Source organism: Trachurus trachurus (genome assembly GCF_905171665.1).
Source record: "Trachurus trachurus genome assembly, chromosome: 12".
Classification (NCBI taxonomy): Eukaryota; Metazoa; Chordata; class Actinopteri; order Carangiformes; family Carangidae; genus Trachurus; species Trachurus trachurus.
This window is the reverse complement of record NC_139908.1, coordinates 2,349,036-2,477,500: the sequence shown is the minus strand read 5'-3', so window position 1 is coordinate 2,477,500 and position 128,465 is coordinate 2,349,036. Positions and strand designations below refer to the sequence as shown.

At 41.3% G+C, this 128,465-nt stretch overlaps 5 protein-coding genes across 6 annotated transcripts in view; 3 read left to right on the top strand and 2 right to left on the bottom strand.

The window, feature by feature from the left end:
• Nucleotides 1-11,316: 11,316 nt before the first annotated feature.
• Nucleotides 11,317-13,552, top strand: LOC310994828 (uncharacterized protein). The gene is made up of 2 exons (XM_083983685.1): nt 11,317-11,420; nt 12,763-13,552. The coding sequence occupies exons 1-2, from the start codon at nt 11,404-11,406 to the stop codon at nt 13,283-13,285; spliced, it is 540 nt and encodes a 179-aa protein (XP_083839811.1). The 5' UTR covers nt 11,317-11,403; the 3' UTR covers nt 13,286-13,552.
• Nucleotides 13,553-14,947: 1,395 nt separating this feature from the next.
• cetn3 (centrin 3) lies at nt 14,948-21,106 on the top strand. Its single transcript, XM_083983686.1, has 5 exons — nt 14,948-15,095; nt 16,268-16,403; nt 17,169-17,283; nt 17,407-17,598; nt 20,754-21,106. Exons 1-5 carry the CDS (start codon nt 15,079-15,081, stop codon nt 20,795-20,797), a joined length of 504 nt encoding a protein of 167 aa, XP_083839812.1. The 5' UTR covers nt 14,948-15,078; the 3' UTR covers nt 20,798-21,106.
• Nucleotides 21,107-37,764: 16,658 nt separating this feature from the next.
• On the top strand, nt 37,765-73,406 carry LOC310994802 (myocyte-specific enhancer factor 2C-like). 2 transcript variants are annotated; one of them, XM_083983640.1, is made up of 11 exons: nt 37,765-37,995; nt 41,674-41,815; nt 55,175-55,389; nt 56,976-57,179; nt 66,630-66,773; nt 67,752-67,974; nt 68,093-68,137; nt 69,006-69,166; nt 70,046-70,175; nt 71,126-71,258; nt 72,524-73,406. In XM_083983640.1, exons 3-11 carry the CDS (start codon nt 55,336-55,338, stop codon nt 72,867-72,869), a joined length of 1,440 nt encoding a protein of 479 aa, XP_083839766.1. In that variant the 5' UTR covers nt 37,765-37,995; nt 41,674-41,815; nt 55,175-55,335; the 3' UTR covers nt 72,870-73,406. The 2 variants fall into 2 exon arrangements, with proteins under 2 accessions (XP_083839766.1, XP_083839765.1); XM_083983639.1 differs by having other exon boundaries at nt 67,749-67,974.
• Nucleotides 73,407-85,475: 12,069 nt separating this feature from the next.
• Nucleotides 85,476-101,368, bottom strand: LOC310994805 (arrestin domain-containing protein 3-like). The gene is made up of 8 exons (XM_083983643.1): nt 100,790-101,368; nt 96,138-96,219; nt 94,684-94,831; nt 93,218-93,320; nt 90,986-91,242; nt 89,719-89,872; nt 88,497-88,636; nt 85,476-87,017 (listed from the first exon to the last, which is right to left on the bottom strand). The coding sequence occupies exons 1-8, from the start codon at nt 101,070-101,072 to the stop codon at nt 86,940-86,942; spliced, it is 1,245 nt and encodes a 414-aa protein (XP_083839769.1). The 5' UTR covers nt 101,073-101,368; the 3' UTR covers nt 85,476-86,939.
• A 15,979-nt stretch (nt 101,369-117,347) lies between these two features.
• Nucleotides 117,348-128,465, bottom strand: part of LOC310995015 (uncharacterized protein) — a gene marked incomplete at its 3' end in the record, with an annotated part of 11,368 nt that continues 250 nt past the window's right edge. Inside the window, exons 2-4 of the mRNA XM_083983945.1 lie at nt 121,266-122,870; nt 121,061-121,157; nt 117,348-118,956 (exon numbers count right to left, since the gene is read on the bottom strand). Coding sequence (XP_083840071.1) covers nt 117,348-118,956; nt 121,061-121,157; nt 121,266-122,870 — 3,311 coding nt within the window. The remainder of the gene's footprint in view (nt 118,957-121,060; nt 121,158-121,265; nt 122,871-128,465) is intronic.

Below are 128,465 nucleotides of genomic sequence, written 5' to 3'. Positions count from 1 at the left end.
ACAGCCGAGGCCAACATCTCACACTGCACTGACATCATGAGTCTGTTTTCACCAACATGGTGGAAACGTCTTTGTAGAAGAAACCGAATAAAGAACTTGTCGTTACCTGAACCATCTCTCTGTCTGTCAATTAATAAGTTTAACCAGTTAAAAAGTCTAATGCATGTTTATAAAAACTTCACATCTACACTAAAAACTAAATCTAGTAACAGAGTTCTGCCCAGATGTGGACGACGGACATGTGCCAGATGTTCAGAAACTGTAGCTGCATCGTTATAAAGTTCAGGATTCAACCTTTTTATGTTCTGCAAACATTAAAGCAGAAGTAAGGTGAATATTTGTGTTAATATAAGTCTTAAATAGTTGTATCTTCCGACAGCAATCACTTCTATAGAGTGTTTGGTCTGAAACACGGGTCTGTCAGTCACTCTGCTCTGCTCTGAGCCCAGGAGAAAACTTTCCTTGTATCCTACAACCTTTATCCAATGAGGAGAGAGAACGGCATAAAGGGGCAGTCCACTCTGTGTGTGCAGCCAAGGGATGCGCGTGAATGTGGTGACGTAGGGACGAGGGCGGGGGCTGCTAACTCCATCTGCTGACAGGAAGTTAGACAAAACCACCGGATCGCTTACTTCTGCTTTAACTGGTTAAAAAGTCAAATGTTTGTTTATAAAAACTGTGTTTTATCTTCAGGTCCCAGGTAATGACACAATGTGACACTCTCCCTTCACATCTTGGAAAAAAAAAAAATCTAGTGACTAGGCTTGGGCGGTATCCAAATTTTGATACCGTCAAACTTCCTCCACATTTTACCACGGTATACGGTATTACCGTGACTAATTAAAAATGATGACGTAAGTGTCATAACCAAACATTGGCTTGTGTCTTCACCAATCAGAAACTGAATACTATGGCTAAACATTAGCAGACCAAAATCTCATTGGTCGATTGGTCGCAGGAAAAAAAAAAAAAATTGGAGCCCTGTCTTGTCAAAATTAAGTCAAAATCTATATGACCGAACTGTATATGAAAGGCTATAGGGCTTTTATTTTGAAGGGCCAGATACAGGAAGTCATGACACGCACTCGCCGTCAGTTTTTTTTTTTTTTTTTTTTTTTTACACGGCACGGCAGGTCCGGTCCCTATTTTATTTATTTTTTTACACGGCACGGCAGGTCTGGTCCCTTTTTTTTTTTTTTTCTTGTCAAGAGCGACTTTTTCCGATGTTGTTCCAGACGTTTCTGGTTTGGAGACGTATCACTGGTGTTTTCAACGATTAGCGGGACCCGTCCCACAGGCTCACCGGCGGTCAGTCACAGTGTCACGGAGCAGAGACATGATAGTCCCGCACCGCTCCACGCCGCGGACCCCCACACCACCCGCCGCAGCTCAGTCACTCACCCTCATCTACTGTGTTTGTTGGTGATAAACGGGCATAACGGTAAAACCCGACCGACTTTTTGAAACTAATCAAGTTCATAAACTGTGTGCAGAGCGATCTGGCTGTGTGATGTGTGTGTGAGTGAGAGTGACTATGGTGGAACGTGTCCGACGGGGGAGCGGAGAGTCGGGGGGGGGCTAAAACATAGGTAGGCTAAAACATATTAATACTAACTGAAAATTCAACCACACATAAGTGCTACTGGACATATAATCAATTTTAGACATTAAATTACTTTTTATTTAATATTTAATCCTTATCTCCTGTATAAGTGCATTGCATTTTTTCATGACGGTATTGAAACTGATACCGTTGCTATTTTTAAACACCTGCAGTATACGGTATTACCGTAATACCGCCCAAGCCTACTAGTGACAAGTTCTGCCCAGATGTGGACGATGGACATGGGCCAGATGTTGAGAAACTGTAGCTGCTGCATCATTATAAAGTTCAGGATTCAACCTTTTTATGTTCTGCAAACATTAAAGGGATATTCCGGCGTAAGTTTAACCCTTGGTCCAACGACAGTGACACAGAGTTAGACCCCCCCTCGAGAGATGAAGTCTGCTAACCGCTAGCTTCTCCAGTTGTAGCAACTTTAGCAAAGACCACACCATAGTCTATTTATCCACTAGCCACCGATCAAAAAGCCACTTACAGCCACAAATAATGCTCAGAACAGCACCAAACGTCATCAACAGTACAAACAGGGTCCCAGCCCATAATACGAGGCATCAAACATCTGTTAGCTTAGCCTGGTTTCTATTGAAAAGAGACCAAAACAACTCACCCACTCTCCTCCAGTTATACGCTATGCAGCAACTTTCCGTGTCCAGCACAGAGTCCAGGCACTGACAACACACACCGAGGCCGACTGGCAGCACAAACATCTGGTTTCAGCACAAACATCTGGTTTCAGCACAGACATCTGGTTTCAGCACAAACATCTGGTTTCAGCACAAACATCTGGTTTCAGCACAAACATCTGGTTTCAACACAAACATCTGGTTTCAGCACAAACATCTGGTTTCAACACAAATATTTGGTTTCAGCACAAACATCTGGTTTCAGCGGCCACCGACAGGCAGTGACCACACTGACCACTCGAATCCCCCAGGTCCAGCACATAGACTTCACCGCATCTCTCCCTCTTTCACTTTTCTCCTCCATTTCCTTCAGCTCGTCTTCAGTAAACTCGGTCTCAAAACTGATAGTGGCGCCCATCGAAATGAAACCAGTCATCATTGTTCTCAAACTACATAAATTCAGCCGTGTTGTCCCTTCTGTGATGTCTGCTTCACTAAATTACAGACAGTCTCTTCCGGGTGTGACGTTGCGTCTAATCTCGCGCTTGTTTACGTGATTCTCTCCCGCACATATAGACTGAATCTCCTTCTTGTTTACAACTACTTCCGGGTAGAAAACCAGCATGAGAACAATAGTGACGGACGAGAGTTTCGTTATATATATCTACTTTTTCATGTCACTATATCACCGTTTAGACTAATCTGATGTTTGTAAAGTCTATAAAACCAATGATTGGACAAACATTACTATTTATGTGTGCACATTTTTGTAATTAGTCATGGTTATCATAGATTAGCCGGGCTAACGGTTAGCTACCTGTTTAACTTTAATAACTCAGTGACTCAATAAACGCTCCATGAAAAAATATTTTCTCCAGCGGATATCTGAGTTCCAACATGACTGAGCTAACTGGAGTAGTTTCATGTCGTGTCCCACAACGGGAGGGTTCTAACAGCTGACGTCCTGGTGTTAGCTTAGCTACCGCCGTTAGCTTAGCTACCGTTAGCTGTCCCTGTCAGCTGAGCCACTGATGCTTTCTAAACACCGTGATTCCCCCAAACTGAATAAATACAACACATAGCAACACAAAACACACACACAGAAATAGTAATGTTTCTTCAATCATTTCAGATTTGTCTAAACGGTGATAGGGCGTGAAAAATATGATATATAGCTAAACTCTCGTTCGTTACTATTGATCTCATTCAAATTACGTGCTGGTTTTCTACCCGGAAGTAGAATGTAAACAACAAGGAGATTCGGTCTATATAAAGTTATGGTGCGTTCCAGGCTTCTGAACCCGTAAGTCACGACTTGAAGTCACCAGTTGCGAGTTTTTAGCGTTCCAGGCAAGTTACGAGTTACTAACTGGGAACTGGGAGTAGATCGATCTAGTAGCTACGAGTTCACAGGTGGGAAGTTACGAGTTTGACTGTACGTTCTAACGGGTAACCATAGGAACAGGTCGGAAAAACACGAGTTACGGGTTGCCTGGAACGCACCATAATTAGAAACGCCCAATTCCGTTCATTTCCCTGTGAACACTCGATAATAAGATACATATGAACTTTGGCTGCATTATATGGAGTAATACATTACACACACATTCATCCTTGAACATTCATCCATCTCCTCACACTGATTCACAACGTCTTCAACACACAATTAATTACATTCATCATCACCCTCCTCCTCCTCCTCCTCCTCCTCCTCCTCCCTTCATCCATCCTTCTTATCTCTCTCCTCCTTCTTCACCTCCTCTGATCCATGACATCAGCTTCTCTCTCCACACCTTCGCTCTGTCTCTTCATCCAGAACAGCTGTTGTTTCCTCACAGAGAACGAGGCCTAACGTCAAACAGCTGACACTCAGATTAAACACCACATCACTGAAACAACTACAAAAACTGAGTTTAACTGTTTTTCATATCAACACTGGATCAAATGTCATGGAAATATCTGACTGAATTTCACAGTAAAACATAAAAACTAAAGAGCAGTTTCCTCCTCTGAGATGTTGCCTGATGTTTCATGTGTGTTGATGTTTTGTGTCGTTGTGTTGTTTGACTCTGTTAAATCTCATGAACGTCTGTGAGGTCACTGAGCTTCAGCAGCTGAAGGTTAAAGTCATAAAGAGCTGAAAGGTCGACTGTCGTCAAGCTAAACGAGTTCCAGCCTCAGTTAACTGTCGTCATGCGACATGAAGCCCAACACGCAAATGTCACATATGTAGCCTACATACACACACACTGAATTTACATAAAGTATATGAAACGTAAAGTAAAAGTAAAAATATGGAGCAATTATAGATGAAAACTGTTCGAAATTGGATCGTTTTCATACATTAATATATCTATATCATATAAATATGTATGTTTATGTATGTATAATACACACTTTAATGTGTATAATTATTGATACATATAATAAACCCATACATTGAGTCTATTATTCACATAATGTACAGATTTTACCATTAGAAACCTAGTTTTTCTTTGTATTGTACGCAAATATGATACATACATCCCTATAGCCTAATATATGTTAAAGGGATAGTTCAACATTTTTGCAAATTGGCCCATTGCCATAATCCCTATGGTCATAGCAGTAGGTTCGTTACCTTTAATTGTCAGTGCAAGCTGTTTTTAGAACGGCGGAGCAGAGCTGTGAGCTGCTCAGAGCTACGCTACGGAGGCTCATTATGGGATTTCTTCTAACTTCTTCCCTCGTTAACAAACTCATCAAATACACAATCCAACAACTCCACAACGCTCTGGTGGACAAGTTGTGACCTGCACATTCACTACGCTATGAGATAATAACACAACGTTACCACACAGAGTTGTTTTAGAGGGAAATTCATGCAAAACCGCTGATGTGCGTTGCCTTCAGGGACAGTTTTTCATCAAGCAGTTTCTGCATTTCCCTCTAAAACAACTCTGTGTGGTAACGTTGTGTTATTATCTCATAGCGTGGTGAATGTGCAGCTCACAACTTGTCCACCAGAGCGTTATGGAGTTGTTGGATTGTGTATTTGATGAGTTTGATGAGTTTGAAACCAAGAAATCCCATAATGAGCCTCCGTAGCGTAGCTCTGAGCAGCTCACGGCTCTGCTCCGCCGTTCTAAAAACAGCTTGCACCGACAATTAAAGGTAACGAACCTACTGCTATGACTATAGGGATTTATTATGGCAATGGGTCAATTTGCCAAAAACGTTGAACTATCCCTTTAAAGAATGATATTTATGTGATAATAGAGACATAGAAACACCTTTTTTTTCTCCATATTGGACCTTATATTACATCTTATAGGAGGTGGAGCTGCTGTGAAGACTACTTCAAGGTCTCAGGTGAAAAACCGTCCACAGAGCTGCAGCTGGAAGTCCCCCTCCTCCCCTCCTCCCCCCTCCCTCAGTCAGTCACTGCCTCATGTGTGTGGACAGGGGGTCATTGTGCTCAGTCAGGGTGGGGCTCAGGGCCAATTTGATTTAATGACATGAACACACACACACACACACACACGCACACACAGACTCGAACATGCAGCCCCACCCTGCAGTAAGAAGCAGTCACAGTTCTCAGTGAACAATGAAGCACTTGAGTCTGTTTTCCTGCTCTAACATTGTATTTGAAGTGTTTTTTTATGTGTTAAAGTGTTTTATTTGTATATTTTTCTTATTTACAGATGAATGATAACAATTATAAACAACATTAATCATTAATCAGTGACGTTGTGAATGAATCTCTGTCGCCGGTGAAACAGAAGCTGCTTTTCTGAGGCTGTAGCTCTGCTCCACCCTGCAACACACACACACACACACACACACACACACACACACACACACACACACACACACACACACACACACACACACACACACACACACACACACACACACACACACACGTATATATAGGTATGTAATGTATGTAGTGGCTCACGTGTGGTTTCCTGAAAAAGCCTCTGTGCACTCGGCTGATTCTGGATAAGGTAAATAATTATGAGGAGGAGGAGGAGGAGGAGGAGGAGGAGGAGGAGGAGGAGGAGGAGGAGGAACTCTGATCTGGAGTTCAACCACAGGACAGAGAGCGTCTACTTCACTGACCGCACGACTTTCCAGCGTCCTGGATGTTGAACCAGCAGCTCTGGACACTGGACAAGACACGACAACATGATTTAAATAAAATAAATGTCAGTGAAGTGTTTTGTATCTCTGACGACCATGATGCTTTGCTCTGATGTTCGGACGACACAACTTTAAAGGTACAATATGTAAGAAATCTAAAGCAACTGGCCGTAAAATCCTCCTAATATGTCACAGAGACTCAGGAATAATGTTCATATAACATGATGAACTCACCAACAACAATAGTACAGCCAGAGTATTCGCATTAAAAATCTTTTTTTGCAGACTGTAAATCATGTTTATGTTTTGAATTTACGTGTTGACAATGTTGCGCCACCCAGCCCTCTCTCCCAGTCACGGCAGCGTCATGGCATTCTTACATATGGCACCTTTAAAAAACATGGGAGACCAAAAGCATGAGAAAGTTGTTTTGTAAACTTTTTAGCACAATTCTGTCTACTTGTGTTTGTTTTCTAAGTTGATCCTTCAGGGCCACCGTAGTTTTCTGTACAAGTAGGAGACGTGTCCTGTCCCCAACGTAGCTACTGTTAAAATTTAACATTTTACAATCAAATATTTTACATTTAAAGGATTAACGAGGAGTTTTGGAAAGCAAAGTTTTCACACTAAAACTACATTTTCCTCTGTGCGCACATGGTGAAATTCTTGGACCGGTTCGAATCCTGCGCCGGGCAGACCTTTCCTTCCCCCTCTCTCTGACTCCCCCTTTCCTGTCTATCACACTATGTACTGTCAAATAAAGGCGAAAACTTAAAGGGACAACGAGGAGTTTCTATTTGGTTATAAAAAAGTCTCATATTAATGTGGATGAATCTCCGTTACCACTTGTTAATGGTCCATTTTAGATAAATCTATGGTTTTGTCTCTATGGTTATTTTGTTATTATTAGTGGTGGTGGAAACGCTGGTCGAGCCGACCAGCGTTTCTTTACTTTCGGTTTCGTGGCGAGTCATGAGAATAACGCTGCCGAATCTCCGTTTATGGCGGGAACTACGACGGTATGTGATCGTCTTCCAACCTCTGACTTTAATTCTTGATGAATGAAAACATGAGTCTGTCTTGCACCGGTCAAAGAATTTCACGGTGCGGAGGCTCATAAATGTAGTGTGGAAACACTTCGCTTTTCCAAAACTCCTCATTGTCCCTTTAAAATTTAACATTTTACAATCAAATATTTTACATTTAAAGGGACAACGAGGAGTTTCAAAAAGCAGAAGTGTTTTCACACTACATTTATGAGCCTCCGCACCGTGAAATTCTTTGACCGGTGCAAGACAGACTCATGTTTTCATTCATCAAGAATTAAAGTCAGAGGTTGGAAGACGATCACATACCGTCGTAGTTCCCACCATAAACGATGCCAACTAGCGATCCGACGGCGTTATTCCCATGACCTGCCAGGCATCGTCCGGGAAAGCTAAACTAGGAAATGCTGGGCGAGTCGACCACTAAATAATAATATCAAAATAACTATAAAGACAAAACGATATATTTATCAAAAATGGACCATTAACAAGTGGTAACGTAGATTCATCCACATTAATATGAGACTCTTTTAGAAGCAAAAGCAAACTCCTCGGGGGAACTTTAATGAGAAAATGTGATTTTGAAAAAACAAATTCCAGTCTCTCCAGCTCTAATATTTGACTTTATGATGATTAATGGATCATTTTTTCTTTTCTTTCTTTGTTCATGCTGTTTTACTGATACTTGTTAATGTTTTTCATTCCTATAAAATGTTTTAAAGACGTTTGTTGTTTGATTTTGTTGTAATTTTTCTTTATTTCAACTAGATATTATGAATTTACATCATTGTTTTGAGTTATGACGTCATGTTTTAATTGCGTGGACCCAATGGAGCAGCAGTTTCTGCTTCAGTACGGTGGCTGACGAGGGTCCAGATAAAACCCGACAGCGCGTCGACTCTTCTCCTGAGATGAGCTGCGACTCTTCGTCCCGTCGGCTTCTATCAGAGTCGACACATGTGGAGACGCCGTGGAGACGCCGAGATAAGACGAGAGACTCCGCGGCTCCTTCATCTCCACAGGACGGAGGAACTCTCCGTGGGAAACGAGGTGATAGCGGTGAACAGGAAGTAGAGGGGCACACAGGAAGTGGAGGGCGAGCGTGGGAAAATGATTCTGTCCAACTTCCAAGACGTGTGTCAATCAATAAGAATATCGCAAGTTAATCGCACGTTTTTTCCATTCAAGGGTGGGAGTGTGTGTGTGGGGGGGTTTCTGAACGCTGGATGTCACGGTTTACCCCCATTTCGCACACTGGACCTTTAACATTAGAGCTGTAACTAAGAATAAAGTCGTACATTTATGAGAATAAAGTCGTAAATTTACAAGAATAAAGTCATACATTTCATACGAGAAAAAAGTCATAACATTAGTATATAAAAAAAAAAAATTTGAGAATTTTATTTTACCACTTTTTCTAGATTTTTTTAAAAACTTTTTTTTGAGAAAGTTTACCATTTTTTTCTAGAAAATTTGTATTGATTTTCTTTTGTTGAAATCTTATCACTTTTTTCTAGATTTTTTTTTTTTTTTTTTTTTACTTTTTTTTGATAATTTTTACCACTTTTTTCTAGTAACGTTTAAATGTTTTTGGAGAAATCGTACCTCTTTCTCTATACAATATTCCCAAAAAATTCACATCATCGGCCCTAATTTGAATGTACATTGACTAGAAAAGTAATTTTCTTCAGTCTCAGAACAAATATTTGTGTATTTCTGGTGTTTGCTTCAATTTTCATTTTTGTCTAATTTTGATGTGAAAAAGTTTGAGAACCACTGCCCTATTCATTAGTGTCTAACAAAAGGTTGTTAGCATGTAGCTAACTCTTTCTAAAACATGTATGTGGAAAACAGCTGAGTGTTGCAAATGTGATTATTATTATTATTGTAACAATAAAAATAAGAAAATCTATATTAAGTTGCTAAGGTTTCCCCGCTACTTAGAAGCTAATGCTGATCAAGATGCCTTGGAGCGGCAACAGGTGACAAATAGCCTATTATTTATTATCATTTAATCTCATGCTTATTTTCTATGTTAATCAATTAATCTTTTGTATTGACAGAATAAAGTCACAGGTGACGTCGTTAAAACGGTGACACAAACTTTCTACAGTGTTGAGGAGAGAGAGAGTTTCCAACTGTCACTGTTTCTGTTTCTGTCCTGGTTTATTTCATGTTTGTGTTTTAAAGGATTCATCATCGGCCTCCTCCTCCCCCCCTCCTCCTCCTCCTCCTCCTCCTCCTCCTCCTCCTCCTCCTCCTCTTCCTCCTCCTCCTCCTCCTCTCCCCCCCCCCCCCCCCCCCCCTCCTCTATCTGAGGCCGGTCGACAACAACAGGCCTCTGTGTGTGTGTGTCGTCCCTCAGGAGCCTGAAGGTGAAGTCAGTCGAACCAGAAACACTCAAACACTCTGAGACTCTGTGTGTGTGTGTGTGTGTGTGTGTGTGTGTGTGTGTGTGTGTGTGTGTGTGTGTGTGTGTGTGTGTGTCGCCTTTTCTTGGAGCCTTGAACCACACGGTTGTCACAAAAATAAAAAATAAAAAATAAATAGAAACCCAAACAGCGACGCAAATAAATATTTTCTTTAAATAACACGACGGTTTTGGGAAAGAAAACATAGTTGAGGACGAACGTGTAGGAAAGAGAAGAGGAACACGATGGAGGAGGAGGAGGAGGAGGAGGAGAGGCCGACCTGGATGATCCAGACAGGGGTCAAAGGTCAACAACACTCAGCAGCTGCAGCTCTCCACTCTGACCAGCAGGGGGCAGTGATGCTGCTGTGATGCCGTTGTAGAGGAAAGGTGAAATTAATTTGTGATCTTTCTTCTTTTTTCTCTCAGTTTGTTATGTTTTTTCCTTGTCTCTTTCCGTTTCTGCTTCTTTTCCTCTTTTCTTTTCCTATTGGTTGATCTGTTTTAGTGATTTTGTATTGCAGCGGAGGATTTTATATAATTATGCCCTTTGGGTTTCTTTTCCTCTCCTGCACAATTATTTGCCATTGAATATATTTTTTGTTTTTATTATTGTGCATAGAATAAAAATAAATCAAGGAGAACAGAGGTTTAGGTGCAGAAGTAGAGCCCAAAGAAGTAATAAACAGATCATTTTAAATCTAACATTAATAAGACCAAACAAGAATATTTCCTCTGGGAAATTTTGATAGGACCACGGGGGGCTACTGCTGGTTTTGCCATCTCTGTCAACATGGGAATCAAACCCACGACCTTAAGGTCAAGACAGACCAAATTACAGCAAAACTAACGATCAAGAAATAACGACAAGGGAAAAAACTGAAAACAAAACTGATGAACGATGAAAAAGATTAAAAAACTCCACACACTGAATTACACAGCGTTTAACTTGGCAATTAAAGACTATTTTATGAAAACTTAATAATTGATTAATGTATGTATTTTTTATTATGAATTGGAACTTTTTTAAAGATTACACAGAAAATGCTCCCAAAACACAGTGAGTGATAAGTGAGAAAAGCAAGATATAAAGCTTTAAAAAAAAAAAAAATCTTAAATACAACTTAATACAATAGCCTATAAAAAGAATAAAGATGGGATGAAGGTGAAGTTGAGGTTATTGTTGTTGTTTCAGCCCATTATAAATTAATATTTTGATTAAACAGTTGTTGCTTCAATTTTAATATATCAAATATTTAAATTTTGTATTGTATATAAATTAACATTTTAATATATTAACATATTATTTATTTTACTTGTTGGTTATGACCTTTTATTCCCTGGAGGGAGTAACTGTAGTGTAGATTTTGTCCGGCAGGTGGCGGTGACGTCATGCGCGCTGGTTGCAACCACCGGAAGTAGAAACAGTAGAAAAAGAAGAGAAAGAAGGCGGCACTGATTTGTTTTGACGGGACTCCTCTGCTCCTCTGTTTCTCTGTTCCTCTGTTTCTCTGTGTTTTTCTGCAACAGTGTTTTATTTTAAGACATTTAAAGTTTCCAGACCCTCCGACCATGAGTCCGTCTCTGAGGTAAAACCACCTGAAGCCGCTGGTTTATCATCTTTATCTACAACAGCTCGTTTTATATGGAGCTGCACAAAGGCTAGTTGACGTTAGCACGGATGGCTAACACGGGTTAAAGTCAATTATTATTATTATTAAATATAACTAATACATTTCTGTGACAGTTAAACGACACTACGGACGTTTTTATTATCGCAGACGTAAAGTTTCAGAAAGAAACATTTCCTATCAAACCCAGAGAATATACTGTATATGTAGTTAAATCTATTCCCAGTGGTTTGATAGAACTAATTAAATCATATGTAACTTAATGAATGGAATTCAGTTTATGAGTTACAAATGTACCAATAAACATATTAGGAAATGCTTTTACAACAGAAGGAGAATAACACCTCCTGGAAAGGTTTATTAAAGACATAAACTGGCAATTACATTTTTATTATCTAACATAATTTGAGAACTACATGTTAATAAATTGTTGCACAACTTCTATCCAACACATATATAAACATTTCTAGATTTTCTGTGACTGATGATAAATGCACTTTTTGTAAAACTGAATCTGAAAATATCATACATTGATTTAATAAATGTTCATTTTGTAGCTATTACTTTTTGGATGGACTTAGAGAAATTTTAGACAAAGGCAATATTTTTGTTTTTTCTCTCAAAATATTAAACATAAAATTGTTAACCTTTTTATTTTATTGCAAACATCTTACATCCACAAAGCTAAGATGTTCAAAACGACCCCATTATTGCCACTTCATATAGCTTCTCTTATTTCTATTTATTGAATTAATTCTATTATCTTTTATTATTTTTCATTACTGTTCTTTCTCGTTTCTTATTTCATGTTTGTCTCATTTTTTTGCAAGTTGGCAATGTCTTATTGTATGTATGTATTCTAAACCTACTGTTGTACTTTAATGTCCATTGCTGAACATAAATAGAGATTGTAAAAAAGAAAAAGAAAAATACTTTACATAAAGTTCACGTACTCCTCGGAGTATCCTACTTCTTTTTTTATTTTTTTATTTTTTTATTTTTATTAGACATTCAAATGTATAATGCAATCCTTCCATGTAATCAGATAATATGTCATTTTATTTTAAAATATACTCTTTTTTTTATGATGATGAGTGAGAGCATCTTTAATTATTTGGACACTAGTGATCCTTTTATTTCCTACTTCTAAGTTGGGAAGTCACTCTTCTGACTTCGGTGTGTTCATCATGAGCTATAAACCAAAACACCTGTCAATCAAATCCAGGTTTGACAGGAGGAAATGTTGCTATTTAAATGAGATGTGGTTTCTTTTCTAACACTTGTGCCTGTATATTTCCAGGTCGGAGCTGACAACGGTGAAAAAAACCAAACGTAAGACGAGGACGGAGCTGACGGAGGATCAGAAACATGAAATCAAAGAAGCTCTGGAGTTGTTGGACAAAGACAAAGACGTTGATGTAAAAGCGAGAAGCGGAGACAAAAACCAAAGCATCCGGTCGGAGGAACTCTCCATCGACCTGCGTGACGACATCGTGGCGCGGCACAAGTCGGGACAGGGTTACAAAACCATCTCCAAAGCTCTGAGCGTTCCCAGGAGCACGGTGGCCTCCATCGTGGTCAAGTGGAAGAAGTTCGGAACGACGAGGACGCTGCCGAGGGTCGGGCGTCCGGCCAAGCTGAGCGGCCGGGCCAGGAGAGCGTTGGCCCGCGAGGTGACCAAGAACCCCACGGTGACGCTGACGGAGCTGCAGAAGTTCACCACGGAGATGGGAGACCCGGCCGGGAAGACCACCATCCTGGCCGCGCTGCACAAATCAGGTTTCTATTGTAAAGTGGGGAAGAAAGAAGCCGCTCTGAGGTGAAAGACGGGACAGGACAGGACAGAAGGAAACTATGATGAGATGGAAATCGTTGATCCCAGAGACACGAGGCGCTCCGCTGCTCCTCACCTGGATCACACCTGACCTCTCAGTCACAGGACAGACTGACAGACAGAAGGAAGGAAGGATTAATTCAGCCAAATACAGAGAGAGACAGAGTCCATGTGACCTGAGCCCAGAGCTGTTCATTCAATCAGAGGCTTTAGTCTCTGATCCACAGAGCAGCTCTGAAGGAAGCTGAAGACGGAGGTTCACACGCCTCAGATCCAGTCTGACACCCCTTCCTGACATACAGCAATGTGACAGCGAAATTATCGCTTGCGTTGTCTCTATCTGGACGACATTTCGCGGCGGTGTCCCGCCCCTAAACACTTCTTATTGGTTGATAAGTCCACGCTGCTTCCTGTTGACAAGCTAGTTATCAGAGAGAGGAGAATATGAGGAAAAAACACTCAAAGATGTGAGAAACGGCAACCAGGAAATGCCAGGAATCTCAGAATAGCGCCGCAAGTTTGTGTAGCTACGTCCCTCGATAATTTGATTGGTTTGGATTCTGAACCAATAGAATATACTCGCGACAAAATCATCACGCTGCATATCAGGACACCTTCGCGCGAGTTTTCGTCGCCGCTTCGCTTGCTCGCTGTTATGTCAGGACGAGGTGTGACAGGACGGAGACTAAACCAACAAGACTTGAAAACTCTTAACTTTATGCCAAAGCTTCCACAGTAAACTGGAATAACTTTTGTAACTGAGAGATTTCAATTTTTTATTTTTTATTTTTGAATAAATTTGCAAAAATGTCTAAACGTGTGTTGACTCTTTTTAATAGATAGAAGAATACAAATACTGTACTAATATACCACATCAGAAGAAAATTAAATTGTCAATTTTACCACAAACATACTAGATAGCAGCCAGAAAGTAACTTGAATGTACAGAGCGACAGTGAACTCATCATCGTCTTTACCTGAATGTATCACAAAACAAAACCATCTCATTATACATGAACATATACTGTAAAACGACAAATAAAAAAAACTTTTCCAAAAACATTTATAAAGTAAGAATCTAGATAATTAATATAAAACTATAATAAAACAACACAAATATTCACTCATTATTGAACACACTGTTGAGTAACATCAGGAAAGATCTTTGTTTGTACAAAAACAAGTTTTGGATGGACACTGACTAGGACTTTCAAAATAAAATCTTAACACCATAACATCATTATTATTTTCATTACAGATAGATAGATAGATAGATAGATAGATAGATAGATAGATAGATAGATAGATAGATAGATAGATAGATAGATAGATAGATAGATAGATAGGCAATAAATACATAGATCAACATGCAATAATAACAATTAAAAATTAATAATATGCAGTGATAATAAACTGTAAATATTCATCAAATAGAGAACTTGTCATGTAGTCGATTTATTCATTGATAAAAACAACATAAAAGGTGCAAAAGTGTTCGAGTATCCTCTAAAAACCGCATATTTCAGTTCAGTTGATTGTCAATAAAGTTTCTGAAAAAAAGATTTCGATTCGCTATGACGTTGACCAATCAGAGCGCAGCTTGCTGCTGCCGGGTAACCGCCGACCAATAGGAAGCGTCTGTGTGGGAGCGCCGCGGATAAACGGTTCTGTGTTGTTGTTGTGTTGTCGGTCGGAGCGGAGCGGAGCAGCGGTGTGTGTCTCTGTGTGTAGCCGCTAGTCACGTCTGTTTCTCGGGGTTTTTATCTGGATTTCCCGCTGAGGATGAGTCTGTCTCTCAGGTAAATAACCCATAAGTCCTCCTTAACAGCTCAGTTTACTGGTTTTAACGCTGCAGCGGCGGTTACACGGAGGCTAGGCTAGTGCTAGCTTCACTGTACAGTATGTGTTATTGATTTATTATTGTAAAACAGAAGCTATTAGAGTGTATGTAACAGTATTTAAATATGATAACGCTTCGTGTGTGTCTGTGCATGTGTTTTACTAGATAGCTGTAAGTCCAACGGTTCAAATGGCTGCCAGCTGCTGGTGTTATTGACCTGCTGATCGAAAAGCAGCGAAATCCTCCTGTTCGGTGGAATAAAATGTTTCACCAATCGAAAACTGTGATTTAAATAATATTTAGCATTTCAACAGGCAGTGCAGTGACTCCAGACTAACCAGGAGCACAGTCCCCACACCCCGTAACTTCACATTTTAGGAGCAAACAGAAACTTTTAGGGGCACAAATCAACTTCCAGAGCAAATATCCATCCTGTGATGACAGAATCCACATTCTTTGATTGTTAAAAACAACAAACAAACAAAAAATTTACTGGTTGCACGTACAATTAATGCACTGATCTTGATCTCGAACGGTGGATGTGTGAGAAACATAATTTCGTTTTTATGTGAGGCATAAGAATGACAAATAAAATCTATCTATCTATCTATCTATCTATCTATCTATCTATCTATCTATCTATCTATCTATCTATCAGTAAAATTAACTTACACTGTCTCAATTTTTGCGGCAAAATGCCTCCAGTTAGGGGCAGTATAGTGGTTTGTGATCTACTGTAGACCTGATCCAATGTGGTAAAATCACAAATCTGAACCTGAGTTTCACAGTTCATCATGCCCATGTTTGAAGGAGTAAGTTGTTTGTGACTTAGAGCTGCTTTATTGTTTAAGGTTTCAAAATGTCAAAGTGGATTAAAAGTTATTCCTTTAGAATTAAAATGTCTTGACTCCCTGTCAAATGAATAACTGGGTTACTTTTGTCATTTAACTTTCTGCCTTCAGCTTATTTGACTGAAATGAAGCCATCCCTGTGTTTAGATCAGAGTATGTGTCCTGTCTGACACAAGATGAACCTGTCGACTATCTAAAACTCTAAATTTTTCAGTTCTGCTAATACACATTTTGTTGTAGTGATGAATCTGGTGTCTGTTTTTTGTTTTGTTTTTTCCAGAACGGAGCTCGTGGGCGACAAAACCAAGCGTAAGAAGAGGAGGGAGCTGACCGAGGACCAGAAACATGAGATCAAAGAAGCGTTTGAGTTGTTCGACACCGACAAAGACAAAGAAATCGATTACCACGAGCTGAAGGTGAGTAAACACCACGACATAAAGAAGACAGAGGGACACAGGTGTCACCATGTTTACTGATACTGTCTGATGTTCTGATCAATATTAGATTAATGTATCAAATGTCACAATATTTCCCTCCATACACTGTATTTTATAATATCATAACATCATCTCACTGCTTTGCTTTCTGAACATTGTTCCCTGGAACATAAGAGTAGTATTAATGTATATTGATATGGATATTTATGTAGTATATAGATAGTAGTATATCTAGTATATAGATATTTATATAAGCCATGATGAGTAGAAAGGGATGGGAATTTGAACAAAGTGCATCCTTCTTCCTACTCCTTTTTCAACTTGTGCATATTATGATTTGATGATACATATTTTTTTATTTAGACACATTCGTTCAAAATGAAATTAATTCATTCATTCATTCAACATGACAAACTAAACTTCATCCTGCTGTTCAGAAGCAACTGTTCACACCTGAATCACAAAATACATATGAATATTATCTGTTCCAAGTCGACAAAGACAAACAGAGACTCACTCTCCTGTGTGGAGTTAAACAGCTCAGTGATTTATTGTTCCTCCTCCTGGTGCATTAAAGGAAGTTGAGTTCATTTATTTAACAAACCAATGTGATTAAAAACAGGTTTTATTCAACTGTGTAAAGACTTAAAATGCTGCTGATAGAATCAATACATCGACCAGGAAGAAGCTCTGATCTTTAAGTTTATTATTGAACTGTATGTGACAGTGAATAACGTCCAACAGGTGGCGATGCGCGCGCTCGGCTTCGAGGTGAAGAAAGTCGACGTCCTGAAGATCCTGAAAGACTACGACCGCGAGGGAAACGGAAAGATAACATTTGAGGATTTCAACGAAGTCGGTGAGTTTCACTTCACCTCAGCTGAGTCTCTGCTGCTGCTGCTGCTGCTGCTGCTGATGATGATGATGAGGATGATGATGATGATGATGATGATGATGATGATGATGATGAACTCCTCCGTAGTGACGGAGCGTATCCTGGAGCGAGACCCGAAGGAGGAGATCATGAAGGCCTTCAAGCTGTTCGACGACGACGAGTCGGGGAAGATCAGCCTGAGGAACCTGAGGAGAGTCGCCCGGGAGCTCGGGGAGAACGTCAGCGACGAGGAGCTGCGCAGCATGATCGACGAGTTCGACGCCGACGGAGACGGAGAGAGTAAGTCATGAAGACCCAGGTCAGAGGTCAAAGGTCAGAGGTCAACATGGAGGGAGATGAAGGAGGGAAAACATGAGGACAATGTGCACTTAGATTAATCAGTTTTTAAAAGGAAAAAACAAAAACATGGGTGCACCAGATTGTAGTCCTTAAAACATAAAATACACACAATGTTCTGTACATTCCCACACTCATCACATAATACACACCGTCCTATATACAGTATATGTATTTTAAAAAGAGCTATTAATTACATGTGCAAATAGCATCAAGATTTCACTGAAGAATCGAGTAGTAATACCCTGACCATCCAGACTACATCATGAACATGTCTTGTGTGTCAACGAGCGGTAGACCTCGGCTCAATCCAGGGGGCGGGATGAAGGCTGTCTTTCAAACTGCCTCTGCACCAATAGGGTAGCACTACGACCAATCAGAGCAAAGAGCAGGATGACGTCGGTAGATTAAACTTATCTTAAACATATCCCGTCGGCAAAACACCAAATACATCCTTCTTCTAAATGAACGACTTCAGTGCAGTTTCTTGCTCAACTTTTAAAGAAAATGACAAGTTTGATTCTTTCAAAGTCGATGCCATGAACGCCGATTCTAACGATTCCTTTGCCAAAGCCATCTATCTTCTTGTCATGTTTTTCACCGTTGCAACTCGCAAGTATGTCGTCATCAGGGCCGGCCCCTGGCATAAACACTCTATGCGGTTGTTTAGGGCCTCAGCCGACAGGTGGGGCCACATGATCAGAAGGTACTGGGGTTCAATTCAAGTCATTTTAACACTGCGGTCGGCGCGCGCGTTTACGCGACAGTCTTGATATGTTTTTGTTTATATTTCGGTCATTTTATGCCGTAGAAACGCGGTTTAACTGCTCCCGTGACCGAGGGTCGGCTCTCCTCTTTCAAATACACCCGCCCTCGATGACCTACGTTATTCACAGCCAGGGTTTGAGAGCCAATAACAGAGCATAGTGCACGCAGCGCCCCCTCTCACTGTGCGTAATTGGTTGAATCCGTTGTCCGTCAACTTGAGCATACGTGATTGGTTGAATCGCCTGTCAGTCAACTTCGGCCAACCAATTGGCACTCTGGGATCACTAAGGTCCTTCCTATCACAGTTTTAGCTCCATGGTTTACCTACAGCGGCTGGCATGGAGAGAGACGGCAGAGGAGACCGAACCTGTCAATTAAAACAACGGTGAAGCTTCAAACCCGCAGAGAGAGAGAGAATCAGTGATGACGGTGCGTCAGACGCTGAAAGTTTTGACTCATCTGATGAGCATGATTATTTAAAAAAAATATATATATATGAGAAAGTTCAGACTTAAACTCAGCTCCAGCTCTGTATACAGACCTGTTGAGCTCTACACTTTTTTTTTTTTTTTTTTTTTTTTACCTTTCACACAGCACAGACACAGTGACAACACACATTATATGAACAATGTAAATTGTGTGTTTTCCATTTATTTCATTGCACAACAATTCCATTTATTTAGTAAATATTTTTGTTTTAATTTCTCATTTAAAAAATCTGATGAAGCTTTGAAGTCAATATTCAGCTTCTTTTATCTCACATTTAAGACATTTGGTGAAAATAGAATGCCAGAATGACAACATTTATGCTCAAAAGGCGATTTTACAAAATTTCATTTTAGACTTGTTTTCTACACTTATCTATTACTGTATTCATGTCCTATTTCAAGCACCAAAATTTGGCCTAAATTATTTCTTTATACAGTGTTCTAGGACAAATTGGCCTCAGTGTACTTAGAGCGGAAGATTAGACATAAAACACTTGAGTATTGTTACATCTGTCTATTAAACATGTCTGTATTCAGTTTTAAGCAGTGTATGTGATTTGGTGTTTGCGCTTAGAGTGGGCCACAAACAAAAATCTTGTTTAGGGCCACCAAAATGCTAGGGCCGGCCCTGGTCGTCATGGCGTTAAGCCGCCCAACGACTCTCTAAACAGATAGAGCGCTGTGATTGGTGAACAAACGGTGTTGGAGACTCAAAAAGTTCCTATGGCTCATTTCTAGACCTACGGAGCAAAGAGATCTGCTGCCACTAGGGTGCAGCTACATTTCTAGGCTAGTGTAGTAATTCAAATGTGTATGAAAGTTAAGATGTGACATTAATTTTACAAAGTGCCGGTGGAATAACACAAAGCTCCAGTTCAGATCAGTTTGATCTCAGAGTCTGGTCATGAATCAGCAGATTATTTACTAAAACAGTCGTTAGTCATTTTTCACCTCCTCCTCCACTCAGACTCAGTTTCACTCACTTCCTGTTTATCACAGACAATATGAAGTCATCATGGCTGAAAATGTTCTTTGTTTTAATTTATATATATTATATTATTTAAGTTTTTATTAGTTAACTATTGTTTTTATTGCAGCTAGTGAGCAGCTTCTTGTCCCCTCCTCTATCTTCCTCTTGTTCTTCTCCTCCTCCTCCCTTTTCTCCCCCTTCTCTTCTTTTCCTTCTCCTCATCCTCCTCCTCTCCTCTTCTTCTCTTCCTCCTCTTGTCCTTCTCCTTCTCTTCTTCCTCCTTCTCCCCACCTCTTCTTATCTTATTCCTCCCTTCTATTCCTCTTCTCCCTCGTCTTAGATTAGATTAGATTTCTTTAGTTGTACCCGCAGGTAAATTTGGCTCGCACTCACAGTGAGAGACATTCATACAAAACAATACAATAAATAAAAAACAGTAAAATAGCTACACACGGAGCCTCTTCTCCTCTTCCTCCTCCTTCCTCTCCTCCTCCTCCTATTAAATTATATAAAGTTTTTATTAGTTAACTATTGTGTTTATTGCTGCTAGTGAGCAGAAGCATGAATGGATTTCCTCTGGGAGATTAATAAAGTGATTGTCTCTCTGTGTTTTGTCTGGTAACTTTAACCAACCAACCAAAATCTCATCAGTTCATCTTCGTGTGAAAGTTTGTGACAAACATGAAGAAACTCATTCACAGTTTCACTGAGAATAAAACAGACAAACGACACAACGTCTCTGATGGTTACATTAATGAACTCATGGTTGTTTCCTGACTGAGCTGTTTCTCTCTGTCTCAAATTCGCTTTATTCTAATTTATTATTAATTAATTTATTCACTTTATTCTATTTACTCTCTCTCTCTCCTCAGTAAACTCGGACGAGTTTCTGTCCATCATGACCGGAGACTCGTGAGGCGGCGTCGGAGCATTGGAGCGTCGGAGGAAGCTGATTGGACGTTTGTGTCGGACTCTTTGTTCACACAGAGAAACAGACTGAACCAGTGTGATGATGATGAAGGTGAAGGAGTGAGGATGAAGGTTTGTCCTGAGGGCCGAAGGCGGTCGACAGGTTGACGGTTCAGATGACAACGAGCTGTGAACTCCTCACACACACACACACACACACACACACACACACACACACTCTCCTCTGTGTTTCTGTTTGTGGTTAGAGAAGTTTCCTGTGACTTCAGATCAAAGAACCAAACGAGTTCTGATCTTCAGATGTCGACGTCGTCGTTTTGATCCCTGATTCTTCTGTGTCTGTGACGTTTTTGTACTGTGCAGTTTTACATGTCGTCAGTGTTTGGATCAATGTCGTATTTATTTTGTACAAAATAAATCAGTTTACCAGCAAAAAGCTTCGTTTAGGTTTTTACAAACAAAACTCTTCAACCTGCAGCGTCTAAAAAACACAGGGCGCGTGATATTTATGAGCTCAGAATTGAATTTTATTTTGTTTTTTGTTTTATTTTTAAATATATAATTTAAATTTTATTGAGATTTTTTTTTAATTATTATTATAACCTTTATTTAACCAGGTTTGTCCCATTGAGATCCAAGATCACTGTTGCAAGAGAGACCTAAGAATGGCAGCACATAAAGTTAAAAACAAACAGTTTCAACACATTAAACATAGACATAAAAAATACAAATAACAATTGAATTTACAAAATTAGTTAAAAATAAAACTCAAATAAAACATTTGCACTCATGAAACCTGTATATAATGGGGTGAAAAATTGACTTAAATACATTGAGATACCTGACTCTGACTGCAAAATTTTCCATTTGTTGGAGCAGAAAACCTAAAATCTTTCTTCCCCATTTCTGTTCTGACCTTAGAAACAGTAAAATGTAAAAAGTCCTGAGAACGGAGACTGTAAATCCTGTTATTCAAGATTAAAAGAGATGATAAATAAGATGGAATCATCTCAAGAACAGCCCTATGAATCAAGACAACATATAAAGATGGCCAGTTTTACACCAATAACAATGAAACTGAAGTTGTTCCGTTCTTCATTAGTGTTAATTTTTCCCACATGCTGCAGTTTACAACATCTGAACCTTCAACATATTTTATGTTAATATTCTCAGTTTCCTTACAACACTGTAGAACCGTCAGTTTTCATCTCTTAATGCAGATTTATCTAATTATTGAACATGAAAACAATCTTGATGATCTAATTTATCAACAACCCATAAAACTCACAAAGTTCCTCCACAATGAAATGACTTTAATACAGTCTGTCCTACGCTTCTAACAGAAAGGATCTTTATTTAAGACATAACAGGCTCTACTGAGTCTTATTATGGTCTATTAAAAGCTGTTAAGTATTTTATATTGAATAATTTTGCCTCTGACTTCTCTGACGTGAATGTTTTTCCTCCGTCCTGTCGTTCCTCCTCCGACCAGCAGAGGGACTCAGTCACTCATCATGACTCTTCAGTATCTTCAACCAGAGAATCAAGAAGCAGATTCAACTTTCTCTCTGTGTGTGAGTGTGTGAGTGTGTGTGTGTGTGTGTGTGTGTGTGTGTGTGTGTGTGTGTGTGTGTGTGTGTGTGTGTGTGTGTGTGTGTGTGTGAGTAATAGTTGAGCTGCAGCGTTTCTCCTGATTCAGCAGCTCGGCCTCTAATTAATAAGTGGAGTCACAGAAACGACAACAGATGACGTCACAGCAGCCGATGATGAAAGAAGACGACGACAAACACAGACGACTGCAGCTCTGATGAGGTGACGACCACAAACAAACCACAACGCCCTGTTTTCAAACACCATGATGGATGTTTAGTTCAGTCAAGCTGATTAGATGGTTAATAAATGAAAACATCCTCCAACATTTTTACTTTACATTTTGTCTCAAGATAAAGTACAATAACTGAAATGATTATGTTACAGCAGCAGTTTCATAAAAAGGCACATTGTACAACATGAAATAGAATACTACATATACAAAAGAACAAACTATACAAGTTATAAAGATTAAAAATATAACAATATAAGTGAATGTGTGTGTTTTGTACAGTAAAGTTAAATGAACAACACATAGTCGTACTGAAAAATGATTAAACAATGAATTATGAGAAGAATAATCAGTTTTTATGCACATTATAGTTGAAACAATCACAATCTGTCCTCTAGTCTAAATAATTCACTGTTGTACAGATAATTCTTTTCTTTTTTTTTACATTTAAATCTGATTTTGGTAACCCTTTAATTTACAGGCCACTAATTACATGATAATGTCAAGAAATAGCCAAGAAATAACAATTAATTACATCATAATGTCAAGAAATAGTGATTACTTTAAAGCAGAAGTAAGCGATCCGGTCGTTTTGGCTAATGCTGCGTTCCAGGTAGGCTTTTGTCATAGTCATAGTCATAGAAAATTTATTGCCATGTCAACCAGTGACAAGGAATTTGTCTTGGTTTGCTCTCCAGTACATACAACACGACACGACCCCACATGAAAAACACATGCGGGGGACAGAATAAATTACAAAATACAATACAATTTACAAATGACAGGGAACAGTACCCAGCGACATCGTGTACACAGTATGGTGCAAAGTGCAATAGTGAAGTCAATGTGAGTTCATGAGTCTGATGGCTTGGAGATAGGTGCTGTCTCTGAAGCGTGATTTTGAAACCGTAAATTACAGCTTCAAGTCACGACTTACGACTTTGTAGCGTTCCAGGCAACCCACTCGTGTTTTTCCGACCTGTTTTACCGGTGAAAGTCACTATAACGGCCACTCGTAACTTCTGACCCGTGAACTCGTACCAGATTCAACTGGTACCACTTCACGGTCGGAAAAACACGAGTTACGGGCTGCCTTGAACGCATCATAACAGTCCTCGTCCCTACGTCACCACATTCACGGCGTCCCTTGGCTGCACACACAGCCCTGCATGCCGTTCTCTCTCCTCATTGGATAAAACTTGTAGGATACGAGAAAAGTTTTCTCCTCGGCTCAGAGCAGAGCAGAGGGACTTATATTAACACAAATATATCACTTACTTCTGCAATAATGACAATGTCAAGAAATTGCTTAGAAATAACGGTCAATTTCATAGTAATGACATGCTTTGATGCTTTGAACTTTGGGGGAAAAACCACGATTTTTCTCCACCAAGTCCTCGTAATCAATTGTTATTTTGTCATTACTAAGAAATTGACCATTATTTCTAGACTATTTCTAGACATTATGACGCAATTAATTGTCATTTCTTGACATTAGCCTATCACATAATTACAGCCTGTAAATTAAAGGGTTGCTGTGATGTTTAGGCCAAAAGTAAAAAGTTTCACTAGTTCAGCTTCTTAAACGTTGATGTTGAATTTTCAGGTTAAAGATCTTTGACCTTTTAATTTAAATCTCATGGTGCGTTCACTGCCCATCAGTCATCCTGTTACTTAATGAAGTGGAAATAGAAATAGTGGGTAACACACAAGGACGTCCCTACTGATGAGGTCATCATGTCCACGCCACAGACACCAGACGGCGGCGACCACGACCCCCCCACCCCCGTGTGGGCGGGGCCTGCTGCTCCCTGTCATTTGTCTCCCCACACGGAGCTTCATCTCCTCCGCCGCGGTCGCTCTCTGACCCAGTTTGCTTTGGTAACGACTTGAGCCAATCACACAATGACAGAGCAGAGGCAGAGCAGAGGCCTCGGTGGCGGTCTGGGACAAATGAAAGTGATGCAGTAATAAAAGGCTGAGAGACACTGACACACACACACACACAGAGTCTGCAGGGATTGTGTTACCATGTGTGCACTGCAAAAACTCAAAATCTTTCCAAGAATATTTACTTATTTCTTGTCACAATGTCTCATTTCTAGTCAAAACAAATCTCTTTCCACTCAAAATAAGACTCATCACCTAAAAATTAACTTGTTTTTAGATCATTTTCTTGTAATAAGAAAGAAAAACTTGCTCCACTATCAGATTCTTATACTTATTTCAAGTGAAAATCTGCTTGAAATAAGTAAAAAGTGTCTAAAAACAAGCTACTTTTTATGTGGTGAGTCTTATTTTAAGTATAATGGGATTTGTTTTGGCAAGAAATGACATTTTGACTAAAAAATAAGACAAATATTCTTGGTAAGATTTTGAGTTTTTGCAGTGCAGGTCTGAGAAACCGTAGCCTATTCAATCGGTCTGAGTTACACTGTAAAAACTCAAAATCTTTCCAAGAATATTTGTCTTATTTCTTGTCAAAATGTCTCATTTCTAGTCAAAACTAATCTCTTTCCACTTAAAATAAGACTCATCACCTAAAAATTAACTTGTTTTAGGTCATTTTTACTTGTTTCAAACAAATTTTCAATTGAAATAAGTAGAAAAATCTGATAGTGGGGCAAGTTTTTCTTTCCTACTACAAGCACAAAAAACTTGCTTTCATTTTTTCTACTTATTTTAAGTAAAAAAATGTGTTTGAAACAAGCGAAAATTATCTAAGAACAAGTAAATTTTTAGGTGATGAGTCTCATTTTAAATGGAAAGAGATATGTTTTGACTAGAAATTAGAAATTTTGACAAGAAATAAGACAAATATTCTTGGAAAGATTTTGAGTTTTTGCAGTGTAAAAAAAAAAAAAGAAATAGACAAAACCTCTGAAATCTGAATATTTATTTCTCATCACAACTCCTCACACTGTAAAAACTCTAAATCTTTCCAAGAATATTGGTCTTATTTCTTGTCACAATGTCTCATTTCTAGTCAGAACTAATCTCTTTCCACTTAAAATAAGACTCATCACCTAAAAATTAACTTGTTTTTAGATCATTTTCTTGTAATAAGAAAGAAAAACTTGCTCCACTATCAGATTCTTCTACTTATTTCAAGTGAAAATATGCTTGTAAGAAGTTAAAAAGTGTCTAAAAACAAGCTACTTTTTATGTGATGAGTCTTATTTTAAGTATAATGAAATGTGTTTTGACTAGAAATGACATTTTGACTTAAAAAATAAGACAAATATTCTTGGTAAGATTTTGAGTTTTTGCAGTGCAGGTCTGAGAAACCGTAGGCCTATTCAATCGGTCTGAGTTACACTGTAAAAACTCTAAATCTTTCCAAGAATATTTGTCTTATTTCTTGTCCCAATGTCTCATTTCTAGTCAGAACTAATCTCTTTCCACTTAAAATAAGATATTTTTTTTACTTTTTTCACTCAAAATAACTAAAAAAAACCTGCCAGTGGAAGGAAGTTTTTTGTGCTTGTAATAAGAAAGAAGAACTTGCTCCACTATCAGATTTTTCTACTTATTTCAAGTGAAAATTGCTCGAAATAAGGGAAAAGTATCTAAAAACAAGCTCATTGTGAGTCTTATTTGAAGTATAATGAGGTTTGATTTGACTAGAAGTGACATTTGGGGGGTATGGACACCCTGACTTGCCCTTGTCCTGGCTCATGCTCAGCTGTCGGAGCGGAGCGACACACAACGCTCCAGAAATAAACCAAGTAGAGTTCCTCCCCAGTTACAACCTCAGAGTCGCCCCCCTGTGGTTTCCACGGTAACACACACTAACACACACACACACACACACACAGTTGAGTTGAGTATGGCTGGTGATCATGTGTGTTGATGAGACGTCTATAAATAACTCCCTCAGGCCTCCAGACTCTGATCGCTCTGTTAGCCGTTAGCTGTTAGCCGTTAGCTGTTAGCTGTTAGCCGTTAGCTTAGCCTCCACAGTGACTGGTGTTTTCTGTTGTTACCGTGGCGACTGAGAAACAACAACAGCAATGCAACATGTTAATGAACAGACAGACAACTGGTCCATCCCATAATAGTTATGGGATGGACCAGGAACTGAACAAGGAACTGAAGACAAAGTATGAAAAAGTTAGAAGGAATGTTCAAATGCTTTGTTGTAAAAACAAAAACTCGTCCTCCTCTTTCTCTTCTCCTCCTTCATCCCTTCTTCATCTTCTCCTCCAGCTCTTCTCTTCCTCCTTCCTTCTCATCCTCTTCCTCCTCTCCCTCCTTCCTCTCCTCCTCCCTCCTTCTCCTCTTCTTCTCCTCCTTATTCTTTCTTTCTATCTCCTCTCCTTCACCTCCTCCTTCTCCTCTTCCTCCTCTTCTCCTCCTCCTTGTTCTTTCTTTCTATCTCCTCTCCTTCCTTCTTCTTCACCTCCTCCTCTTCTCCTTCTCCTCCTCCTTCCTTCTCCTTCTCATCCTCCTTCCTTCTCCTTCTCCTCCTCCTTCCTTCTCCTTCTCATCCTCCTTCCTTCTCCTCCTCCTTCCTTCTCCTTCTCATCCTCCTTCCTTCTCCTTCTCATCCTCCTTGCTTCTCCTCTTCCTTCTCCTCCCTCTTCCTCCTCCCCTTCCTCCTCTCCTCTCCCCTTCCTCCTCCTCTCCTCTTCTTACTCCTCTTCTCCTTCTCCCCCCTCCTCTCCTCTTCCTCTCCTCCTCCTCCCCCTCCTCTCCTCTTCCTCTCCTCCTCCTCCCCTTCCTCCTCTCCCCTCCTCTCCTCTTCTTTCTCCTCTTCTCCTTCTCCCCCCTCCTCTCCTTCTCCCCCCCTCCCTCCTCCTCCTTTCCTCCTTTTCCCTCCTCTCCCCCTCCCCCTCCTTCCTCCTCCTCCTTCTTTCTCCTCTTCCTCCTCTCCCCCTCCTCCTCCTCCCTCTTCTCATCCTCCTTCCTTCTCCTCATCCTCCTCCTCTTCTCCTCTCCTCCTCCCCCTCCCCCTACTCCTCCTTCTCTTCCTCCTCCTCCTCCTGTTTTCTCAGCAGGCGCCTCTGAAGTGTCCGATCAGAGTTCAGCGTCGTCTCCACCTGTCAGTCATTAGGACACAGACACGTGACAACACTTAACCTCTGACCCATCATGGGGGGGGGGGGGGGGAGGAGGAGGAGGAAGAGGAAAGAGGAGGAGGAGGGGAAGGAGAGGAGGGGGAGGAAGGAGATGTGTTCAGGTTTGGTTCAGTTGGATGAAACACTCCAGTCTCTCAGATACAGAGGTGTGTGTGTGTGTGTGTGTGTGTGTGTGTGTGTGTGTGTGTGTGTGTGTGTGTGTGTGTGTGTGTGTGTGCGTGTGTGTGTGTGTGTGTGTGTGTGTGTGTGTGTATAAAAAGAACAAAAATTAAAAACAAAGAAAATTTTAAAAAAAAAGTGAGCAACATGCCTCACCTAACAAAACTAAATCAGAGTGAGCGTTTCCACGTTGTTACTGAGCTTTATCCATTTTTTTGTTAGTAAGTCATCACATACTAAACCATATTGCATCTACATATTATATATGTTTACATTATTTCACAATCAACTTACACTTTATATCATATTGCATATACATTCATTCTACAGCATATAGATTCATTCTGCAGTTTACACATTATAATTATAATAACCCATATATATCTATAGATCTATAAAAATATAGAACATATTATACATATAAATATACCATGTTTTCCTATTTTGTGAAAAACTTTTTTATTAATATTTTGAATTGCTTTATGTTAGTGGCTAAATTGCTTCATGTTAGTGGTTATGTGTGTGTGTGTGTGTGTCCGTCCTCCATGTTTATGGCGTGTGTCAGCTGGCCGTGTGACAGCGGCGTCCAGGTGGGGGCCGTGACCTTTGACCTGCCCCCCCTCTCACAAGTGACCTGAAACCTCGCTGTGAAATGTTCGGCATCTTAAACAGCTCCTCAGTGTTTTCAGAAACTAACATGTATTGTTGTTTCTGTTTTTATTTCATTTATTTTACTTATTTATTATTTTTTTTTATTATTATTTCTTCACGTTTAACAGATCTGAAGTGATTAGTTTGTGTTTGTTCTTTAATGAATTCAGTCCTTTATCTCCTCCTCAGATTATTGATAGATGGAGTTGGGTTATTTTTCCTATATAATTCCAATATTTTCCTCTGCATCATATATAGTTCGATTTATAATCTTGATTTGTGCCACTTTATATTTAATTTTAAACAATTAAACCAATGCATAAAATGAAATCACAAATGTTAATAGTCGTAGTTTATTCAATCTTGTGCACAAATTGTTACAGTCAGGCATCATCAATCAATTAATTCATTCATTAATTCAAACTTAATTCATAAATGTTACATAGACATAATAGAAAAGGTGTAGATATTAGGCTTATAAGGGCCGACCCTTTAATTCTTCATTACAGTTATGACAATAATGTACAATATGTGCAAATTACAACTTTATACTTAATTTACTTACTTAATTTTAATTATTGTAAGTCCTGTAGTGGATCAGATAAGATAAAATAAACTTTGATTAATCCAAAATATCAACTTACAACAAATAAAATACAATACAATACAAAAAAAGAACTAAATATAAAAGCCATAAAAAATAAAAGATAAATGTAAACATGACTAAATAGTTTGAAAGCTCATTGAAACAAATCACAACCTGTCCATTAATAATTTGATTTATTCAAAATTGAAAACTCATTTTCTTAAATGTGAATATTTCCCTTTTTATTAATCATTGATATATTGATAATTAGATTAATATCTCATGGTGCGTTCACTGTCATGTTAATTAAACTGTGGATACTTCAGGGACAGAGAGAGAGTGGGGGTTTTAAACTTCAGTGTAAAATAACAGAATATAGAGGCTATTGGAGTGGTCGGGCCCACCACATTCCCACATGGGTGTAAATACCCCGAGTCCCCGGTTTGATTCCCAGCTGGTGCGACCATTTGCTGCATATCATACCCCCCCCTCCCCTCCTCCCCCCTCCACATTTCTCCCTGTCTGTCTTCACTCTAACGTCAAATAATAAACTCATAGAAACAAACCTAAAACATGAAACGACAGCACATCAGTGTTTGATAATGTCTTTAAAAACGGATTATGACATAAACAGCGTTATTATTATTATTATTATGGGATGGCGGCATCAGACGGCGGTGGTGGAGGTCTGTGAGGGGAGTGGGCTCAGACACGAGGGGGGAATGCCTCGAGACATGCTGTGGATTTCAGACTATGCCGGGCAGTTGGGTGAGGATGGATTAGTTTACACTCGCTCATGGCTTTCACAGTAACTTCATCTCTCGGATATCCCAGCTTCAGCCGCCCCAAACCCCAAATCCCCCTCCTCTCCTCCCCTCGCCTACACACTCACTCACTCACTCCGCAAAACAACGCCCTAAAGCAGTGGTTCTCAAAGGTTTTTACATCAAGGAGGATCCTAAATTGACATAAATTAGACCACGGACCCCCATTGGACAAAATTTTGAAGCAGAAATACACAAATATTTGTTATGAGACTGAAGAATGTTACATTTTTAGTCAATGTAGACGTTCAAATTAGGGCTAATGGCGTGGATTTTTGGAAATATTATAGAGACATTTCTGGAAAAAAGTGGTACAATTTCTCTAAAAACATTTAAACAAGTGGTCAAAATGCAATTCAATTCAACTAAATTCAATATACTTTAATTGTTCCCGTAGGGAAATTCGAAATTCAGAAAAAATATATATTTTAAAACAAATTCTAGAAAAAAAAAAGATAGAAAAAAAAAGTTAAACATTTTCAAGAGAAAAGTGGTAACATTTCTCAAAAAAAATTCAAGAAAAAATGGTAACAATTTCTTAATTTTTTTTTTTATGGCAAAAATAAATAATAAAAAAAAAGAATGTTAATTTCTCAAAAAAAACTTTATAAATTCTAGAAAAAAGTGGTAACAATTTCTTTTTCTTTCTTTTTTTTTTTAAAATATAGCACATTGAGTTGCCTTGGTATGAAATGCACTATATAAATAAAGATGCCTTGCCTTGCCTTTAAAGGGAAAAATAAATAATAAAAAAAATAGAGTGGTAAAAATTTCTCAAAAAACTTGATAAATTCTAGAAAAAAGTGGTAAAAATTTCAAGAAAAAGTTGGGGGCCCCCTTAAACCCTCTCAAGGACCCCTGAGGGTCCCTGGACCCCACATTGAGAACCACCGGCCTAAATGACCAGAAGACACCGGCAGTTTGTCTCTTCTCCTGAGACGCCGTCCACAGAAGTTACAGGACGTTTCTCCGAGGGGGAAGAGGAGGAGGAGGAGGAGAGACACCGGGGAAAATATAGTTTCTCTGCTCACATCTGGTTGTGTTCAGACGGAGCTTATTGATGCTGTGACGGTTTATTTATGTTCCTCCGACACCTCGTCCTCACAGTTACACATCACATACATGACACACACACACCTGTACTGTACTGTACATACTGCACACGTCAGCAGCGTGAACAGATCTGTCATGTGACATTCCTATTTGTTTAAGAATAAAATGAAAATGAAGACATCGTTTTGTTTGGCCTCCATGTTTTCTTCTTCTATACGGTGTTTTATTTTGAAGGGTTGTTCTATGAGAAGATCTAAAAACTCAATGTAGTTTTCCATCTCTCTTCTCTCTGGAGGTATCAGCCAATCAGAACAGAGGAGGCTCAGAGCCTCTCTTCTGATTGACTGTTTTCTAAAGTGATCCAATAAAAAACAGAGCAGATTTCAGAATAAAACACACAGAGAAACCAAATCCTACAAGTTGTTGGATGGGGGGCGCGGCTTCGTTGTGACATCACAAAGTGACAGGAAGTCCTGACGGCTGGTTTTAAGGCTCAGTTTCTGAATACAGGCTGTGTGCATTTCTCTGTGGACTGAGGCTTTGATACTTTCACAGTGTTAATATAGAACCTAGAGCTGCTTTATAATCACACTACACATGGACATCTACCTTTATACTGTATGGAGCTTTAACACAAACATCTACCTTTATACTGTATGGAGCTTTAACACAAACATCTACCTTTATACTGTATGGAGCTTTAACACAAACATCTACCTTTATACTGTATGGAGCTTTAACACAAACATCTACCTTTATGGAGCTTTAATACAAACATCTACCTTTATACTGTATGGAGCTTTAACACAAACATCTACCTTTATACTGTATGGAGCTTTAATACAAACATCTACCTTTATACCGTATGGAGCTTTAATACAAACATCTACCTTTATACCGTATGGAGCTTTAACACAAACATCTACCTTTACTGTATGGAGCTTTAACGCAGAAGTGAGTGATATATTTGTGTTAATAAAACTAGTCTTAAATAGTTATATCTTCCGACAGCAATCACTTACATAGAGTGTTTGGTCTGAAACACGGGTCTGTCAGTCCCTCTGCTCTGCTCTGAGCCCAGGAGAAAACATTTATCGTATCCTACAGTTTTTATCCAATGAGGAGAGAGAACGGCATGAAGGGCTGTGTGTGCAGCCAAGGGACGCCGTGAATGTGGCGACGTAGGGACGAGGACTGTTATGGTGCGTTCAAGGAAACTCGTATTTTTCCGACCGTGAAGTCGTACCAGTTCGATCTGGTACGAGTTCACCGGTCGGAAGTTACGAGTGGCCGTTATAGTGACTTTCACAGGTAAAACAGGTCGGAGAAACACGAGTGGGTTGCCTGGAACGCTACAAAGTCGTAAGTTGTGACTTGAAGCTGTAATTTACGGTTTCAAAAGCCTGCCTGGAACGCAGCATTAGCGAAAACGACCGGACCACTTACTTCTGCTTTAACGCAAACATCTACCTTTATACTGTATGGAGCTTTAACACAAACATCTACCTTTATTGCTTTCCGTCTCTGGAGGCAGCTATTGGTGCATAATGTGATTTAAGTTTGATTCTAAACTTCTTCTTTCTACTCTTAATTAAGGGATGCTCATGCTAATGCTAAGTTTAGGCCTAAATAAGAACAGAATAGGAACAAATATGGGTTTTCAGGGCTCCAGACTGCCCCTACATGGAGGCATTTTGCCCCTAAAATTCGAGACGGTGCAAGTAAATTTTTCATCTTATTGCGCATGTGCAAATTTGGTGTTTTTTTGGTGAAATGTGGAAGAAACGGCTCAAAGAATCTGGAATCTGTCATTGCAGGTGTCAGACCAATGTGTGTGAGGATCATGAATGAAAAGAAAATGTGAATATTTGCAAGTCGATTTACAGTGTGCGCCCCTAAATTTTCTGCTTGTGCCCCAATGATTTTAAGTTAGGGGTCACTGCAAGAGTTGGCCTGGGGCCCTGGTTTTATTTCTGTTTGAGTGTCCAGCTCCTCTAGCTTTCTGTTTGTGCCTCAGAGTTTGGTTAAGTGTTGTAGTTGAAGGCAAACTGGACTTCTCTAGATTCATCAGAGTTTGCAAATGTGTTTTTTATTTGGTTGTGTCACTTTCAGGTTGAGTACCGTCTTTATTTGAAGCTCTGTCTGTCCTGTGGGAGTCACGCAGCCTCGGTCGAAGGAGCTGTAGGTGAAGTTAAACTGGATCTTCTGTCATGGATCATTGCAGCTCTGAAAGACAGTAATGGGGGTGGGGGGGGGGGGTTTAGGGGGGGAGTTGGGGGTGTCGGAGGCTCGGGTTTGTTTCAGTCTGTAAACGGAGCTGAACTAGAATCATTTCTCTGACAGCTTGAATCTCCCATAATTCAATTTTGGCCCCCGTGTTTCTGTTTCGGCGGCTTCCTGAAGACGGGGGTGAAGAAACAAACAGTTCCACCTCTTTTCGTTTCCTCCCTCCTCCTCCTCCTTTTCCTCGAGGCTAAATGGTGCGGACAGGAGTCTAAACAGCTCCACGGTTGAGGAATTGAGGGGGGGTTGAGGTGACGGCGTATTTTTTTCCAAGAGGAGGAGGTGAAGGATGGATGCAAACCAACGGTGGGGAAATTAAAACACGATTTCACACATTCCTCCGCTCACACACTACACTAGGCTACTCGGCCTTCGTCTCCGCCGAAGCTGCTGTGTGTTGTCAGAAGGAAGTCATGCCCAGAATTTATTTTCAGGTGGAATTATCCTTTACGCTCCAGCTGCTTCCTCTTCATCGCTGCTGACTAAACTCTCTGAGCGAGGTCAGACCTACAGCTCTGATCTGAAACCCTCTGAGTCCAGATGGAGAGGAAGCTCGTTGACCAAGGAATCGATCAATGTGTCGATCAGAGGTTTGGTCTCTGCAGCTGGAATCAAACTTTTTAATAGTATTTAAGTTAAAGGGATAGTTTATTCATATCTCCTCCCCCTCATGTGGACTAAGGGCTGGGAGAAGTTTCAGAGTCCTCCGTGGCTTCTCTGAGTTACAGGGGGTCTCGGCGTAGCAGTGCATGTCCATATAACGGTTGCAAATGGATACCAACTGTCTTCGTAACAAAAAGACACACCAAAAAACATCCAAATACCTCCATGCTGCTCGTATGTAATGTCCATCTTCTATTGCAGCCCCGAAATGTGAAATTGTCCCGAAAAAAATTAAATAAGTCTTCTCGAAGCTCCTCTTCCTGGTTCGTCCAATTTGGACCAATTTGGACGAACCAGGAAGAGGAGCTTCAAGAAGCTTCCGCTACAAAAAACCTTGAAATATAGACTTATTTAATTCTTTTCGGAACAATTTCGCATTTCGGTGTGTTTTGGTGTGTCTTTTTGTTACGAAGACAGTTGGTATCCATTTGCAACCGTCATATGGACATGCACTGCTACGCCGAGACCCCCTGTAACTCAGAGAAGCCACGGAGGACTCTGAAACTTCTCCCAGCCCTTAGTCCACATGAGGGGGAGGAGATATGAATATGAAATTTCAAATTTGGGTGCACTATCCCTTTAATATCTGCTCAAAAACATGACTGGATTATGATCAGAGGTAACAGACCAGCAGTCGGAGCTGTAGGTGTGACAGATATTGGACGTCTGAGGTTCAGGTGCCAACAGCTCTTTGGTTCAGGTTGGGGAACGATGGTCGTCTGGTTTTAATGTGAACTAACAGACTGTAGTCAGGTTTCCATCCAAATGTATCGACATTTTTGAGCGAATTTTGTGAAAATGCGAATTTATGCCCGTTTCCATTCATTATTGTTTTTGCGATTATTGGGAGAAGACCTGCAGGTAAGTTCATTAACGATCGTTTTTTTTCTCCCCCGGGATGACGACGCAAATTTTGAAAATGCGAATAAGAATAGGTGGATGGAAACCCCACTAGTGTCTGAAGTCACCAACTTTGATGGCTCCTAGAACTTTTTAGAAGGTCACCAACTTTGTCTGGACCTCTAGAAGCTCTTAGAAACCCAATGGAGCACCCTAGAAACCTGTAGAACCTCCTCAATGAAGTCTTAAAATGAGTCTAAAAACCAAAGGGGCAAAACAATGGACCCACCTATGACCCCAAACACCCACACAAAGACACTAAAGGTGCCACAAACAAAGTCGGACATAAACTACAAACAAAACAAAAGTCACGCTGGGAGGCAGGCGAGCTCAGCAGCAGGTGAGCCTCGTTGTGCCGATCAGGGCCTGGGTGGAGAGACACACAAGGCCAAACCCCTTTCGGCCGTAACAGGCCTTTTGTGTAAGCAGCAAACAACCTCCTTCACAACTCCTAGAACTTTTTAGAGGACATCGATTTTCTCTAGATCTCCAGAGGTTCTTAAAACCCCAACAGAATCCCCTAAACTGACACAAATTAGACCACAGACCCCCCATTGGACAAAAAAATTTGAAACAAACACCAGAAATACACATTAGAAATTGTTCTGAGACTGAATAACGTTACTTTTTTTTAGTCAATGTACGTTCAAACTACTGCAAATAGCATGAATTTTTTGGGAAAATTTCAAGAAATTTCTGGAAAACAATGTAAAATTTCTGGGGGAAAGAAATGTGGTAAAACTTTGAGAAAAAGTTGGGGACACCCTTGAACCCTCTCAAGGACCCACTTTGGGAACCACTGCCCGAAGGAACCTGTAAAACCAGTGACTAGAAGCAGTTAGAGGTCTCCTAAACCTCACACACCTCTTCTTGACACATATAAACTCTTCACAGACCAACATAACCTGAAGAACCTCTTGAATGAACAAATGATGATGATCAAACCAGACCGGTCCTTTCCTTGGTATAAACAAACTACAACCACATCAATGATTCCTAGAACCATTTAGAGGACTGTCTAGAGGCTATTGAATCAAGTCAACTGGACGTAGTTTTGTCTTTGAAGGCTTTTCGCCCCTCATCCAAGTGGCTTCATCAGTTGGTGGACTGACAACTCAAAGCTCCTACAGGTCCAACAGAACCTCCTGAAGAACCTGGATGAGCATTCACCAAGATGTTAGAGGCCACCTATGTCATAAACCTCCTCTAGACATTGAACTTCCTAACAGATCTTTCAGTTGAGGTTTTGATTGATTGATTGACTCACATCGACTTTGAACATTTTACTTTTAGTTTCAACTTATTTACAATTTGCCAAACACACAAATAGACTGTAAGATAAAGACTAGAAACCACTCGCCTGTCCCTGATATTTCATCATTTATGCATGATGTTGTTGTTGTACATCTGTAAATTCATACATTTGTCTTTTTTTAAGTCTCTGTCTTGTGGACGTGATATCTCCGTCAAACTTTGACAGAGCTAAGCTAAGCTAAGTGGCTGCTGGCTGTACAGATGTGAGAATGGCACTGATGACGATGGTTTCTCGTTGTGTGTGTGTGTTTTCTCCATGATTCAGACGACTTCCTGCAGGGCCGGCCCCTGGCATAAACCCTCTATGCGGTTGTTTAGGGCCACAGCCGTTAGGTGGGGGGCCACATGATCAGAAAGGTACCGGGGTTCATCAAGTCATTTAAACATCCTGAGGTCTGCACGTGCAGCTATGAGCTTTATATGTAATGTGAAGTCAATATTCAGCTTCTTTTATCTCACATTTGAGACATTTGGTGAAAATAGAACGGCAGAATGACAACATCTGTGCTCAAAAACCATCTTACAAAATGTCATTTTAGACTTGTTTTCTACACGTATCTATTACTGTATTCATATCCTATTTCAAGCACCAAAACAGTTCATTCTCATGACTGAAGGAGTGTTTTCACAAGGGATTTGACATTTTTCAAAAAGCAGACCTCAAATTTCCAGCATTTGGCCTAAATTATTTCTTTCTACAGTGTTGTAGGACAAACTGGCCTCAGTGTGCTTACAGCGGAGGTTCTAATATTTAGACATAAAACACTTGAGTATTGTTACATCTGCAAGTATCTTAAAAAGATACATTTAAGAAAATATGTAAAAGCCGAGAAAATGGCCTCAAACCTCAGAGGGATAAACACGTCTGTATTCAGTTTTAACCAGTGATTTGGTGTTTGTGCTTAGAGTGCAGGGCCACAAACAAAAATCTGGTTTAGGGGGCCATCAACATCCTAGGGCCGGCCCTGACTTCCTGTTCTGAAGTCTGATTTGATTGTAGATCATGGAAGTTGGTTGAAGCCCTTTGGCCACTTTTCCTCCTCCTCCTCCTGCTCCTCCTGACGGGAGCGGACAGCTGGGGGTAATCCTCCGCCAAGCAGATGCTCGGCTCGGTGCGCTGATATCTAGGACAAGCTCGCAGGTTTGATCTCTCTCTCTGTCTCTTTCTCTCTTTCTCTCTCTGTGTGTGTAATGTGTAGAGCCGCCGGCCTTTGGGCCAGTAATCCTCCGGGCTCTTGCACCGAGGCCCACGGATCGAGGCCCTGAGTGTCAGCAACACATTTTTTTCCCCTGCCACACACACACACATGGACACACACACACACACACACACACACACACACACACAGAGAGGCAGCATCACTGACACCTCAGAGCTAAATATACACCCGAGTGGCAGCGACAGGTGAGCGGACGGACTTCTCCACAGACGTCCACGTCCAGCTCGGACACAGGGGGGGTCACCGGGTGTGAGTGTACGACTGTGTGCGTGTGTGTGCATGTGTGTGTGTGTGTGTGTGTGTGTGTGTGTCGGGGGAAGGGAGGGAGGAATGAGGGAGGGAGGGGGCGGTGTTTGAGCGTCAGGGTCTGGTCGCTGTCGACTACCTCGTCTCAGTGTCGAGAGAGCTCAGATCCAAACGCAGCCCAGTTCTGGGTCGCCCCCCCTCTCCTCTAAGCCAGCTGGTCTGGCTTAATAACAACTTATCTACTTCTTTTACTTTCTTTTCTTAAAAAAAACTTTATTTTTCCGTGTCTTCTTGTTTGATACAAGGGATTGACTGAGAAAAAAAAACCCACAGCTGGAGCTGCTGGGGGAAAACCTTCCAGGTGAAGACGGATCAGAAAGCACTGGTGAGTGGACGGAGTTGGACACGGTTCATGGGTTTGAGATCTGGGGAATAAGACGGACAGAAGGGAAACTACAAAGTTAACTTTTATTTAAAGGTTTTAAATCAAGTTGTGTGTTTGTGGACTGAGTTTCGCTCTGTTTTAGCTCCATGTTTGGTCTCCTCCGCCTGCCGAGGACATCTGGCTCTGCAGCTGCTACAAGGAGATTTAAAGGGGACATATTATGCTCATTTCTGCTTCTTGACATGGTACCTTGATGTCTAAAAGTAATGTTAGTAACATGCTTCGGCCAGAAAAACCAAAAGACTGAGCACAGCTGGGTTCTCTACACACCAGTTTCACAGCCCTAACCATGGGAGCAAGGGCTTGAATGTTCACATCACCCGGCTTGTGATGTAATAAGCCGGGTGAAATTAAAACGGCTTGTTAAGAGACATATTTTCTGACTATGGCAGTTTACAAAATGTTGACGTAGTTGTCAAAACTTACGTTTAAGGGGTGAGGAGGCGCTCTGGATACGCACATACACATACTAAAACAATGAAAAAATGAGTTTTGCATAATATGTCCCCTTTAAAACATTTCTATTTCTTTTTTTGAATTCATCCTGATATTTCTCTGTCGACAGTCACTTTATATGAGAAGTTTAAGTTGTGTTGAAACTATAGTTCGCTGTTTTAAAGAGCCAAAATGGCCGACAATGTGAAGAAGAAGAAGTCGGTCAGAGGTCTTCAGGCGTTACAGATCAGTATCTATCGATAACATAGTAAATGTTTGGAACCCGATCACCTTTAAACAGCTGATACAACTCAGTTTTTGTGTTTTTTGTTCTGTGGCGCAGCGATGTGATGTAACACGGCCTTATTAGGGATGATTACATCACTCTTTATGAGCGTGACATCATCAGATATGAGCCTGGATGATTTATTGGAGCAGCCAGAGGTCGTTAGAAAAAGAAAAACAACCAGAACAAAGAGCTGAAAGATGTTTTTAAAAATCTCCATGAAGCTGCTGCTGATGATCATTTAATCCATCGTTGATCTGCAGATATCGATTAGTTCGGCTCTGGTCTGTTGTTGTTGTAGTCGGTGATTGACAATGTTGTAACAGTTTGAGGCGGTTGTTGTTGTGTTGCGTTGTGTTCACTTCCTGTTGTTTTCCTCCAACATAACGAGGCCGGTTGTTGAAGTCTGGAGCATGTGATGTCTCTTTGCTCTTTGATTCAGGATAAATGAGGTTGATTGTATCTGGTGTTAATTTTCCAAAGGCACTAAAACTGCAGAATTCCTCAGGGGCCGGATTTTTTTTTTCAGTCACAGCCTAATAAATAATTTTAAGAACAGAACATTTAGACAGGAGGGAGTTTTCTGCAGATGTTTTTGTGTCTGTTAAGGATATGAAGAGAATATTGAATCATATTGAATTGAAACATTTTTGGATTATTAGAAATGGCTGCATTTTTCTATGTGTTGCAGAAAAATATTGAGATAATATTGAGACATTTATTAATATTTCTCAAAAACAAGAGTTCCACAATTAATGCTATTTCCAAATTGAGGAAAGAACACCCACATATCTTCTAAATTATGAATAAATAGGCTATGTGTACATATGAGATATCAATCGTGCACAACCCTCCATTAGCTAATTATCTTATCACCATTTAAATAGCGAATAGACAGAAGTGACTGATACCATTAAATAGGCCAATGAGAATAATATATATTCAATAATTCTAAATAAATATAGATATCCTGTATGTTTTCACTGTATTGTCACTAATTAATATTTATATATTGACAGTATATCAATTTGACTCTCCAGTTAGCATCAGCTTGTTGTTTTGGTGGAGGAGACCAAACATGGAGCTAAAAAGGGGGCGGAGACACTTCAACAGGTGACTCACCTGAGACTGAGACGAGTCTTAACGCTCTGATTATCAATATCTATCGATAACATAGTGAAGTTTGGAACCCGATCACCTTCAAACAGCTGATACGACTCGATACGGTTTTTACTGTTTTATGAGCGTGACATCACCAGATATCAGCCCATGATGATTTATCATATCTGCCATTAGCTAATTATCATGTAGTTTCAATTTAATTAATTAGTTAGTCTTTATTGTCTCCCATAGGAGAAATTTGTTATTCATAACTCTAAATAAGTATGGATATTCATTGATTATTATAGATCACAGAAGCAAAATCCTGTATGTTTTCACTGTATTGTCACTAATCAATAGTGTAATCCAGTGTTTTTCAGCCTTGAGAGTCGGGACCCCACGTGGGGTCGCCAGGAATTCAAATGCGGTCGCCTGAAATGTCTAGTAATTGGTTAAAAATATAATTACTGATAAAAATATTTAACTAATTATTATTCTTTTTAAAATTATGATTAAAACACCCCACAGAATCTTAAATAACTGTATTCTATACTTTCACTTTCTCGAATATAAATCGAGTTCAAATAAAATGCAAAAATATAAAAAATGGGGTAACAAGCCAATAAAAGGTTGGGAACCACTGGTGTAATGTATTGACAATAGATCAATAAACCACAGAGAGTCATCATCAACTCTTAGCATCAGCTCCATGTAGCATTTTAGCATCTTTCAGCTGGTTGTTTTGGTGGAGGAGACCAAACATGGAGCTAAAAGGGGGCGAAGACAGCTGACTGATGACTCACCTGAGGCCGTGGTTTAGTCTAGACACAGCTGATTGTTTGATTGATCGATCGATTGATTGATTGTTTGTTAGTTTGTTGAGACACAATGTGAATCCACCGTGCAGAGAACAAACAAAGGGGTCAGACTCGTTTCTCGGTATCTGACCATCATATTTTCCACTGACCCGCCCCCCCCCCCGGCCGTGTCGTGTTAGACGTCACAGTGACTCGGTTTCACAAGTTTCTCAATCTGTGGTTTGTTCTCTGTTTTCTGCCCTCGACTCTAGCTACTTCCTCATCCCCCCTCCACCCCTCTTCCTTCATCATCCCTTCATCACACCCGCCCACGATGACACATGTACACATGATGATCCACAGAACTGATACTCAACTAAACAACACAACACATTAATGATCTAATACACAGGAAGTCCATTTATCTCCACTGCATCTGTAGAGATGTAAATGACAGATAGTTTTACTGTGAAACTTCGAGAACAAGCCTCTGGCCGTGCTTTTACTTTGAAAGTCAGGAGTATTTTTAGGCCTACTTTAGTGCATTACTTTTAAGAGTGTGTTAATGAATAAAATAACTTTAATAATTACTTTTGAAAGTGTGTAGATGAGCAGATATGAACTAAGTGAGGGTGTGTTTCTAATGTTTTCCACTGGGAGGCGGTAGAAAACCTGAGTTGACTCATGATGGTGGTGGGGCAGAATAGACATAAAACAGTTTATAGACTTTAAACCTGTTGAAAATATAAACGTAAATTAACATAATTAACGAACCTGAGAAGTTATTTATAGTTTAAGTTTCTCTGGTTGTGTTTTTATTTTATTATTTTTAAAGCGCCATAATTGTTTCCCTGTGTCTAACTGAGAGCTTTCATGTGTTTCTTTTCTTTTGTGTGTGTGTCCATGTGTGTGTCCATGTGTGTGCGTGTTGTTGTTGCGCGTGCACGTGATGCCTGTGATGTTGCCGCCCTCCCGTCCTGTCGTGCACGTTTCAACCAGGTGCTCGCTGAGCTGACAACACAACACAACACAACAAGCCTCAGGAGGAGACTAGAGACTCTCTGACTGGATGGAGTGAACAAACCCGCTGGACGGACCGAGAGAGAGAAAGTGACGGGAAGAACATGAGGGACTGAGGAAGGTGAGTGAGGAGGAAGAGGGAGGAAGCTCTGGTCCGGACAGAGAGCGTGTGTGTGAGACGTGTGTGTGTTAAACAGAGAGAGAAGGAGAGAAGGAAGGGGGAAAGAAAGAGGGAGAGAGATGCGGGTCCAGTTTGATAAACAACAGGAAACAAACAGCAGCGGTGAGTCTCCGCTGCTCAGGCCGCTCAGGAGCTGAGGAAGTCCGGGGAAAGAGAGGAAGAAGCTCCGCTCGGTTCGGTTCAGTTCGGTTCAGTTCGGTTTGGGACGAAACTTGTCACAGTCACAGTTGGTGTAGGCGGGAAGGAGGGTGTAGCAGCAGCAGCCCCCGGTTCGAATCCCTATTTGTGGAAGTGGAGGACAGAGTGACGGGAAGTTTGGAGGCGAGAGGCCGGAGCTGAGGAGAGGAAACCCGGGGAGAGTTGCTGGTAAGAGCCGGTGGATGAGTCTGGTCCATCCCGCGGGTCTGGAGGTGTTTATGGCGGATTCACATCCACATCCTCAGGCTGCTGCTGCTGCTGGTGGTGGTGGTGGTGACCTCTCATTAACCACTGGTTCACTGTTTCCTCCAGCAGCAGAGCACAAACCAGCTCCATGTGGAGGCAATAGATGGCTGATTATTGATTATTATTAGTTGTTGGACAGGAAATGACTACAAGTAACTTCTAAATGTGAGTATTTGTGAGTTTCTGAGAGGAAATTACAAAAAATAGTCGTTTTTGATGGTTGATCAAAGGAAGTGGTTTCTGACATTGATTAGTCAATTGATTATGGACAAAGATAAATGTCAGACATGTCTGTAATGAAACAAGTTGTTGGTTAATAGTCTTTTTATGTCGGAATAGCAAAGAATTAGCCTCTAAATCTGAATATTTCTCACTTTCTTAGTTATAAAATGGGAATAAACTCTAAATTTAGGGGATTTTTGCTCATTGATCAGAGAAAATGAAGCTATTAAAGTTGTAATTTAGTGAATAATGATGGACGTTGTGTTTTCCGATATTTTACATGTTGATGAATGAATTGCTTCCTGCTGAAGTAAATGATAATCAAACTAGTTGGTTTCCTGCTTAATTAGGCGACTTTACAAGCAAAAAGATGATAAAAACACAACTTTATAACTAAAGGCTCTGATGAAAAGTGAAACAGTGAAGTTCTGAGAACTTGAGTTTAGCTTCTTCTTAAGGTGGACTGACTGTGATGCAATGGACTCTGGCAATTCTGAGAAACCACATCCAACCACTCAGCGCTCTAGTTTTATCTATGGGATGGATTCAACAGTTACAACAGGAAGTTTTATTTTGAAAAATCACTCTATATACAGACAGTATCTCTGTCCACTATTGGCAGCCATGTTTTCTTGTTTGTCGTTGTTGTTTGGTGATAGCTACTGGTCAGTGGTCAGGTGTCATTGGTGGTTACCATGGTAACGGCTGTCTCAGGCCTGAGTTCTAGCCTACAGTGTTGAATGGTTTTTATCTATGAGGAGCCGTCAGATGTCTCCATGTTTCCCCCCCAGGACGTTTTTTTTTATTTTTAAATATTGGCTGTGATATTTTCTCTTGGTTTGGTTTCCAGCGTGATAAAAAAAAAAAAAAAAAAAAAAAAAAGTCGCCACCTCGTTAATGACTCTGAACTTTGTCTGACTCGTCCTCGGCACCTGAAGCAACACGCTCACCTCAAACTGTCTTCACTCGCGTTGACTGACAAACAACCGAAACACTTTTCATTACAGCTAAGCTCCTGTTGATTGATTGATCCAGTTATTGTGTTTGGGCTCTTAGAAGAAATAATACAGTGAATTAATGGCTAAAAGAATACGGAGCACCGTTTGGTCCAAAACACTACGGCGCTAAGACGTCAGATTAGTAAAAAAGAATGTGAGTTTCAGTGTTTAGACTTAGACTTAGAGATACTTTATTGATCTTAAGGGAGATTTAAGCATCAAGTAGCAGCGAGGACACAAGTTAAAGAAAATATACACTATAAAAATAAAAATGTTATCCACCTTTTTCCGAACGTCAAAAACGTAGGCCGATTTTGCTCTTCCGGGGGAATTTTATGTTAACATTTCCATGGTTTCAGTAGGCTAGTCGCGGTAAATGCATGGATTTCTTTCTTTTTTTTTCATTGAAAATCTGTAAAACGCATGGATCATCACACAAGCTTTTATAACAATGGATATCACACAAATTGACATCCGTGTTAAAAGCCAGCGTTAATAGATCCATGTGTTTACCGCAACTATGACAACGACTGAAAACCATGAAAACGTAACATACAATTCCACCAAAACCGGCAAAACTGGCTTTGGGTTTTGACCATAGATCACGTTTGGAAACTTGTGGATATATAAAATACTTTAAATAGAAATAGAAAAGACAACTGATTTAATGGTTTCATCCACATTTAAACTCCTAGAGACATCTTTACATCATTTCCTGTCGTCTCATGGTGAATAAATCAAACTTCCTGACACAGATTTGGACCAAAAAAAGTGAGTTTTGAGGCTCCGACTGAGCGATGCGTTCAGTGACCCTCAGACAATCCAGACACGGGAGCATGAGGCTGTTTGTATTAAAGTGCAGATGTCACTGTGATCTCAGTCACTTATGTGCAGCACGTGGTGTTTGTGCCACGGAGTGAGTCAGTCTCTGCTTATAGAGGATATAGAGGAGGGTGGGTGGAGGGGGGGTTGGTGTCCTGAACGCACCACACCACATGTATCAGCTCAGGTTACCTGCGTCTGAATCTCAGACCTTTGAACCTGTCATTTAAAAACGATTTTGGTTGTTTTGTTTGTATTTTTTTGTAAAGAAGTTGATGAGACACTTTGGTATTTTGGAAAATCCTCTCTCCGTCTTTTCTCCACTCTGTGTTTACGGCCGTGGAACTCCTCTGTTCTCCATTCAACACACGTCGTTGCCCACGGCGATGGAGCCGGTCGATGCCTTCACTGACTCGTCATGTGGTTACAACTTACACAGACAAACGATTCTCCGTTCGTCGTTTATCTGGATTATCTGGTTCAATCTGAACGATCAATAAATCAGATTATCTGCTTCCGTTATCTTCTGCTAATGCTTCCAGAGTTCGTTGACCTCATGCAGGTGGCGACAGAGGTCAAATTAAATCCTTTAATAGACTCGACGAGGCCAAAACACAACTTCTCTTTCGCTGAAACTTTTCAAATCACATGTTAATGTTCATTTTTAATCAAAAACATTAAAGATTTGTGACTTTTCCTTATATTTTAATAGTAACTGGATGTTTTTTAGGTTTTAGGTTTGTTTTTTAATGTAAAATTAGAAACTAATTGGCAGATAAACAGAAATTGTACATTTCCTCTGCAGGATGGTGCGTTCAGGGACTCATCATGGTCAAATTGTTGGCTGTAATGAAATAAAATCCTTTAATAGACTCAACGAGGCCAAATTGAAAAGAAAACACAACTTCTCTTTCGCTGAAACTTTTAAAATCACATGTTTGTGTTCATTTTTAATCAAAAACATTAAGGATTTGCAGCTTTTCTTTATATTTTAATAGTAAACTGGATGTTTTTTAATGTAAAATTAGAAACTAATTGGCAGATAATCAGAGAATGTACATTTCCTCTGCAGGATGGTGCGTTCAGGGACTCATCATCATGGTCAAATTATTGGCTGTAATGGTTCCAAACTTTAATCAACTGTACAAATAAAGACTTTCATTGTGTAACATTCAGTGAAAGTTGAGTTCTAGCAGCTCTGGGTTGCGGCGTGTCCCTGAATGCACCTCAGGCAGAGTTTTCCAAATCATCCATATCACCGCCTTCATCATTACACAACCACAAGGTAATTCTGGGAAGAAAGAAAAGTGACGTTGATGGATCACCGTCTCGGAGCGTTTTCAAGTCTCTGCAGGTTCAAGTCTTCCACTTCCTGCCGCCGCTTTTTATTTCACCAGAACAAATAAAACAGAACTGAAAATAGACGGTTTTTAATTTGGTATTTGTTCAACTCCAATCAACCCAATCTCCAACCCAACTCACTGTGGCGGTTGAGTTGCATTGTGGGTAACGTAGGCATCAGAGTTTGACACGGGAACAGATGCAGTCTGATGGATTCATTTAGGAATATTTGGGAATCCTACGACTTATTTTGACCCCAACTCTTGGGGTTACGATTTGAGTTGAGTCGCGGTCACAGAAATTGAATTAAAGGGACAACAAGGAGTTTTGGAAAGCAAAGTGTTTTCTTACTACATTTCCCATGAGCCTCCGCGCGCACGGTGAAATTCTTGGACCGGCGCAAAAAAAGCTAAAACGTTTGCCAAGAATGTTTTCATTGATCAAGAATGAAAGTCGGAGGTTCAAAGACGATCAGATACCGTCGTAGTTCCGACCATAAACGATGCCAACTAGAGATCCAAAATTTCAAATCTTTATTGTCATATATACTGAAGACAGCGTCACACAGTACAATGAAATTCAGTAGCCTACAATGAAATTCTTACTCCGTGATGATACGTTATTCCCATGACTCGCCGGGCATCGTCCGGGAAATCGAAACTAGGAAATGCTGGACGTGTCGACCACTAGATAATAATATCAAAATAACGATAAAGATAAAACGATATATTTATCGAAAAGTGTGGGTAACGTAGATTCGTCCACTTTAATATGAGACTCTTTTAGAACCAAAAGCAAACTCCTCGTTGTCCCTTTAATCAATATCGTTTTTTCCAGCCCTTATATGGACGTATAAAATCAATACCAGGTTAAATTCCATAACTTAAATTGGACATAGCATCCTTTGTGCAAAAGTTATTAAACCCAGTGCTCTCAGCTATTTCTGTAAATTACAAATGTTGATTTTTTATCATTTTACAATGCACTTGAATGTAGCACAGTGGCCCTTAAACGCAGCGCTAACATATTATCGAACATACTGTCATTTCAGTGTGATCTAAAAACAAAAAACACCTAAACTTACATTTGGAGAATATGATTTTCAACCCTTATGGCTTTGACAGTGTGATTGATTGATTTGGTTATCGAGCTGCTGGACTCTGTTGTGGTTTCAGTTTCTCATTAGCATCAAGCGTTAGCGGCGCTCCTCTTCTTTTAGCTCCATGTTTGGTCTCCTCCTCCACCGTCAGATGTTTCCTCCGTCTGCAGTCGGTCGGTCTGCAGGTCGTTGACAGACGGCTTCATCAGAAACCCAAAACAATGATGGTTGTTAATTCTCTGTGGGTTCATGTTTAAGGCCGTCGTCGTCGCCGGGCAGCGCTCCTCACGTTACACGCCGTCATTTGATCCTTTGTTAATTTAACCCGCCTCGATGCCTCGCGGCCTTTTTATAGCCGCCGTCGGTACGTTTGGTTTGATTGGTTGGTTGGTTGGTTGGTTGGTTGGTTGGTCGGCTGCGTTCGGTCAGAAATAGTCGTGTCGTTCTGCCGCCTCAGCGTTTCTCCTGTTGGATCGATGATGAGTCCAGTTCCAGGTAGATCTAAAAAAGATGAAACACAGCGCTTCCTGAAAGTCCCTGGAAGAGAAGGAGGAGGAGGAGGAGGAGGAGGAGGGAATCACAGCTGTCCGTCCATCCTACACCTTCCCGACGCTCCGACGCTCCGACACAGAGACATGCAGAGTGTCCTGCCAAGGAATACCTCGGCCACATGTCACCGATTAACTGTTTGTCCCTGAACTCAGCAGCACGCATGCAGGGCAGGCTAACACTGGAGCTAACAGTATATAGGCTACATGTCTACTGAGAGTTTCTACTTCAACAGGCTGTAGAGGTTTCATTCACAACATTTCAGAAGGAAATATTGTAGTTTTTATTTCCACTAAACATTTTATCTGACTGTGGCAATAAGGAATTACTTTACTAATTAGGACTGAGAGAATTAAACTATTTACAATTTTAGCTTAAAGCTCCATACGTAGATGGATGAAGGTAGATGTTTGTGTTAAAGCTCCTTCAAAATAAAGGTAGATGTTTGTATTAAAGCTCCATACGGTATAAAGATAGACGTTCTTAAAATAGTAAAACACATGAAGGTGTCACTTTGAGCTCTGAAAAAATCTGAAATCTCCAGAATAAAGTTGTAATTCTGAGAATAAAATCATCATATTATAAGAAAACAAACTCACAATATCAAGTCAGTTTGATTCAGAGGGGGAGATGGTGTAAGACAGACAAACAGCTGCAATGACTGACCTTTGACCTGCTTTATTTTGCTTTATTTCGTAATATCCCTTTAAAATTATGTTTTTATCTCTCGGAATTTTACTTTTTTCGCTCAAAATTACAACTTAATTCTCATAAAAAAACTTTTAGAAAATAACAATTAAAGTTTAAAAGGGACAAAAAACTTAGTGATAAGTGATACACTGCAAAAAATCAAATATCTTACCAAGAATATTTGTCTTATTTTTAGTCAAAATGTCTAATTTCTAGTCAAAACAAATCTCATTATACTCAAAATAAGACTCGTCACATTAAAAAGCAGCTTTTTTTTAGACACTTTTTACTTCTTTCAAGCAGATTTTCACTTGAAATAAGTAGAAAAATCTGATAGTGGAGCAAGTTTTTCTTTCTTATTACAAGCACAAAAAACTTGCTTTCACTGGCAGATTTTTCTACTTATTTCAAGTGAAAATGTGTTTGAAACAAGTGAAAAGTTAATTTTTAGGTGATGGGTCTTGTTTTAAGTGGAAAGAGATTAGTTTTGACTAGAAATAAGACAAATATTCTTGGTAAGATTTTGAGTTTTTGCTGTGTAAAAATGTAAAGTGAGCACTTTTTCTTACTTACTGTGTTTTTACAGTGTTGTATTGGCTCTCTGTGTGTCTCTCTCTTTCTCTCTTTTTCTTTCTGAGGTTTAGCATGTTGAAAAATAATTGGCGTGTCGAGGGAGAGAGAGAGAGAGAGAGAGAGAGAGAGGGAAATCAGCCATCTCACGCAGTCCTCAGCTGCTCTCTCTCTTTCTCTCTCTCCGTCTGTGAACCAGAAACCAGTCGTATTGTTGTTTGGGGTAAAAAGTTCATTCCTTTATTTTTGGAGTCCTTCTGTTTTACACCGGGTCTATTAATAGCAGGGAGGATCGTGTGTGTGTGTATGAGGAGGAAAGGAGGGGGGTTGAGTTGAGTTGGGTGGAGATTTGCTGTCATCGTGGAAAAGATCAAACTGTGTGTGTGTGTGTGTGTTAAACCATATCTACAGTTACAACACAAAGAGAGAGAAGGAAGAGAAGAGAAGGACGGTGGTTTTTTGAGTCGGTCCCTGAACGCCTCACAACGTCTGTGTTTGGCCTAAAACCCCCTCTTCTCTCTCTCTCCTTCTCTCCCTCTCTCTCTCTCCCTCTCCGTCCGCTACAACCTGCTGAGTGAGCTCGTCTGCTCTAAATTTAAACCGTGTTGATCCTTGTAGCTGTTTTTCCTGCAGCTCGTTGCGGGCGGCCGGGCGGCGGCGGCGGCGGCGTGACATGACTCAGGCTCCAGATATTCGTGTAACGCTCCTCGGCCGGCGTGTCGCTGCTCGCCGCGCCGCATCGCATAATACACACACACACACATCTAAATCTAAACGCTCAATCACAGCGAGAGTTTTGTTGTGGCAAAAACATGTCAATTATCTCGAGACATTCCTGCTGTCAGAGCATCAGAGCTGCAATTATCGTTATTATTATTATTACTGATTGATCTGCTGCTTAATTTATAGATTAATGATTATCAGATCATTATTTTTTACGATGTTGTTGAGTTCAATTTAGCGTAAAAAAGCGAGAAGAGCAGCAGATTAGAGGAGCTGGAAATGGAACAAGCGACCCGTTGTTTCGCTGATTGAGTAAAAAAATTGTGATTTCACGTGTGTCAACTGACAAACTGTCTTGTTGTTTACTTCCTAGAGTTACACACTGTTGATGTGTTTATAAATAGCAACAAAGCAGCTCTGTGGCTCGTTACGCTTCATTAGCTACGGGCGGCTAAGCTAAAGCTAAAGCTAACGCTAACGCAAGCTAACACACATGTGCTCAACAGCTGAAGAATTGATCACTGAAGATCAATAAATGAAACAGGAATTTGGATGATAGATCAATTAAATTAGACAATTAGCCAACAGCAAAAGTAGTTTTCCATCTCTTCTTTAGAAACAACAGGTCGGTGTCGGCCAATCAGAAGAGAGGAGGAGGCTCTGAGTCTCTCTTCTGATTGGTTGACTGTTTTCTAAAGTGATCTATTAAAAAAAAAAAGGGAGCAGATTTCAGAATAAAACACACAGAGAAACTAAAAATCCTGCAAAGTTGTTGGTTTGATGGTGGGTCCAGGTGGTGAGGGGGCGGGGCTTTGTTGTGACATCACAAAGTGACAGGAAGTCCTGACAGCTGGTTTTAAGACTCAGTTTCTGAATACAGGCTGTGTGCATTTCTCTGTGGACTGAGGCTTTGATACTTTCACAGTATTAATATAGAACCTAGAGCTGCTTTATAATCACACTACACATGGACATCTACCTTTATACTGTATGGAGCTTTAACACAAACATCTACCTTTATACTGTATGGAGCTTTAACACAAACATCTACCTTTATACTGTATGGAGCTTTAACACAAACATCTACCTTTATACTGTATGGAGCTTTAACACAAACATCTACCTTTATACTGTATGGAGCTTTAACACAAACATCTACCTTTATACTGTATGGAGCTTTAACACAAACATCTACCTTTATACTGTATGGAGCTTTAATACAAACATCTACCTTTATACTGTATGGAGCTTTAACACAAACATCTACCTTTATACTGTATGGAGCTTTAACACAAACATCTACCTTTATACTGTATGGAGCTTTAACACAAACATCTACCTTTATACTGTATGGAGCTTTAACACAAACATCTACCTTTATACTGTATGGAGTTTTAACACAAACATCTACCTTTATACTGTATGGAGCTTTAACACAAACATCTACCTTTATACTGTATGGAGCTTTAATACAAACATCTACCTTTATACTGTATGGAGCTTTAATACAAACATCTTTGACTCAGAGTTTCTGTCACTGTCTTCCTCCTCCTCCTGGGAGATTCTCCTTCGTCATCCTCTTACGTCGTACCCCTCATCCCGTTTCCTCCTCCTCCTCCTCCTGAAAAGGAGCGCTCCTTTTCTCTCGTGTCCCTCCTGTGACGCCGGCAGAAAGCTGCCAAGAAAACCTGTCGTGTGTGTTTGTGTTTGTGTGCGTCCCATCTCAGCGTGTGTTAACATCCAGTTAACTCGGTGACCCAAGCTCTTAAGCTCCACTTCAGGTGCAACAACACACAGGTCACATGGCACATGCACACACACACACACACACACACAGATCTGGCTGCACACACACATTTTCCCACTCGTGTAGGAAAATCAGTTCCTCCTCAGCTGAGATCGTTGCTCATCTGGTGTTTGACCCAGAGTTTTAAGATGAGTTCAGATCAGCTTTTATATCTGTAAGACGAAGCAAACCTATACAGAAACATACTCTACCTCAGGCAGTAAAAAAGTTGAAAAGTAGAAACATAAATAAACATAGTAATATAAAACAGTATGTAGATAGGATGAAGCTGTGTTTAATGTTTCAAATGTTTCGTTTTCATTGTTTTCAATGGGGCGCTGCTACTTCCTGTTGGACACGAGTGTTAAACTCACAATCTGAGAAAGTGTAAAAGACGAAGAAGTGTCGAGGTCAAAGGTTTTTTATGTAGCAACATTTAAAGCAGCTTCCAGCGCTTCACAAGCTGAAGATTCAGTGTTAAAGGGATAGTTCAACATGTTGGCAAATCGGCCCATTGCCATAATCCCTATAGTCATAGCAGTAGGTTCGTTACCTTTAATTGTCGGTGCAAGCTATTTTTAGAACGGCGGAGCAGAGCCGTGAGCTGCTCAGAGCTACGCTACGGAGGCTCATTATGGGATTTCTTGGTTTCAAACTCATCAAATACACAATCCAACAACTTCACAACGCTCTGGTGGACAAGTTGTGAGCTGCACATTCACCACGCTATGAGATAATAACACAACGTTACCACACAGAGTTGTTTTAGAGGGAAATACAGAGACTGTTGATGAAAAACTGTCCCTGAAGGCAACGTGCATCAGTGGTTTTGCATGAATTTCCCTCTAAAACAACTCTGTGTGGTAACGTTGTGTTATTATCTCATAGTGTGGTGAATGTGCAGGTCACAACTTGTCCACCAGAGCGTTGTGGAGTTGTTGGATTGTGTATTTGATGAGTTTGATGAGGGAAACCATAGAAATCCCATAATGAGCCTCCGTAGCGTAGCTCTGAGAAACAAGAGAATTTATCAATACCAGTTGAAAACAACGCATAGAGCGGTATTTAAACCATACGGTACCATGTGCACAGACAGATGTTGGACAGTAGCCTAGTACTACATGTACCACTTATTTTAATTCCACAAAAATAAAACAGACGTGCTAATAAATAATACATTACGAGAGCTTTCACTACTGTTAATGTAGCTACGGAGCAGCCATTTTGGATGACGTAGTCGGGGTTGGTGAGGTTCGTCCCACTTTCAGAGTCGGAAAGAAAGAAACAAAGAAACCAGATGCCATTGATTTTGTACGACAAGTTGCGTTTTAAAAGACGAATGTTTCATAGTTTAATAAAGTTGAGGATGTTTCTCAGAAGCTTCAGCTCTCTTCAATCTCTTCACGCTGCCGTTCACATTCACTGAGCCGACGCTGGTTTGGGTTCAGTATCTGTCACCGGGGATCGAACCGCCGACTCTCTGAACATATAGCTTCATTAAAAACACATTTATGAAGGCCGTTTGACATCTCTATATGAATAAAGTTTTGACATGAATCCCGTCCTGATGCTCGGAGGAAGTTTTCAGTCGAGCTGCTGAGATGAACTTCCTGTCTTCACATGTGGTTTCTATGAAGCGCCAGATGTTTTTTCTCTAACGTGGACACCGACTCATCTCTCTGTGTTATTTGCCTTCTGACGCGCCGGCCTGTTTCACTTCCTCCTCCTCCTCCTCCTCTTTGTACAGTAAGCCCCCGACCCCCCGACCCCTCCTCCTCCACCCCGAGGAAGCCGCCGTGGTCCTGGGTGTGTCGGGGGGATGAAGCAGCAGCATCACACTGCAAAAACTCAACTATCTTACCAAGAATATTTGTCTTATTTCTAGTCAAAATGTCAATTCTCATCAAAAAAAATCTCATTCTACTTAAAATAAGACTCATCATATTAAAAGTAGCTTGTTTTTAGACACTTTTTACTCTTTTCAAGCAGATTTACACTTGGAATAAGTAGAAAAAATCTGATAGTGGAGCAAGTTTTTCTTCCTTATTACAAGCACAAAAAACTTGCTTTCACTGGCAGATTTTTCTACTTATTTCAAGCAAAAATTTGTTTGAAACAAGTGAAAATGATCTAAAAAGAAAAGTAAAAGTTTAGGTGATGAGTCTTATTTTAAGTGGAAAGAGATTAGCTTTGACTAGAAATGAGACATTTGGACAAGAAATAAGACAAATATTCTTGGAAAGATGTTGAGTTTTTACAGTGAGCAACTTGACAATGTGTTGCCTGTCTGTGCGTGTGCAACATGGCAGCGAGGCCGCGGTGCCAACGCAGCCACACGGTTCAGCTCTCTGATAATTAGATGTTGTGTTCATACATGTTTTTGTTCCGGAGTCTTTTGTCGTTTTGTGTCGTTGTGTGACAGAGTCTTTAAAAAACTGGTTTCTCCTCTTCCTGTCTGTGTGCCCTGTGTGGGCATGTGGACACGACTGGGAAATGATGCACTGACTGATGATGTTGGTGTTTTTTGTTTTTTTAACAGTCTGTTTATTGAAATCTGGGAAAACCTTTCACATGCTGGGATTTTGACATTTTCATATTTTGATATTTCCATAAACTAGACGTTTTCAGCTATTCATAACTGTTTGAATAACTGAGATAACCCTCTCAGATCAAAGGTTATGGGCATTTTAATCTATTATGACCAAAAAACTGAAAAGTGATTTTAAAAAATGGCTTTAACTAGAACGTTGCTGTTTTAACCCTCTAAAGACGAGTATTTTACAAAACATTAAACAACTTCTGAACCGTTTATGATAGAGATTAGCTGTAATCTGTATCTGAATCATGTGATGTTCTGCTTTCCGAGGGTCCTTGAATGGTGCCTCTATGACAAGAAGGGAACGTATAGGGTGCGTGTAATCATGTGGTACGGGAACAGATGCTAAACCGAGCGTACAGTAGCATCGATGCTAAACCGTACATAGCATCGGCGCTTGCACATGTTTTTCAAGACATCACACCAACATATTATAACTTCCGAACTAATAAAATCAATAGAGAAGCATAAATATCTGAGTTGGCGGGTAGTAAGAAATATAAATCAATTAAAAATACATAAATAAGTTCGTAATTACGACGGAGTATTAGGGCCACATTGAGAAAAAAAAAAAACACAGACTTCGAGAATAAAGTCGTAAATTACGAGAATAAAGTCGTACATTTACGAGAATAAAGTCTTACATTTCCTACAAGAAAAAAGTCATAACATTACGAGAATAAAGTGGTAAATTTATGACTTGATTCTCGAAGTTTGTGATTTTTTTTATTTGTCAATGTGGCCCTAATAGTCTACTTGCCAAAAATGAGTACCCGGAAATGTTGAGTACCCCAAAGTTTTATGTTAGAAATAGATAGTATGGGTCTCCAGTATTCAGAAACTGCCGGATGCTAACTTATATATATTGGGCAATTAGCACAATTGACATAATTAGCATAAATTAGCATAGTTGCCTATATGGGCAATATTTCAGCAAAATTGACTTGGCTGATCTGGGCAATATTGGAGTGGTTTTAGGGGTTATTGATGATGCTGAATCCATTTCTGACATTTTCAAAATTCAAAATGGCTGTCTAAACCGGAAGGGACCAGATTGAAATCCATCAAAATCTGCCCACTGGCTGTTTAAATCTGGTCAATGGTATGTCAGAAATGGATTCAGCATCATCAATAACCCCTAAAACCACTCCAATATTGCCCAGATCAGCCAAGTCAATTTTGTTGAAATATTGCCCATATAGGCAATTATGCTAATTTATGCTAATTATGTCAGTTGTGCTAATTGCCCAATATATATAAGTTAGCATCCGGCAGTTTCTGAATACTGGGGACCCATACTATCTATTTCTAACATAAAACTTTGGGGTACTCAACATTTCCGGGTTCACAATGGGGCCCTATGGGCTGGCAAGTAGACTATAATACTCTGTCGTAAGTAATAATAAAGAATGTATAATAATAAAATATATATATATAACTGATGTTGTTGTTGTTGCAGGAGCCAGCCAGCAGTTGTTTTGGGATTGACAAGTGAGAAACTGTGAGGACCTGGAAGTCGACAGGAAACGAACAAAAGAGCAGCAAAGGAGAAGAATAAGAAGACGTTTGTGAAAAAACAAGAGGAAAAGGCGACAGACAAAAAAAAGAAAAACAGCCAAGATGGGGAGGAAAAAGATCCAGATAGCGCGGATCATGGACGAACGGAACAGACATGTAAGAAAACACACACACACACGGGAATATTCAAAACCACACATGAATGAACAAGAAGATGAAACCACGACTGTTACATCCTGAACACATGCACATACACACACACACACACACACACACACACACACACACACACACACACTTATACACACACACTATAGTTCCTCAAACGGGTGATATCATGTCATATGATCATCACACGCCGTCTGACTGGAGGGTTCGTGTGTGTGTGTGTGTGAGTGTGTGTGCGTGTGTGTTCAACATGAACCAGGAACAGGACACCTGAGGAAAAAAAACAGTCAATGGGACGTTTGCATGTGGGCAACTGTCACACACACAAGTGCACTCATGCATTGTGAACACACACGCACACACACACACACACACACACACACACACACACACACACACACACACACACACACACACACAGAGAAGAGAAGAAGTCCTGTCTGGGGGAGCGGTTCCTCACTTCCTGTTATGACAGGAAATGCAGGCACATGTGCTTCCTGACCCCCGAAGCAGCTAGGGCAGCACTGACCCCGCCGGCCGCTTTCCTTCAACCACTGCTTGAATAGCATGATGATATCTTCAAAGTAACATACAGTTATCAGTGTGTTTTTGAATTTAAGACAGGTTATTCTGCAATTTATCACAGTTTGGGTTTTATTTTCACTGCTCTGATAAAGATCTGATGTGGAAAACCAGTGAGTTTCACATTAGATGTGCAGCTGCTACTGTAGATCCTCAGATAAAGATAAATGATGATGTTAGCTACTATGATATTATGTGGAAATATGCAAGTTGTTGGGAATTTACTGTGCAATAATTCAAGTTATTCTATCTATATAGCATATTTTAAACAATGTTGTTGCTCATGGTGCAACAATGCAACAATGAAATAAAATCACGCCTATCACAGCGTATGACAAATTTTAAAAAAGAAAGAAAAAAATGCCAAAAAATGAATAAGAGCTAGTAGAAATAGCATCGAAATACCTTCAGATGCATAAAAACAAAAAAAACATGTGACAGAAAATGTCTAAAATATTCTTATAATTGTTTGTCTGTCTGTGTTTTTACGATTGTTGCTACTTAGCAGTAGCTACAGCTATGCTAGCTTCAGCTATGCTAGCAGCCTAATTGAAATTTAATGGATCGGAATGTGATTAGTTTTAAAGATCTTTTATCATAAAGCTAATTTATCACCAGTAACGTTTTACGGATCATAAATTGATTATAAAACACAAAAAACAATAGGATTCTTTAAAAAGAAAAAAAAATATGGTCCAACATCCTCAGAATTGAAGAAGTGACATTACTCAAGTCTCAAACTGTAAAGAGAAGAAAGCGTTAAGCTCAACCTTTCAACTCCTAAATGATAGTTAACGACTGTTTATGAAAAAAACTAACAATCATGTTGAAACATATCATAATTTCATGAGATACGTTCCTTGGCTAATTAAGGATTCTTGGCTGCTTTTAGCCCAAATCTCGAACCTTGTAACAAAAATTGGATTGGATTGGATTGAGTCATCGTTATAGGATTGAAGGTTTTAACCCCTCCTCTGTCCTGTTTGGTGCAGGTGACGTTCACCAAGCGTAAGTTCGGCCTGATGAAGAAGGCGTACGAGCTGAGCGTGCTGTGTGACTGTGAGATCGCCCTCATCATCTTCAACAGCACCAACAAGCTGTTCCAGTACGCCAGCACCGACATGGACAAGGTGCTGCTCAAGTACACCGAGTACAACGAGCCGCACGAGAGCCGCACCAACTCGGACATCGTGGACGTAAGCAACACACACACACACACACACACACACACACACACACACATAGCTGCTTAAAGGGATAGTTCAACATTTTGGCAAATTGGCCCATTGCCATAATCCCTATAGTCATAGCAGTAGGTTTGTTGCCTTTAATTGTCGGTGCAAGCTATTTTTAGAACGGCGGAGCAGAGCCGCTCTGGTGGACAAGTTGTGAGCTGCACATTCACCACGCTATGAGATAATAACACAACGTTACCAGACAGAGTTGTTTTAGAGGGAAATGCAGAGACTGTTGATGAAAAACTGTCCCTGAAGGCAACGTGCATCGGCGGTTTTGCATGAATTTCCCTCTAAAACAACTCTGTGTGGTAACGTTGTGTTATTATCTCATAGCGTGGTGAATGTGCAGCTCACAACTTGTCCACCAGAGCGTTGTGGAGTTGTTGGATTGTGTATTTGATGAGTTTGATGAGGGAAACCAAGAAATCCCATAATGAGCCTCCGTAGCGTAGCTCTGAGCAGCTCACGGCTCTGCTCCGCCATTCTAAAAATAGCTTGCACCGACAATTAAAGGTAACGAACCTACTGCTATGACTATAGGGATTATGGCAATGGGCCAATTTGACAAAATGTTGAACTATCCCTTTAAATGTGAAGATTCCCTGTTTGTTGTTGTTGTTGTGGCTGAAAAAATAGCAGAGGGATCGTACCGTCAGCGTCGCAGCTGATGGGATTCAAACCCACGGCTTCATCTGTGGACCATGTTTGTGTGTGTGTTCAGGTGTGTGTGTGTGTGTGTGTGTGTGTGTGTGTGTGTGTGTGTGTGTGTGTGTGTGTGTGTGTGTGTGTGTGTGTGTGTGTGTGTGTGTGTGTGTGTGTGTGTGTGTGTGTGTGTGTGTGTGTGTGTGTGTGTGTGTGTGTGTGTGTGTGTGTGTGTGTGTATGTGTGTGTGTGTGACAGCCTTGTGTTGGTGTGTTGCAACAGAACAGGAGCGAGTCGACACACTTTGTACTAGACTGAACCTTGTTCTGCTTCCACTTATGTAACAGTGTTAGAAGAACACAATAGCAAGTGTGTATGCTGCTGCAGACACACGTAAACACACACACACACACACACACACACACACACACACACACACACACACACACACATCGTGGCACCAAGGTCGAATTTAAGCCGTGAAAAGTCAAAGAGTCAGTGAGAGGTTCATGTTCAGAGAGAGGTGCAAAACCCTCGTTATTGATTATTGATTATTGATTCCTAGTTTGATAAGAGTGGTAAAGTGGGCGGGGCCTGTTAACCCTTTCCTGCACAGATCTCCGACCAGTTGATTCTGTTGTGATTTAAACTCATTCTTTCTGTTGCTTCAGATGCACAAAGCACCTTAAAAGTTTTCTACTGAACTGACCTGAACTGAACTGACTCTTGAGGTGGAATTTCTTCTTAGCTAAAGGATTTACATGGCTTAAGGGTGTTGCACAGAAAAAAAAACGCACCTCAGTTGAGGGAAAAAAAAACCTCAAGCGAAGGAGATTACACAGCCGTGAAATTGACCTGGTTCGATAGGGAATAATTCACCAATAATCGATTGAAGCATCAACCCACAGAGCGTCAGCAGCTGCAGATGAGCTGAGGAGAGAGCAGTGATCAGATCCATGGAGCAAAACCTTAGTCTGCTGATTATTTTCATTATCCATTAATATGTTGATTATTTAAACGAATAATCGATTAGTTGTTTGGTCAATAAAATGTTAAAAAATATTGAAAAATATCAATCAGTGTTTCTCAAACCACCAGACGACATCGTCCTCAAATGTCTTGTTTTGTCCACAAACCAAAGAGAGACTCAGTTTATTGTCATAAAGGAACAAAGAAACCAGAAATATTCACATTGAAGAAGCTGGAATCAGAGAATTTGGACTTTTTTTCTTTAAAAAAACGACTCAAACTGATTATTAGATTATCAGAATAGTTGACGATTAATTTAATAATTGATTATTGTTCGATTAATCGATTAATTGTTGCAGGTCTGAACAGACTTTAAGGGATTCCTTAATAAAAACCTTACTTTAAGAAACTTTAAGGGAGTGTTTTAAGGAACCCTTAAGGTGGACTTTTCCGTGACGTCACATTCAGATTCACACTTATCTCGGTCCACCTTAAAGGAAAAGACCAACCATCCCATGTTTGTCGTCGTGTGCCGGGACATGAGGAGTGTTAGTGCTGCTCGTGTGTGTGTTTGTTCACATGTGCATCCTGTGTGTGTGTGTGTGTGTGTGTGTGTGTGTGTGTGTGTGTGTGTGTGTGTGTGTGTGTGTGTGTGTGTGTGTGTGTGTGTGTGTGTGTGTGTGTGTGTGTGTGTGTGTGTGTGTGTGTGTGTGTGTTCCCTCCACGCGGCCGACCACATGGCCTGTTGGCCGCCGCCCGTCACCGGCTGGATTACCCGCTGCCTAATCTCCTGTAATCCACCTTTAATCCTGTTTAGCTCGTTACTATAATCTCGCTCTCTCTTCATCTCAGCGCAGCGAGCGAGCGGCATCCACACACACACACACACAGGGACTCAAACCTGCTGCACGCGGCGTCCACTTTACCCCCCCCGGTCGCCATGGACGACCACGTTTCCGCCACTTCCTGTTCCTCAGAGTCACTTCCTGTTGTCTCTAAAGGACGGGGTTAGAGTGATGTCATGGCGCTTCATGTCCGACATCTCTGCTTTTAAATATCAGATATGAAGTCTTTTCAAAATAAAACAGGAAGTAGAAAAAGATTATAAAGTGGTTGGTGGCTCTTTTATTGATAAATGTGGCTGAGATTTTATCAATGAACCGATCAGAGCTGATTAACCTTTTGACCTTTTAATTCTGTTTATACCTGATATTATTGATTAATCGGCTGGTAATTAATGTGATTAGCTGGTATATCAGCTTATTCCTTAAGATAAAGATAAAAACCTTAAGGAAATACTTAAGTGTTTTAACTAAATAAACGGAAATCTGAACTTGGGCCCAGAAATATTCTCTGATAAATGTAGGCTAATGAAGATTTATATGTCATTTAAGTTGTTAAAGATCTTAAATATAAAGAGAAAACCTTAAATATGAGTCATATTTGTTTAGTAAATGAACAGAACTCAGATTGAGACGAGATGGTTTGAAATATTTAGACAATAAATCGTAGAAATCAGAGACAAGTTGAGCTCAAACTGGTCTCTGCACCTCTATGTGTGTGTGTGTGTGTTGGCCGGCTCTCCCTCTCTCTGCTGTGAGTGTGTGTGTGTGTGTGTGTGTGTGTGTGTGTGTGATGACAGGGACACACGTCGCTCGTGTTGAGGCAACAACTCGCAGCTCGACGTGTCGCCAAGGTCACGCTCAGCGAGCTGCAGCCGCTGATGGAGCAGTTCAACGTTTACAGAGAGAGAGAGAGATGAAGCTGGAGGCAGAGAAAGAGAAATCCTTAAGTTTAAAGGGATAGTTCAACATTTTGGCAAATTGGCCCATTTCCATAATCCCTATAGTCGTAGCAGTAGGTTCGTTACCTTTAATTGTCGGTGCAAGCTGTTTTTAGAACGGCGGAGCAGAGCCGTGAGCTGCTCAGAGCTACGCTACGGAGGCTCATTATGGGATTTCTTGGTTTCCCTCATCAAACTCATCAAATACACAATCCAACAACTCCACAACGCTCTGGTGGACAAGTTGTGAGCTGCACATTCACCACGCTATGAGATAATAACACAACGTTACCACACAGAGTTGTTTTAGAGGGAAATTCATGCAAAACCACTGATGTGCATTGCCTTCAGGGACAGTTTTTCATCATCAGTCTCTGTATTTCCCTCTAAAACAACTCTGTGTGGTAACGTTGTGTTATTATCTCATAGCGTGGTGAATGTGCAGCTCACAACTTGTCCACCAGAGCGTTGTGGAGTTGTTGGATTGTGTATTTGATGAGTTTGATGAGGGAAACCAAGAAATCCCATAATGAACCTCCGTAGCGTAGCTCTGAGCAGCTCACGGCTCTGCTCCGCCGTTCTAAAAACAGCTTGCACCAACAATTAAAGGTAACGAACCTACTGCTATGACTATAGGGATTATGGTAATGGGCCAACTTGACAAAATGTTCTAACTAACTATCCCTTTAAGCAACAAGACAAGAAAAAACCTTAAATGTTTAAGTGGACATTTAAAGTAAAACTTAAGGGTTTTCTGTGCAAAAGTTTTTATTCTAAGGAACCCTTAACTCAGAGTTAAAGGAACACCTTAACTTCAGATGTTTCATTAGATAAGATAATCTTTTATTTGTCCCACAGTGGGGAAATGTACAGGACAGATGATCAACAGCAGATAACAATGAACATTTCTGGACACAGAGAGTTTGCTTGTTGCTGAGCTAAACTAACACTTTAAAGTCTCTGAAAATAAAACTATCGACTATTAATGATGGACTCATTGATCAGTTAGTTATTGATCAGTGGAGGCGAGGAGCTGCAGCGTGAAGTCGACACTTTACTTGGCTGTAAAAAAAAAAAAGTCCCGACTCAGACAGGAATTCAGAAGAAGAGAGGCTCCTTTGTTTTGGTCATCTCTCTCTCTTTTTTTTTCCCTCATGTGGCGAGTTGGCATGTGCCTATTTGTGTAGTGTGTGTGTGTGTGTGTGTGTGTGTGTGTGAGGGTGTGCAGAGTGCAGCAGCCTGATAACTATCAGCTTATTGTATTGTGTTGTGTTCATTTAGCCTGGGAACCTTGGCTCTATTTATAACCTGAGGAGTTCTGCATTCCTCTCCGACTCCATAGCACCAGCCTTATTCTGCTTATTCTGCTCCGCGCGCGTGTGTGTGTGTGTGTCTGTGTGTGTGTGTTAAACTGCGGCTACATGCTGTTTCAGATTAGAAACAGATGAAGATTTCAATAAGGTCGAGCACACACACACACACACACACACACACACACATGGGGCTGTGTGTGAGAGTGAGTCCAGTTCCTTTGTGTTGGCTGCGGTCCCGTCGCTGCTAAACGGCTGGAAACTGGTAGTGGTCTAAAAATAGAGCGGGACGCGGCTCGGAGCTAAGAATAGCCATGACGGGGCTGTGAGTGTGTGTGTGTGACTGTGGTTTTTGCCTGTGAATGACTGTGTGTGTGTGTGTGTGTGTGTGTGTGTGTGTGTGTGTGTGTGTGTGTGAGGGAGGAAAAATGAAGAATCGGAGGAGAAGCAGCAGCTGAGTCTCAGTTTCTGTCTCATGTTCAGAAACTTCCATCGACACGTCGTTGTTTTCAGACGCCTGAAAAAACTCTACAGCATAAACAAACAGATAGATATGTGTGTGTGTGTGTGTGTGTGTGTGTTTATAAAAAATACTTTGTTTAAACTTTTTAAAATCCTTCACTTTAGTAAAAGTACAAATACCACGATGTAAAAACACTCCTTTCAAAATAAAAGTACTGCTTTTAAAGTGTCATAAGATTCATTAAAAGTATCAAAATAAAGGTACTTCCTGTAGATAAAGTATCATAACTAGATTACTTCATATAGTTACAGCTTCACAGTAAAAGTACTTATTTTAGTTACAGTATCACAGTTAAATGAAGTCCTTTGACTGTGATACTTCATGTAGTTATAGTCTGACAGTAAAGGTACAGTTACAACATTAAGTGCTTTTATTGTGAAGCTTCAACTACAGAAAGTGTCACAGTAAAAGTATTTTTACTGTAGTTTAAAAGTTACTTTTTGCAGCTGCAGCGTCACAATAAAAGCACTTCCTGTAGTTACAGTATCACTTTGAATATTTTAATCTGTCTCCCAAGCAAGTGCATTCTGGGAAATAATGATAATAATAATAATACTAATAACACATCAGCTGATTGTAGGAAATTATGAGGAAAGTCACAGGAAGTGAGACGGAAAATACAGGATGAGAAAATAAAACTGAACTCCTCCTCCTCATTCTTCATCTTCTGTGTTTCCTTCACTCCTATTAAAACCTGACGCTCTAATTCTGGACTGAACTTCCATCTGTAGCCGTTGTTGTAGTGGGACGGTGTAGAAAAGCATGTCATGTTCCCTGGCACACGCTACACACACGCTACACACGCTACACACACACACACACACACACACTGAGAGCTTCATTTGATGTGGAAGAGGAGGAGGAGGAGGAGGAGGAGGAAGAGACCACCCACAGGAAAAAGGGAGAGAAACCAAAATCAATGGAAAAGAGAAGACGAGGGAGGAGGAGGAGGAGGAGGAGGGGGTGTGAGGTTAGGGAGTGTGGGGGGGGCTGGTATGGTATTATGGCATCCTCCCTCCTCCTTCCTCCTCCTCCTCCTCCTCCTCCTCCTCCTCCTCCTCCTCCTCCTCCTCAGCTGTCTTCAAACCACCTGCCACACACACACACACACACACACACATTCCTGCTCAGTGTGTGAATTCAACATAAATATTTACAGTCGGTCGCATTTTACTTCTTTTTTTTTTGCAACTTTACATTTTAAACTGTAAAAAAAAAAATGTTAAAAAGTCTCAATGAACTAGAGTAGAGTCGGGCGTTGCCAGGGACGACGTCAAAACCCGGAAGTTTAGCGTCGCGCTTGTTCCAGGAAAAGAAAGTGAATGGAATTTCTGGATTGCATTTTGGATGAAGTCATAAAATAATCTCTGTGACTAAAACACAAAACAAGTTTCTGATCCTTCAGAGTTTAGTTCAGTTAGATAATCTTCACATATGAACTCCTTTTCTACCGTATCGGAAGCTTTAAAGGGACACTTCACCCTTCAAAATCAATAATTCACCAATTTTCTACTCCCCATCATGCCAAGGAAGGGTTTGGATAGCGATCTCTAAACCTTTCCTTGGCATGACGATGAGGAGATGATTGGTGAATTATCGATTTTGGGTGAAGTATCCCTTTAACCATGCACAGACCTACCTAATTTGAGGTATTTTATCAAATTCCCGTTTTAAAAAAATACGTATTGACTTTACGACCAGAGAACCAGAAGTGATAAAAGCGCTAACTAACTAACTATCGTCATAAATAAGTCGACATTTCAGAATAAAAGCCTCTAGTTCCACCAGCTGTTGGAGTTCCTAATAAAATACTGTTGAACCCAGCTGAGCTGCTTTTTTATTGAGAGAGGAAGGAGTGGGTGTGTGGCGGTGGCAATGTGGTGGTACAGTGTGTGTGTGTGTGTGTAGCATGTGTGTGTGTGTGTGTGTGTTTTAATAGACGAGCCAGATTGACAGATTGTGAGGGAGTGACGCGACGCTGCAGACAGAGGAATAAATAGCCTTCTACGGCCATCGCTGCGCTCGCCACCGCGGCATTGGTGCTGGTGGTGGTGGCGGCGGCTTCACCCCCTCCTCCCCTCCTCCTCCTCCTCTTCTCCCCCCTCCCTCACCCCCAACACCTCCCCCCTCCCCCCTCCCCCTTCTGTCTAAGGCCAAACAGGTGGACATGACTGGGATGAGTGGGATAGCTGCACTGGGCCGACCACTGAGCCCAATGTGTGTGTGTGTGTGTGTGTGTGTGTGTGTGTGCGTGTGTGTGTGTGTGTGTGTGTGTGCGTGCGTTCGTGCATGTGTGTGTGTGTGTGTGTGTGTGTGTGTGTGTGTGTGTGTGTGTGTGACAGACTGGACTAATGGGCTGTGAAGTGCTGAAGCAGGAACACTGGAAGCCAAACCACACACTGTACTGTACTCTAACGCACCATCTTCATCATCATCATCATCATCGTCATCATCACCTGATACCTGCGTGAGAGGAAGGACACACGTCGTCTGACTCACACACACACACACACACACACATATGTCACATGTCAGACATCATCATGTAATAATAAAGATGTTAATAACAACAGGAAGTCGGACGATCGATATCATTTATCTGATCAAACTCCGACAGTTCGATCAGCTTCAACTCACTCTGTGAAGATGATGATGATGAAGATGATGAAGGTGTCGTACCCGGTGTGATCTCTGCTCTCGTGGCGCCGCCGTGTGGTAGAAACCCGTCACTGCAGCAGCTGCTTCAGATCAAAGGATGAATTAATTATCTATAAATTAATTCATTATTATTAACAGATCATTCACAAACTCTCATAAACACAAAGCAGGTGACTGTAATATGAGTTCATTCATTTTATTTTGAAATTATTTGCCTGTTGTTTCCTTCCTGAAGTCAGTGACACTCAGACTATTCAGTAAACTGGTTTATTAAGTAAGTAAGTAAAGTTTATTTATATAGCACTTACAACAGTAAAAAACATAAAAATACAACGGATAAAACAATTTAAGACATTAACTAAAAGCCTACTTAAATAATAAACTGTATGTGTGCATAGTTATTTCTATTATATAGTCTATTTTGCCTAAGTGGAGTTATATTATCATTGTTTTTCATTCTAGTCATATATTTGTGATAGATCAAACAAATTGTGGGATTAATTATGTATTTCTTGTCCATATGTAATAATATGTATATAATACTGGTATATTTATAGGTATAAAATGTTCTTTATCTGTATTATACCTCTTTAAGATATTATTAATTGAATTTATCAACTTTAAAAACAAAAGTGACGGAGTTGAGGTGGAGCGACAGTCTGAACTGAACTGTGTGTTAGAGCGTCAGCGCCTCCCGGTGGTCAGAGGGAGAACGACACACTGTGCACTTCAACTCTCATTTACATATAATGTTGAAATATTAAATATGAAGAGAATTATACATTATTATCTTTATAATCTTTATTATTATTCTCTTTATTATTGAAATTAGAGAACTACAGTCTGGGGGGTTTCATGTAGAGATGCTGTCCTGTCATTGGTCGATCCACCAGAGAAACATAATGTTAGTGTTGTGTTCATGATCCACACAACGCTGTAGGACAATTATTCAGAGTTTATACTGCAGAGCTGCACTCAGGACGTTATCAATAATCAAAGTTATTGATTGTTACACATGTTGATGAGGAAAATCTTAGTCAGATCTTACACTGCAAAAACTCAAAATCTTACCAAGAATATTTGTCTTATTTCTAGTCAAGACAAATCTAATTATACTAAAAATAAGACTCATCACATTAAAAAGTATCTTGTTTTTAGACACTTTTTTACTTCTTTCAAGAAGATTTTCACTTGAAATAAGTAGAAAAATCTGATAGTGGAGCAAGTTTTTCTTCCTTATTACAAGCACAAAAACTTGCTTTCACTGGCAGATTTTTCTACTTATTTCAATTGAAAATTAGTTTGAAACAAGTGAAAATGATCTAAAAACAAGTACATTTTTAGGTGATGAGTCTTATTTTAAGTGGAAAGAGATTAGTTTTGACTAGAAATGAGACATTTTGACAAGAAATAAGACAAAAATTCTTGGAAAGATTTAGAGTTTTTACAGTGTATGTGTGACCAGATGTTGATGTGTTGCTACAGATGTTGACTTGTGTGTATCTTCTTCTCCTTCTGCCCAGACGCTGCGTAAGAAAGGCCTAAACGGCTGCGACAGCCCCGACATCGAGGCCGACGACTCGGCCGGTCAGAGTCCAGAGTCAGAGGACAAGTACAGGAAGATCAACGAGGACATCGACCTGATGATCAACAGACAGAGGCTCTGTGTAAGTCTCTCTGGCTGTGTCTGTTTTGGTGTAATAACCCTTTAATTTACAGGACATTAATCGCATCATAATGTCTAGAAAAAGGCTAGAAATGACGGTCAATTTCATTGTAATGTAGAGAAATATAGTCATGAAATAACAATTGATTGCGTAGAAAAAGCCCAGAAACACCGGTCAGTTTCAACGACTTGGTGGAGAAAAGTTCTGGCCTTTCCCAAACAATTCAAAGCATGTGTAATCTATTACTTTTATGAAAAACATTTAGTTAGTTAGTTAGTTTACGTTTATTTCGGACATGTTAAAAGAAATAAAATATAATACAGTAATGGACAGACATAACAAATAAATCGAAAGCAACTGGACTTAGTTTTAGATTTTAGATTTAACCTCCTTTGAAATACTATGACCTGGGCAAATGAGAATATGCACCGGCATAACAAATAAATACTTTGCAAAGACAACATATGAACAAAAATAAAATAATTGAAAATAAAGATTTTTTTTTTTTTTCATATCCGAAAAGGAGTGGGAAGAAGTAAAACTTATCTACTCCCACCCCCCTTATTCATAAATTAACTCTCAAGCTTCCTTGTCATTATAATCTATACAATAAATTAATTTATGAGTTTATCTAGCTGGATTTATTCTAATATATTATCACTAATCTTTATAAATATATAGGCATATACATATAAAGACATATACAAACACCCTCATTCCTGTACATATTGAAAATAATTTCTTTGTACTTCTTTTTGAACTGGATTATTATATGTTTGGACTTTCTTTTAACCCCACATTCAAACTGTTCCATAGTTTACATGACATTACTATTAAGTTGATCGTTATTTCTAGGCGATTTATGACATTACTACCCAATTAATTATTATTTCTAGACATTATCATGTAACTAACAGCTATAAATTAAAGAGTTCCCTTTATTGTTGTTTCTGACGGTGTTGTGTTGCTCCCCAGCAGGGTCTGCCCCCCCCCTCCAGCTACGACATGGGCGTGTCCCTCGCCGGCAGCAACAGCGGTGGCGGCGGTGGCGGTCTGCTGTACTCGCACCCCGGGATCGGGGGCGGACTGAGCAACCACAACCTGCTGCCCCTCGCCCACTCCCACTCCCACTCCCACCCCCACTCCGCCCTGCAGAGGAACAGCATGTCGCCCCAGAGGCCCCCCAGCACCGGGAACACAGGTCGGTGGCTGTCGCTTTGTTTTTTTGTTCCTTTTTCAATTGTTCATGATATTTGATGATAAATAAAGTTAAAAAAAAGAAAAGAAAAGATGTCTGACGGTGTGTTCACTGTCTGTAGGACTGATGGGCTCCGAGCTGACGAACACCGTGGTCTCCATCGTGGGTGAGTTCTGCTTTATATTGAAGAGAAGAAGGAAAAAACTGTATTATTTAAATAAACTTTATTGATAAAAATCTATAATCGATCTATAATCTATAATCAAACATTGAGTCATGAAATCTATGTAAAGTTTATTTTTACAAACGTTACAAATAAAGCAGCAGCAGATGGAAACAAAGTGAAACTGGAAATTAAACCACTAATTTAACATATGATTATTAATGATAATTTATTGATTATCTATTATCACATTTGTATCATTATGGAAATCTCTTTATTTAACCATTTCATTTACCAACACATCTCTCTCCCCAATTTTTAAAACACTCCTATACAGGAAGATAAATCATAAATCATAAATAATGGAGACAAAACAAAATTAATTTGATCAGAAAACTGGAATTTTTTTCATAGTAGCTATGAACAGTAGCTATTCATAGTAAAGCTCCTTCAGAATAAAGGTAGATGTTTGTAGAAAGCTCCTTCAGAATAAAGGTAGATGTTTGTATCAGAGCCCTTTCAGAATAAAGGTAGATGTTCTTATAAATGCTCCTTCAAAATAAAGGTAGATGTTCTTATAAAAGCTCCTTCAGAATAAAGGTAGATGTTCTTATAAAAGCTCCTTCAGAATAAAGGTAGATGTTCTTATAAAAGCTCCTTCAAAATAAAGGTAGATGTTCTTATAAAAGCTCCTTCAGAATAAAGGTAGATGTTCTTATAAAAGCTCCTTCAGAATAAAGGTAGATGTTGTATAAAAGCAAAACATAATGAAAAGAAACAGAATAAAAAAACAGTAATTAAAATATATGAAAATATTAATGGATGAATGAGTTATTGATTATTATTGATCATCTCGCCCCCCCCCCCCCAGGAAACGGCAGCTACAGCCACTGCCCCTCCCCCGGCCTCCTGTCTCCAGCCGGCGTCGCTAAGCTGCAGGACAAGAGCCCCCCCCACATGAACATGAACCGCAAACCAGACCTACGCACCCTGATGCCCCCGTCCAACAAGTGCAACAACATGCCCACTGTGGTGAGTTACACACACACACACACACACACACACACACACACACACACAGACACACACACTCTGTTACTGTGTTGGTTTCTGATAACGGATCAATAACTTCGGTTTGTTGCTTTAACGCTGCAGTGTGAGGACTTTGACCTCATGTTGGTGAGTAACACTGAAGATGTTTAATGTTAGAGCTCCTTCAGAATAAAAGTAGATGTTTCTATCAAAGCTCCTTCAGAATAAAAGTAGATGTTTCTATCAAAGCTCCTTCAGAATAAAAGTAGATGTTTGTGTTAAAGTTCCTTCAGAATAAAGGTAGACGTTTATAGTAAAGCTCCTTCAGAATAAAGGTAGATGTTTATATCAGAGCTCCTTCAGAATAAAGGTAGATGTTTGTGTTAAAGCTCCTTCAGAATAAAAGTAGATGTTTGTGTTAAAGTTCCTTCAGAATAAAGTTAGATGTTTTTATAAAAGCCCCTTCAGAATAAAGGTAGATGTCTATATCAAAGCTCCTTCAGAATAAAAGTAGATGTTTCTATAAAAGCTCCTTCAGTATAAAGGTAGATGTTTATATTAAAGCTCCTTCAGAATAAAGGTAGATTTTTAGATTGAAGCTCCTTCAGAATAAAAGTAGATGTTTACATTAAAGCTCCTTCAGAATAAAAGTAGATGTTTATATTAAAGCTCCTTCAGAATAAAAGTAGATGTTTACATTAAAGCTCCTTCAGAATAAAAGTAGATGTTCTTGTAAAAGCTCCTTCAGAATAAAAGTATATGTTTATATCAGAGCTCCTTCAGAATAAAGGTAGAAGAGGGGCTCAGAGCCTCCTCCTCCTCCTCCTCCTCCTCCTCTCCTCTGATTGGCTGACACCGCCCTGTCATCTGTCCCTGTAGAACCAGAGGATAAATCACTCTCAGACGGCTCAGACGCTGTCGACTCCGGCCGTCTCCATCTCTGCTGCTACGCTGCCTGGACAGGGGATGGGCGGATACCCGTCCTCGCTCGGCTCCTCCTACGGCACAGGTGAGTCCCCATGACCCACAATGCAACAGGACAGGAAGCTGCTGCTGACAAGACGCAATATTTTTTTCCGTAGGATAGGTCCGGGAAAGTCCTGCCTTCCCCGCCTCTGACTGGCTAGATGAGCTCTCCTCCGATTGGTTGTTTGATTTGGCCGTGTAACGTCATATCACAACAGTACTGCAGTAAACTAAAATATCAGGGTTCTTACGGCTCCTTAAAAAGTCTTAAAAGGCATTGAATTCATTAATCTAAAATCAAGGCCTTAATTGGCATTAAAATGTCTTAAATCAATTTTTCAAAAGTCTTAAAAATGTTAACACATGGTAAGTGGTATTTTATGGTTGTAATTAGCCTCAAATCTCAAAATAATTGGTAGCATTCCGACATAGAGAAGTTAGTGGCGCTAAATTTCTCACCGTTTTTTTTTTTTACGGACTTTTTATGCATTTATTTTGAAAGGACAGCTGGAAAGAGACACAATCTAATGTTCATGTAGCAGTCACTTTACCTTGGATCACATAGTGGTTTGCGTTTTCGCATTTTCGCCTGCGGTGTGGTGAATCCGAGTTTGATCCCCACTGGTTTCACATTCCGACAAATGTAGTTTTTAAATTTATATTCCAAGTTTACATTTTGAGTTTGAATGAGAAGTGTAATTGTGCCATTGGTTAGGTTTAGGCAATGAAGAAAGGAGTAGAAAGAGCAGGTAGAGGCTAGACAGGCCAGATAAGTAGAGAGAGTCCAGGTAGATCTAGGCACTTATCACACTTCGCCGACAGCCTGCGTTTCACAGCCGTTTCACAGCCAAAACAAACAACCAATCAGGCGAGAGTCCTTCTAGCCAATCAGAGGCGGGAAAGGCGGGACTTTCCCGGACCTATCCTACGAAAAGAAAATATCGCTGACAGGACATGGCTAACGAGGTTTGTTTGTTTCTTTGTGACCTGTAGAGTTCTCCCTGGGGACCGACCTCTCCTCTCTCTCCTCTCTGACCGGGTTCGGAGGTTCTGGTCTGGGATCAGTGACGAACTGGCAGCACCAGCAGATCCAGAACCTGCAGCACCCGGCGCTCGGACACATGGGGTGAGGACACACACATTTTATACATTTAAATTGTGTTTTAACTTCTTTTACATACAAGCTCTCAACTAAGACAAAAATAATAGATGTTAACTGCTAAATAGCTTTCACAGTCTTTGTCAAAGCAGAAACCCTCTTGTTCTAAACTGAACCTAAAGGCTGAAGTGAAGAACAGTTCACTCTGTAGACTGAAACTGATTCATGTCCTGTGTTTTGTTTCATTGCTTTTGAAAAACAGTTGATTGAGTTTATGCAAATAACGTCAATCACAGCTAATTCCCATCTATATAAACTGCAACATCTAGGAAACACACTCAGGTTTTGAGGTTCTTTCAGTAAAAAAAAAAAGATAGAAAGACGAGGGAGAGGGAAACAGAAGAGCTGGCAGATCAGCATTCACTTTGCATTTTTACTGTATATCTATTGGATTGCAGTTTCACACATCTTTATTTATTTATTTTATTTTAAAAGGGACACTGCACATTAATAACATCAGCATTAAAAAAAAAAGCAGATATAAATGCACCAGAGTTAGCACTGTTGCTATTTTTCATCCGCTGTCCTCTGGCAGGTCACATAAAAGATTTAATTGCAAAGACACAAAACACAGAAGAACAGAGAACAGACATAAAAGCAGACACAATATTGACAAACAAAACAAAACAAACAACACAATAATGTCAATAATACTGATTATCGATTATTTACACACCTAGTATTAAAGGAATAGTTCACCAAAAAATGAAATTCAGTCATTAGTGACTGATGAATACTCCGGAGTAGTTTTTTATTCCTCAAAGTGCATCTGGAGACCCGGGAGGCCGGTTCCTAGTCCAACCAAAACTTTATATGAAAGTCAATAGGGCCCGACACAAAAACGTCCATAAAACTACACAAAAAACATTTAATATTCCTCCACACTGCTCGTCCACTGCAATCCAAGTGTCCTGAAGGGAGATAGTCCAGAGTTTACTGGAAACTACCTCATTTAGGACATTTTTACAGCCTCAACAGTCCTCCTGGATTCAATACAGGACTGTTTAGGCTGTAAAAATGTGAATCGTATTAGTGTGTTATTGTATTTTTAGAGATTTGTGTCACTGTGTGGTTTTGGGAATTGTGTGTTTTAGGTGTGATGTGCGTTAACAGTTTTGAAAAAGTGTTTTTAAAGTGTTGTAAAACGGGTCTTGGTGGTCAAACCCTCAGTGTTTCCTGCTTGAACCAAAAGGGGGCGGAGCTAACTCTACTCTTCTCCTCTCGTCCAATAGGAACTTGTGTCAGACGTCCAACCTGAACCTCGGCTCCGCCCACCAGAACCTGCACATCAAGTCCGAGCCGGCCTCGCCGCCGCGCGACCGGGGCCTCGCCGCCATGGTCGGCGGCGGCGTGGGGACGATGGGAGGGGGCGTGGCCACGGCCGGCTACTCCGTCTCCGCGGGCCGTTCCCCCGGCGACAGCGCCTCCAGCTGCGGCAGCTCGTACGAGGGCAGCGAGGAGCGCGAGGATCACCACGGCAACGACAGCTTCCTCCTCCGGCCCCTGGGCGGGCTGCAGGACGAGCGCCACAGCCCGTCGGTCAAACGCATGCGGCTATCGGAGGGGTGGGCCACATGATGGGGGGGGGTCAAGTTACCTTATAGTGTTATTATTATTATTAATATTATTATTATTATCATCATATTCTTCTTGTACTGAGTGGGTGTGCTACGTGTACGTGGGGGGAGGGGTTTATATGTGTGGGGGGGGGGGGGGGGGGGGGGGGTCTGCTGTAGCTCCACTCGTCCACTAGAGGGCGACTCCTGAGAGAGAGACAGACCGAGGAGACGAAGCCAAGAGAGGAAACAGAAAAAACACTAAAAAAAAAAACCAGCACAGACGCCGTTTCCTCTAGAGACAAATATCAAAAAATTTAAATAAACACAACTAATCTGTTATTTGAACGCTACAGCGAAAAGCTACTTAGACTGAAAACATCCACATTAGCTCCGTCCAAAAGAAATAAAACCCAGCTATTGACACAAATCAACAAAGGCAAGGCAAGGAAATTTTATTTGTACAGTATAGCCCATTTTTACAAACAGTTTGTCTCAAAGGGCTTTACATGGCATCATAACAACATCCTCTGTCCTTAGACCCTCACATCCACTGAGGAAAAACTCCATGGAAAACCCTTTTTAACAGGGAAAAATCTGAGAAACCTCAGGGTGAGCAACAGAGGAGGGATCACAGAATGATTTTTTTTTTTTAAATCAATCATTTCCCAATTGTTTATCTGACAAAAATGAAATATAAAAGTAATAATTCACAGTTTTACACAAGTTCCCCCCTTAGGAAAAGATGCAAAACAATCATAAAACTATTTTTTTTAAACATATTGTATATTCACATTTTTCAATTTTCATTGAATTATTATTAATTATTCAAACACCACACATAATGTGGAAACATTCAATTATTTTCAGGATTTTAAACATTCAAATGCTTTTTTTCCCTTTTTTTTTTTTTTTTACATTAAGTCGAAATGTATTATTTTCCATTATGCTAAATGCTAAGTGGAACAATCAAAAACCAGGATGTGTCAGACACAAATGTTTTTTTATTTTTTATAAATTATTTCCCATTTGCTTTATCTGACAAAAGATAAAAGTAATAATTCACAGTTTTACACAAGTTTCCCCCTTAAGAAAAGATCAAAAACAATCCTAAAACTATAAAATACCATATTGTATATTGACATTTTCCAATTTTCACAGAATTATTATTAATTATTCAAAAGCAATCTTGATTATAATGTGGACATATTCAATTATTTTCAGGATTTTTAACACTAAAATGCTAAGACTAAGTGGAAAAATCCCAAAACCAGGATGTGTCACTATAATTGATAACAGTATTTATTTCCCTGCACTAATTTGTGACATAAATCATCCAGGACAGAGTGCATGCTGGGTAAAACTGTCCTCAGATCAGTTTCCTCTTCAGTCCGATCCAGGAGTCGTTCCTCCGTGTTGACGCTGGCTGGTGCACACGTACAGTTTGTTTTGTGTGTGTGTTGTTGGGGGGTGGGGGGGTTAAGTTAATTAGCACATTGATGAATGTGCACGTGTATGCAAACTAACATAAAAGTGAAGAAGTCTGGTACTCAGCGCTGAAGCTACTGGTGAGTTTAGTAACACGTGGATCGTTGTCGGCTGCAGACGCCGCGTTGCAGGTTCAACACATTAACACAGAGAAACATTAAAGCACATTAACATGTTGATGAATGGAAGGTCAAAGCTGGCAAATAAAGAGATAGAGAAGGAGAGAATGAGTAAGTACAGAGAGAGAGAAAGATAGAAAGAGAAGAGGAGAGAAAGGTGAAGAGAAAGTTTTTCATGTGAATATAAACTTATTTGCAACAGGTTGCATAGAGAAAAAAGCTTTGGATAAATTTCATATCGATGTGAAAACATTTTACAGAGTTAGAGAGAAAGTTTCAGAGCCGATGTAGAAAAAAAAAAAAGAAAAACGTATGGAAGCAAAGAGGAAAAAATACAAACTGTGACAATAAACCAACACTGAATACTTAGACTTTTTATTTTTAAAAATGTAAATATTGACACTACAGAAATATAAATATGAAGAAATATGTGATATATATAAGTATAAATACACAAAGTTTAAAGATTATTTTTATTAAAAAGTCAAAACAAACAGGAAAATGTTGATTATTAATAATAAGGGATGGAAATTACAACAAAAAGATAGTGATGAATAAAAAGGGAAGTGACCAATTACATTTTTTAAGTAAAAAAATTATTAATTCATTAATAATAGCCTAATAATAATCCAAATGTAACATAACATAATTTTAATACATTTGCTATATGTAAATTTGAATTGTTCAGTTACATATCCATCACATTACACAAAGAAAATTTCCATAAAAACAAATTCATAAATTCACACAAGCAGCCCCTAAATCAGGATTTTTTTATTTTATTTTATTACATTTTTATGTTTTTATGTAAAGTATCATAAAGTGTTCTGTGTTGGTTTCATTTCACAGTTTGCTTTATAAATATTTTTATATTTATGTCGTCTCTTTGCTTCCGTATGATTCAAACAGCAGAGGGCGTTAGCATGTGTGGCTAACGCTCAGCTAACGTCTGTTCCTGTTGACGCCAAATCCACCGGGACAGAGACGCTTCGTAGTGTTTATAGTGTTTATGTTTTTGAAAAAAAAAAAAGTTTCCTTCATTATTATATCAAATTGATATTTTTGGATTTCTGCAGCTCAATTTAATAAACAAACGATTTTATAACAAACAAACAAAAAAAGAAGAAGTTCAGGGAGATTTTTGATTCATCGTTTTACTTTACAACCCCGAGTAAGAAAATGTGTTGTGTCGTCTGCTGCTGTCGGATGACGGGCAATGATCAAATATATATCATGTTATATTGAAAATTAATGAATATTTGCACTGCAGTGATGGAAGAAAAACTCAGATTGTTTAAAAACACAACAAAAAGAAACATTTCTATGATTTAAAGGGATAAGCCAACATTCTTTTTTTCGTGTCTTTCCTCACTCCAGAGTCCATGACCAGCAGATAGACACCATCCTTTCGACTGTGTGTGCAGTAACAAGGGAGATAGAGCTGTATCGCCCGTAATTAGCCGCTAACGGGACCAGATCGGTCAAAACGGAGGGTTCAAGCAAAGACGGTTTATTTTGGTTCAAGCTAGCTACATCAAGGGTAGGTTAGCTTCCTATTTCAAAGTAAAAGCACAAATTCTATCGTCATAGTTTTCTGTATGTAAAGGGCAACGGGTGTTTTATTTTGTGAAAGTAACCGGAAGTGCGTTGGTCACAGCGGCTAGCTTGAGTAGCGCCAAATTCATCCGAACAAAATTGTAAACAGCTGGTATTTAGACAAATTAACGACACACTGCTGATCTAAACGGCTACTTTCTCACCTAAACATGTTTGAAATGTGGATAAAGTGATATATTTACAGAGTTTAGAGCTAAAATGAAACCAGCTTCTGACTGCTGATTTCAGCTCGGGTAGGAGGCAGGCTAACACTACCCATACACTTCCAGTGTTTGAGCTAAGCTAATTAGCGACTATAGGTAGGAGGCAGGCTAACACTACCCATACACTTCCAGTGTTTGAGCTAAGTGAGTGTCTATCTAGCTTGAGTGTCTATCTGCTGGTCATGGACTCAGGAGTGAGGCAAGACACGAAAAAAAAAATGTTGGTGTATCCCTTTAAACTTTATTTCATGTATTTATTATCAGTTGAATAATATTCGACCACCAGACCTCGGTCCGGCAGCAGCAGCAGCAGCAACTCCATAGTTTAGATCCTTTTTTTGAGCAAAATCCTGGTTTAGTTTTGGTGTTTTTAAAGAGACAGAGTTGTCGTGGCCCGAGGGTTCATCACTGATTTGAATATTTTGGTTTGAAGAACTTGTATATTTGGAGCTCGAACCCTCGGCCGCAGGTCTGAACTGCATGCCCCCCCACCCCACCCCCTCCCCCCTTAAGAAAAACAAACAAACTCATTTTGATTTGTAAGATTTAACGAACCTGTAGCTGCTTCATTATTACTAACTAACGATGTTTGAAACTATAGGGCAGAGCCCAGGTCTGTGTTCTCCTTTTCTTTATGATGATGAATGATGATGATGATGATGATGATGTCGTCATCTCCGGGTCGGTCACTGACGACATGAGGAGGGGGGCGGGGCTCCAGGTGGAGGTGGAAACTCCCACAGAGGGAAGAGGACTGTGAACTAACCACAGTTTCCCGAAGAAGAAACACAAAAAGAGACGTTCACGTTGTTTTTTTTAATGTTCGGTGAACGTTTGGCACCGTGAACGCGCCTCAACTCAACTCCCCTCGTCACGTGCACGAGCGTGGAGCGTTCGAGCGCCCCCCAAGCAGCTGCAGGTCGTCGTCGGCGACACGAGCTGGACTTCTGTCGCCGCCTGGAGGCTCCAGTGATTCTCAGAGAGGAACATGAAGTGGTTTTAAGATCTCATCTGGAGCAGTTTCTTTCCCTCACGCAGAAATGATGATGATGTGCTCGGTTATTTGTATTTTGCAGAAGAAAAAAAAAAAACTTTAAATATAAAGGCTCTGTTACAAAAAAAACTGTGTCTGAGTCTGTGTGTCGTCACTGAGTCTCTTCACTTTGAGTTTTTAGTTCATGCAAAAGATTTTTTTAGATTTTTTTAATACTAAGAACTTCTGCAGGTGATGAAAAGACAAGAGGTTCAATAGCCTATTGAAAGTTTTTCCTTTTCTTTGTCTTTTTTCTGTAGACATTGTAAATATTCAGTGTTTTTTTATTATTATTGAACAGGCAATGACATACAAACAGAAATACATACAATGTAATACCACTGACAAACAAAAAACAGAAGAGAAGAGGTTGAAACAAAACGATAAGGATGTAAACACATAATTAGATTGACAGTTACTGATCAGTTTGCATTTTTTGTTTTGCTTTTTGTTATTATTTTTTCCAAAAGGAACTTACTTCGCACTTTATAATTTTTTAAATTTCAATTTCAAATTCCTTTTTGTTTGGGCCTTAAATAAATAAATACATAAATATTTTCCCCAAAAGAATAATTGTAGCCTATTTACTGGGCAATTTACATCAAGTTCTACCCGCAACAAAAATTAAAAAAAAAAAAAAGTAAATTTAAGAAGAAGTAGGCTAGTAGAAGAAAGACAAAGTAGAACAAAATCAACCTCCTACTTACAAATTCAATTGTTTTTTAAATATATTCTTACCTATTGCTTTAGCTAGGTTAGCACTGGTTGATCAATATTTTTGGGTCTTTGCCAATTTGGAAAAGTTTTCTTACAAAACAAACACAACATCACATATAATTTAATTTATGTTTCTGTTTATTGATGCATAGAAGTAAAAAAAAAAAAAAAAAGAGAGCCCTGACTACGGAAGCTGAGAAGGGTCAGACACACTGATATTTTTTCCATCTTGTTACTTTAAGATATGAATAGATATTTAAGATCATCAATAGAAAACCAAAATTGCTGTAATTGAAGATTACATTATAGTTCAAATAATCCCAATAATCACCTCTCATGCATCATTCTGTAACCATAACAACCACGATTTCAATATCCTCTGATGGATTGATCGATCAGTTTCAGAGCCAGAACCTGCATCTTATCTGATTAATGAAAATATTAGAAAATGAGAACAAAACTTCCCCTGTAGATAAATATCAGTCCACAGATGATCATGTTCAGTTGTTTTAGGTGAATTTAACAGTAAAAAACAAACATCATCATTATTGACAGTAGACATGATCAATAAACTAGATAAAGTTGAGTCATAGAGGAACACTTAAAAAGTTTGTCTACAGCTTAGAATTTGAATGAAGTCTCTAGCAGAAAGTATGCAGAAGCTTTAGAGGCTGAAAGAAGTAAGAAGATTTAAAGTGTTTGAAGACTGTTCCAATGCATTCTCTATGGGGGAAAAAATCAGAAATAGTTGAATATTGCAAAAAGTATGAATATTTGAAAAGAGAAAAGTCATTCCGATAATGTCCAGAAAAAGCTGCACGATTTGATGTATGAATTGTTGAAATAGCACAAAGTATGAAGGACTAGAAGAAGACCGTAAAAAGGCGGAAAGTAGTAAGAATATAAAAAGAGAATAAAGAAATTGCTTTCAGCATTCACACTAATTAATAAATATAATCATTGTAACTGATTTCTCTTTGGTGTGTGTGTGAGTTTCAGCTGCTTCTCCACCAGGGGGCGCCACAGACTGAGCTGTGAACTCTGTCACTTCCTGTTCACAGGAAACATGAAAGAGCTTCAAACCTCTGGTGATGATTTATATTATAGATAAATCTGACAGTTACATCCTCTGTTTATTGATCAATTATTAGTTTTTTTAATATACGTATTTGGAACATAATGAAACTTAAACTTCACAGAGACTGAAGTCAGTAAAAACAGATCACAAAACAAAGAGATGAAAAATTAAAAATGAGAATCTCAGTTCAGATGAATCAACAGAAACTGAGAGAAACTTTCACCTCTGATCATCAATGATCGATCAAACACTTTGATCCAGATTTAAAACAATGAAACAACAGTTTCACAGAGTTCAGTCTGTGTTTTGGTTCCAGATGGAGGTCAGAGTGTTGATGAGAAGTAAAGATGAGATCAGAGCCAGTCTATATTATCTTCTAGAAGTTCTCTGATGAGATGTTCTTGTTGTTGTGTTGTGATGTTTCTACGGTACGGTGGCCCTGAAGGCTCAAAGTCCTGACGCTTCAGAAAACACCTGAAGATATACAATATACAGTCTATGGAAGAGACACAAACTCAGAAAACAACTTTATCAGTTTGACACAACAGGAACAAAGTGAGCGACAACAGGGACACAATAAAGCTTTCTGTCTTTCTTTCTTTCCTTTTTTCTTTCTGCCTTTCTTTCCATCTTTCTTTTTGTCTTTCTTTCCATCTTTCTGTCTTTCTTTCTCTCCTTCTTTCCTTTTTTCTTTCTATCTTTCTTTCCTTCTTTCTGTTTTTTCTTCCTATCCTTCCTTCTGTCTTTCTTTATTTCCTTCTTTCTTTCTCCTTCTGTCTGTCTTTCTTTCCTTCTTTCTTCCCTTCTTTCTGTCTTTCTTTCCTTCCTTCCTTGTGTCTTTCTTTCTTTCCTTTTTTCTTTCTGTCTTTCTCTCCATCTTTCTTTTTGTCTTTCTTTCCTTCTTCCTATCCTTCCTTCTGTCTTCCTTTATTTCCTTCTTTCTTTCTCCTTCTGTCTTTCTTTCTTTCTCATTTGGTCTTTCTTTCTTTCCTTCTTTCTACCTTTCCTTTCTTTCCTTCTTTCTGTCTTTCTCTCTTTCGCAGTAAAGTGAGGGCCCGGTCTGGGGCCTTTAGTTGTTCTTCTTCCTCTGTGTCCCCCAGAAACACTTGGTGAAGTTGTTGTCTTGTCCTGAGTCTTCAGGGCCACCGTAGTTTTGTCTCAGAAAACAAAGTTTGAGTTTTATCCTTTGGCCTTTTTTCAGCCTGTTAGCCTGTTAGCTTGTTAGCTGTTAGCCTGTTAGCTCCAAGTTGACCTGGATGCTGCAGCTGGATTGTTTTCCTCCAGAGGTTTCCCAGTACAAACGGCTCATAAATCCTGTCCTGCTGCCTCCACGTGAACACACACTCACTGTTGTGATGTTTCTACGGTGGCCCTGAGGGCTCAAAGTCCTGACGCTTCAGAAAACACCTGAAGATATAGGCTACATACAGTCTATGGAAGAGACACAAACTCAGAAAACAACTTTATCAGTTTGACACAACAGGAACAAAGTGAGCGACAGCAGGGACACAATAAAGCTTTCTTTCTTTTCTTTTTGTCTTTCTTCCTATCCTTCTTCCTATACTTCTTTCTGTCTTTCTTTCCTTCTTCCTATCCTTCTGTCTGTCTTTCTTTATTTTCTTCTTTCTGTCTTTCTTTCCATCTTCCTATCCTTCTGTCTGTCTTTCTTTATTTTCTTCCTTCTGTCTTTTTTCTTTCTTTCCTTCTTTCTGTGTTTCTTTCCTTTTTTCTTTCCATCTTTCTGTGTTTCTTTCCTTCCTTCCTTCTGTCTTTTTTCTTTCTTTCCTTCTTTCTGTGTTTCTTTCCTTTTTTCTTTCCTTCTTTCTGTCTTTCTTTCCATCTTCCTATCCTTCTTTCTGTCTTTCTTTCTTTCTTTCCTTCCCTCTGTCTTTCTTTCTTTCCATCTTTCTTTCCTTCCTTCTTTCTGTCTTTCTCTCTTTCACAATAAAGCAAGGGACCGGTCTGGGGCCTTTAGTTCTTTTTCTTCTACTGTGTCCCCCCAGAAACACTTCCTGTTGTGTTTTTGTCAAACTGGTGAAGTTGTTGTCTTGTCCTGAGCCTTCAGGGCCACCGTAGTTTAGTCTCAGAAAACAAAAGTTTGAGTTTTATCCTTTGGCCTTTTTTCAGCCTGTTAGCCTGTTAGCTTGTTAGCTGTTAGCCAGTTAGCTCCAAGTTGACCTGGATGCTGCAGCTGGATTGTTTTCCTCCAGAGGTTTCCCAGTACAAACGGCTCATAAATCCTGTCCTGCTGCCTCCACGTGAACACACACACTCACACACACACACACTCACTGTTGTGATGTTTCTACGGTGGCCCTGAAGGCTCAAAGTAACTGATGCTTCAGAAAACACCTGAAGAGACACAAACTCAGAAAACAACTTTATCAGTTTGACACAACAGGAACAAAGTGAGCGACAGCAGGGACACAATAAAGCTTTCTTTCTTTCTTTCTTTCTTTCTTTCTTTCTTTCTTTCTTTCTTCCTTCTTTCTTTCTCTCTTTCACAGGAGGGACCGGTTTGGGGCCTTCCTTAGTGTCCCCCAGAAACACTTCATGTTGTGTTTTTGTCAAACTGTCTGATGAAGTTGTTTTCTTGTCCTGAGCCTTCAGGGCCACCGTAGTTTTGTCTCAGAAAACAAAGTTTGAGTTTTATCCTTTGGCCTTTTTTCAGCCTGTTAGCCTGTTAGCTGTTAGCATGTTAGCTCCAGGTTGACCTGGATGCTGCAGCTGGATTGTTTTCCTCCAGAGGTTTCCCAGTACAAACGGCTCATAAATCCTGTCCTGCTGCCTCCACGTGAACACACACTCACACACACACACAGACACACAGACACACTCACACAGAGACACACAGCTCCTGTTTATTTTTGGCCGCGGGGGTAATGAGCACAGATTGTTGGCTGCGGTCTGCAGATGAGCAGGATGCCGGGATAAAGGGCGAAGGTTTCAGGCAGTTTTCACTTTGCAGCAGTTCGTGACACACATACACACACACAAACACACACGCACACACAGTTTTTTTTTCTTAATGTGTTTGTGATTCACTTTAAGTAAAGTTTTTGGCTAATGTTTCGAGCCGATGCTCCGAACCTGAGCTGTTGAACTGTGTCGTCAAGGTCACAGAGTGAACTGGCTGCAGGCCACATGCCTCCGATGTACCTACGCGTGTGTGTCTGTGTGTATCTGTGTGTGTGTGTGTGTGTGTGTGTGTGTGTGTGTGTGTGTGTGTGACGACCAACAAAAGAACTCCTGAACGTTCCCAGACAAATGAGCTGAGTAAACTCGACCTACTTTTTCACTCTGCTGTTTACATTCAGAGTTTTAAAACTTTCACCTTTTTTTCAAAACGTCTTTTGTTGCAAAATAAAAAATCTGAAGAAACAGGTTTGTTGAAGCGACGTGTGGCCACATGAAGAGTTATTTTTCTTCTTTTTTTGTTTACAGGTTGGCCTTTTTGAGGGAACTGTGTCTGGAAAAGACTTTTAAATTGAAGTTACAGAATGAATATGACGTTTTTTCTCACAATCAAAACACAAACAGCTTCTATTTTCACTGTTCCTTCTAAAACCTTAAAACTTTTTGAACCTTTAACCTTTTTGAAAGCTTGTCTCTGATCAAGTCTTTATCAGTGATTTGTGCGATGCCTTCAGGTGCTTCACGGCACACTGACATGACATGTGGCTCTTATTGTGAAAGGGCAGAAACGTGAGAACAGAACAGGTTTATCTGACACAGCAGCTCCTTAAAGAACGTGATGAAATCTGTCCTCATCCGTCCGTCCATCTGTCTGTGTGTGTGTGTGTGTGTGTGTGTGTGTGTGTGTGTGTGTGTGTGTGTGTGTGTGTGTGTGTGTGTGTGTGTGTGTGTGTGTGTGTGTGTGTGTGTGTGTGTCTGTCTGTCTGTCTGTCTGTCTGTCTGTGTTTCTGTTTCTCTGTCTCGCTCTGTTTCTCATCCAGTTCAAACCAGTTTCTGTTTATCAGTCGAACAGAAGCAGCCTGTACAGTAGAAGCCAAAATATTATTCATGTGACCTCTCATCATTGTGTGTGTGTGTGTGTGTTGTTCTCTCAGTGTGTCTGTGTGTATCTCTGTGTGCCTGTGCATGTGTGTGTGTGTGTCTGTGCACGTGTGTGTGCGTGTGTGTGTCTTGGTATGTGAGACTTGTGTAATTACAAGTCAAGGTAAAACTGTTGAGACGGAGACACGAAGAGTCAAAGGGTTTAAATGTGAGAGGAAGAAGAAGAAGGAGAGGAAGAGGAGGATAGATAGATAGATAGATAGATAGATAGATAGATAGATAGATAGATAGATAGATAGATAGATAGATAGATAGATAGATAGATAGATAGATAGATAGATAGATAGATAGATAGATAGATAGATAGATAGATGGATAGATACTGTAGATAGACTGCAAAAACTATTTGACTTATTTCTAGTCAAAATGTCTCATTTCTAGTCAAAACTAATCTCTTTCCACTTAAAATAAGACTCATCACCTAAAAATTCACTTGTTTTTAGATCATTTTCACTTGTTTCAAACAAATATTCACTTGAAATAAGTAGAAAAATCTGCCAGTGAAAGCACATTTTTTTGTGTGCTTGTAATAAGAAAGAAAAACTTGCTCCACTATCAGATTATTTTAAGTGAAAATCTGCTTGAAAGATGTAAAAAGTGTCTAAAAACAAGCTGCTTTTTAATGCATTGAGTCTTATTTTAAGTAGAATGAGATTTGTTTTGACTAGAAATAAGACAAATATTTTTGGTAAGATTTTGAGTTTTTGCAGTGTAGATAGATAGATAGATAGATAGATAGATAGATAGATAGATAGATAGATAGATAGATAGATAGATAGATAGATAGATAGATAGATAGATAGATAGATAGATAGATAGATAGATAGATAGATAGATAGATAGATAGATAGATAGATAGATAGATAGAAGTGTGTAACCCTTTGAATGAATTAAACCCGAACAGGAAGTTGCTCCTGATCTGTTTCCTGTTTCCTCTGGAGAAATGATGATAATGATGATGTCACTCACTCTGGATTAAAAATAAAAATTCCTGCTTCTGTTTTTTCTTCTCTTTTCTTTTCTTTCCTCTCTCTCTCTCGTTGCTTCCTGTTTCTCTGCAGACTCACATCTGGTTAGCTGTGGCCTCTGCAGAGCGTCCAGCTGTGTCGACACATCTGGAGGCTCAGGAAGTTCAAACTCGGCTGCTGCTGCGAGTTTCCTCCTCCTCTGGTTTTAACTAATTATCCTCATTAGCTGCTTTAGCGATTAGCAGCGTCTGTCTGGTAGCGGTGAACCCAACGACCCCGACGACTTCACTTACATGCAGTTCAACTACAATCTACTTTCTGGGTCATTTTTTGTAGTTTAACCACTCAATTTACAAACTACAATTTTGGCCAATAACATATCCACCATAATGTGTTGATTTATTTAAAGGGATAGTTCATCATTTTGTCAAATTGCCCCATTGCCATAATCCCTATAGTCATAGCAGTAGGTTTGTTACCTTTAATTGTCGGTGCAAGCTGTTTTTAGAACGGCGGAGCAGAGCCGTGAGCTGCTCAGAGCTACGCTACGGAGGCTCATTATGGGATTTCTTGGTTTCCCTCATTACAACTCATCAAATACACAATCCAACAACTCCACAACGCTCTGGTGGACAAGTTGTGACCTGCACATTCACCACGCTATGAGATAATAACACAACGTTACCACACAGAGTTGTTTTAGAGGGAAATTCATGCAAAACCACTGATGCGCGTTGCCTTCAGGGACAGTTTTTCATCATCAGTCTCTGTATTTCCCTCTAAAACAACTCTGTGTGGTAACGTTGTGTTATTATCTCATAGTGTGGTGAATGTGCAGCTCACAACTTGTCCACCAGAGCGTTGTGGAGTTGTTGGATTGTGTATTTGATGAGTTTGATGAGGGAAACCAAGAAATCCCATAATGAGCCTCCGTAGCGTAGCTCTGAGCAGCTCACAGCTCTGCTCCGCCGTTCTAAAAACAGCTTGCACCGACAATTAAAGGTAACGAACCTACTGCTATGACTATAGGGATTATGGCAATGGGCCAATTTGACAAAATGTTGAACTATCCCTTTAACACTGAGTTAAATGAGTAGAATGAGTAGAAGTAGTTGCTAAAGCTACTTTTTATAAACTCCATTTCTCCAGGGCTAGAAATGGAGTTGCCGACCCCAGTGTTGTCTGTTTGTCGTGTTAAATAAAGTTGTGTCTGTTCAACAGGAGTTTAAATATAAAGGAAACAAACAAATCAAAACAATAAAACGAGTCTGAGTCGCCTCATTTTATAAAATAAATCTTTTATTTTATCAAAAGTTGATCATGACAGCATTTAAGATCAGAACAATAATAATAATATTTATAATAATGCACAGAAATGGAATAAACAGCAACAGATTATATGAAAAACTAGTGCAAAAAAATCACAAATACAAAAATATATTGCACTTGGTACTTTGATAGTTTCAGGTGGAAGAAAATCGTGTCGGAGCAACATTCTCGATCTGATCGTTCGTCTGTAAACATCAGTGTTGGTTGGTTTGTTTGTTTTCTAACGCGCTGCTGTTTGTGAACGTCTGAGACTCGTGGGTTCGTTTGTCTCTGTTGGTCGGAGTTGTGCTTTTTCTCTACGTAGAGACCCAGAGGCTGGGTTCAACCTGGTCATTAAACCAACACACACACACACACACACACACACACACACACTGTCTCTCTCACGCACACACACACACACATTCACACAATCACACACACTCTGAGCTTTACGTTAAGTGCTCGAGGTGTCGTCGTCGTCATTTGTTGTCGTCGTTTCTCTGAAACTGAATCTCTTGTTTTTTCTTTACACTGCAAAAACAAAATCTTACCAAGAATATTTTTTGTCTTATTTCCAGTCAAAACAAATCTCATTTTACTTAAAATAAGACTCATTAAACATTAAAAAGCAGATTTTCACTTAAAATAATCCGATAGTGGAGCAAGTTTTTCTTTCTTATAATACAAGCACAAAAAAACTTGCTTCACTGGCAGATTTTTCTACTTATTTCGAGTGAAAATTAGTTTGAAACAAGTGAAAATGATCTAAAAACAAGTTCATTTTTAGGTGATGAGTCTTATTTTAAGTGGAAAGAGTTTCGTTTTGACTAGAAACGAGACATTTTGACAAGAAATAAGACAAAAAATATCCTTGGAAAGATTTTGAGTTTTTTGCAGTGTAATCTCACTGAGTTTTATCTTTGTTCACACAAAGAGTCTGTTTTTGTGTCGTTGTGTTGTCGTGTTGTGTTGTGTTGTGACGAGGCGTTGAGGCGTCGTCGTCGTCCGTGAGACGTTCAGGAGCAGAGCAGAGTTTAGATCTGTAGCAGGAAGCTGCAGCAGATAAACCACAGGTAGAAGAACAGTAAGAGCGGCTCTGTGCAAAATTCACCGTGAGGGGGCGGAGCCTGAGGAGGGGGCGGAGCCAAGGCGTCATGGCGACTGTTCATGTTTTTTTTTAAATATTTATCTATTTATTTATAGTTTATTTGTTTGAGGACAGTGCACATTCATGAACAGTTACCGCCGTGGCCTCCTGTAAATGCGCCGGATTTACTGTAGCTCAGAGCTCATTTCCATCCGCTTTTTGTTTTGTTTCTTGTCGTTTTTCTCATCGTCGCCTCGTGTTCCGTCGAGCTCCGGATGTGGACGAAGATCCTGGTCCGAGTGTCCGTGGTCAGCTGATCCCCCCCTCCCCCCCCGAGGGCCGGAGCGGAGCTGAGTCTCTGAGTCTCTGAGTCGGAGCGTCTTCCCTCAGCTCCTCAGCGGGACGGACACATGTCGGGTCTCCTGACATCCGGTGCTCCGGTCCCGTCCACGGGGTCGGGGTACGGGTCCACCTGGGAGAGAGAATAACAATACTTTTTATTATTGCAGCCGTATTTTGTGTGTTTTTTATTATAATGTTCAACATAAACATTCAAATATAATACAATATAATATAAAGAGTAAACACTATTTAAAGGGATAGTAGCATTTTTTTAAAGTGGGGTTGTATGATCTCCAAATAGCCCCTAAGTACTTTAATTGCAGTAGCAGACTCTCTGCACTCCTCCCGTTAGCAACGCCAGCCCATAATAGCCCTGCCCAGAGATTTACAACATACAGTGTTGTGAACAGACCCAAAGAAACGGCCTATTTTCACGGCCTAAAAGAGGTTTTACGGGGAAAAAAATACACAGTTCCATTGTTCGCTATAATATAATTTTTTCCAGCCCTTCAAAGTGCAGGAAAAACACAGTTTTTATTTGGACCTAACCAACTCACGTATCCCTCCACCCAGGGTTAGCGCCCGCCGATCAGCAGTTGGTTAGGTCCAAATAAAAACTGTGTTTTTCCTGCACTTTGAGGGGCTGGAAAAAATTATATTATAGCGAACAATGGAACTGTGTTTTTTTTTTCAGGTAAAACCTCTTTTAGGCCGTGAAAATAGGCCGTTTCTTTGGGTCCATTCACAACACTGTATGTTGTAAATCTCTGGGCAGGGCTATTATGGGCTGGCGTTGCTAACGGGAGGAGTGCAGAGAGTCTTCTACTGCAATTAAAGTAATTAGGGGCTATTTGGAGATCATACAACCACACTTTAAAAAAATGCTACTATCCCTTTTACATCCAGTCAGTGTTTATGGTTTAATATTTCTAGTGTAACTACTTCATTTAATTAACATTTAACTATTCAAATGTTAATCAGCTGTTTTAGCTCATTGATGAACCATTGATCCAGGTCTTCTGTTCCTGTTCCTCTGTTTCTGTAACTATTACCTGTTGTTCTGTGACTTCAAATTAAAACATTAACAACAACCCACTCCTTTAGTTACTATCATCTACAGTTGTAACAATTCTTTTAATATCAATTAACTGTAAATAACCAATGTTTTTATTTTTAATCTATAATCTATAATTGGTCACACTTCATAATAAGTACACACTATTAAGCAGTAAATACTGCGTTCATCATTTATAATGCATGAATGTAGTTTATAAACACAGTTAAAAATGTTTTACTCATCATTGATAAGCACTATTCATAAGCTACATGTAACATACTAATGCATTAAAAATGAAGAATTCAGTATTTATTAATGCTTATTAACTAATGCTTAATACTGTGTACTTATTATAAAGTCTTTAACCCTATAATTTATATATTATCTTTACATTCTGACTAAAGAATCTTTTCAGTTTTCTCTTCCTGAGTCTCTCGACTTTCTGACGTTAATCTCATCTGGACTTGGAGTGTGTGTTGACGTGAGTGTGTGTGCATTGACGTGAGTGTGCGCGTGTGTGTGTGTGAGTGTGTGTGTGTGTGTGTGGCGTACCTCGGAGTAGAGTGGCGGGGGCAGATATCTGAACTCGGTGATATACGCGAGCAGCTCCTCCTGCTGCGGCCTATCACAGCCCTGCAGGCAGCTCCTCCTGTGAGACTCTGATATTTCCAGCTCGTTGTAGCTCGGAGGAGCTGAGAGAGAAAAAAAAAACACAACAACACCGTCACGTTTCTGACTCGACTCGACTCGACTCGACCTGACGCGGAGGAATCTGGAGAACGTGCTGCACTGCAAAAACTGCAAAAAATCTTACCAAGAATATTTGTCTTATTTCTAGTCAAAACAAATCTAATTCTACTTAAAATAAGACTCATCACATTAAAAAGCAGCTTGTTTTTAGACACTTTTTACTTCTTTCAAGAAGATTTTCACTTGAAATAAGTAGAAAAATCTGATAGTGGAGCAAGTTTTTCGTTCTTATGACAAGCACACAAAACTTGCTTTCACTGGCAGATTCTTCTACTTATTTCAAGTGAAAATCTGCTTGAAAGAAGTAAAAAGTGTCTAAAAACAAGCTGCTTTTTAATGTGATGAGTCTTATTTTAAGTAGAATGAGATTTGTTTTGACTAGAAATTACATTTTGACGAGAAATAAGACAAATATTGTATATAAATACATAAATAAGTAGAGGAATCTGATAGCGGGGCAATTTTTCTTTCTGCACAAAAAACTTGCTTTCACTGGCAGATTTTTCTACTTATTTTAAGTAAAAATTAGTTTGAAACAAGCAAAAATTATCTAAAAACAAGTTAATTTTTAGGTGATGAGTCTTATTTTAAGTGGAAAGAGATTAGTTTTGACTAGAAATTAGACATTTTAACAAGAAATAAGACAAATATTCTTGGAAAGATTTTGAGTTTTTGCAGTGTAAAGTCACATTAGAGGAAATGAGACTTGAGTGAGTTGCAGGCTAATAATTTGTCATTTTTATTTATTTATTTTGCTTTTTGCTATGTTATGAGGTCATGAGTGCACATTACAGGTGATGTAATGTTACAGTAAAGTTTGTGAACTGAATACTGAACTTTTTCACATTATGAATTGTTTTGAAGTTTGAGTTTTTGCAGTAAATGGAACGAGATTAGTTTTGACTAGAAATTAGATATTTTGACAAGAAATAAGACAAATATTCTAGGAAAGATTTAGAGTTTTTGCAGTGTGTGTGTGTGTGTGTGTGTGTGTGTGTGTGAATGTGTGTGAACGTGAACGCACCCTCGGGTCTCTGCGTCAGGCCGAGCCAGCTCAGGCTGCTGCAGCTGCTGCTGAAGCTGGAGGAGCGGGAGGAGCCGGCGTGCAGAGGGATGGTCCCGATCACCAACGGCAACGACACCGACAGGTTCAGCCCGCCAGGAACGTCCACGTACACCTGCACACACACACACACACACACACACATGTTTTCATACTCGACGCCTCAGGTGACACAAGCTCACACCTGCAACCAGGAACAAGAACTTCCTCCAACAACACGAGGCGCCGACTTCAGGCAGCGCCGAATGTTTACAAGTTAAAGCAAATAAATTAAAAGTAATTAAAGCTAATTAAAAGTAATTAAAACGAATTAAAACTTCACAAGTTGACTGGTTGTTACATTACATTTAGATTTGTAATTAAAAAGTGATTGAAACCTTTTTACAGGTGTGATTAGCAGTTAGGGACTACGACTGAGAGCTGTTTACTGTCAAATAAACCAAAAAATAAATAAAATATCAAAGTGTTATTCTAAGTGTTATATTACCAAGTTATAAACATGTTATTAGCAGGCTAAAAATAATGCTGTTTTGGCAAATTATCAGCGAGTTATTAATGGTCATTAGCATCTTCTGGTGTGTTATTGATAAGTTATTATATCAGCAGTTTATGTTAATGTTATAAACAACATTATTGTTATTAGCAGCTTCACTGCTTTATAAACAAGTATCATATTCCCAGATTATTAATAATAAGTTATACGTTATTATTATAAGTTATTAGCAGGTTATAAATAATGTGTCACTGACTAGTTTTTCAAAGTTTGTCTATTATTAGTGAGTTGTTCTTAGTTTATTTATATATTATTGGTGGTTGGCTATTAGTATCTTATTAACAGGTATTTCGTGTCAGGTTATAAGTATTACATTAGCAGGTTTTTGGAAGTTATAGATAATCTCTTATTGTTTGGTTATTAGTCTGTTATTAACAGGTTTTTACCCTCCAGGTGATAGGTATTACATTAGGTTACTAAAAGAGTTATAATAATGTGTTATTGGTTAATAATGAGTGACTTATTCATAGTTAACTTGTGTATTAATACAGTAGATAATTAGTCCTAAGTATTAAAATTATATTAATATTAATATTGCCTCATTTACATATTTAAACATAAAATTTGACAAAACTTGTAATAAAAAAAGAATTGTCTTAATGTAAGTGATAAACTTTGGAAGTTTCATATAAGAATCTGTGTTCTATAGCAGATGAATGGAGCCGGTGGACTCACCACGAGTGCGTACTCGACCCTGATGATGGGGCAGTCGAGGATGGAGGGGGACACCGGGGGTATCTTCAGCTGTTTGCCCTCCCAGCTCTGGCTCTTGCCCTGGGGCAGCGGCTCGCCCCGCAGGTTGGACACCAGCTGCTGGATCTGCTTCCCTTTGCCCTTAGCGAAGAAGGTCTGGGTCTGGTAGAGCGCCGCCTTCGGCACCACGACCCGCGACGAGCAGTTCTCCACCTCCGCAAAGATCTGGATGGACTCGCCTAGAGGAGGAGGAGAAGACACATCAGTCTGTCAGACTGAGGGAGAGAGACCAGGTGAGTGACGGGAGTCAGGAGGAGGTGGTGGGGGGAGTAAGGGGGGGGGGGGGGGAGGAGGAGGAGGAAGGAAGGGGCTGCTGGATGTTGTCATGCCCATAGACTCCCTGTTTTCAGGGTTAGGATTCTTTACATCCATATTGACATTGGAAGTTTCATCTCAACAAGGGAGGGGGAGGAGGAGGACAGAAAAGGAGGAGGAGGGGAGAGTAGGAAGAGGAGAAGAAAGAGGAGGAGGAGGGAGAGGAAAGGGAGGAGGAGGAGGAGGAGAGAGAAAGAAGAGGAGGAGGAAGGAGAAAGAAGAAGGAGGAGGAAGAGGAGGAAAGGACAGAGGACAGGAAGAGGAGAAGAGAGTAGGAAGAGAAGAAGGAAGAGGAGGAGGAAGGAGGAGGAGGAGGAAGAAGAGGATGGAGGAGGAAGAGGAGAAGAAGAAAAGGAGGAGAAGGAGAAAGAGGAAGAAGATGAAGAGGAGGAGGAAGGAGAAAGAGGAGGAAGGAGAAAGAGGAGAGGAGAGGAGAGGAGAGGAAAGGAGAGAGGAGGAGGAAGAAGAAGAGGAGGAGGAGAAGAGAGTAGGAAGAGAAGGAGAAAGAGGAGGAGGAGGGAGAGGAGAGGAGGAGGAGGAGGAGGAGGAGGAGGACGGGGCTGCTGGATGTTGTCATGCCCAGAAGAGCCCCTGTTTTCAAAGGTTAGGATTCTTTATCGACATTAGATCTCAACAAGGGAGGAGGGGGAGGAGGAGGAGAGAGGAGGAGAGGAGAGAGGAGGAGAGAGGAGCAAGAGGAGGAGAAAGAGGAGGAGGAAGTGGAGGAGGAGGAAGAGGAGAGGAGGAAAGGAAGAGTAGGAAGAGAAAAAGGAAGGAGGAGAAGGAGGAAGAGGAGAAGAGAGTAGAAAGAGAGGGAGAAAGAGGAGGAGGAGGAAGAGGAGGAGGAAAAGGAGAAGGAGGAGAAGAGAGGAAGAGGAGGAAGAGTAAGAGGAGGAAGAGTAAGAGGAGGAGAGAGGAGGAGGAGGAAAAAGGAGGAAGAGGAGGAAAAGGAGAGAGGAGGAGGAGGAAGAAGGAAGAGGAGGAGAGAGGAAGAAAAGGAGAAGGATTGGACTGGATAACCAAGATGGCGCCTCCCTATTTGTTTGTCTATTATATTAGAGAGCAAACCAAGACAAATTCCTTGTCATGGTTGACATGGCAATACATTTTCTGACTGAGGAAGAGGAAGAGGAGGAAGAGAAAAGAGGAGGAGGAGGAACAGGAGGAGAAGAAGGAGAAAGAGGAGGAGGAGGGAGAGGAGAGGGAGACGGAAGTGGAGGAGAGAGAAGGAAGAGGAGGAGGAAGAGGAGGAGAAAAAAGAGGAGGAAGAGGAGGAGGAGAAGAGAGTAGGAAGAGAAGGAGAAAAAGGAGGACGAGGAGGAGGAAGAGGAGAGGAAGAAGAGAAGAGGAGGAAGAGAGAAAGGAAGGAGGAGAAGGAGGAAGAGGGGGAAGGAAGAGGAGGAGGAGATGAAGAGAGTAGGAATAGAAGGAGAAAGAGGAGAAGGAGGATGAAGAGGAAGAAGGAGAAGGAGGAGGAGGGAGGAGGAAGAAAAGGAGGAGAAGGAGGAATAGAAGGAGGAGGAGAAAGAGGAGGAATAGGAGTAGGATGAAGAGTAACTGACCGGGGGTGTAAGAGGAGGAGGAGGAAGAGGAGGAGAAAAAGGAGGAATAGAAGGAGAAGGAGGAGTAGGAGGAGTAACTGACCGGGGGTGTAAGAGGAGGAGAAGGAGAGAGGAGGAGGAGAAGGAGAGAGGAGGAGTAACTGACCGGGGGTGTAAGAGGAAGAGGAGGAATAGAAGGAGGAGGAGAAAGAGGAGTAAACTGACCGGGGGTGTAAGAGGAGGAAGTGGAAGAGGAGGTAGAGGAGGAATAGTAGGAGGAGAAAGAGGAGTAACTGACCGGGGGTGTATCCCTTCCTCTCGATCTTGGCGCTGAGGGAAATGGGACCGGAGGCGCAGAACCAGCAGCACAGAGTTTTTTCCTTGGTCCCGACCTGAGGAGCCTGAACGCACCATCACAACAACAGCTGTTAGCCTGTTAGCTTAGCTTAGCCTAGCTTAGCTTAGCATCCACACACCGCATCAACCAACTTTATCGATACACCTCAACATTTACATTAACACTCCAGATTCTATTGATTCTATGGAACATTGTTGTTATTTTACTGGATAAAGTTTTTATTGTTTGAACTTTATCGTGTGTCAGTGAGTTTGGAGGAGAGAGGAGCAAGAGAAGGAGAAAGAGGAGGAGGAGGGAGAGGAGAGGGAGAATGAGGAGGAGGGGAGAGGAGGAGAGGAGGAAGAGGAGGAGAAAAAAGAGGAGGAAGAGTAAGAGGAGAAAGATGAGGAAGAGAAAAAGAGAGTAGGAAGAGAAGGAGAAAGAGGAGGAGGAGGAGGAGGAGGAGGAGGAGGAAAAGGAGCAAGAGGAGGAAGAGGAGAAGAAGAGAGTAGGAATAGAAGGAGAAAGAGAGGAGGAGGAGGAAAAGGAGAAAGAGGAGAGGAAGAAGAGAAGAGTAGGAAGAGGAGAAGCAGGAGGAGGAAGAGGATAAAGGAGGAAGAGGAGGAGGAGGAGGAGGAGGAGAGAGGAAGAAAAGGAGGAGAAAGAGGAAGAAGAAGAGGAGGAAGGAGGAAGAAAAGGAGGAAGAGGAGAAGAGAGTAGAAAGAGAGGGAGAAGGAAGAGGAGAGGAAGAAGAGAAGAGGAGGAAGAGAAGAAGGAAGAGGAGGAGGAAGGAGGAGGAAGAAGAGGAGGAAGAGGAGAAGAAGAGAGTAGGAATAGAAGGAGAAAGAGAGGAGGAGGAGGAAAACGAGAAAGAGGAGAGGAAGAAGAGAAGAGTAGGAAGAGGAGGAGGAAGAGGAGGAAGGAGAAGCAGGAGGAAGAAGAGGAGGAAGGAGGAAGAGAGTAAGATAGGATACATTTATTTATGTGTGTAGCCTACGTGCATGTGTGTCATTTTTTCCACGCGTCATAAATATAAATATCAAACGTGTGGACGTCGTGTTCATCACCGTCTGAGTCTGATCCGACTGTAACCGGCCGAGATGTCACCATCAATAAGATGAATGTGTGTCTGTGTATGCGTATGTGAGTGTGTGTGTGTGTGTGTGTGCTGGTTGTGTAACAGGTGGATTGTGTTACCGCAGCACGGGGCCAGCGCTAACAGTTTGCACCCGTCTCCAGTGATTATGCTAAGCTAAGCTACATATCATCTGCCATAAGGTCACAGCACGGCTCGTCTAACTCTGAACCAGAAAGAAAAGGTTTTCCCAAAATGTCAGCGATTCCTCCGAGGCGGTGGTGGTGGCGACGTGTGCAGAGTGTGTGTTCAGTGTGTGTTCAGAGTGTGTGTTCAGTGTGTGCGTGCGTACCAGCAGCAGTGGTGTGTTGATGTCGATGTGCTCGAACACAATGAACTCTTTCTTGGTCTTGACCGGGCGCAGCCACGGACGGTGCAGTTCAGCTTTCACCCAGTACCTCACGCTGCCGTGCTTCCCCTCGAAGGACGTGGCCAGAGCCCTGATGGGGGGGGGGGGGGGGGGGGAGAGGAGAGGAGGGGGGAGAGAAGGGGGTCAGGAAGTGTGGCTTGTCTGTGGTTATGTCATGTGGCTGCAGACTAGAGTGTGTAACTTGTCTGTGTGAGTTCAGATTCAAGTGTCACAGTGAGAGTCACTACACTACACTGCAAAAACTCAAGAATATTTGTCTTATTTCTTGTCAAAATGTCTCATTTCCAGACAAAGATTATCTCTTTCTACTTAAAATAAGACTCACGACCTAAAAATTAACTTGTTTTTAGGTAATTTTCACTTGTTTCAAACAAATCTTCAATTGAAATAAGTAGAAAAACTTACTTAACAGTGAAAGCAAGTTTTTTGTGCTTGTAATAAGAAAGAAAAATCAGATTGTTCTACTTATTTATATATAATATTTGTCTTATTTCTTGTCAAAATGTAATTTCTAATCAAAACAAATCTCATTCTACTTAAAATAAGACTCATCACATGTTTTTAGACACTTTTTAACTTCTCTCAAGCAGATTTTCAATAAGTAGAAAAATCTGCCAGTGAAAGGACGTTTTGTGCTTGTAATAAGAAAGAAAAACGTGCTCCACTATCAGATTTTTCTACTTATTTCAAATAAAAAAAATCAGCTTGAAAGTAAAAAAGTGTCTAAAAACAAGCTACTTTTTAGTGATGAGTCTTAGTTTAAGTAGAATGAGATTTGTTTTGACGAGAAATAAGACAGATTTTCTTGGTAAGATTTTGAGTTTCTGCAGTGCACCATTAACTGCAAAATTAACTAGTTTTTAGGTAATTTTCACTTGTTTCAAACAAATCTTCAATTGAAATAAGTAGAAAAATCTGCTGTTTTTTTGTGCTTGTAATGAAAAACAAGTGAAAATATGCTTGAAAGAAGTAAAAAAGTGTCTAAAAAACAAGCTACTTTTTAATGTGATGAGTCTTATTTTGAGTAGAATTAGATTTGTTTTGACTAGAAATGACATTTTTGACTAGAAATAAGACAAATATTCTTGGTAAGATCAGAGTTTTTGCAGTGTTCTCTCACTGTGCACAGGAAATTAACGTATTTATATGTGATCAAGTTCATGTTTTTGTTACATTTACATTTATTTCATGTTCTCTTATGACTAGAAAAAGAACATTCATGCTGATGCTCTGTGACTAATCACTGAATATGTGTCGGCTACATGTCACATTTGTTGCAGAATGTCAATAAAAAGGTGAATTTAAATTTTAAAAAAACATGTGATTTAAGATGAATTTATCATGTGATTAAACAGAAACTGAGTCTCTGTACTCACATCTGTGGCAGGTTGAAGCTGAAGGCGAACTCGTGAACGCCGGCGTGCAGAACCGTCAGACCTTCCTCTGGACCGTCCTCGTCTGAAACACACAGAGAAAGAAAATAAGGTTAGGTCAAAGGTCAAATGTCATTAAAAACAAACTTTAAATTGAACTTTCACATGAAACAGAGCTGAAAATATCAACTTATTAACATTTTACTGCTTTTTTTCCTACGTTAAAACATTTAAAAACATAGTAACATGAAGATTTTGATGTTTCTTTATGTTGTGAATCATTCTCTGACATTTTAAAGTTGATTAATCCAGAAATAAACAACAACACAGCAGAGTGAGTGAGGCGTTCAGGTACCAGCTTCGACATTAACATCAGGTTTGTTTTTATTTTCTGCTGAGTGTGCAGCAGCAGGAAAACAAACAGAAACACGTTGAGTGTGCGTCAGAGACAAACACAGCTACACAACGTCAAAAAGAAGAAGAAACTTCAGTAGTTTTTTTTTTTGTTTTTTTTAACAAAACTTTATTAAGAATTGTGCAAAACAATACAATTCAACACAGCAACAAAGATTACCGCCAGGGGGTTACAATACATACATAAGGGCATTTTTTACAGATTGCATTATAAAAAGACATTGTAGAGAGCACATAGATTCAGGGTCTTGATAGCTTTTATGTTTTTAGATTTTTCAATAGTTTTAATATACTGTTTGACTTCCTTCTTAAATGTAAGAAAAGAAGGATTTTGATTTGTGTATCTAGTCTACATTTATGAATGTGCCATTTGGCTAAAAGGATAATAAGGTTTGGTAAATGGAAAGACAGTGAAGCCAAACAGTAACATTTTCAAAACAAAGGGAAAAATCTGGCTCAATAGAAAAGGAAATCAAATGACAGACATCTGCCCAGAAACTGGTGGAAGACATCTTCAGGGCATCCCATACAAAAAGAGCAACTTGTGTCGGAAACATTTTGTAAACATTGTGAAAAAAAGACTTTAGGAGGGTAAATTCTGTGGATTATTTTGAAGGATACTTTTCTTTCACTTTATTATTTATCATATATATCTAGTGTAGCTGGTAAGTTCCAGATCTTTTTCCAGTCAAGGTTGTTTATTAAGTTATTCCAATAAGTGATTAGGCTACACACTGCAAAAACTCAAAATCTTTCCAAGAATATTTGTCTCATTTCTTGTCAAAATGTCTCATTTCTAGTCAAAACTAATCTCTTTCCACTTAAAATAAGACTCATCACCTAAAAATTTACTTGTTTTTAGATCATTTGCACTTGTTTCAAACACATTTTCACTTGAAATAAGTAGAAAAATCTGCCAGTGAAAGGAAGTTTTCTGTGCTTGTAATAAGAAAGAAAAACTTATTGCTCCACTATCAGATTTTTCTACTTATTTCAAGTGAAAATCTGCTTGAAAGAAGTAAAAAGTGTCTAAAAACAAGCTGCTTTTAATGTGATGAGTCTTATTTTAAGTAGAATTTGATTTGTCTTGACTAGAAATGACATTTTGACTAGAAATAAGACAAATAGTCTATTCTTGGTAAGATATTGAGTTTTTGCAGTGCATATAATATGATAAGGAATTGATACAACTTCTTTTTGAAATAAAGCCTGTTATGTTGCGTATCGACCGGGTTACTGTTGGTTGACGTCGAGAAAAGAAACCTGAGTCGTGACACTTTTAGAAAATGTGACTTGAACATTTGACCCACAATCCTTCACTGTCTGAACAGAACAGAACAGCCTCAGTGTGTGTGCGTGCCAGTGTGTGTGTGTGTGTGTGTGTGTGTGTGTGTGTGTGTGTGTGTACAACAGGGCGTAGTAGCGAGCAGAAAGAACACTTCACTTCCTCATTTCTCCTTCTGTTATTGTTTGTGTTTTAAACGTCTATGAACTCGGCTTCTTCTTCCTGTTACTAGTGCTGCTGCTGCTGCTGCTGCTGCTGCCACCTCAGCACCAATCATCTGTCTCTCTGTGTGTGTGTGTCTGTGTGTGTGTGTGCGTGAGAGCTGTCATAAACAGCCTGCATGCATATGTGTGTGTGTGTGTGTGTGTGTGTGTGTGTGTGTGTGTGTGTGTGTGTGTGTGTGTGTGTGTGTGTGTGTGTGTGTGTGTGTGTGTGTGTGTGTGTGTGTGACCGGCTACAGAGAGAGGCGAGCAGCAGCAGAGCAGGAGCAGACCGGTATGAACCAGACTGAGCAGCTTCCTTCAGCTGGAAACTCCAACGCATGCATCGCAGCTCGGCCTCTGATTGGCCGACGCACCCTGACATGAATTCACAAGGCTGCGCTCTGATTGGCTGCTCTCCCTCAGGCTCGGCTCGGCCTGTGACAGGCCCCTGCCCACATTTAGTTACACAGCCATGTGGTGTGTTGTGTGTTGTACACTATCAGTGAACTCCAGATACACACACACGCACACACACACACACACACACACACACACACACACACACACAGGCATACATACGCACACACATACGCACACACAGATGAAAAATGCCCATATGATCATGATTCTTTCAAAATAAAACTCCAGCTCCATCCTCATTATCATCATTATCATCATTATTATCATCGTCGTTGTCGTCAGTGTTTGAGGTTTAGTCGTCGTCGCCTTGGTAACAACAGCAGTTGATATATAAAAACAAAAACTGTTTCTGGAGCTTTCAACCACCGATCTTCCTCCTTCAGCTCAGTTTAGCTTTTATTCGTGTTTTATTGCTATATAAAAACTCATAAAATGAACTTTCTTTATCACAACTTTTATATAAAATTGAAGTTAATTCATCTAACATGTTATTTTTTTGTTAAGGGAAAACATCTGTGGTATTCCTTCAGTTCCAAACAAGGCACACGTACAAAGAAGAACATTAAATAATACAAGATATTAAAGTAAGAAAGTTAAGGTGTATAATACACTACACATCTAAACAAGAAGTTAAACATGTTGCCTCGTTGTTTTATTGAGTAAACTGAGAAATTATTGATAAAATAATGAGTTATTGTAAGTATTTCAGTGCCAATGACTCTCACATCTCTTGAATGTGAATGTCAATAAAGTTTTTCTTCTTTTACAAATTTCCTAACAACAGCTGAACCGAGTCAACTCAGTCTGCTGAGGAAGTAACAACAACAGTGTGACGGAGTAAAAAAAAAAAGCTCCCGAGGCGACGACGACGTTTCATCCAGATGTGGTCGTTTTTACATCCCATCATCATGTCACAGAGAGACAACTACAGCTTCATAATGTGTCTGTGTGTCTGTGAACAGTGTGTGTGTGTGTGTGTGTGTGTGTGTGTGTGTGTGTGTGAGGTCATTGATGATGTCGCTGCCTGTGACTGTCTGACCCACATTTGACCAGCAGCTGATCCCAGAGCAGTGACGTCACAGACTGTCCCTTTACTGTTTTACAACAGTTTTACAACAACAACAGCATAAGAAGTGTTGCTGTGAGGCTTAAAGCAGCAGCTGAGATACACACACTACACACTCTACTACACACACACACACACAGTGAGTCTGGTCCCCCCCCCCCCCCCCCTCCTCCCTCCGTCTCTGGCAGTTTCTGAACAGGTTTGAACCGCTTCTAACAAAGGGAGTTGGCTGCCTGGCGCTACTTCAGGATGTTATCACTACAAATGTTCAACTCTGCATCTCTCCGCTCCGTGACCTCGTGTTGTGTTGTGTTGTGTTGTGTTGCAACAACAGCAACACAAAAATAAAAAATAAAAACCCAAAAAACACCGATCACCAGCCTCTGCTTTCGATTTCTCTATCGATTTTTATATTGCTTCTTTATTTCTTTATTTATCCAGCTACGCGAAGTGTTGCAACTTTAGTTTCTGTCTCTCCTTTCCTCCGTGACACCGGCAGGATGCTGCAGCCGCGGCCGCTCGACGAGGCTCTAATCCCGGGTAACGGTCGTGAGGAGAGTCGGTGTCGGTGTCGGGACTGGAAGTGTTGTGTTGTGTTGTGTTGGTGCCGGTATCGCATCAGCTGTTGCATCAGCACCACAGCGGCTGATGATGATGATGATGATGATGATGATGGACCGAGGAGGGGGGGTTGAGGGGTGCAGTGGGGGCTCTCTGCAGTGTGTGCACAAAGTTTCCCATCTCATAATAGTCATAAAGCAGCAGCAGCTCCGCGTGAAAAGTTTGCACGATCAGCTGAGCCGCAACGCTGCGGCGACAACAACAACACAACACCACCACTAGTGTGTGTAGCTATAGGCTAGATGTGTGTGTCATTTCATTTCATTTATTGGATCTCTATTAATTAGCACCATATGCAGCACATTAGCATAGCTAGTCCAAACATTAAGTCGAAATTGACTATTATTATAGCCTCGATTCTTCCAAGTCCATCGAGGAAAAAGCAGAACAAAAACAAAACAACTAATACAGTCACAGTAAATGTAGCCTATAGCCTATATATATTTACTGATTCTTAATTGTATTGTACAAGTGGATTGTATCTGTGTGTTGCTGTGACTGTAATAGTTGTTTTTGTTCTGCTTTTTCCTTGATGGACTTAGAATATAATAGTCAATTTCGACTCAATGTTTTAGACTCCAGGAAGAACAGTGCTAATATGCATGGTGTAGTGTTGGTGTGTGTCTGTTATTAGAAAACTCCTTACCTCGCTCCTCTCCTATCAAGGTGTCGTAGTGGTGCAGGTACTCCACCTCCTCCGTGTAGTTCTGGGTGTACGCCGTGTTGGCCCCCGTGTTGCGGGACTCGGTCCAGCGGACTTTGGCGACTCCGCGCGCGGCGATGTCCAGACTGCGGACCCGCACGTCCCCGGTCACATCCACCACCACGCGGCCGGACACCAGCTCCCCGCCGGAGAACACCGGCAGCTGGCTGTCACTCTGCAGGCTGTCAAAGTACACGGCCAGGCCCCGCACTTTGGCCAGCACCATGGTGATGATAGAGGAGGATGATGATGGAGGAGGAAATGTGATAAAATGATGATATAAAAATGTAAAAAAGAAAGAGTCTATGGAGCGAAGGGAAGTTGTGAGTCACAGATTCATCATGCGCCCTAGCTCGCTCCGCTCCGGTTCGGTTCCCATATGCTCGGTCGGTTCATGTTGTTGGTTTGGTTGTTGGTGGAGGAGGAGACGCAGCTACAGGCAGCGCCGCTCTCCGCTTCCCCCAGCTCAGCAGCTTCACAGCTCGGCTTCAGCCTCAGCTCAGCTCCTCCCGCTGCTGCGCCTGCCCCGTCTGTCTCTCTGTCTCTCTGGCTGCAGCCGCCGCCGCCGCTGCGCTTTAAAGCTTCTTCTGGTCTGTGCGCAAAGAGAGATAGGGAGGGAGGGAGCCGCACTGAGCATGTGCGCACAGTCAGACTCAGACCGGCCGGTGTTATTATGCTGCTGCTGCTGCTGCTGCTGCTACTGCTGCACTGCAAAAACTCAACATCTTACCAAGAATATTTGTCTTATTTCTATTCAAAACAATCGTATTATACTTAAAATAAGACTAATCACACTTGTTTTTAGAGACTTTTTACTTCTTTCAAGCAGATTTTCACTTGAAATAATTAGAAAAATCTGATAGTGGAGCAAACAAGCACAAAAAACTTGCTTTCACTGGCAGATTTTTACTTATTTCAAGTGAAAATTAGTTTGATGATCTAAAAACAAGTTCATTTTTAGGTGATGAGTCTTATTTTAAGTGGAAAGAGATTAGTTTTGACTAGAAATGAGACATTTTGACAAGAAATAAGACAAATATTCTTAGAAAGATTTTGAATTTTTGCAGTGTGCTGTTGCTGCTGCTGCTGCTGCTCACGTGAGCCACGTTCCTCGCCTATAGCTCCGGATAACAACCTGAAACACACACACACACGAGAGGAGGGAGGGGGGAATGTGTCTCCACATGTTCTTACAGCCACCAGTCTTATGAAAAACAAATGTGTGAGTGAAATAGTTCAGTATTCAGTTAACAAACTTTACTGTAACGTTACATCATCTATGTGCACTCGTGACCTCATAACATCTTTATGAGGAAGCAAAAATAAATAGATAAATAAAAAATTCAAATTATTATCCTACAACTCAGTCTCATTTCCTCTAATGTGACTTTACTCAGACTTCAAGTAGCCTAACTGAACTGTGGTGGTGTGATTCCAGTTTGTTGACATTTAAACTTTTTGACTTTTTATTGTGACATTAAATCCCTAATAGGCTAATATTAATAATAGTTAGGCTATAATAATGGCCTTTATTCGGGACTCAAAAGTAGCCCATATAAAAAGTAAAAGTAAAGTGCAGACATGATAGTATTAAAGCCATAATAGGTCTAAAAAAAATAGTTAACACATTTACATGTAGGGGGGGATGTGTCTCCACATGTTCTTACAGCCACTAGTGGCATGAAATGAAAAACAAATGTGTGAAATAGTTCAGTATTCAGTTCACAAACTTTACTGTAACATTACATCAGCTGTAATGTGCACTCATGACCTCATAACATCTTTATGAAGGAAGCAAAAATTAAATTTGCAAATTATTAGCCTATACAACTCAGTCTCATTTCCTCTAATGAGACTTCCTACCCACTGAACTGTGGTGGTGGTGTGATTCCAGTTTGTTCACATTTAAACTCATTTCCTCTGGGTTGTCTTCATGTTTGTTTTTTGAAATTTTACAGTGACATTAAATCCTGTATAATAGTATTAGTAGTTAAAGTATAATAATGGCCTTTATTCAGGACTCAAAAGTAGCCCATATAAAAAGCAAAAGTAAAAGTACAGACATGATATAAAAGCAGTAATAGGTCTAAAAATAATAATAGCCTAACACATTTAAATGTAGGGGGGTCTCCACATGTTCTTACAGCCACCAGTCTTATGAAAGGAAAAACAACTGTGTGAAAAAGTTCCCTATTCAAACTTTACTGTAACATTACATCAGCTGTAATGTGCACTCGATGACCTCATAACATACTTTATGAAGGAAGCAAAAATAAATAAATTACAAATGATTGCAACTTAAAATCTCCAGTCTCATTTCCTCTAATGTGACTTTACTCAGTGTTAAAGTTAGTAACTGAACTGTGGTGGTGGTGTGATTCCAGTTTGTTGACATTTAAACTCATTGCCTCCGGGTTGTTACAACTATAACCAGGGCCGGCCCAAGCCTCCACGGGGCCCTGGGCAAAACTTTATTTTGGGCCCCCCCCTATTTCTGCCAATACTACTGATTATTGATCATTTAGGCTACACACCTACTAAAAACTTATTTCATTTTTCTAATCTGTCGTTACGAGTCATCATCCTGGCCTGGTATGTTTTTACCCATCTATGGTTTTTAATCTGAAATGGAACCAAATTCAGCTGAAGGTGCAGCCTGGGGTTGATTTACACGATGTGGTACTATGTGGGATACCACTAGGCCAACTAAAAGTACCAAATAAACCTCTACTACGTAATGCATTTGCTGTAAACACGTCATCTGCTTCTTCTTTTTTTATCTTTGGTTTTAAATAAACTGCAACCGCAATGTGCAACAACGATTTGAAGTGGTAGCTATATTGTATAAAAAGTAAAAGTACAGACATGATATAAAAGCCATAATAGATCTGTCTTGAGGTGAACCTGACTGCACTCATTCACTAAAGCTGAAATTATACCATTAGCTCAGTCAGACAGCCTACACATACACATACACCTACATATAATTCACGAGGACAGCAGAACAACACGTGAAAAAAGCAAAAAATAAAATAAAATAACAAATGATTACAACTTAAAATCTTCAGTCTCATTTCCACTGTGACTAGTAGTAACTGAACTGTAGGCTACTTACATTGTGGAGCATTTGAAGTGGTGGTGGTGTGATTCCAGTTTGTTGACATAAACTCATTTCCTCTGGGTTGTCTTCAGTATACAGCTATTAAAATACCCGGTTTCTGACATTTTGTGTATATAAATATCAGTTTGTTTTTTGAATAACCCAATTAATTTGTCCCAGTTTGTTTTTGATGCGCCTCTGAAATGGTAGAAGTTACATTTAAAAACAACTGTAATGGTCCAAAACCATTTTAACAACCACTTAGTCAAAGTTAAGTAAATTAAAATGCATCTTGCGTCAAGAAAATGAAAATTTCACATTTTCTTTCAATGTTTTCTAACCCTTTATGACCCAATTTTGGATCAATGCTAGCAGCTTCAGTGTAGCTAGCTACACAAATACATCAAATTATGGAAATATTATTAACTTGCCAACTAATTTGTACTAATTCAACTTAGTCCTTCACACAAAAACTAACAATCAATGCTATAAAATTACAGCTAGGTTGAAAAGAATTTGAAAATGTAGAAAAACAAGATTTTTGATTGCTAACCTACAGTACACGCTAATGTTTTTTTTTAAATATATTTTTTGGCTTTTCATGCCTTTATTCGATAGGACAGTTGAGAGTGTGACAGGAAATGGGAGGCAGAGATGGGGGGAATGACATGCAGGATAGAGCCGTCTGACGCGGAATCGAACCGGGGCCGTGAGGACTATAGCCTCAACACATGGGGCGGGTGCTCTACCAACTGAGCTAAACACCACCTGCAGGAGCTCAGGTGGATCCGTTGATCAGACAAACTTCACATTCAAAAATCCAGATAAATGCACTTGCATGTCACAATTAAATGTTTTGAAGTCACTGAGTGGACAGTTTTTTGTTTTTTGTGATTATGTGTATTAGATATTAGGATATTTTCAAGTGTTTGTCAACATATTATGGTCTATATTGCTGCAATGTTTTCTACATAGTCATTCATTATCTGTAGTAGATAATGTACCTTTGCGCATGCATGTGAAAACTTTGCACGTGCATATGAAAAAGCGCATGCGTGCGGGGGATCAACCCCTCAGTCCTCAGCTCCCTCATGCACTTCTTCCTCTGTACTGTACCACATGATGGTGTGTGTGTGTGTGTGTGTGTGTGTGTGTGTGTGTGTGTGTGTGTGTGTGTGTGTGTGTGTGTGTGTGTGTGTGTGTGTGTGGGAGCGGACGCATGTGAAACATAAAGTATAAGACAATGCGGCTATGTAACTTCAATGGTCAAGGGGTAATAAATGTTGTTGATAGTTTAAATGCTGATTTCGGAGTTGAACCTCGGGTAATGATGTTCAATACAGCCCCAAAGCATCATGCGGTGTCACATGCATCATGTGTGTCAACAGGACAAGACAACAGGTAACTTCAAAGGTAGAGGGGTAATAAATGGTGTCAATAGTTAAAATGCAGATTATGGAGCTATAGCTCCGGGAAAAATGTTTTATGACATACACTCCCCACCTATCTTGAAAGATCGTCACTGTTTGGGAACACTTTTTTTTTTAATAGCGCATAGATCAAATATCATCACATAATAACAACACCAGTCCTTTCAAATGGATATCCCGGGTCCAGGGATGTGGGCAACGTCGCTTCTCTGTCTCCGCTGTGGGCAGGCTGCCTCCGCACTGCATGCTCCCTCACACACATGAGAGAGAGAGAGAGAGAGAGAGAGAGGTACAAGCTGTTGCCTCATCAATAACTCAGTGTGTGTTAACCCCCTAACCCCCTAACCCCAACCCCCAAACTCATACCTGACTGCATTTGGAGTTAGGAGCTGATTCTTGGTGTCAGAAATGCGCTTTTTCACATGCATGCACAAAGGTACATATTATCTACTACTATTATCTGTCTATACAGCAGATTCGATTTACATGTAGGAGGACATTAATAAACACTTAAATCTGCTTACAATCTCCAGATCCGACTAAAACACCCGGATGATACGACTGGAAACTGGTTTTCTTCTGCATGTATAAACAAACGCCTTAATCTGATTGAAACTGGACAATACATGTGCACACGCTTCACAACAGTAGAGACGACACAAAGTGAAGCACAGAAGCTGGCGCGAACCTGGCAAAGAAAGACACAGTAGAGTAGAGTAGAGAATACTTTATCCATCCCTAGGAGGGAAATTGAAATTAGTCCAGTAGCTCACACGACAATGACACAAAAAAGAAAGAAAGATGGAGCAGGGCCGCTGGATGGAGCAGGACCACCAGGTGGAGCGGGACCGCCGGATGGAGCAGGGCCATAGGATGGAGCAGGACCTCTGGATGGAGGAGGGCCACGGGATGGAGCAGGACCACCAGGTGGAGCAGGGCCACCAGGTGGAGCAGGCCCACGGGATGGAGCAGGACCACTGGATGGAGCAGGGCCACCAGGTGGAGCAGGGCCTCTGGATGGAGCAGGGCCACCAGGTGTAGCAGGACCACCGGATGGAGCAGGACCACCGGATGGAGCAGGGCCATAGGATGGAGCAGGACCACCGGATGGAGCAGGACCACCGGATGGAGCAGGGCCACGAGATGGAGCAGGACCTCTGGATGGAGCAGGGCCACCAGGTGGAGCAGGGCCACCAGGTGGAGCAGGACCACCAGGTGGAGCAGGGCCATAGGATGGAGCAGGACCACCAGGTGGAGCAGGGCCATAGGATGGAGCAGGACCACCAGGTGGAGCAGGGCCATAGGATGGAGCAGGGCCATAGGATGGAGCAGGACCACCGGATGGAGCAGGGCCACGAGATGGAGCAGGACCTCTGGATGGAGCAGGGCCATAGGATGGAGCAGGGCCATAGGATGGAGCAGGACCACCAGGTGGAGCAGGGCCATAGGATGGAGCAGGGTCATAGGATGGAGCAGGGCCATAGGATGGAGCAGGACCACCGGATGGAGCAGGGCCATACGATGGAGCAGGACCACCGGATGGAGCAGTACCACCGGATGGAGCAGGACCTCTGGATGGAGCAGGGCCACGAGATGGAGCAGGACCACCGGATGGAGGAGGGCCATAGGATGGAGCAGGACCATAGGATGGAGCAGGGCCACCAGGTGAAGCAGGACCACGGGATGGAGCAGGACCTCTGGATGGAGCAGGGCCGCCGGATGGAGCAGGACCATAGGATGGAACAGGGCCACCAGGTGAAGCAGGACCACTGGATGGAGCAGGGCCACAGGATGGAGCAGGACCATAGGATGGAACAGGGCCACCAGATGGAGCAGGGCCACCAGGTGGAGCAGGACCACCGGATGGAGCAGGACCACCAGGTGGAGCAGGGCCACCGGATGGAGCAGGAACCGCCAGGTGGAGCAGGAACTGCCAGGTGGAGCAGGACCACCAGGTGGAGCAGGACCACCAGGTGGAGCAGGGCCATAGGATGGAGCAGGGCCTCTGGATGGAGCAGGACCACGGGATGGAGCAGGGACCTGCCGGATGGAGCAGGACCACGGGATGGAGCAGGACCTCTGGATGGAGCAGGGCCGCCGGATGGAGCAGGACCATATGATGGAGTAGGGCCACCAGGTGGAGCAGGGCCATAGAATGGAGCAGGACCACCGGATGAAGCAGGACCACCAGATGGAGCATGGCCATAGGATGGAGCAGGACCTCTGGATGGAGCAGGGCCGCCGGATGGAGCAGGACCATAGGATGGAGCAGGACCTCTGGATGGAGCAGGGCCGCCGGATGGAGCAGGGTCATAGGATGGAGCAGGGCCATAGGATGGAGCAGGGCCGTAGGATGGAGCAGGACCGCCGGATGGAGCAGGAACGCCAGGTGGAGCAGGAACCGCCGGATGGAGCAGGACCGATGGTGAAGGGGCAGCTGGGTGGATCAGGATCATTGGTGGAGGGGCCAAATCATTTTGCTTATCTGCCCCACTACTATATTCCTCCATCTTGCAGTAAGGAGAGAGGAGCCGTCCACCACCGCAGTACAACCAGCAAACAACCAGCGAACAACCCCCAAAAAAAGAAAGCCCATAAAACGAACTGAAGCTGAGAACTCTAAAGGTGATAGCTACAAGTTTAATTCCTCCTGGCCAGTAGGTGTTTTACTGGTTGCCAGTTACAGCAGTTACACATGACATCAATGTTCTAATGCTGTTGCCACAGAGATCATTCCATGCCGAAGTTGCCAACGTAACCAGATGTAAATATTTATATATTTCGGACCCGCCAAAATTGATTAAACAATTATTTATATACTATTTTTTTTTAATTCAGTAAAATGAATACTTTTATTCTGCACCCCTCTAGACATTCTGTGGATGTGGATTATTTTTGAAAAATGTATCCTTCTGATGAAAAAGTTGTAGCTATGACCTTTAAGTTATTTATTTCCATTTTTTTTACTCGGTGACAGACAAGTCAACAAACAGATTGAAAACAGTGAACATCAGTTGAACTGCAGCATCGTCCACACCAACACCGTGTCCGTCCTCTAACCAGAGCGACCGCAGCTTCTCCTTCCTGTTACCAAGACCACACAACATTATGATGTCACACTGAAGCTGACCTTTGACCTTGTGTCTTAATTAATCAAAGTCATCTTTAAGTTCCTTCCAGATGTGATCTAGACGTGAGAACGCAACGTGAAATCACTGCAGAGGATCACGGTTGTCATGGGAACCTGTTATCTCTGCAGCCAATCAGAGAGAAGAATTTAGTCTGAAGAGCAGCTACTGTACAGAGGCTAAAAGTATGTATGTACTGTAGATGTAGCCTGGGTGCATCTCAATGATTTATAATATCATGAGAAAGTTTATTTATGTCAGTGATTAAATTCAAAAAGTGAAACACATTATATATAATCTATACACTGTAATGTGTTAGTTTCACTTTTTGAATCCATTACACACAGAACGAAGCATTTCATGTCTTAATTTATTTTATTTGTAATGATTTTGGCTCCACATTTAATGAAGACCTAAAATTCTCTAAAAAAGATAGAAACGAACTTTTCCATGATATTCTAGTTTATTGAGATGCACCTTTTTTTATCTCTGACTCGTTCTTATTCACTTAAATTAAACTGTGTCGTGTGTTTTCTACTTCACACACTTCTTGATCCTCTCTCCGTACGAGGCCACGTCGTCCAGGGCGCTCTGCACGCTGATGAACACGTCCTGGATGGTGTACAGTTTGCAGGAAGAGAAGCAGAAAACATGAGACTGGTGAACGGATCAAAACAAAAACATTCAGGTTTTTTTACTAAACTGTGTCATTTAAATAAATAAATCAACAAACATGTCTGGAAGTATCTTCTATCTAGTAAGAGGCTTGTATTTATTTTAGTGAGTCTGTGCTGCCTCCTGCTGGATGTTGACAGACAACACACCTCCTCACTTTGTGCTTTACATCAATTAATAAATAAATAGAAATGATTCATCACATTATCAAAGACAAACAGCAAAATGTATATATTTTAGCTTTTAATATTAATTTATTTACTATAAACCTATTAACACACAGTTTACACTTTATTTCTAGGCTAATTCAAGGACTTTCAAATCTATTAGAATCTATTATAACTGTAAATGTAAATTAGACTGTGATATTCTAATAATCAATCAGATTATTTATCAGTTCCTCATCTATGGAGCTAAAATGGGGTCAAATGTTTTGTACTTGAAAAAAAAATTAAACTGAAATTTCAAGTTTTGATCTTGACTTTTGAAAAATTCATCAATGTATTCAAAATACAAATAATTGTACAAAAAGTTAACGAGACACAACACTGTGTGTGTGATACAGAACCTGTAATTACCATCTTTCTTTCTGACTAGCACAACAGGGGAAGACCAGGGGCTACAACTTTCAGCCCTCTGCTATAATTACAGATTTTCATGGTTTTAGCTTCTTCTTTTAAAAAAATAAAAAATCAGAGGGTGTCGTGTAAAATTCCCACTGTGACGTTTACAGGTGAACACTGGCCTGCTTTTTTTTTTTTTTTTACATCCCACATCCATGATAAATGCTCTTTGATTTCATTAGGCCTGTGTTAATCTGAAAACAGCAGGACTGAATACAATTATTTTGTTTGTAAGAAATCTTGTAAGACATTGTTTAGCTGCTTAATTTTCATTGAATATAAGAAAGTAGGGATAAGGGGCGTCGTGTAGCGTAGTGGTTAGAGCAGGTGCCCCATGTGCAGATGTACAGTCCTCGCTGCAGTCGGCCCCGGCTCGAGTCCTGCATCTCTCTCAACTATACTGTCCATAAAGGCAAAAATGCCAAAAAAAAAATACTTAAAAATAAATAAAGTAGGGATAAGTAGTCAACTAGTATAAAATAACATGATGCTGTGGACTGGTGTTCCTCCTGTCCTCCCCAATTTTTTCAATCACCAGCCGCCACTGATGCCAGTGCATCCCCGCTTAGACGAGTGGGAAGTATCGTAGCAATATCTAACTATTGTCCCTCTGCACACGCTGGTTCCAGTCTGCTTTTCCATACAGAAAAACTTTCTTTGTTCTTACCTTCGCTGTGAAAGTATAGATTGAGTCGGCAAGCAAGGGAAAACGTCACTTCCAGTAAGAGCCGTGGGGAAAATGAGCCATTCCCCCATAGACATATACTGTATGAAAGACCCAGTATTTTAAAATGTACGGACAACAATTGACCCTGATCGTACAAGTTTTTGAATCTATAGCTCTTTGTCAGCAGATACAAGTGATTCAAACTAAGACATGACAGCGGACAAGCGTTAGACAAAGGTTTAAAATGCCGCAATTTCACATTTGTATGTCTATGGGGAAACTGTTTCCCCCACGGCTCTTACCGGAAGTGACGTTTCCTTGGTTGCCGACTCGATGTATGGCGGCAACCCCACTCTGTAGTGAACAAACGTCTTTGTTGTGTCTCTCTGGGTTGCGCCGCCGCTTGCACCATCATTATCGGAGTGAGATTCATTGTCCTCAATGACGTCCTCAGCGGCATCCGCTAACCGCTGGGCGGCGGCCTGGAGTCTGGTAGATTCCATGTGGCGTTAGCTCGTTGACTGCATCGGCTATTCACAGGGGAAGAAAGACAGAAAGAACCGCTGCCACCAGTTTCTAACATTGGTTTCTGGATAGCTAGCGTGCCAGTACCTTGGTTGTTGCAGACTATAAGGGAGTAAATAATTCTTCAATGAAAATGGCACCGTTAAAGCAGGACAGGAATACTTTATTCACTTCACTTTGTTAGATCCCCGGTGTTTAGCTGCTTTCTACTAACCCTTTTTACTGGACCAGCTCTCCATTTAAAGGGTCCGTTCTCAAGTTCCAACAGATTTTAGAGAATGTTTAAGAAGGTGATGAGGAAACTGCTTTCATCCAGCCGTCCGCCCCACTTCCCCTGGTAGAGCAGCCCACCCACCCAGGAATAGTCACCTGACACGCCTGTTAAAGCTTCAGTTGGTAACAATTATTCAGTCATATTTGCTGGAACTGTCACTATATTCTGATAGTCAGACATTAAATGAGTCATTTAGGACAAAATCCAACTCATGTGGCTCCACTTATACAGCCTGTAATCGTATTTGCCAAAATCCACCACAACTGACGATTCTCCACCAGTCAGGTAGAGGGAGCAGGAGGAGCAGCCAATTGCCCGGACATTTGCTCAGACATTTAGCTTGGCATTGGTTCATAAAGGTGTATTGTCTTAAAATTTCCAACCAAGTCGCAGAGTTTACTTATCTTGGCACTTGTTACTGGCAAGGTTAAATGTAAAGGTTTGGGAAAACAACCTGCTCGGTCCCCTGCTTTTTACAATCTATATAAATGATTTGGGGAAAAATGTTGACAATGCAAATTTCCATTTTTATGCCGATGATACTGTGATTTATTGTTTTGGAAGCACTGTGTTGATGGCTGTAGATCACTTGCAAGCTGCTTTTAAGGAAATAGAAGCCCAACTCCGGTTCTTGAAATTGGTGCTTAATGCAGATAAAACTAAAATGATGCTTTTTACTAAATCTAGAGACAAAACTAATTATCGTCCTACTTTATACACTTCTCAAGGTACACTTATTGAGACTGTTTCTACTTTTAAATACCTAGGCATCATCCTTGATGACAATCTGTCTTTTAAACCTCATATTGAAAACCTGGTAAAGAAGCTAAAAGTGAGACTGGGCTTTTATTTCAGAAATAAATCTTGTTTTTCTTTTGTTTCTAAAAAAAAAGGCTTGTTGCAGCTACTTTTATTCCTTTGTTGGATTATGGTGACGTACTGTACATGAATGCCTGCTCTACTTCTTTGCATATGCTGGATGCCATTTATCATTGTGCTTTAAGATACATTACCGGCTGTAAGTCACTCACTCATCATTGTACTCTGTATGCTAAAGTAGGCTGGCTGTCTTTGTCTGCACGTAGGCTTCTGCACTGGTACATCTTCATCTATAAAGCAATTATTGGACTACTTCCCTCATACCTCTGCACCTACCTCACTCTCACATCAAACTCATCATACAGACTGCGCTCTCTGGACTTTCTATCTGCCTCTGTCCCCAGAACTCGTACTGAGTTTGGGAAGAGGGTGTAACGTGGGGTGGCGAGAAGCTTAGCCACGGATGCTAATAGCTCAGCTCCAGCACGAAAGAAAGTTGAAAGGCCGGAGACAAAGTGGAGGGATTTCCGCACTGCATATTTATTCACAGATACAGACCATACAAGCCAGGTCTCACGGCATAAACTATTAGCAAAACAATAAACGGAGGAAGAAGTAGTTCGTGACCTGTAGCCTTCACCATCGTCCACATTACTAGAGTGAGTCAAGGAAGTCAACTAGGGAAGAAAGGTGATATCAAGTGACCAAACAAAAGGAGGCGCCACCGTGTGGCGTTAACTGGTAATGTACTGTTATACTCTGGCTGTTACAAGGGCATTCATGTACTCTGCTCCCTCTGGCTGGAACAATCTCCAAAAAACACTAAAACTACAGACATTCATCAGCCTTTCCGATTTTAAAACCAGACTTAACTGTTTTTTAATGGCAAATCATGGAGTGTGTAAATGTTTTACTGTTTAGTATTTTAGCATCACTGGATTAGCGTTCTTTTAGTGTGTATTGTTGTGCATTGTTCTGTTCTGCCCAGGCTGATTTAACATAATCTCTCTTCCTTCAGGATCCCCTGGTACAGCCTCCCCTTGTACCACACAGCCCTCCCGTCCTCCTTCTCTTCCCCCCATATCCCTGCCGGACTGTAGAACTCTGGACGTCATTCATCTTTTCTTTCTCTTTCTCTCTCTCTCTCTCTCTCTCTCTCTCTCTCTCTCTCTCTCTCTCTCTCTCTCTCTCTCTCTCTCTCTCTCTCTCTTTTCTCTCTCTCTCTCATATTCGTCCTCACTTCTTTGTGTGTATATTATCTTGTTGCTGCTTTCTTGGCCAGGCCATGCTCGTAAAAGAGATTTTTTTTTTATCTCAAGCAATTTGCCTGGTAAAATAAAGGTTAAAAAAAAAAAAAAAAAAACTGTTAAACAGGGACCTGTTTAACTATTCTCAAGTGGACACAAAACTAGATCAGCCCTTAAGAGTTTTAAAGATGTTGTGCACGCTAAGGCTTAGCTTTTTACTATGGACAGCACCACAGTGATAATTGAATTAAACCCTCAGACTCAAAGATGAGGATAAAATTTTTCTTGTATTTCAGGTTGAATTTTTATTGCAGGAATTTAGCAGTGACAAAGCAGCATCAGAGCATACAAACAAAATTATCAAATCAATTTCTCCCTATCAGTCAAACCTGCCTCCGATGAATAATTAGCAGATTTACCATTTTTGGAGGATACAAGGATACAGGCTTCGGCTGGAGTCACGAATCTCCTGAACCCCTTCTGCTGGGGTGATGGTTCAGGCTGAGCACTCCTCAGAGAGGAATGAGTGCAAGTCCTTTTTTTCTGAAGTCAAATGGCTAAGTTCTACCACTGTTCTACCAGTTCTCGGGGTCCTCACAGGAGTGGGGTCTGACCAGCTTTATTCTCGCGCACTCCTCGGCTTCTAGATGGACAGCCTTTTTATCTGTTTGTATCAGCCAACACCCTTCCCCTGTGTCACAGGTCAATTTATCCATCATTCTGCACAGATACTTGCCTTATCTGGTCAAGGTGTACTTCCCCATCTCAAATCTCTGCCACCTTATGACTTTCCCGCCTCCTCACCTTGACCTGCCTCTTCACAATTTACTCATACGTCTCAGCCTTTGCCCTACTACCCTCGTTACTTCCATTAATGGTTTACAGCCATTATTTCATCAGTTAACAGGTTTCAACACAAGTCTCAACATAGCAAAAAATTAAAAATTATTCCCATCCTATCTTTCCATTAGTTACAATTGTAAATCACACATGACTGTCTTTTCTTGTCTTTAGCATTAAGCAAACCACACTTTTGGTTCTAATATCATAAGATAGAAAAAAAATCACATTTCCTCTTAAGTATGAGCATGAGAACCTCAACCTTCCTCCACACCCCCTCCTTGAGTTTCAGGACTGCCCCCCCCCCCCTTAGATCCTGGATGAAGGTTGGACTCCTAGTGAGCCAAGGCCAACTCCTGCCTTCCCTGCAACGTCTTCTTAAGGCCCCCACCCACCGCCCCGGCGCCGACAAGCTCTTGTCCGACGATTCTGTCACCTCTCGTCAGACAGTCGGGAGAAAGGAAGCAGTGAAACACACCGCCACGATCACTGCCTACTACACAGCAGCTTGTACGCTCTATGCTTGCATTAGATCCCTAACAATGGGCGGCACAAGTCTCGTGCCAGTAATCAGAAACATTAAAACAGGAATGACAACAGAGAAACCACAGAAGAAACCATGGAAATTAAAACAAAGTGCACACAACATTAGCTTGTTATCAGTTTTGAGAAGTCGTTTTGGACGCTTTGGAAAACAAAGCTTGGCAGCAAAATGATCACTCCAGCTGAGCTGATGGTCGCGTTGCCTGCTCTCAGGCTCGTTTGCCCAAAGGAAGACAATGCAGGAGGGAAAAAGTACGAGAACCCGCACCGTTTGTTTACTATGGTCACTTCCGTCCCTCCCGCACACCGCGATGTTTCGCTATAGGGCACCGCTCAGAATCGCCATAGCTAGCACACAGCCAATCAGAGTACCCTACGAGTCTACTCTCCCGAAGCCCGACGCTCTTGAGCGTGTCAGAATTTTCCCCCACCTTCAAGCCCCCAGGTCTGACACTCCTCATTGTAGCGTCAACCATTGCTTCTGCCCAGTCCTCAAACTTTAACAGGGGCAGATAACTTGGACTGCGACACCAGAGGCACGCTGGTGCTACCCCAGGGGACGCCCTCTGGTAACAGGGAGTGCACCAATAATCGGTGTAAGATTCCCTGCCTCTTTCTGGGAATCCTTACTTGGGAACATGACAGCATACATCATACACCCGGCAGCTGTGGTGACTGAGGCTTCTGACCCAGCCTTATGCAGGCTTCCTGTCAGCCGCCAGCCCAAACCCCACAGGGTATCAACACCAAATGTATACAGCCAGTGCTTTCTCCCCCTTCTCTGCAGGCTCACGGTCAGGCTGAAAAGATACTCTGTTGCTCACCCTGAGGTTTCTCCAATTTTTCCCTGTTTAAAGGGGAGTTTTTCCTCAGTCGATGTGAGGGTCTAAGGGCAGAGGATGTTGTTATGATGCCATGTAAAGCCCTTTGAGACAAACTGTTTGTAAAAATGGGCTATACAAATGAAATTGCCTTGCCTTGCCATACATTAGCAAGGCCAAAACTGACAAGGCCTCAGTGACCGCACTCCACACCTGCAGGAAATCAACACTGCTGTGATATCAAGAATCATCCACAGGATCACGGCCACCCCTTTGGCTATCCCGGCCGGAGTGGTATCGATGACTGCTCTCCATGAACCACGACAAGGACAGGACATCTTTCCCCTGTATACATTCTCTATCACTGTTTTCACACACCCCACCACCAAGGCTAAAGCCCTTAAGGCCTGCCTCAGGTACCATCTCCCGGTGCAGCAGTAAAAAAAAAAAACAGATCGACTCCAATATCCAAAAGTCTACTTTAGTCAGTACCCCTGCTGCATACTGATCCACTAAACCGGGATCCTGTTGGGTGGTAGTTGAGTTAATCTCTTCAGAAGTGCTTACCCCTGATTGTATGCTGATGCTGCCATCCTTCAGCTGATGCAGCTTGCAATCCTATCTTCTACAAAACAAAAAGAATGACAGTGTCTCTGTTCCCCTGCACCTGTCAGATCACCCGATGTGAAAGGGTTAGCCCTTTGCCCCTCCTTCCATCTCCCTTCCTAAAACCCTTCCTGCAACACACCTTCATAGCCGCCTTAACTCCTCCCTTGATTATGACACACCCAATTCCTCCTGTCATGAGAAGGCCGCGGATCATCAGCAGATAGGGCCAGAATCAGGTGAACAGACCCCCTACCCAGCCCCCTACCACTGACAATCCCTCCCCAAATTTCCCTGAAACTGCCTCCAATGCCGTGGGCAGGGATCTTCAAACCACAGCACCAGTTATTTCCAACCAGGTGCACTCATGTTCATCCTGCCCAGCACCGCAGCACCTCCAGTGCTCCTCAGGGTAGTGAGGTTCAGTCCTAGCCATTCAAAACCTCTCACTTCCTGGCCTTCACACAGGCTCTTCCTAAAAGCATGCCCATCAGCCAGGAAAATAGTCTTACAGGTCAGGTTCAACGTCAAGGCAACGCACTCAAGGGCAAAGTTACACTCTCCCTGTCTCTGGAATCAAAACCTTTTAACCACTACATCTTCAAACATCTGTAAATCAAAACACTAAAAGTGATAATAAAATATTATAGACAAAATTGAATAATAAACAATACCTTACAACTTAAACACAAAATAAAACCAATAACATGTAATATAATTTAAAAAAAGAATGCTTATGGTAACAACATCAAATCCATAATTAAAAATAATAACAGCATCATAACTGCGAACAGCATCATGTCAAGTAATGACGTAAGTAAACTAACAATGTTTATTTTGATGTAACTTTAGTATATCCCATTCATTCAGCAAAATGACAGTTACCCAAACGCTATTTTAGGTTCACCATGCTTGTCTTCTTCCCATATCCAAGTCAAAGCCGTTGAAGACGATCATTCAGCATCATCTGATGTCACGTGCACAGGACTGCACGGGAAATTCGGACCAGAGATTGCAGTACATTATGCAGCCTATTCAGTTTTGGTTTTGAACACTTCATCACCCATTAGCATTAAATACTGTATGTATATTGCATGTGGATTTTTTTTACAAATCCTGCCCCAAGTTTCTTTAATATCATTTGATATCCTCAACATGGTGACTAAGGAGTCTGCACCTCATCCCTCCCCTCATCTTTTGAGGCTAGGCAAGTTGAGCTGAGAGCTGTAAATGTGTTGTGATGAACTGTGTCAAGATTCTATCAATAGCGTACTGTATCCCCCTGCGGCTTCTTTCATCCACTCGACTCTTCATCTCCTTCAGTTTCTGGATCTTCTTTGTGTCTCCATTCTCCTTCATCCTCTCAATCAAGAAGTCCATGTGGACATGAGTGGACAGAGCATCTACATTCAGGGCGATCTGATCCAGTCTGACAACATGTTGGTAGGCCTTTTCAAGAAACCGAGTCTTCACTGCTGTCAGTTCTTTCATTTCCTCCTCTAGATTCTCCAAGAGACTCAACTTCCTCTTATTTTCGGCTTTGTTCTGTTCATACTTGTCCTTAATGTCTTGTAGGGTCTTATCAGTTTTTCTTGTCTTGCTGACATAGATCCACTGTTCTTTCACATGATCTGATACAAGACACTTCTTGGTACAAACAATACAGCGTCCTCTTTTCATCACCTCACAGTCTCGAGGACACCAGGCCACTGTGCATCCTGGGTAGTGACAGTTCTCTTTACAGATGTTACAAGTAGTAGCCCCTTTATAGAAAAGAAACAAATACCCTCCATTGACCTTCTCTTTCTCTTTGTAGGGCTCATCAACTTTCACAGTGAAGTTCTCATTCTTCTTCATCTTATCTTCATGTTTCTTCAGAGCTTCTTTTATCTGTCTGATCTCTGTCTGCTTCTTTTCAATAAACTTAACTCTCTCCTGCAGGTTGTGGATACAGGCTTTCAGCTCCACCTGTTCATTCAACACTTCCACAGTTATCTTCAGTTTCTGAGGTGCAGTTTTTTGCAGGGAATCTATAAACTGACTCAGTCCCTTCATTGTTATTTTATCAGCATGTTCCAGATCTTCTCTGTCCTCTGTCCGGTCTTCATGTTGCCTGTTAGCAAACAGGAAGTAAACAGGTTGTTTATTCTCATCTCTGGCACATTTAATTGTTGCAGCATCGAGAGCTTCAAGGACATTTTTTGGTTTCTTTCCATCCGAGTGTGTGATCAGAGCAACGATGTTCTTCTCCATGTCGTTTCCAAACAGAGACATCACTGAATTGAAGATGTACCTCTGTCGGTCACTCAGTCGATTATCTGACGCCTTCATCACCAGACCCACTGCACTGAGTTCACGAATTCCTGCTTCTGAGTGGAACAACTCATATAATCCGTCTCTGACCTTGAGGTCACACTCTATGTCTCTGGTGTCTCCAAATCCAGGAGTATCAATGATGGTCAGAGAGAAGGGCAGAGTTTGACCTTCAAAACCAAAGATCTCGTACACGACCACATCTGATGTCTGACTCTCACCCTGACTTATCTCCTCTTCCTCTACAATCTTAAACCAGATGTCGTCTTCAAACTTCACTCCCATGGCGTAGTTGACCAGAGCGTTGATCAGAGTAGATTTTCCTGTTCCTATTTCACCAACCAATAAGATGGTTTTGTTCACTTTGTCCAGGTTCTTCTTACCAACAGTCTTTCTGGTCAGAGTTCCTATCTTCTCTTCCTTTGGTCTCAGCTGGTACAGAGTAGGAGATCCTGAACGGATCAGAGTAGTCTTGTAGACGATGTCGTAGTTATTGATCCTGTGGAAAAAACAAAGAGTGTGAGACTAGGGCTGCCCCCAAATAGTCGACCAAATTTTCATTGGTCGATTGGTCGCAGGGGGAAAAAAAACAAAAACATTTGGAGCTGTGCCTTGTTAAAATTAAATCAACATCTGGGGCGGTGTTTAGCTCAGTTGGTAGAGCACCCGCCCCATGTGTTGAGCCTATAATCCTCACCCGGTTCGAATCCTGGCCGAGCGGCCCTATCCTGTCATGCCTCCCATTTCCTGTCTCTCTCAGAACTATCCTGTCATTGAATTGAATTGAATTGAATTGAATTGAATTGAGACAGTGGAAGGGGGGCTGACTGACAGAGGTAACAGCCGGTGAAACGCTGTTATAAAAACACAAAAAATATTTCTGTGCGAGACTATAGGAAACACTTAATCGCCCGGGCGTTTAATTGAACAGGCGTTTAATATGCTGAATGAGGTCGGACCTCCGGCAGCTTTTAGAGCACAGGCGCGTATTTGCACGCGGGCGACTATTTGGTCATCTACGGCATGTTCCCTGGTTGCAATACATAGGGAACATAGGACCCTTTTTCAGAAAAAGGGTCCTATGTTCCCCGGTCACATACAAAGCGGGGAACAAAGGGATTACCCCTCCGGACTTCTGTGACCCGAGATACTTTCACCAGATGTGAAAATGGTTTATTTCTCCATAACAACCGACCAACTATACATTATCCTATTATACGGCTTAAGAGTGAAATAATTAATTTGAAACATAATTTGATGAAAACACAACTTTTTGCATTTCAAGTCTGGTCACTTCTCCACTGTTTTGCTGAGCTTCCTCACAGCTTACCACCACTGTTGTGAATGTGGTATGAATGAATAATGGTTACTGTACGCGGTTTGGGTATCGGGTAATGATAGAAAAGCGCTATATAAATGTAATCCATTATTATTTATTATTATTACTACACGTATATGGATATTTTTATAAGTGGATATTTTCGTCCTCATTTTAAAAAAAATTCTGTCCACACCACAGAAATAGGCAAAACTGAAAACGATCGCCTCTGAAGCCTGCAATGCCATGCCCGGCCCATAGATGGCCATTAGCAAACTGTATAATACCACAGAAGAAGAATGTTATGAGCATACGCAGTCGAGTGGTCCAGAAAATGTGAGGTTTTCTGTTTTTTCCAATATCATCCGGCTGCGGACACAAATGGGCGCTCCTGTCGTTAGGGGGTTCCCGTTCTCGCAGCTAGGAACGCCCCCTTTTTCTGCCTACCCACACTTGTCAACATCCAGGTTAATATCTGGGTTAACATTGCAACATCTGCTAGCTAGTTATTTCGTTAGCTAGTAATTTTTTCTTGAATGTTTTTCAGAGTGTTAAGGTTAGGTTAGGTTTAGGGTAAGGTTAAGGGCCGAGATATACTTGCGAGCTGCCACGCGTATCCTGCGTCGCGTCACCTCGCGTTGATATGTGCGTTCGGTCGCAGCCGACGCATCAAACGGACGCAGATTACGCGTGGCAGCCATGATGCGCTCGCGTACGCGTAGTTTACAGCAAGTATAACGAGGACACAAAAATAAAGAAATGTATGGTCGGAGAAATGGGTAGTCAGACGTCATGTGCCCGAGCATCAGCTGATAATGAGGGAAAAGTCACAGAGAACTAACTTGACATGAGGAGCAAAGAGAGGCTGAAAAAAGTCCTTCTAAACTAACCCTAACCCTAACCCTAACCCAATGATTAAATGATAAAAAATGCTTCGACTACTATATAAACAAATACAAACTGAACCGACTATACCAGGGGTACTCAAATACATTTGTCGAAGGGCCAGAATTTTTCTTAACAGACACCTTGGGGGCCGCACATTCAAATAGGCCTAGATTGAAATTAAATTCACCTTTTTTGTTTCATTTTTATTTTACTTGTAAGCACATAATTTTTATTTATACACTTCATGGTGTTTTTTATGATATGAAAAATCTTGACATTATCATACTTCTTAAACCGGAAGTACGTCACATGAAACACTACCAGGAACGCCCAGGCCGCAGCCAGACCCTTCTCGTTATTTCTGGTAAACTAATCACAATAGTCATAGTTCACTTACAGAGTTTTGTTGGAGGCTTTGGCCACTGGCAGCAGCCTCAGAAGAACCTCCTTTGAAGTTGAGTATTTCTTCAGTTCAAACATGTCCAGATGTTCTCCTGATGACAGTAAGATGAAGACCAGAGCCGACCACTGAGCAGGAGACAGTTCATCTGTGGAGAGACGTCCTGATGTCAGGAACTGTTGGATCTCCTCCACTGCAGAACTATCCTTCAACTCGGTCAGACAGTGGAACAGGTTGATGCTTCTCTCTGGAGATGAATTTTCCGTCATCTTCTTTCTCACATACTCTGCTATTGGTTGACTGAATTGTGAGGCACTTCCTGTCTGTGACATCAGGCCTTGTAATAGAGTCTGACTGGTCTTTAGTGAAAGACCCAGAAGGAAGCGAAGGAACAGGTCCTGGTGTCCATTTGGACTCTGTAGGGCCTCGTCAATAGTGATCCTGTGGCTCTCCTCTAGACATGGTTGACTGTCGACCATCACTGAACTTTGGACAGAATGTTTTTCCATGGTCGACCAGACCACAAACAGAGCAGCAAGAAACTCCACCACACTCTGATGGACAAATCTGAATACCTTGTTCTTGCCCTTCTTCATCTGATGCTCCTCTTTAACAATCTGTGAGAACAACTCTGAATACACAAACTTATCTTTACTGTTGCCCTCCTCCAGGTCATCTTCACAGAAGACCAGGCTGCCTTTTATCATTTGGTTAAAAGCCAGTTCTGGGAGTTTCCTGATGTGCTGAATGGTATCCTTTGAGCCATACTTTTGTTTCATGTGTCTGGTCTGAACCACCAGGAAGTGGATGTACATCTCAGTCAGGGTCTTGGGCAGCTCTCCTCCCTCTCTGGTCTTCAACAGCTCCTCCAGAACTGTAGCAGTGATCCAGCAGAAGACTGGGATGTGGCACATTATGTGGAGGCTTCGTGAGGTCTTGATGTGGGAGATGATCTTTCTGGCCTGCTCCTCATCTCTGAACCTCTTCCTGAAGTACTCCTCCTTCTGTGGGTCAGTGAACCCTCTGACCTCTGTCACCATGTCAACACACTGAGGAGGGATCTGATTGGCTGCTGCAGGTCTTGTGGTTATCCAGAGGCGAGCAGAAGGAAGCAGTTTCCCCCTGATGAGGTTGGTCAGCAGCACGTTGACTGAGGTGGACTCTGTCCCATTAAGAGGCAACTTTTCATTGGCAGTGAAGTCAAGTTGAAGGTGGCTCTCATCCAGTCCGTCCAAGACAAACAGGAGTTTGTATTCACTTTTGTCAAAGTTTGAGTTTCCTGATGTCTGTAATGTTGTGAAGACGCCATTAAGAACCTTCTGTTCCATGTATGAAGTTCCAGGGACATACCTGCGAATAAGTTCTGCCAAACTACACTGTACTTCTCCCAGTGAATTCAGCTCGCTGAGGGTGAATGGGAAAACAAGATGCACGTTTTGATTGGTTCTTTTTTCTGCCCAATCCCACACAAATTTGTGCATCAGAAAAGATTTACCAGTTTCTACTTCCCCCACGGTCAGCACAGTTCTTATGTTCTTTTTCATTCCAGAATGGTCTGTGAAGATGTTGCTGACTTCAATTCCTGCAGAGTTGTCAGATGCCATTTCAATTTGCCTGATCACACCAGTGGTACGTGTTTCTCCTCCAGCTGTGACATACGGCTCTGTGTAGATATCATCCAATGGTTTCTCATCCTTCTTTGTGGTCCATCCTTCTTGTACACATTTAAACCTGCCCTGAAGGTTCGACTGGAGCTTTTCTTGGTACGATGTGATGGTTTGTTGTGGCATAACATCCTGGTATAACACTGGAACATACATAGAACAGAGAGTTAAGCTTTTCTACCAAAGAGATCCAAACATAGAGGTATCACCACACTAGGGCTGTCAGATTGAATTTCGCTATTCGAACAGAATTCGAATGATTGTCAAATTGAGAACATTCGAAGGTGGAAACTGACATTCGAACGTGTGCCTTCCGTAACGAGGCAAATTAACGTAGTAAGTTGCGACATTCGGAGTAGTACACATGTTGATAAAACAAACTATTTTGTTGTTGTTGTGCTCAAGGTAGAGCTGCAGCTTCAAATATATGAGAAAAGTTTTTTTATTACCCGTTTATTCGGCTGCCACGGTGCGCCTATGTGTCCCCACACTACACACAAAACTTTTTTTTTTAATCGATCGATCCGCGGACCTCTTGTGTCCCGATCACGGCTCAGCTGTGATCAGTTGCACCACCAGTGTTTCCCATACATTCATTTATTCGTGGCGGCCCGACACAAACAAAATACATCCGCTATGAATACATTTTTCGGCTTTTGCAATATCGTTCCTTTCATTGATCTCCTCATAGCCCTCTTTCTCCATTATTGGCATTTGTTCACACTCTCACACACACACACACACACACATAGAAGTGTGCATGCATGACAGCAGTGTGCGGTAAAAGCGAACCCCTACGGACGATCCAACCACCCGCCACAGTCTGCTTGCAAACCTGTGGGAAACACTGACTCACTACTTGGGCTATTATAGTTCGATTTCCCTTTTTATAGGCTAACTTGGTAAAACTTAAGTGTGTTGCAAATGTAACAGATTTGGTTGGAATGTCCTTTAGTGGACACAGGACATAATAATAAGCTAGTATAGGTGGATATAATGAGCTAAAAATCCATCCATCCATCCATTTTCATCCGCTTATCCGGAGTCGGGTCGCGGGGGCAGCAGTCGGAGCAGGGATCCCCAGACTTCCCTCTCCCCGGACACTTCCTCCAGCTCTTCCGGGGGGACCCCAAGGCGTTCCCAGGCCAGCCGAGTGACGTTCCTCGGGGCCTCCTCCCGGTGGGACATGCCCAGAACACCTCCCGAGGGAGGCGTCCAGGGGGCATCCTATACAGGTGCCCGAGCCACCTCAGCTGGCTCCTCTCAATGTGGAGGAGCAGCGGCTCTACTCCGAGCTCCTCCCGGGTGACAGAGCTCCTCACCCTATCTCTAAGGGAGCGCCCCGCCACCCTGCGGAGGAAACTCATTTCGGCCGCTTGTATCCGAGATCCCGTTCTTTCGGTCATGACCCAGAGTTCATGACCATAGGTGAGGGTGGGAACGTAGATCGACCGGTAAATCGAGAGCTTTGCCTTTCGGCTCAGCTCCTTCTTCACCACGACGGACCGATACAATGACCGCATTACTGCGGCCGCTGCACCGATCCGCCTGTCGATCTCGCGCTCCATTCTCCCCTCACTCGTGAACAAGACCCCAAGATACTTAAACTCCTCCACCTGACGCAGGAACTCTCCCCCGACCTGGAGGGTGCGAGCCACCTTTTTCCGGTCGAGAACCATGGCCTCGGACTTAGAGGTGCTGATTCTCATCCCAGCTGCTTCACACTCGGCTGCAAACCACCCCAGTGCGTGCTGAAGGTCCTGGCTCGAGGGAGCCAACAAGACCACATTATCCGCAAAAAGCAGAGATGAAATCAAGTGGCTCCCGAACCGTACCCCCTCCGGCCCTTGGCTGCACCTAGAAATTCTGTCCATAAAAATAATGAACAGCCACGACAGCCCCGCAACATCCAGAGACTTGAGGTACTCTGGGCGGATCTCATCCACCCCCGGTGCCTTGCCACTGAGGAGCTTCTGGACTACCTCAGTGACTTCAGCTTGGGTGATGAATGAATCAACCTCTGAATCTTCAGCCTCTGCTTCCTCGACGGAAGGCGTGTCAGTGGGATTGAGGAGATCCTCAAAGTATTCCTTCCACCGCCCGACGATATCCCCAGTCGAGGTCAACAGCTCCCCCCCTCCACTGTAAACAGTGTTGGTGGAGCACTGCTTCCCCCTCCTGAGGCGTCGGATGGTTTGCCAGAATTTCCTTGAGGCCGACCGGTAGTCCTCCTCCATGGCCTCCCCGAACTTTTCCCAGACCTGAGTTTTTGCTTCCATGACCGCCCAAGCTGCCGTCCGCTTGGCCTGCCGGTACCCGTCAGCTGCCTCGGGAGTCCCCCGAGCTAGCCAGGCTCGGTAGGACTCCTTCTTCAGCTTGACGGCATCCCTTACTTCTGGTGTCCACCACCGGGTTCGGGGATTGCCGCCACGACAGGCACCGGAGACCTTACGGCCACAGCTCCGGACGCCCGCGTCAACAATGGAAGTGGAGAACATGGTCCATTCAGACTCAATGTCTCTGGCCTCCCTCGGAATCCGGTCAAAGCTCTCCCGGAGGTGGGAGTTGAAGACCCCCCTGACAGGGGATTCTGCCAGACGTTCCCAGCAGACCCTCACGATACGCTTGGGTCTGCCAAGTCTGACCAGCTTCCTTCCCTGCCAGCGGATCCAACTCACCACCAGGTGGTGATCAGTTGACAGCTCAGCCCCTCTCTTCACCCGAGTGTCCAAGACATACGGCCGGAGATCAGATGACACGACTACAAAGTCGATCATTGACCTCCGGCCTAGGGTGTCCTGGTGCCACGTGCACTGATGGACACCCTTATGCCTGAACATGGTGTTCGTTATGGACAAACTGTGGCTAGCACAGAAGTCCAATAACAAAACACCGCTCGGGTTCAGATCGGGGAGGCCGTTCCTCCCAATCACACCTCTCCAGGTAACACTGTCGCTGCCCACGTGAGCGTTGAAGTCCCCCAGCAGAACGATGGAGTCCCCAGTTGGGGCACTTTCCAGCACCCCTCCCAGGGTCTCCAGGAAGGCCGGTACTCTGCACTGCCGTTCGGCCCGTAGGCCGAGACAACAGTGAGAGACCTATCCCTGACCCGAAGGCGCAGGGAAACGACCCTCTCGTTCAGTGGGGAGAACTCCAACACATGGCGGCTGAGCTGGGGAGCTATGAGCAAGCCCACACCAGCTCACCGCCTCTCACCGTGGGCAACTCCAGAGTGGAAGAGAGTCCAACCTCTCTCAAGGAGTTGGGTTCCAGAGCCCAGGCTGTGCGTGGAGGTGAGCCCGACTATCTCTAGCCGATACCTCTCAACCTCCCGCACGAGCTCAGGCTCTTTCCCCCCCAGCGAGGTGACATTCCATGTCCCTAAAGCCAGAGTCGTTGTCCGGGGATTGGGTCGCCGGGGCCCCCGCCCACGGCTGCCACCCAAAACACACGGCACCGGCCCCTCATGGTCCTTCCTGCGGGTGGTGGGCCTACTGGAAGGCGGGCCCACGTCGCTCCTTCGGGCTGGGCCCGGCCGGGTCCCGTGGGCAGAGACCCGGCCACCAGGCGCTCGCCTGCGAGCCCCAACCCCAGGCCTGGCTCCAGGATGGGGCCCCGGTGTTGCCGATCCGGGCGACGTGAACTTCTTCGGTATAAATCCACTCATGAGGGGTTTTGGAACCGCTCTTAGTCTGACCCGTCACCTAGGACCTGTTTGCCTTGGGAGACCCTACCAGGGGCATTAAGCCCCGGACAACATAGCTCCCAGGATCATTCGGGTGCTCAAACCCCTCCACCACGGTAAGGTGGCGGTTCAAGGAGGGGTGAGCTAAAAATAAAACACATAAAAAATGTGAATATTATTAGAATATTTAACATAAGATGGGTTACAAATTCGAACCTGATTTGGGGGGAAGATTGACAGCCCTACACCACACCTTATGGGGGGCACTCACTACAGGATAATCGGGCCGATTTTTGTCACGATCTCCCCCTTACGATCAAAGCCAGCAAAGGCCTGATTGTCGGATGTCTGCAAACGACATCGTGTCCGATTTTCCTGTGGTGTGGGGGGTGTTTCTGTAATAGTGATTTTGTCCGTTCCAAACCGCTCGGACGGCCTCGGAAGGAGAGATCGTAAATAATAAACATATTTCATATTTGCGACTAGAAATCCTGTAGTGTGTGGGGTGTTCCGAGGGGAGCCGAGCACAACGTGTAATGTCATGTGTACCGGACCAACAGCTAATCCAGACGCGAGCTGAGTCAGCTGACTGCCGTGTTGCCATGGTGACTCGCAGTACCGGCAGCTGACTGACGGATGTACACAAACAAAACAGTGGTGAACACGAAAGTTGTAATCCATACAGCCCACATTCCCCCCATCTCCATGACTTGTTCCATGGTCGTTTTCTTTTATTATGTGTTTTTTCCTACAGAATTAGGCTGAAAACCACCACCATTTCGTCTACCCGTTTGTCCGCCATGTTTGTTTGTACTGAAGTCACGTTTGACCACGCAAGATTTGGAATATTGAGCGTGAAGAACCCGATAACTCTGCTGAAGAATCGGTTCGTGTGTGGTGTGCTCCGAGTAGAGGGCTGCATTGGGAGTGGGTAGGCCTGGGACGATAATAAATTTTGCTGGACGATATATTGTCCCACAAATTATTGACAATAAACGATATTATTGACACTTTTTTTTTAGAACAAATTAACCACTAATATAATAATAATATTTCATAATAATGCAAGTAGACCCTTTTAAATGCGAGAAACTTTTATTTCTCATGAGTATTTTTTTAACCATTGTAATTGGAATGACAAGAACTTATAGCTACTATCCTAAAAAAATGTAATAAACAAAAAATAATAAACAGTGCAGTGCAGCTCTTCTGTCCAATAGCTAACGTTACACACCTGAAGCTCCACTTTTCATTCAAACAAACTAATATGACTTCCACAGATGTAAGATTTCATCAATGAGACTAGCATTTATCTCCTAAAAAGTATTAAACCAGCCGGCGGTAAACCTCTAAAAACCTGCTGATAAGTTTTCTTAGTCGTTTGACCGGCCCGTGAGCTGCTGCAGACGGCTGCAGACTGTGGGAAGCCCCGCTCCTCCTGCTCGCTGCTACCACATTAGCTCCAAAAACGTCGGAGGAAATCTCCTAACAGGCGCTATGCGGATAAACTGACCACAGACTGGGATCTAAACTGTGACTTTCTCGCATGAAAAAATATTAAAACTTTAAAAAGTGACGTGTTAACAGCGAGAATTACGGTAAAATAGATTTTAGCTGCTTAGCTTTACAGCTAGCGCTGCTGGTTGCTGCCAAATGCATTCTGGGAAACAAAGATCCTGGATGACTGAGAAGAGGGTTCACTCCTTTCATTCTGCTATGGAACAAACGGCCCAGGTGCTGAGACCGATGCACAGAGTGAAGCCTCTTGTCATCCAGCCTGGTTGGAGGTGAGAGACCAGGAAAACAAATACGTGCGCATGCACATGGCGATATATCGAGGTCGGAAAAATGATCGAGTTCATTTTCATTTATCGTGCGATTAATTGATTTATTGATTATCGTCACAGGCCTAGGAGTGGGTCCCACCGGGTCCCACAGGACCCAACGCAAATCTCACGGGAGCGGGCAGTTTGAACTTTGCTGTGGGCAGGAGCGGGCGGCTTAAAAAAACCACTGCGGGATCAGGGATCGATTTATTTCATTAAAAACGAAA

What these genes read in the sequence shown, in the direction of transcription:
- LOC310994802 (XM_083983639.1), top strand. Translation starts at nt 55,336, where the DNA reads ATGGGGAGGAAAAAGATCCAGATAGCGCGGATCATGGACGAACGGAAC. An exon ending in CGGCTCCTCCTACGGCACAG is followed by an intron (nt 70,176 to 71,125) that starts GTGAGTCCCCAT and finishes TGTGACCTGTAG; the next exon opens with AGTTCTCCCTGGGGACCGAC. An exon ending in CCGGCGCTCGGACACATGGG is followed by an intron (nt 71,259 to 72,523) that starts GTGAGGACACAC and finishes CTCGTCCAATAG; the next exon opens with GAACTTGTGTCAGACGTCCA.
- cetn3 (XM_083983686.1), top strand. An exon ending in TCGATTACCACGAGCTGAAG is followed by an intron (nt 16,404 to 17,168) that starts GTGAGTAAACAC and finishes AACGTCCAACAG; the next exon opens with GTGGCGATGCGCGCGCTCGG. An exon ending in TGAGGATTTCAACGAAGTCG is followed by an intron (nt 17,284 to 17,406) that starts GTGAGTTTCACT and finishes ACTCCTCCGTAG; the next exon opens with TGACGGAGCGTATCCTGGAG.
- LOC310994805 (XM_083983643.1), bottom strand. Translation starts at nt 101,072, where the DNA reads ATGGTGCTGGCCAAAGTGCGGGGCCTGGCCGTGTACTTTGACAGCCTG. An exon ending in AGCTTCAACCTGCCACAGAT is followed by an intron (nt 94,832 to 96,137) that starts GTGAGTACAGAG and finishes CCCCCCCATCAG; the next exon opens with GGCTCTGGCCACGTCCTTCG. An exon ending in CCCCGCCACTCTACTCCGAG is followed by an intron (nt 87,018 to 88,496) that starts GTACGCCACACA and finishes TCTCTCTCCCAG; the next exon opens with GTGGACCCGTACCCCGACCC.